Source organism: Pan troglodytes, chromosome 7, assembly GCF_028858775.2.
Source record: "Pan troglodytes isolate AG18354 chromosome 7, NHGRI_mPanTro3-v2.0_pri, whole genome shotgun sequence".
Taxonomy (NCBI): domain Eukaryota; kingdom Metazoa; phylum Chordata; class Mammalia; order Primates; family Hominidae; genus Pan; species Pan troglodytes.
Window position 1 is genome coordinate 50406006 of NC_072405.2, and position 121896 is coordinate 50527901.

Here is a 121896-nt window from a genome sequence, read left to right on the forward strand (position 1 = left end):
CTGTTTCCAACAAACTTAACTGCATCGCAGAACAAAGCACACAATTATTTATAGGAACACAAACATATCCAGCACCCAGCGAAGTAAAATTCATGGTGTCTGACATCCAATAAAAAATAACCAGTCATGCAAAGAAGGAAAATATGACCCATAGTAAGGAGATAAATACATCAATCAAAACTGACATAGAACTGACACAGAAGCCAGGATTAGCAGACAAGGACATTAAAACAGTTATTATAACTGTGTTCCATATGTTCAAAAAGTCAAGGAGAGACATATTTGCCTTTTTGCTTTTTTTCTCTGCTGAATAATTCTGTCCAAAAACTAAGATCACGGAGACTCAAGTCGATCTGCCTGGTTCAAGTTCCAGCTCCGAGACTTACAGGCTCTCATACAGTGTAGCTGGGGCTGGGGCTGGACACAGTGTCTGAGCTCTGGCAGGGTGAGGAAGTGCAGGTATTAGGAGACAGAGCACACACCCAAGCGTGGCCTGATTCAAAAGTAAATATGCATATTCATGGCTGGGCGCGGTGGCTCACGCCTGTAATCCCAGCACTTTGGGAGGACGAGGCGGGTGGATCACTTGAGGTCAGGAGTTTGAGACCAGCCTGACCAACGTAGCGAAACCCCATCTCTATGTGGTTTGTAAAAATACAAAATTTAGCCAGGCGTGGTAGCGAATACGTGTAATCCCAGCTACTTGGGAGGCTGAGGCAGGAGAATCGCTTGAACGCGGGAGGCGGAGGTTGCTGTGAGCCCAGGTCACACCACTGCACTCCAGCCTGAACAATAAGAGCAAAAATCCTTCTCAAAAATAAAAAAATACAAAAGTAAATATACATATTCAGAAAAATGGGAGCAGCTTTCTAGGGATCAGAAAAGGGAGATACAAAATGAGAAGGGAGAAATTAGACTGAATTAGAGATATTGGGCTTTGCATGGTGGCTCACCCTTATAATCCCAGTGCTTTGGGATGCTGAAGTGGGAGAATTCCTTGAGCCTAGGAGTTTGAGACCAGTTTGGGCAACATAGTGAGACCCGATGTCTACAAAAAATGTAAAAAATTAGTTGGATGTGGTGGCGTGTGCCTGTAGTCCCCGCTACTTGGGAGGCTAAGGTGGGAGGATCGCTTGAGCCCAGGAGGTTGAGGCTGCAATGAGCTGAGCTCATACTACTGTACTCCAGCCTGGGCATCAGAGTGAGACCCTGTCTTAAGAAAAAAAATTAGAGGTATTGGTGTGAGCTCATGGTTTTCAGTATATACAGATGGATAACAAAATAAATATAGATGTTGATGTGTGCACACACACACACAGACACACACACACAGAGACACACACATTCCCCGGCTCTGTCCACCAAGCAGATCTAGGGGCAGCCTCACCGTCACCCTGACATGGAGACACTTCTGATTAGAGGTCAAAGAAGAGATGTGTCCAAAGAGGAGAAACCTCAGATCCAGTTATAACTTGGTAGTTTCGGGCAGCTTTTCTTCAAAGAATGTTTTTAATCTTTATAAGTCATAAAAACAAATCAAGTATGTCAATAAACACTACATTTCTACATTCGAAAAATTATTTTTATATATAGTAGCTTATTTATTGCATAGACAAATTATAGAAAAGTAATTACAGGCTTTGGGTTAGTCTTGGGATCCTATTTCAGCTCTAACATTCACTCACTTTGTAACTCTTGGGAACCACGTGATCTCTCCGAGCCTCAGTTTCCTCAAACATAAAACAAATATATTTACCTTCATAAGGTTTTATATTTTTAATTAGATTGTACAGATCCCCACCATGCATGGCATAAAGTAAATGCTCAGCAAATGATAGTTATCAGCACATTTGCACATGGTGTAAATTGGGCAGGTTTTTTTTGTTGTTGTTGCTTTTTTTTTTTTTTTTTTTTTTTGAGATGGAGTCTGGCTCTGTCACCCAGGCTGGAGTGCAGTGGCACAATCTTGGCTCACTGCAACCTCCACCTCCCAGGTTCAAGCAATTCTCCTGCCTCAGCCTCCTGAGTAGCTGGGATTACAGGCACCTGCCACCATGCCCGGCTTTTTTTTTTTTTTTTTTTTTTTTGTATTTTTAGTAGAGATGGGGTTTCACCATGTTGACCATGCTGGTCTCTAACTCCTGACCTCAAGTGATCCACCCTCCTCGGCCTCTAAAGTGCTAGGAATATAGGCATAAGCCACCGCACCCGGCCAAATTGGGCAGTTTTTTCTGATTTTAGTTTAACGGGAGAAAAAAGACAAAGGTTGGCAAAGACGTCAGAGCAGAACATATGAATTCAGTTAACTATTTATTTATTTATATTGAGATGAAGTCTCACTCTGTCGCCCAGGCTGGAGTGCAGTGGCTTGATCTCAGCTCACTGCAACCTCCACCTCCTGGGTTCAAGCCATGCTCCTGCCTCAGCCTCCTGAGTAGCTGGGACTACAGGCACCCACCACCATCCTCCCAAAGTGCTGGGATTACAAGTGTGAGCCACCATGCCCAGCCACAAATTATTTATAAATAGAATATGCATGGAGGGAGGAAGACCTTCCAGAGGCAGGGAGAACAGGAGCAAATCCCCGGCGTGGGCAGTAGCAGGAGATATACAGGCTATACTGGCTGGGGCTGATGGCGGCGGAGGTGCAAGGAGGCACGAAGGAAGTGAGGATCCAGAGGATCTGTGCCAGGTTATGTTGGCTAAACTAATACAGGCTGAACTAAGCCAAAGAACTTTGGCCCGGCCAGGCATGATGGCTAACACCTGTAATCCCAGCACTTTGGGAGGCTGAGGCAGATGGATTGCTTGAGTCCAGGAGTTTGAGACCAGCCTGGACAACATGGCAAAAGCCTGTCTCTACGAAATTTTTTTTTTTTTAAAGCCATGCACCTGTAGTCCCAGCTACTCGGGAGGCTGAGGCAGGAGGATCACTTGAGTCCGGGAGGTCAAGACTGCAGTGAGCCAAGATCACATCACTGTACTCCAGCCCGGGCAACAGAGTGAAGCCCTATCTCAAGAAAACAAAACGAAACAAAACGAAACTTTAGCCATTATTGTGTTGCATGGACTCTCGTATTCATGATTTATAGCCCACTAGACCACACTTTGTCTAGATATCTCTTCATAGAGAGCAGCCTCTGATTTAGGGCAGTTACTCATTAGATTGTGCTGTGTCCAAGTCAGGAGCCCCCAGCTGCCCTTGGTTTCACGAATGAACACGACTTTTTGTTGTTGCTTGATGAGGCGTATTTAAGAGTGGGGAGCTATTGCTAACATGAGTAGAAGTTCTGTACATGTAAACTCCCTGGGGTGTTTCCCCGAGATTCACCGGCTGGGAAGATCCTGATGGGCAGCCTCTCCATAGGGTGACACATGCACATCTCAAGCACTCAAGAGGAATTCAGGCTCAGGGGAAGCAACGCATGTCAAGAAAAGTATATGGTTCCAAAAAGGCTAAAGGAACTGGAAGTATTTAAAGATGGAACGATTTCAGGCAATAAACTCCCTCCCACCCAAACAACTAAGCAAGTAAAGGAATAATGTAAAGAGGGTGCTTGCACACCTCTTGCCCAAAATCTCAGAGATTCAAGATTTTGACATTTCTCCTTTTTTTTTTTTTTTTTTTTGAGACAGAGTCTTGCTCTATTGCTCAGGCTGGAGTGTAGTGGCACGATCTTGGCTCACTTCAGCCTCTGCCTCCCAGGTTAAAGTGATTCTCCTGCTTCAGCTTCCCAAGTAGCTGGGACTACAGGCACATTCCACCACACCCGGCTAATTTTAGTATTTTTAGTAGAGATGGGGTTTTGTCATATTGGCCAGGCTGGTCTCAAACTCCTGGCCTCAAGTGATTCACCTGCCTCAGCCTCCCAAAGTGCTGGGATTTCAGGGGTGGGCCACTGCACCCTGACATTTCCTCTTTGACTCTAATCAGAAGTGTTTCCATGATGGCGCGTGTGCAGTAGGACTTAAAGGACACTGCAGCTCCAGAGACTCCACCCTCAACTCAACAAAGACTTAGAATTAGCTTTACTGGTCATCGTAAAGGGTGGAACTTGGTCCTCCTTCCAGAGGGAGGGGTGGAGCTGGGCACTGTTTCTCCATCAATGTGTCTTGGCAGTTGGGATATTTAGAGATATTTAGAATGTATTATGATTTGGGGTCTGTATACTCCACTTTGAAAAATTCTGCACAGGGGGAGGAAGTACAGATAGGGGTAACTATTGTGGAGAGGAAAAAGAGGATATATAGCTCTAACAAGGAAGAAAGGCCTAAGGAGAAGGTGTTAGAGACTGGAATCAATGAAAGAAAGGCAAGAGAAATCATTGAAAAATTAATAAGGGCTTGGCATGGTGGCTCACACCTGTAATCTCAACATTTTGGGGGCCAAAGAGGGAAGATTGCTTGAGGTCAGGAGTTCAAGACAAGCCTGGCCAACATGGCAAAACCCTATCTTTACTAAAAGTACAAAAATTAGCCAGGCGTGGTGGCGGGTGCCTGTAACCCCAGCTACGCAGGAGGCTGAGGCCAGAGAATGGCTTGAGCCCGAGAGGCGGAGGTTGCAGTGAGCTGAGACACACCACTGCAATTCCAACCTGGGCAACAGAGTGAGACTCTATCTCAAAAAAAAGAAAAAAAAAAAAAAAAAGAAAAGAAAAGGAAAAAGGACAAGAAAAACACAATAAATATTCATTTTTAAAAATTGATGAGTTTTTACATCCATAAGGCTGTGCCTGAAAAAAATAATAATAAAAACAATTGATGAGTTTCTTAACATGAGTTACTCAGAGTTACGGGAGGCACCAGGGATACAGTAAATAACACAAAGCTGCCCTTGAGGAGCTCACATTTCCATGGGAAGTCAGACATCTATGCCATGAACTCTAATGCCATGGGTGGTCCTCCAGCATAGCTTTATGGGAATGTGAGTGGGGAGGAAGAAGCATCCACCTGCCTAGAGAGGTCAGGGAAGGCCTGAGAGCACCAAACACCTGGACTGAGGCCAAGATGGGCCCAGTGAGCCGGGTCCACCTGTCAATACAGAGTGCGGGTCCAGCTGTCAATATAGAGGGCAGGTCCAGCTGTCAATATGAAGGGTGGGTCCAGCTGTCAATACAGACGGTTGATCCAGCTGTCAATACAGAGTGAGGGTCCAGCTATTAATATATAGGGCAGTTCCAGCTGTCAATACAGAGGGTGGATCCACGTGTGAATACAGAGGGTGGGTCCAGCGGTCAATACAGAGGGTGGGTCCAGCTGTCAATACAGAGGGTAGGTCCACCTGTCAATACAGAGGGTGGGTCCAACTGTCAATACAGAGGGCGGATCCACCTGTCAATACAAAGGGCGGGTCCAACTGTCAATAGAGAGGGTGAGTCCACCTGTCAATAGAGAAAGAAGATTCACCCGTCAATACGAAGGGATCCACCTGTCAATAGAGAGGGTGAGTCCACCTGTCAATAGAGAAAGAAGATTCACCCGTCAATACGAAGGGATCCACCTGTCAATACAGAGGGCGGATCCACCTGTCAATACAGAGGGCGGGTCCACCTGTCAATACAGAGAGAAGATCCACCTGTCAATACGGAGGGAGAGTTCACCTGTCAATACAGAGGGCGGGTCCACCTGTCAATACAGAGGGCAGGTCCAGCTGTCAATACAGAGCAAGGATCCACCTGTGAGTACAGAGACAGGATCCACCTGTCAATACAGAGAGAGGATTCACCTGTCAATACAGAGGGCAGGTCCAGCTGTCAGTATAGAGGGAGGATCCATCCATCAGTACAGAGAGAGGATCAACTTGTCAATACAGAGGGTGGATCCAGCTGTCAGTACAGAGGGAAGATCCAACTGTCAATACAGAGGGTGGGTCCAGCTGTCAGTACAGAGGGAGGATCCACCAGTCAGTACAGAGGAGGGATCCACTTGTCCATATAGAGGGCGGGTCCAGCTGTCAGTATAGAGGGAGGATCCACCTATCAGTACAGAGGAAAGATCTACTTATCAATACAGAGGGCGGGTCCAACTGTCAATACAGAGGGCAAGTTCAGCTGTCAGTATACAGGGAGGATCCACCTGTACAGAGGATGGGTCTAGCTGTCAGTACAGAGGGAGTATCCAACTGTCAATACAGAGGGCGGGTGTATTAGTTCATTTTCGCACTGCTGATAAAAGACATACCTGAGACTGGGTAATTTATAAACAAAAAAGAGGCTTAATAGACTTACAGTTCCACATGGCTGAGGAGGCCTCACAATCATGGTGGAAGGCAAAAGGCACGTCTTACATGAGGGCAAACAAGAGAATGAAAGCCAAGCAAAAGGGGTTTCCCCTTATAAAAACATCAGCTCGCATGAGACTTATTCACTACCAAGAGAACAGTATGGGGGAGACTGTCCCCATAATTCAATTATCTCCCACTGGGTCCCTCCCACAACACGAGGGAATTACGGGAGCTACAACTCAAGATGAGATTTGGGTAGGGACATAGCCAAACCATATCAGTGTATTGACCATTTCAGCTGTCAATACAGAGGGTGGGTCCACCTGTCAATACAGAGGGCAGGTCCAGCTGTCAATACAGAGGGTGTGTCCATCTGTCAATACAGAGGGCAGGTCCAGCTGTCAGTACAGAGAACGGGTTCACCTGTCAATAGAGAGGGCAAATTCACCTGTCAATACCGAGGGCCTTGTCTCAAAAAAAAAGTTTTTTTAGTGAAGAGCAAAAGTTTGGATTTTATTGTACTGTAGATACCCAACAGGGTTTTTGTTGAGGGGCAATGGTTTGAGATAAAGTCTCACTCTGTTGTCCAGGCTGGAGTGCAGTGGTGCTATCATAGCTCACTACAGCCTCAGACTCCTAGGCTCAAGAGATCCTCCGGTCTCAGCCTGGTGAGTAGCTGGGACTACAGGCATGCACCACCACACCCAGCTAATTTTTTAATTTTTTGTTGAGACAAGGTCTGACCATGTTTCCCAGGCTGGACTTGAACTCCTGGCCTCAAGTGATGCTCCCACCTCAACCCCCCAAAGTGCTGGAATTACAAACATGGGCCACCACCCAGCCCCAGTGGGGTTTTATTGAAGGATTTCCAGTAATGGAGTAAATCAGTCAATGCTGAGGGGAATGTGAAGGATTAATCAAGTTGGGTAGGAATGCAGGCAGAGAGATCAGTTGAGGTGATGTTTGCAATAGAGCAGAAGAGAAATGACTAATGCTTTGGTGATGGGAATGGAGAGAAAAGAGCAAATAAAAGAAATATATAGGAATTAGTTAGCCTGCCTGGGACATATGATGTGGGATAGGAGGCCAGGGAAAACGGAGGAATGACTCCTGCAGAACATTCTCTCTGGCCTCATGGGGGCCTTTGTGGCCATTCCCCTGCTGCTTTCTGGAGAGTGGATACACTTGATTTTCACTGATAGGGCTCTGATTCCATCGTTTGGCACCAGATGCAACTTTGATCTACAAACTGCGCTCATTTTTTAGCAAGGTTACAGATGAGTTTGCAGCAACTGTCTCTACTCTACTGGCAGATAATTAATTCCTCTATATGGTCAGAAAATTAAGCCATGTAAGAACCTTTCAAATGGTCTCTCTGTCTTCATGATGTCTCTACACTGCCTTCTTGATTTTCCATTGTAATGATTGAGGATCCCATGAAATTTTGGTTTTCTCAGAGAAGCAATAATCTTCATGAAGGATGAATTCCCTCAGATGCAATTCAAGTTATGTTCCTTAGCAACTGAGTGTAGCACAAGAAGACGAGTGGGTCTGCATGTATGTGCAAGGCCAAATACTCTGTTGGCATAGTATAAGATGTGTCTAAGTGAACCACAGCAAGCTCCAGGGGACTCCACAAAACCTACTCAACCTGTGAGACCAGGTTGGAAGAGGTGTGGTTTCTTCTCATCCTGAGAAAACCAGCATTCCAGATGTGGATGCATTTGCAGCTCCATGGAGTGGTGCATGGTGACTGCAGCCAATTGGACCTCCCTGGTTTGCCTTCAGCCTTGTTGGATACCCTCTAAAAGTCCCTTTGGAAGAACCTGAACTTCTCCCCCAAGTGAATTTATTGCGGCAGTTATGTAGCACCTTAATCCATGCCATCTTTCATGAAATCCCACATGTAATTAGTTCCACAGATAATGGGACCAAGTGGCCACAAATAGTTTTAATTCATGGAAAGTATTTTATGAACACATACACCTCATGTTAAGTGGCTAGACTTGGACATAGACAACCTCCATTTGAAAAAAACCTCATTGATTCTATTTCTTTGCCTAGATGGGTATGTGAAACATTAAGTGGCTCTCAATTCCATGTTCCCACATTCAGACAATACCAGGATTTCATTCTATGCATTAACTTCTGGAAGCTTCTGGGAATTCTCTTAATTCCACCTGGTCAAAAGTCCTCTCTTCTCCCACAGGCTTTTCTTCAGATGGATTTGGCAGAGTTCTTCAGCTCCTATCTTCAGGGAATCCAGCTGAGCCCCAGATAATTTCTGGCCTCCTCTCTACCAGAAGCCCTGAGGTCATAGGAGGGGAGATTTGCTGGAATTCCCTCTCACTCACTCAGTTGCATTTCTTTTCTTGGCCAAAGGGTTTCTTCCCATGGCTTCTCTGGAGACCCCTTGCCCTGGTCTTCCACTGTACTTCTTCAGTATGAGTTCCATTTACAGTTGGGTTTCAAATATCTATTGTGTCAAAATGGTGTCAGTACCTCTTCACAATAGCTTTAATTTGCTAATTCTGAGTCCTGTCATCTCCCTAATTCCTGGAGCACAGATCTCTTCTCCTTTTTAGATCCAAGTTCACAAATCTTACAAGTACTTCTTGAGCAAAAACTCTACAGTATGGCTTTGTCTGCTTATTCACCTCACCTGCCAGGGCTACCATCTAACGAATGTCCTAGAACTCTGTTTATGTCATCTTAGAGCTCAGTAGGGGCTTGCCCCTGATACTGGTGCTCCCTGACCTCCTAGGCCTGCTCTAGGTACCTGGGCTGCCACAAAGGCTGGCTAGTAAACTCCTTCAGTCTGGTAAGGCTCTATGAAGTGATGAGTGGGACCCTGGTGTCTTAATCCATTCCTGCTGCTATAAGAAAATGCCACAGACTGGGTAATTTATAAATAATAGAAATTTATTTCTCACAGTTCTGGAGGCTGGGAAGTCCAAGATCAAGACACTGATAGATTCCGTGTCTGGTGAGGGCTGCTCTCTGCTTCTAAGATGGCTCCTTTTTATTGTGTTCTCTCATGGAAGAAGGGATGGCAAAGTCAAACACACTCCCTCAAGCCCTCCCACGAGGGCACTGATCCCATGCATGAGGGTAGAGTCCTCATGGCCTAATCACCTCCTAAAGGCCCCAGCATTGTTTCACTGGGACTTCTGTTTCAACATGAATATTGGAGGGGACACAAGCATTCAGACCATAGGAGCTGGGTTACTGGTCCACATTTAGGGAACAACATCCAAATCCATGTCTACAACCCATCTGTTCAGATGGCTCTAGAGCATCTGAGTCAGCCTCAGCTTTACCTGCAAAGCTTGAAATATATGCATTTCACCACCCCCAGCCTCTGCCCTGGGATACATGTTGATTGAGCATGAGATCCAGTGGGAATCAAGGACAACTTATGCTTCCCAGAGCTCACCAGGTGTTAGAGGATTATGCATACATCTTTCAGTTGCTCCACCCTAAGAGCCTCTTCCAGGAACCTGCTTTTCCTTCTCTTTTACTCATAGGACTAAGATTCTGTCTTCTATCCCCTTCCTCAGTAGCTGCCACCTCCACTCTGGGTCAGGGATGTTTTTCTCTATCTTCTCTCTCCCCTAAAGCCTGCCAACCACTGGACCACAGTGTTCCTTACTCTCACTTGTAGAGCTGCCCCCTGGAATGAGCACATAGGACTTTAGGGCTTAATTTTTATTTGTTGCAGAGGAAACACGGAGAACTTACAGCTGGAAGTTTGTCCATCAGAGGCTCCTGATCTAATGCACCTGAGAAGCTTTGGGGAAGGTGAGGCTTCACCTCAGCACTTTTATTTCCAGGGATGGGACTCACTACCTACCACCCTGCTCCATCTGACTAGTCCCTATAGGAGTGCCTCTTGGAAACCCCTTCCCCAACCCCAAATTGCAAACTGAACAATACATATTGCCTTGCTTCACACAGGAAATGTGCATCTCTGGAATTATCTTCTGGGTGTTTTCTTACATTAAATATTATCAGCACTTTGTGGAGCCCCCTCCCTTACTAAAGGCCTCCCCCAGACTCCTGGGAGAGAAGCCATTCCTATCATTCTTACTATTCCCACCTGTGACTGGTAGAATAATGGTCCCCTACGATGTCCACATCTGTAATCCCAGAAGCCCAAGCCCTGATGTGTATGGGGTCTGAAACAAAAAGGATATGAAGTCTGTGGTTTAAACTGCAGTAGCTTTCAGCCTCAAAGTCACAGGTCATTAATTCATTCATTTATAAAAGACATATTAAATGCCTATGATGACCCAGGGCTGAAATGAGGCCCTGGGTAGTATCTCCAATTGAGAACCATCTAGGATAGGGGTGTCCAATCTTGCTTCCCTGGGCCACAATGGAAGAAGAAGAATTGCTTTGGGCCACACATAAAATACACTAACAATAGCTGATGGGCAAAAAAACTGCAAAAAAACCTCATAGTGTTCTGAAAAAGTTTACAAATTTGTCTTGGGCCACATTCAAAGCCATCCTGGGCCGAATGTGGCCAGTGCCCTGCGGGTTGGACAAGCTTGATCTAAAATGATGCAGGAATCAACTAGAATTTGGAGAAGAGTGTCTGGTCTTGAGGACTAGAGACTGGCAGGATCAGTCATCTGGGCTGAGGTTCAAGGCCGGGTTCCAACCTCAAAAGGCTACTCGGACCTTTTTCAAGGTGGATTGAAGATGAGGCTGCCTACAGAAAAGTTCAGAAAGGTTCAGAGAAGCATGCAACTTTCTCCCCTTCTCTATCCGCTGCCCCTGCCCACTACACCTGCAGGCTTAGAAGCCCAGCCCCCATCCACAAATGGGAAGAACACTCTCAATAGGCTTGCTTTTGAAGGCTTGTGACCTATTCTAAAATCTATTGCTGCACAATAAACCATCCCAAATCCATGGTGTAAAATAGCAGCCATCTGATCACACTCTTAGATCGTGTGCATCAGGAATTCAGCCAAGGCACGAGAGGGACAGTGCTCCACCTGGTCCCGTACCTCGGCAGGATTCAAATGGCTGAGGGCTGGAATTGTTCAGTGACTCTTTCCTTTATATGTCTGGTGCCTGGGCTGGGCTAACCAAAGGCTGGACTCAGCTGCGACCATCAACTAGAGCATCTACCTATGGCCTCTCCATGTCACGTGGGCTTATCACATCATGGGGGCTGGGATTCAAAGTGAAAATCCTGAGAAAGCAACTCTGAAGAGCAGGGGTTTTGGGGAGCTGGAAGCTGCTGGCCCTTACTGAGCTGGTGAGGTGAGTGAGCAGGTCTATGAGCAATGGAGGGTTCATGGAAGGACAGAGAATACACAACCCCTGTCCTCCAAAATATGGCCTTTGGGGTCACTCCAGAGTGTCCCTAGGTGACCATAGCTGGCCCAGGAAATGTTCATAGCTATGGCCACCAAACTGAATGCCCACTAGAGAATGCCATCTCAGAGGAGGACTGAAAACGGCGCTAGTCTTGGCCGGAGCAGGGATTCTTGTGTCAGGCCTCAATCATTCGTGTGCTCAGCTCCATTTGCCACCTCCTATTCCTCTACTCCTTATTCCCCATGCCCTGCCCACCTCTAAGTTAAGTCCTGGGGACTTCACCTGTTTACCTCTGTGCAGGGCTCTGAGTCCCGCAAGCCCTATTTGAGGCTTAGTTCTCTCCCTGGAGGAACCCCATGTATTTCTATAGTCTGGGTGTCTGGCAGAAGCCTGCAGCTCTAACACCCTGCACCTGGCCCTGGAGCATCCTCAGGTAGGAACCATGCTGAGGCGAGGCCCAGGCATCTATGCAAACTTATCCTGGGCCAGGGTCTTCTCCAAGGAATGATACATTCTGCCACCTATGGTCGTCAGTTCCACCTCTTCATCCTCCTGGCTTCCTGTCTGCTTCCAGGACACTTTTGACTTTGGGACCTCACCTTAACCAATTCTCTGGAGTACAAGTCTACTTGTTACCTGCCTACCCTCTCCCCAAACTGCCTCCTGACTGCTTGTTGACTCTTTTTCTGAGAAAGGCAGGCAGACTCTGCACCTCTGACCCAGTTGGATTATGCAATTTGGCCCCCAGGGCGATTGATATGGCCTAGGAGTTTCTAGCCTAAACTAGCTAGCTGGGATCCTCCCTTTGGGGCCTGCAGGCAAGCCCATGTCCGCTGGGGTCTGCCCCTTTCGGACTGACTTGCTACTGGATGAGGATATGACAGTTAAATATAAAAGGACTTTGCTTTGCTAGAAGTCTGGTGTCCAGAGTATTTAATAACTGCCCATCCCTAGTTCATATCTGCACTTCATCACATCTTTTCTTCTCTGTGATTGACCCCAGCTTTGCCTATTCATTTCTGGATATCTTCTGGCTCAGTAGGTCTTACTGACAAGCGAGATGACCTTCCATATGGCTAGGGCCATTTTCCCGCCGACAGTCCCCATAGCCACGCTGAGTAAGCCCACGTCCTGCTGTTTCCTGGCTTCTGGACTCTTCTCTGGCTCCTGGAGGGTTGGAGGCCCATTAACTCCTGGCTCACAGCCCCCAGCACACCTTCACTCCATAGCTACCCGGTGAGGGAAAATCAAGAATTTGATGGAGCAAATGGAAGACTGAACAGGAGACTCATACTCTTCACAGCTCTGAAAGAATGTAGATTTAGCAGGGCAATTGGCAGAATGAACTATCTTAGCAGCATGGGAAGTCCTCTTCTCTTCATTAGGTGGCTATAGCTGCCCAAAATTTTGGTCCTGCCCCAGTAGAACCAGCCACAAACTGGACATCCCACTCTCCACAGTGAGACCAGTAGCACCAGCACGGTGGGGGTGAGGAAAGCTGAGCTTAGGATTTGTTTTTGGTTTTGGGTTTTTTTTTTTAAGAGGTAGGGTCTTGTCCAGGCTGCTGGAGTGTAGTGGCACAATCATAGCTCACTGCAGCTTCAACCTCCTAGGCTCAAGTGATCCTCCTGCCTCAGCCCCTCAAGCAGCTGAGACTACAGGTGCATGCCACCATGCCTGGCTAATTTTAAAAATTTGTTTTGAGACAGGGTCTCCCTATGTTGCCCAGGCTGATCTGGAACTCCTGGCCTCAAGGGATCCTCCTGCCTGGGTCTCCCAAAGTGCTGGGATTAAGGGCGTGAGTCACCGCAACCAGCCTAAGGTTCTCTTGACCAGGCAGAGTTTCTTACATGAACTGGTATGGCAAAAATAAAATCAGTGCAGTGGGTCCAAGAGAATTCCTTGAAGGAGAGCGAAAACTCAAGGTGCAGCGTTCCAACAAGGCCTCATGGTACCCCCTCATGATGCAACTGTGTAGGCTCCAGGGAGGGCAGCCAGGTGGAAGCTAGTAGGGGCTGAGCTTCCACACATCTGCGTCTGCCTGCTAGACCCTACAGTTCTTGGGCTGGGGCTCTTGTTGCCGGGCTGAGGGTGCATTCACTTGGGTCTCCCTTGCTGTGGCTCTCAGAATCCCACACTGTCAATAGCATTGCTTGTGAGATATCTAAACAGACTTGGAGCCCAAAGTCATTTCTCATTTTGGGGGATAGTGTCAAATTTCAAAGCAATTCACAATCCCCTAGAGCCTACCTCTCCCAGTTTGCCCACCCATCAGGCCGACCACCAAGTGTGGAAAGAGGGCCATGTTGTTCTATCACCTACCTCCAGGGGAAAGGGGTGCAGCAGTTTCTCAGAATTCCCAAAAGCCACTACTGATACCTCCACCCTGAAGTCACTTACACTGAACTGTGGGAGCTTTCACTTCTGCTATCCTAGATCATTTTCCTACCCCACTGCTGGTGATAGAGCTCTTCTTCCTTGCAGAGAACTCACACTATATGTTGCAAGCGAGGTTGGCCGTCCACCCCCTCCCACTACAGAGCTGGGCAGATGAACCAAGTCTGGTCAATTCTGTGACACCATCCCCTGGTCATCATGATTGGTTCAGAATGAGCGTGTGACCCAAATCAAGCCAATCAGTGAAAGACCCAGGACTTTTGCTGGTGCTGCCAGGAAAGAGATCCTTCCCTTCTATGGGATCAGCGCTGAAGCCTTTAGCCATCTTTGGCTGAAGCTTTTACTCAGCGTGTTGCCTTTAGCCATCTTTGCCTCCTCAAAACCAGAGCTTGCCTATGAATAAAACAAACACCTCGAGCAAAAGCAGCAGATGAAACAAGAGACAGGGCCTTGAGGAAGTGTTTCCATCCTTAGATCCGTTGTACCTGCAGAAAGATGGCCTGTGTGCTCTTGAGTTACATAAGCCAATGGTTTCTGTTTCCCACAGTCTCCTGGGCTTTGACCATGGCAACTGCGAGGGTCCTCACTGATACATACTCTCCTCTGACTACAGTTTCTGTGCCCAGTTCTTTTTGTCCTCCACTCCCAGCTGCTCTGGCAGCAGATCAAGACTTAGAAGGTGGATCAGGCAGGGACAAGAAACGTAATATTTGAGAAGGGTTTATTTGCAAAGGGACTTATTCCCAAAATATGGGTAGGGTAAAAGCAAACCATGCAAAGACTAGACAGGACTCTGTAGAATGGAATCTGAGAGAATAGGGGGGAAAGCGTGCCTGTAGCCTGAAGGAGAGTCATGTGGATTAAGAGGCTTTGAGAGAACCAACGACTTACTGTCCAAGGGCAGAGCATCACAGGAGAGTAAGGGGAACAAATACTCTGGCCTCATTCTCCTCCTTGCTTCCAGTTTCCTGATGGTGCTCCCTATTGACTGAACCCAACCCAGAGAGGGAGGGAACTGACTAACTTGTACAGCTGAGCCTCCCAGAGCAGAGGTCAGGGCAGGGAAGAGAGGGGGGTGGGTCCAGAGGGCCAAACAGAAGATGCACAGACCAAGGAATGATTTCCCACATCAGAGGGCCCAGGGATGACCTAATGAGCAGTTCACGGCTATAAGCAGTAAGCCACATTTGCCCCAAGAGAGGCCATTTTAGTGGAGAGCTGAGAGTGACCTAGTCTTGGTTCGTGAGGCTGTTCTTGGGATTTGGATTGGTTCATCTAATTTGGTCCACCTTCCATTTCTTTTCTTTTTTTTTTTTTTTTGAAATGGAGTCTCGCTCTGTCACCCAGTCTGGAGTGCAGTGGTGCAATCTTGGTTCACTGCAACCTCTGCCTCCCGGGTTCAAGTGATTCTCCTGCCTCAGCCTCCCAAATAGCTGGGATTACACGCTCCCACCACCACACTTGGCTAATTTTTGTATTTTTAGTAAAGACAGGATTTCATCATGTTGCTCAAACTCCTGATCTCGAGGTGTGTGCCACCATGCCTCAGCCTCCCAAAGTGCTGGGATTACAGGTGTGTGCCACCATGCCCAGCCCATTTATTTTCGTGATCTTTCTCTTGCTCTTCCCACATTCAGCCTGCCAGACCCCCACCCTGCACACCACGCATCCCTCTTCCTGTCCCAAATGTCCCTCTTCCTGGATCAGAGATATTGAACCAATGTACATGGCAGCAGATCCAGTGATGAGTGGCCCTGGACACACAGCTCTCTGAGGCAGTTACAAGATCTAGTGGGCCGGAAGAGGCACAGTCCTCAGGACACCCCAGGGGTCCACAGCTGGCAGGGCCACACCTGTACAACAGCCTCTTACTGGGAGAACCCAAAGAATCCCAGCATATTTAGGCTGCAGAATGGGCTGGGGAAGCTGGCCGCAGAGGACAGCCCACAGCAGGACAACCCTGGTGGGCGATGCAACCTCCAGAGTGCCCCGCTGGGCTGGCCAAGCTGTGTTGGGCTCGCCTCCCAGTTTGCCTTCTTCCTCTGCCTACTCTTGCTTTCTGTTCATAGGTGTTGATCTCTGATAAACATCTCTGTCTCAGTGTCTACTTCTAGATCATCCAAACTGTGACAACAGTAATTAGAGAAGAGTTTCTGTAGGCACCTGGCACCCACACAGTCCTCTCTTCCATGTACTGCAACTTGTCTCCTGCACTGTGGGTGAACTGTGTCTTGCTGTCACCGGGGCTGGCCTCTCCACTTGTGCACGGGTCCCTGTCCCAGCTCCCCTCTCACTCACCTCACTTGCCCTGATCCAGGTCCTTCTCCCGTGTAAATGTTTCCCTTCCTCCTGGGTCATTTCTGTCTGCATATGAAACTTCTGCTCAGTCTGCCTTTCAGAAAACAGACCAATGCCCTCCTCCAGCCATTGTCATAATTCTCTTCTCTTTATAGGAAAACTGTTGCATGAGTTGCTTTAATCTCTCACCTCCCATTCTTCCTTATACTTCATCACTCCATTTAACCTTCTCTCACCTTGATCTCCTAGAACCTCCACGTTGTTAAATGGAATGAAAAATCCCGTCTCCCCCTGACTTAGCCTAGCAGCAACATTGGACACAGTTTATCTTTTCCAGGGACAACGGTTGTCTGGTTTTCCCTTCTGGCTGCTCTTTTCCAGACTCCTTTGCTGCTTCCTCCTCATCTTCCTTGCTTTTTTTTTTTAATTTAAAAAAAAATGTTTATTGAGACAGGGTCTTGTCCTGTCACCCAGGCTGAGTACAGTAGCGCAATCATGACTAACTGCAACCTTGGACTCCTGGGCTCAAGTGATCCTCCTGCCTCAGCCACCTGAGTAGCTGGAACTCCAGGCATGCATCACACAATGCCCAGCTAAGTTTTAAAATTTTTGGTAGAGACAGCATCTTGCTGTGTTGCCCAGGCAGGTCTTAAACTCCTCCCACCTTGCCTCCCAAAGCATTGGGATTATAGATGTGAGCCACCACACCCAGCCTTTTCTCATTTCTAAATGTTGGCATGGCCTCAGATATCTCTTTTCTGTCTATACTCACTCCTTAGAAAGCTTCATCCAAGTGCAGTGGCGTAATCTTGGCTCACTGCAACTTCTGCCTCCTGGGTTCAAGCAATTCTCCTGCCTCAGCCTCCTGAGTAGCTGGGATTACAGGCGCCCGCCACCACACCTGGCTAATTTTGTGTGTGTGTGTGTGTGTGTGTTTTTAGTAGAGACGGGGTTTCACCATGTTGGCCAGGCTGGTTTCATACTCCTGACCTCAAGTGATCCACTCGCCTCAACCTCCCTAAGTGCTGGGATTACAGGCATGAGCCACTATACCCGGCCCAACTCGCCCATTTTAACATGTATAATTCAGTGCTTTTAGTACATTCATGGTTGTATGAACATCACCACAATTACTTTTTAGAACATTTTCATCACCACCAAAAGAAACCCCACACTCCCAGTCTCTCTATCTCTCCCAGCCCCAGGAAACCACTAATCTACTTTCTTTCTCTGTGGGCTTCCCTATTCTGGGCACTTTATATAAATGGAATCATACAATATATGGTCCTTTGTGGCTAGCTTCTTTCATTATGACTTAACATAATGTCATAGGTTTTTACATTTTTTAAATGGCTGGAAAAGAATATTTTATGACACATGAAAATCCTATGAAATTCACATTTCAGGGTCTATGAATAAAGTTGTATTGGAACACACACACACACACACACACACACACACACACACACACACACACGAAAGCTTCATCCAGTCTTGGGCCTTCAAACAGCCTTCACGTGCTCATAGCTCACAACGCTTTCTCTCTAGCCTTGACTGCTTCCCTGGATCCCTGAGCTCAATGCCAGCCAACCCCTCATCCCATCTCCATCCACCTGCTCCTACAGCAATTGGGCACACTGCAATACCATTCAACCACAAGTTAAAGGGAATTGTCCCCAGTAGACAGCAGCCACAGTGGGGTCCCCATGTTACAGGAAAGGAGTGCTGATCCAGACCCCAAGAGAGGGTTCTTAGATCTCGTGCCAAAAAGAATTCAGGGCAAGTCCACAAAAATGAAAGTAAGTTTATTAGGAAAGTAAATGAATAAGAGAATGGCTACTCCATAGACAGAGCAGCGCCGAATGCTGCTAGTTGCCCATTTTTATGGGTTTTTTTTGATGATATGCTAAACAAGGGGTCGATTATTCATGCTTCCCTTTTTTAGACCATATAGGGTAACTGCCTGACATTGCCATGGCATTTGTAAACTGTCATGGTGCTGGTGGGAGTGTAGTAGTGAGGACAACCAGAGGTCACTCTCGTGGCCATCTTGGTTTTGGTGGGTTAGAGCTGGCTCCTTTACTGCAACCTGTTTTATCAGCAAGGTCTTTATGACCTGTATCTTGTGCGGACCTTCTATCTCATCCTATGACTTAGAATGCCTTAACTGTCTGGGAAAGCAGCCCAATAGGTCTCAGCCTCATTTTACCCAGCTCCTATTCAAGATAGAGTTGCTCTGGTTCACACACCTCTGACACCCAGGCCACCTGCTATAAATTCAGGGATTCCTGTTGTAGCAGGACAAGCCACAGGCAAAACCCCTCAGACACCGAGCTAAAGAAGGAAGGGCTTTATTCAGCCGGGAGCTTCAGCAAGACTCACATCTCCAACAACTGAGCTCCCTGAGTGAGCAATTCCTGTCCGTTTTAAGGGTTCACAACTCTAAGGGGGTCTGCATCAGAGGGTCATGATCGATTGAGCAAGCAGTGGGTACATGACTGGGGGCTGCATGCACTGGTAATTAGATCGGAACAGAACAGGACAGGGATTTTCACAGTGCTTTTCTATACGATGTCTGTAATCTATAGGTAACATAACTGATTAGGTTAGGGGTGGATCTTTAACTACCAGGCCCAGGGTGTGGCGCCGGGCTGTCTGCTTGTGGATTTCATTTCTGCCTTTTAGTTTTTACTTCTTTCTTTGGAGGCAGAAATTGGGCATAAGACAATATGAGGGGTGGTCTCCTCCCTTACTGTGACCCCTCCAGTTTCAGTAATTCCCTAACATGATGGGCAGAGCTGACTGAAGGTGCTATACTTCCTATAAAGGATGCACACAGGATGAGGTCTGGGAGGGAGTACAGAGCTTCTGTGCCCTCTCCTGTCACATGACTGATCATCAACCAGGTGTCCAGGGTTTTTACTGATTTTTGTTCTCAGGCTATGTGATTGAACTCTATCTCCAGCCACCCTCCCCTCCCAGGGATGAGGCTGACCCAAAGCTGCAACCCTCTATTCACAAAGCAGTTCTTTCTGTTGACCAGCCCCCATCCTGAAGCCATCTAAGGCCGCGAGTCACCTCATTAGCATAACAAGCGCATTCCTGTCGCTGTCACTCAGGAAATTCCAAGAGTTTTTTTGAAGCTGTGTGCCAGAGACCCAGAACAAAGATGTATTCTTTATTACACCACACTCCTCAACTGCTCCACTTGGAAGCATCTCAAATTTAACCTGTCCCAAGCCAATCTTCTAATATTTCACCTGTCCCTGCTCCTCTGGTCCTCATCATCTTGGCAGAGAGTAACAGTCTCATTCTTGCCAAGTGCTGAGGCCGACTTCAAAGTCATTCTTGGCTCTCCTTTCTCCCATACCTCCCAACCAATATGTCAGCAAATCCTGTCAGCCCCACCTTTAATTATACAGAGAATCCAACCACTTCTGGGTATTTCACATAAATGCAGTCATGCAATACGTGGTCTTTGGTACCTGGCTTCTTTCACTTAGCATAATGCTTTCAAGGTGTATCCTGCTGTAGCATATATCTGACTGCATTCTTTTTTATGCCTGAATTGGAGTCCATTATATGAATACACAACCTTTTGTTCATACATTCATTTGTTAATGGATATTTAGATTATTTCTACTTTTTAGCCATTTTTAATAATGCTGCTATGTACAGGTTTCTGTGTAGACATATGTTTTAAATTCTCTTGGGTATATAGCTATGAGTTAAACTGGATCATTTGGTAACTCTTATGTTTAGCATTTTGAGGCATGACCAAACTATTTTCCGAAGCGCAGCTGCACCGTTTTTCATTTTCACAATGGTATATCAGGAGATAAAGGTTCTTACAGCTACATCCCACCCCCCGCCCCTCCCGCCGCCAAAAAAAAAAAGCACAGAAGGGTCCAACTGGGAAAATATATATATAATTCAAGGAAAAGAAAAAAAAGGTCTTTGGCCGGGTGCGGTGGCTCAAGTCTGTAATTCTGGCACTTTGGGAGGCTGAGGCAGGTGGATCATTTGAGGTCAGGAGTTAAAGGGCAGCCTGGATAACATAGGGTAACCCCATCTCTACTAAAAATACAAAAATTAGCCGGGCGTGGTGGCACACATCTGTTATCCCAGCTACTTGGGAGACTGAGGCAGGAGAATCATTTGAGCCCAGGAGGCAAATGTTGCAGTGAGCCAAGTTCATGCCTCTGCACTCCAGCCTGGTCAACAGAGTGAGACTCCATCGCAAAAAAAAAAAAAAAAAAAAAAAAAAAAGAATATGAACACCATAAAACAAGCTCAAAGATGAGACAGAGGGGGAATTCAGAACTAGGAATTAACTGAGGTCCAAGTCAACATTATTATAGAATAAATAAATTAGAGGCCTGGCACAGTGATTAATGCCTGTAATCCTAGCACCTTGGGAAGCCAAGGCAGATGGATCGTTTAAGCCCAGGAGTTTGAGACCAGCCTGGGCAACATGGTGAAACCCTGTCTTCACAAAAAATACAAAAATTAGCCAGCTGTGGTGGCACACAACTGTATTCCCAGCTGCTCAGGGGGCTGAGGTGGGAGGATCACCTGAACTTGGGAGGTTGAGGCTGCAATGAGCTGTGATTGTGCCACTGCACTCCAGCCTGGGTGACAGATTGAGACCCTGTCTCAAATAAATGAGTAAATAAGAAAGAACAACAATCAGAATAAACAGCATTAATAAAGGAATGAATGACAAAGCAGAAAGGCTGGAAATAATCATAGCAAATGTAGATGAATAAGACAAAGACAGTAAAATAACTGGGCAATCTAAAACATATGGAAGATAGATAACAATAATCCAACATATGTACAAAGAACCCAAGAAGTAGAAAGTAGTTATGTTAAACTATGTCATATAAGATGACACAACTAAAACTGAAGAAAAAACTAAATCCACAGAGTATAGAAAATACAACATAATATAACGTACCAGGAGAACTTGATAAACTCTCCTCTCCAAGACATCTTCTGTGAATTTAAAGGATAAGGAAAGAAGTCTCTAGGCATTTAGACATAAAATGAAACTACCCAAAAGAGGGACACAACAGTGCTTAAAACCCCAGGTCATAGGAGCTGTAGCTAGAAAATTCTAACTAAAAAACAAAACCTGTGACCCAAGAATTAATAGCCAGGCAAGATGTTGTTCATGAGCAAAGTCAATAAGAAGACATTCACAGGCATGAAAAATCTCAGGAAATACAAAACCATGAGTTCTTCTTAGGAAAAAAACAAACTGCTTAACAATGAAATCCAGATGATTTCAAGATGAATCACCACAAATGATCCAGAAATGCAGAAGCCACAGTTAAAAAACAAACAAACCAAAACTGGCTGTGAGCACAAAGTCCATAAAATCCAGCTCAAGAATGACTACCTATTGGGTTATTGTTACATAGGAGCATGTGACTGATACAAACCTGGACAGTATGAGAATAGCAATATAACTAATGATACCACAGAGGGCATAAAACATGGGGGCTGGACTGGGCACAGTGGCTCACTCCTGCAATCCCAGGATCAGCTGAGGTCAGGAGTTCGAGACCATCTTGGCCAATATGGTAAAACCCCATCTCTACTAAAAATACAAAAATTAGCCAGGCATGGTCTACTCAGGAGGCTGAGGCAGGAGAATCACTTGAACCTGGGAGGCGGAGGTTGCAGTGAGCCGAGATTGCGCCATTGGACTCCAGCCTGGGAGACAAGAACGAAACTCCATCTCAAAAAACAAACAAACAAAAAAATGTGGGGGCTGGGAGAGAGTAAGAGCTACGCCCTCATCTTCCAAAGCAGGAGAACACTGGCCGCTACCTGAAATGGAACTATAGAGTTTTTAAAAATAGACACTAGCTTTATTTTTCATAATCTCTAGTGTTTTTTTCTCTTCTTTCTCCCTCCCTCCTTCTCTGTCTCCAACTCTTTAAACCCAGAAGATTTTTAATAATGTATTTTATTGTGCAGAAGCATTTACTTGAAAATTCAACAGTTCCTCTAGATGTATTTCACTTTCTTTTTACTCTATCAAATACAAATAAAATGAAATTGTATACTTTAAAAGAACATCCTATACTTAATCCTATTCTAATAAAATCTTTCTCTTCTTTTAGGGGTGTGTGTGTGTGTGTCAGCATGTGTATGCTATATCTAGAACTAATATTTCCCTAAAGGTAATAATTGATGGGATTTGGAGTGATTTTTTTCATCTTCAAACTTCTTTATATAAACTACATTATTTAAATTATTATGAAGACTTCTTGTTTGTACACATATAAAGAATATGCTTAACAGGGTTAATACTAGATAATGGTATAATTAATGATTGTTATTTTATTTGGGATGCTTTTTTGTAATTTTAAACCCATCCCCATAATATTTTTTTCATTTAAAAAAATCAAATATAAATTACATGACATAAAATTCACCCATTTTGAAGTATACACTTTAGTGGTTTTAGTTATAGTGAACATGCTGTGCAACCATCACCACTATCGACTCTAGAACATTTTCACCACCCCAAAAGAAACCCTGTACCTATAAGTAATTAGCGGCAATTTTCTCCCCTCCCTATCCCCTAGCAACCATAAATCTACTTTCTGGTTTCCCATAAGGTAGATTTCCCATTCTGGACATTTCACATAAGTGGAATCATATAATACGTGGTCTTTGGTGCCTGTCTCCATTCACTTAGCGTAATTTTTTTGTTTGTTTGTTTGTTTTTTGAGACAGAGTCTCACTCTGTCACCCAGGCTGGAGTGCAGTGGCACAATCTCCACTCACTGCAACCTCCACCTCCTGGATTCAAGCGATTCTCCTGTCTCAGCCTCCCGAGTATCTGGGATTATAGGAGCCCACCACCATGCCCGGCTAATTTTTATATTTTTAGTAGAGATGGGGTTTCACCATATTGGCCAGGCTGGTCTCGAACTCCTGACCTCAGGTGAACTGACCTCCCAAAGTGCTGGGATTAGAGGCGTGAGCCACCACACCCAGCCAACTTAGCATCATGTTTTCAAGGTTCATCCTGATGTAGCATGGAGCAGCATTTCATTCCTTTTTATGACTGAATAGTAGCCCACTGCATGAATGTATCACATTTTGTTTCTCCATTCATTGGGTGATGGACATTTGGGTTGTCTCCAGTTTTGTGCTGTTGTGAATAACACTGCTGTAAACATTTGTGCACAAGTTTTTGTGTGAACGTATGTTTTCAATTCTCTTGGGCCTATACCTAAGAGTGGAATTGCTGGTTTACACAGTAATTCTTTCTTTCTTTTTCTTTTCAGTACTCAGCCCTCTATTGGAGATTCTGCCTCCCCTGGGTCGGATGTCCCTCCCTCTGCGTCCTCGTGAGTACACTCCCACAGTGGGTGGTGTGCTGTGTGTGGGTGTGCTCTGGTGCCGGACAGGGTGTAGGGGAGGGGTCTGGCATCCTGTCCTTTGAGAGGGGACCTTGGTGAGCTTGTGTTTATGTGAGAATGCACGTGAAGTGGTGTCAGATCCCACAACTCAAGGCCCCTTCCTCCTAGGGGGCAGCCCAGGAATGGGCAGGCCTTGGCCAAGGCCTGGGCTCTCTTGAGGAGTCTTCCCTTGGTGCCTCCAGTTCCTGCCCTTGGCCCATCTCCCCAGAAGGTGATCTTTCCTTGGAGGGGTCTGAGACTCCCTCCCCTGGTCCTGGGGTCATGGTGGGAACACCGGCCTCAGCTCCGTAGTGTGCTCCTTGCCTGGCATTCACATTTCTTGGCCCGTTTCCTCCACTGGGAGCTGGGATCCTAACCTCTCAAAGGGGGGACCCCCTGAGAGGGTCTTGCAGGGTCGTGGGCATGGAGCTGGTACAGACTGTGTGTGCGGGGAGGGGTGACTGGGACAGGGCCTGGGCGTCAGGACGACTGGGATGGCCTAGTGGTCTCTGTCCTTGGTGCCGTGTTTGAGAATGCGGGTGAACTCCACATAGTTGAAGTTGCCTTTTTTGTCAACAGGCACCTCCGGGTACAACTCGCCCACTTGCTGGTCTGTGAGGTGGTCACCGTGGCGGGCTTCCTGGATAAAACCTGAAGTTGAGGCTTCCTCATCGAAGTGTTGCAGATCACATCCTTAGGGTCCATGCGGTTCAGCTGCTCCCCAAACACAGTGAGCAGCATGGTGAAGTTGATGGGCTCCAGGGCCTCACTCATCTCACCCTCCAGCTGTTCACCATGGGGTTCTTCCCCGGCGAGGCCAGGCCTTCCTTGTCAATGAAGCCATCACAGCTCTGGGCAAACCCATGGAAGACCTCCTTAAACTCCCAGATTGGGGCTGGTCAAACATCACGAAGACATTGGATGTGGCCCACTGTGGCTTCTCGGTGGTCTGGCCGTGGCCTGCCTGCTGGACAGCTTGGCTTCAGGTGAGTGGGGCTTTCCTGGTGCAGAGAAGGCGCTGGGCTAGGTGTGTGGGGCGGGGCCAGCCATCAGGTGTGGGCTCTCATATGGTAATTCTATGTGTAACTTATTAAAGACCCACCAAACTGTTTTCTACAGCCACTGCACCATTTTACATTCCCAGAAGCAACAGATGAAGGCTCCAATTTCATTATTTATTTTTGTAGAGACGGCATCTTGCTCTGTCAGGCAGTGGAGCACTATCACAGCTCATTGCAGCCTCCACTTCCTGGGCTCAAGGGATCCTCCCACCTCTGCCACCTGAGTAGCTGGGACTACAGTCACGTGCCACCACACGCAGCTAATTTTTTAATTTTTAATTTTTTGTGGAGATGGGGGTCTCACTATGTTGCCCAGACTGGCCTGGAACTCCTGACCTCAAGTGAACCTCCCTGCCTCGGGCTCCCCAAAGTGCTGGGACTACAGGTGTGAGCTACTGGGTTACAATTTCTTCACATCCTCACTAACAGTTTCTTCTTTCTTTTTCTCCTTCCTTCTTTTCTCTTCTCTTTTCTTTTGATTACAACCTTCTTAGTGGGTGTAAAGTGACATCTCCTTGTGGTTTTCATTGCCATTTCCCTGTTGACTGATGATTTGGGGCACCTTTTCTTCCACCTATTGGCCACTTGAATATTTTCTTCAGAGAAATGTCTATATAAATCCTTTGCACATTTCAAAATTGGTTATTTATCTTTTTCCTGTTGAATTATAAATGTTCTTTAAATATTCTAGGTACTAGTCCCTTACCTGACACATGATTTGCAAATATTATCCCCCATTTTTGGGTTGTCTCTTTGCCTTCTTGATAGTATCTATTTAACTTGAATAAAGTCCAATATTTCCATTTTTCTTTGCTGCTCATCTTTTGGTGTCATACCTAAGAAACTACCGCCTAATCCAAAGTCACACAGACTTACACCTATGTTTCCTTCTAAGAGTTTTATAGTTTTAGCTTTTACATTAAGATCTTTAATCCATTTTGAGTTAATTTAAAAACATTTTAGGGCTGGGTGCTGTAGCACATGCCTGTAATCCCAGCAGCACTTTGGAAGGCCAAGGTGGAAAGATCACTTGAGCCCAAGAGTTCGAGACCAGCCTGTGCAACATAGTGAGACCCCGTCTTTACAAAATATAAATAATTATCTGGGCACAGTGGCACACACCTGTAATCTCATCTATGGGGAGGCTGAGGTGGGAGGATCACTTGAGCCCAGGAGGTCAAAGCTGCAGTGAGCCATGATTGCAGCCTGGGTGACAAAGTGAGACCCTGTCTCAAAAAAAAAAAAAATTAATTGTGGAAAAAATACACATAACAAAATGTGCCGTCTTAACAATTTTTGAGTGCATAGTTCAGTAGTGTTAAGTATATTCACATTATTGTACAATCAATCTCCAGAGCTTTTTCCTCTTGCAAAACTGAAATTTTATACCTATCAAGCAACTCCCTACTTTCCCCTCCTCCTAGCTCCTGGCAGCTGTCATTCTCCTCTGTTTCTATGAATTTGCCTACTCTAGATACTAAACGTAATCATACAGTTTTGCCTTTTTGTGACTGGCTTATTTCACTTAGCATAATGTCCTTAAGGTTCATCCCAATGACAGCATTTGTCAGAATTTCCTTCCTTTTAAAGGCTGTATAATATTTTATTGCGCCATATATTACCACGAAATAATACCACATTTTGTTCATCCATTTATCCTCAATGGACACATAGGTTTCTTCTACCTTTTGGCTATTGCAAATAATGGAGCTATGGACATAGGTGTACAAATATCTCTTCAGTTCCTGCTTTCTTTTTTTTTTTCTTAAATTCCAGTGGCTTTAGGGGTACATGCGAGTTTGGTTACATGGATGAATTGCATGGGGTGAAGTCTAGGATTTTAGTGTACCCATCACCTGAGTAGTGTGCATTGTACCCAATAGGTAGTTTTTCATCCCTCCCCACTTCCCACACTCCCCCTTTCTGATTCTCTATTGTCAATTATACCATTCTCTACGCCTTTGCATACCCATAGCTTAGCTCCCACTTACCTGCTTTTAATCCCTTGAGGTATATACCAAGAAGTGGAAGTGCTGAATCAAATAGTAATTCTATTTTTAATTTTTTGAGGAACTACCATGCTATTCTCCATAGTGACTACACCATTTTACATTTCCACCAACATTGTACAAAAGTTCCAATTTCTTCACATCCTTATCAACACTTGTAATTTTCTGTCTGATTTCTTTTTAATAGTAGCCATCCTAATGGCTAGGAGATGACATCTCACTGTGGCTTTGCTTTGCATTTCCCTAATGATTAGTGATGCTGAGCACTTTTTATGGGCTTGTTGGCCATTCGTCGTTTTGTTTTGTTTTTATTTTTTCTCTCACTCTGATTGAGACATCATTGGCATTTGTATATCTTCTTTGGAACAATGCATGTTCAGTCCAAGGCTCACTGGGACAGACAGGCAGGGAATCTTCAGTGCTCACACCTCTAATTTTCTCACCTAGAGATGTGCCTGGGCACAGACATTCTACAGCAGAAAGAGCTCCAGGAGAAGGATTCCACCCCGTGCTGTTTTGCAGGTTTATAGGGGAGTTGGAAAGTTGCAGGGAATGTTGAGTCAGTTAGGCAACAGTGGGAACCTCTTTGGGGAGAAGAAGCTGAGCTGAGGAGCCTCCAGAGCTGAGCTCTTAGTATCAGCCAGAGGCTGCTGGTTCTTCTGTTGAGCTAATTCAGACCTGCTCAGCTAGCTTCTTGATAAATTACTGTAGGGGTGCAGAGGGGGAGGAAAAGGAAGCCCCAGGCCCATTCCAGTTTGCCTCTCTTTATATTACAAAGATTGTAATTAAGAAAATAAGATTCTCTGCCCACCCACACCCACTAAGCCCCACACCCCAAGGCCAGACACTTGCAACTCTTTTACCTATTCATTTCAGGATTATACTTCCATATTCTTTTACAATTATTTCTTGACTCACCCCATCCCTACTTCTTTTTTGTTGTTGTTGTTACTTTACTTATGGATTTTCTATTATACAGGAGGAAGCTTCAGCCTTCCTAAGCCTTCTCCTCCCACATTCTTCTAGTCGTTATATTGCAGTTAATGTTATTATTCAGTACTCATTCATTAATTCATCAGTATTTTTTGAGAGCATACTATGTGTCAGGCACTACTGTAGGTGCTGGAGATTCATTAGTAATCCAAATAAAGTCCCAGTGTTGATGGAGTTTATAACGATTAGTTAAATTATGTTCACTGATGAGCCAATTAATATGCTATGACGACATTTTTTTTCTTGAGTTACTTTCTGTTTTTCCTGAAGTTAATGATTGCTTTTTGTTTGTTCATTTGCTCAGGTTTGTATGTACCCAAATCATTCTTCCTTCATTCTTCAATAGAACTTCTCTTTCTTATTCCCCATCTGGTCAAAGGCACCAAGCAGCCTGTCAATTCTTCCCCTCCTCCTCCTTTTCTTTTTTCTCCACTTTAAAAAATTTGCATCCATGTAGGTTTTAGTTATTTCTTTGTTTTACTGTGGTTGGTTTTCATTCTTTGACCTAGACACTCATTGATTTATTTCAATTTAGATACTCAGTGATTTACTTCCCTTCAGTACTAGGAAATTTACTAGTTAAAAAAAAAAAACACCCAAAACAACTTCCTTTTCTCTATTTACAATAACATTCCTATTGATAAGGGCCAGGTGCGGTGGCTCATGCTTGTAATCCCAGCACTTTGGGAAGCTGAAGTGGACAGATCACTTGAGGGCCAGGAGTTCATGACCAGCCTGGTCAACATGGTGAAACCCCGTCTCTACCAAAAAATACAAAAAATTAGCAAGGCATGGTGGTGTGCACCTGTAGTCCCAGCTACTCTGGAGGTTGAGGCAGAAGAATGGCTTGAACCTGGGAGGCAGAAGTTGCAGTGAGCTGAGATCGCACCACTGCACTGCAGCCTGGATGACAGAGCGAGACTCTCTCTCATAAAATAAAATAAATTAAAATAAAAATTAGATTTCCTGAAATGGTCTTCTATTTCTCCTATATTTTATCTTTTGTTTTCTATACTTTTGTCTTTGTTTCTATACTTTCTGGGGGATTTCCTAGACTTACTCTCCCTAATGTTTTATTGAGTTTTTTATGTAGATAGTCATATTTTAAATTTCTAAAAGTTATTTTCTATCATCTGCTCTCTGTTGCTCCTTGTTTTGTATTATCCTGCTCTCATTCCATGGAGATCACTCTGACGATATTGATAATAGTTTTTATACTTCCTCTTCTTTCTTTTTTTTCTTTTTTTTTTTTTCGAGACAGAGTCTCGCTCTCTCACCCAGGCTGGAGTGCAGTGGCTTGATCTCTGCTCACTGCAAGCTCTGCCTCACAGGTTCAAACAATTTTCTTCCCTCAGCCTCCTGAGTAGCTGGGATTACAGGCCTGTGCCACCATGCCTGGCTAGTTTTTATATTTTTAGTAGAGACAGGGTTTCACCATGTTGGCCAGGCTGGTCTCCAACTCCTGACCTCAGGTGATTTGCTCACCTCTGATCACCTCGGCATCCCGAAGTGCTGGGATTACAAGCCTGAGCCACCGTGCCAGACTTGTTTCCTCTTCTTCTAATGAAAGATGTCTAATAACTTTTCCAATATCTTCTATGATAATGGACCATTCAGATTTTCCATTTTCTTTTGGGTCATTTCTGGTAATTTACATGCTACTGGAAGTTACCCGTTTCCTCTAGATCTTCATATTTGCTGCCACATAATTTTGTGAAGTTAACATTTATATCTTTAATCTCTCCTGTATTCACGGTTATATCTTTCTTATTCTTTTGATTTTTACTTTCCCTCTTTTCAATTTTTTATTTTAATTTTTGTGGGTACATAGCAAGTGTATATATTTATGGAGTACACGAGATGTTTTGATGCAGGCATGCAGTGCATAATAATCACATCGTGTAAAATCGGGTATCTGTCCGGGCCCGGTGGCTCATGCCTGTAATGCCAGCACTTCGGGAGGCCGAGGTGGGCGGATCACGATGTCAAGAGATTGAGACCATCCTGGCCAACATGGTGAAACTGCGTCTCTACTAAAAATAGAAAAATTAGCTGGGCCTTGTGGCGCATGCCTATAGTCCCAGCTACTCGGGAGGCTGAGGCAGGAGAATTGCTTGAACCTGGGAGGTGGAGGTTGCAATGAGCTGAGATCATTGCATTGTACTCCAGCCTGGGTGACAGAGCGAGACTGTCTCAAAGAAACACATAAATAAGTAAATAAATAAATAAATAAATAAATAAATAAATAAATAAATGGGATATCCATCCCCTGAAGCATTTATCCTTTATGTTACAAGCAACCCAATTATACTTTTATTAATTTTTATTTTATTTATTTATTTTTGGCCTGATCTGTCGCTCAGGCCAGAGTACAGTGGCGTGATCTGGGCTCACTGCAACCTCTGCCTCCTGGGTTCTAGCAATTCTTCTGCCTCAGCTTCCCGAGTAGCTCAGATTACAGGCGCCAGCCACCACGCCTGGCTAATTTTTGTATTTTAGTAGAGATGGGGTTTCACCATGTTGGTCAGGCTGGTCTCAAACTCCTGCCCTCAAATGATCTTTCTGCCTTGGCCTCTCAAAGTGCTGGGATTATAGGCATAAGCCACCGTGCCCTGCCCCTCTTTTAGTATTTTTTTAAATGTACAATTAAATTATTATTGACCATAGTCACCCTGTTGTGCTACCAAATACTAGGTCTTATTCATTCTTTCTATTTTTTTGTACTTATTAACTCTCCCCATCTCCCTTACTTTCTCTCTTTTTTGCTTGATCAGTTTTCAATTTCACTTTTTATTGTTATTTTCATTTTCTCTTCTTCAATTTCTTTTTTTTTTCTTATTAAGCTAAATACGTAGCTCCTTATGTACTTAATCAAGAGACTTTTTGTGGAGCGGGGGATTAGGTTTAGGGTGTATTAGTATATGAATATGAAATATCAGTATATTAATAGAAAAAATATCAGTAAGCTGAGAAAATTCATTAGGTCTAATTAGCCAAACGTACAATGTTCAGTAGTCACTTCATATTCTTCTCTGCTTGTTTATATGTGTGCAGAGAAGGCTGAGAGGTGGACTGAGTAGAAGCTCAGGGGTAGTTTGGCAGCCGTAGGAAGAGATGGCAATGGATGTTTATTAGGGAAATGAGAAAAAATGAAAGCGGGAACTTCAACATCCTCATGGGTTGAGGCTTTTTGGGAACTTCCGGGAGATGAAAGTGTTCAAAGAGGGCTACTTGGGAGTTAGAAACAATTAAGTAATGGCAATTTAAGTCTGAATGGGAGGAGAACATTCCGCTCACACACACAATTAGTCTTACTATTATTCACTGATAATTTAAGAATAATCCTGGGAATTATTTTAATAGGAAATGTCCAAATGTTTTTCCCAAAGTGTTTTCAAGGCTTAGGAAAAGATCATTAACATTATCATAGCTTATGAATCTCATCTTTTATTTTTATTATTCATAGAATCCTTATGATCTTAATTGAGGTATTTTTTGGGGGAGAGGGTATATACATTTTTACCTAAGTTCTAATATTTTCTCAATTTTGTTTTGTCCTCCAAAAAATTGGAGAAAAGACAGCTTTCAGACTGGAATCTAATTTTTTCCCAGCATTTGATTAGAAAAAACTTCAAACATACAGGAAATTTGTAAGACGTGTGCAGTAAATGGCTGGGTGCCGTGGCTCACACCTGCAATCCCAGCACTTTGGGAGGCCGAGGGGGGAGGATCACTTGAGCCCAAGAGTTAGAGACTAGCCTGGACAACATGGTGAAACCATGTCTCTACTAAAAATACAAAAATTAGCCAGGTGTGGTGGTGCGTGCCTGTAGTCCCAGCTACTTGGGAGGCTGAGACACAAGAATTGCTTGAACCCGGGAGGCAGAGGCTGCAGTGAGTGTCACTGCACTCCAGCCTGGGTGACAGAGCGAGACTTCATTTCAAAATAAATAAAGAAAAATAAAAATGAGCCGGGTGTGGTGGTACACACCTGTAGTCCAGCTACTCAGGATGCTGAGGTGGGAGGATGGCTTGTGCAGCACAGCAGGTGGAGCCTGCAGTGAGCCACTGAACTCCAGCCTGGCCAACAGAGAGACCCTGTCTCCAAAAAATATAAAAAATAAAAAATAGAAGAATAAGAAAGAGAGAAAAGAAAAAATAAACGTACAGTAAATACCTATATACCCACCACCCAGATTCTATAATCAGAACCTAATTTTTACTAGCTAGAATTAGCATTTGTCTAGACCTACAAGTGATATTGAGTAGTGATAGCTCTATCATAATTACATAGACGTACTCTGTTTCTGCTGGTAAGCCCAGTGCTTCATAAGAGTTTTGTACTGTGGCCAATTTCATGAGTGTTTTAAACAAGCCAACACAGGTCAGCTGTTAGCTGGGTGGAGGAGCTTCTAGAGAGTTCTTCCCAGCTTAAAAAAACAAAATTTCAAAGTCATCTGGCATGCTGCCTAAAGACACCCACAGCTTTTGGCTCTTGGAAGCAGGTGATGTCCATAAGCATAACCTTGGATTTCTGGTTGTGCAACAAGGAGCAACTGCCACCTCTCTGGGGCAGAAGGTGACAGAGACAGTGACAAGAGTAGGGGTAGCTGGAATTCATATCCAGCTACTGGAATGGTTTCACATCAGTTTCACTAAAAGTTCCACCCTGCAATTGGTGGCCACGGTCCCGACAGAGAGCCCTGTCCTCTTCTACAAATTCACACAATCTTCTGTATGTTTTCTAGAGCCATTAAAGCTTTTTTAAAAGGAGCACTGTTCTTTGAAATCTAAGGAAAACTGGCAATCATCTCTCTAAGCCAGTTCCAAGTACCGTATATATATCTCAAGCCATAATAATTATTTCATTTTGGCAAAACATCATCTATCCTTGGCTTATTTCTTTTCCTGGAAGGTCTTTGCTTAAGAATAGACTCAGGAGCAAAGGATGTGTGCTCATAGGTAAGCTAGCTCCTTCTCACAGAAAAACCAACCAAAAAACAAAACCAAAGAAGAGTCCTATTGCTTCTCAGCCTTTTGGCTCCGATCAAGCGTCGAAAAGAGGCTTTGTGGTTGAATGAAATCCATACCATATTCATCCTGTTAAAAACAGGTGTTATTTCCCCAAATGCTAAAGCTCTTTAGGTCAGCACTGAATATGCAATTTTGTTTTTGTTTTTGTTTTTGAGACGGAGTGTCACTCTCTTGCCCAGGCTGGAGTGCAGTGGCGCGATCTCAGCTCACTGCAATTTCTGCCTCCTGCGTTCAAGTGATTCTCCCACCTCAGCCTCCCAAGTAGCTGGGATTAGAAGGCACTCACCACCATGCCTGGCTAATTTTTGTAGTCTTAGTAGAGACAGGAGACTCACCATATTGGCCAAGCTGGTCTTAAACTTCTGACCTCAAATGATCCGCCCACCTTGGCCTCCCAAAGTGCTGGGATTACAGGTGTGAGCCAACGCCCCTGGCCTGAATACGCAATTTTGAACAGGAATGGAGTACTTGGGTGAATATGAAAATAACACATTTAGAATGGGGCTGGTATTTTTAAATTCTAAAAGTTTTATTCTCTTTTGCCTTTCTGAGTACATGACCATTACTCTAGAACAAGGATCAGCAAACATTTCTGTAAAGGTCCATTTAGTCAATATTTTTGGTTGTTGCAAGTACTCAACTCTGCCATAGTAGCAGAGAAGCAGCCACAGACAACACAAACAAATGAGCTTGGCTGGACTCCAATCAAACTTTAGTTATGGACTGAGATGAAGACTACATCAGCTACACCTGCTATACTTTGCAACTATTTCCTCAAAGGTAATCTAGTTCTCAACCTTTAGACACCTTTTATTCAATTCATGAAACCATAGGATTACAGACATACTGAGCCTGAATTTTCACCATAATTTTAAAAGTAATAAGTAAGGTAGAGGTTAAAAACTTAAGTTTTAGAGTCAGTCAGAAGTGAATTCAAATCCAGACTCTGTGGCTTTCTTAGTTGTGTTATATCAGGTAAACTGAAGAATGTTTCTATGTTTCTTCATTTGTGAAATAGGGAAATTGTTTTGAAGATTAAAAGAAATAATGCATATCAAACTCTCTTTTTTTTTTTTTTTTTTTTTTTTTTTTGAGACTGAGTCTCAATCTGTTGCCCTCTTGGCTCACTGCAGCCTCAGCCTCCCAGGTTCAAGTGATTCTCCTGCCTCAGCCTCCCAAGTAGCTGCGACTACAGGCCCATGCCACCATGCCCGGCTAATTTTGTATTTTTAGTAGAGATGGGGTTTCGCCATGTTGGCTAAGCTGGTCTTCAACTCTTGACCTCAAGTGATCCACCCTCCTCGGCCTCCCAAAATGCTGGGATTACAGGCATGAGCCACTGCTCCCAGACTGCATATCAAACTCTAAACCCAGTGCTCAATAACGCACACAGTAAATTCTCAATAGATGTTAACTTACTATCATTAGTCAGTGAAGTCATTGCTAAGTAATGATTATTTTTATCTGTGTAGAAAGATCATCCACGGCCAGGCGCGGTGGCTCCCACCTGTAATCCCAGCACTTTGCGGGGTCGAGGTAGGTGGATCACCTGAGGTCAGGGGTTCGAGATCAGCCTGACCAACATGGTGAAACCACATCTCTACTAAAAATACCAAAAAAAAAAAAAAAAAAAAAAAATTAGCTGGGCGTGGTGGCGGGTGCCTGTAGTCCCAGCTACTCCGGAGGCTGAGGCAGCAAAATCACTTGAACCAGGGAGGCGGAGCTTGCAGTGAGCCGAGATCGCACCACTGCACTGCAGCCTGGGTAACAGAGCTTGACTCGTCTCAAAAAAAAAAAAAAAAATTCATCCATGACATTTGGTGTTCAATAGTCCATTTCACTGATTATATACCATTTTGTAACTAGGAAAATTTCCCTAATGTCATGTTTGTTTAATGTGAGATCCCTATGATTAATGTGATATAATAATAGATGGGTTATACAGCAGGCTCCTTGAATGACAGCTGGCTCCGTCCGTCTCGGCACCACAGGAAGGCAGGAAAGAAGTGTATCTTTTCATCTCTAACTTGCCACTGTCACTACCTTTACAAATCTGTGGGCTAATGGCATTTGTGCATATATATTTTAAAAATTAATATTTATTAAAGCACTAAAAATGAGTTCAGATGCTTTATGGAGAGTGGCACATCTCATTAGACAGTGTTCAAGCAAATGCAATTTTATTTCAAAGTTCTTTTTTCTTTACAGGTAAAGACATAGTATAAACGGCAAAATTCAAAAGGTGCAGAAGATTCTAGTACGGTGAAAAGCAAGTTTTCTTTCTCTCCTCCACTCCTAGTCCCACAGTGACCATCCTAAGAAGCAACCACTTCCAGAGATGCAAACACACATACCACATACACACAGCCCTACTCACACTCTTCTGCACTTTATTACTTAGAATACACCGGAAAATTTCCACGTCTTAGCAAATACAGCTGCCCTGTACTCTTTAATGGCAGCTTAGTGTTCCCTCAGAGGGATGCGCCCCATATCATTCACCCAGCCCCCAGGGACGGGCTTTTAGGTTGTTTCCAGCTGCTTGCTCTTACAAGCAACATTGCAACACTGCCCTGTTACTTTTAATCTTCTTTATCCTGTGATTCCGTTCTGCTTTTCCTTCCAGCACGACTGCAAAGTGACTCTGCGGGGTTTTCCCGAGTGCCCTCGCCCCAGACCTCAGCGAGTTATTTGTGGAGTCACCGGGTCCTGCTCCGCATTATTATTCGAAGTCTCCCCGGGACAGCGGGGAGCAGGCGGAGCTGCGTGTCCCGGCCTGCGCGTCTGGGCCCAGGCGGGCGCGCGTCGCGCTCGGATTTCGGGTGGATAGTGCGTGGGAGGCGGCGCTGCCCTCCGTATGCAGCGCGCGTGCAGCCGCGGTGGCACTGCGATCTGCGGCCTGGGGCCCTGGTGTGAAACTCCCGCGGAGACGCTCCCAGCCGCGGGCCGCAGCTCGCCCCTGCACGGAGGGAGGTGTCTAAAGGTGTCTCTTAGGAACAGGCACAACCCGGGCAGCCGGGCCCCAGAACAATGGGTGCTTTCAGCCGCCCCTTTAGATGCCTGGCCCGTCACCATGGCAACCACCCCATTATTGAAAGTCAGTGCCGGTCCCCGCCTTAGACGCTCTCCTCCCGGGCTCCCCTCCCCCGCCGGCCCCGCCGTATGGTGTGTGTGTCACTGGCAGCTGTTGTCAAAAGAAGGCACCTCTTTGTCTCCAGGGGATGAAAGCCATTTGGTTTCCAGCGCCACCCTTTCTCTCCGCCCGGCAACTTTTCTCCGCGCCCCGTCCCCAAGGCGTCCCTGGATGCGCGCGCTCGGCCCCGCGCCCGCCACCCGCGCTGAGTGCTGGTATCCTCCCCATCACTCAGCCCAGAGCCGTTCTGCCTCTGCCTCAAACTCTCAGAGTCCTTATAAGTCTTATTCTCAAGAGTTGTGTCCCAGCGAAGGGAATCCGCCTTGGAAATCGCGGCTTCCTCCTTGCACGCCGCTCGCTGAGTTTCAGCGCAAGCCGGATCTCCCCTCACACCCAACAGCACCACCTTCCGAGACGAGCGGCTCATTACCGCCCGGTCCCCGCGGCCGGCGCAAGAACTCCTCGCCGGGCCCCATTCCAGGCTGGGTCGGGTCTTTAGAATAAGGACCAGTTGTGTGTCTCCCTGTCGCTGGCAGCGCATCACTTTCTGGCTGAAGAAAAGACAAAACGACGAGGGAAACAATAGGACCTGTATGTTTTACACACAGTTCTCATTCGAAATGTATCATGATCATATTTTTAAAGATGCGTGTTACCTTTCATAAATACCTAAATAAAACTTACTTTCTGTTGTCTGCGGAGGAACTTGATAAACATTAAAAAAGCAAGAATATCTTTGGTGGCCATGTGTCTGGGATGTGGGGTTCACCTATCATCTGCCCCAGGGATCCTAAGAGGGGAACAGATGGTGTTTTCAAAACCTATCTGGAAATAAAAAAGGTTACGGTGCTGAGAGGAAGAGCAGAGTCCAAGAGGAGGGGGCTGTGAGAGAGAAACGCAGAGAGAGGATAAAGCTAGGACTTCCAGTTATTCTGTAAAGACAAACTTGAGATGCTGTGTGGGTAGGAAAAATAGAGGCGTCATAAAACTTCACTGATACTGAAAAGTGTAACTACTAGAGGAAGAAATTTAAGGATAATTTGTTCAGAACTCAGTCTATATTTTTAAATAAAGTTTAAAAATAATTACCAAATGATAAACACATTTTTAAAACTTTGTAAATGCTAAAAGTATGACAAGTAAAGAAAAGCAGGTGACTGACAAGATGTAAGTTGTTCTGGTCTTTGCTTTCAATAACTATCAGTTCCATTTGATAAACAGGATGCAGGCGAGTCTGACACACAGGAAACAAGTGTTTGCAAAGCCCAGGGGTGTGTTTCCCTCTGCGTACAAGTGTTATCTGAGTAACTATCTAGAAAATAGTAAGTATGTTACCCTGAAAACGTTTCCTGACAGTCCAACCTCTTTTCCTTTCCGATAAATTCTGGAGAAAATTCTGTCATTCTTCCATGAGATTTGATGAGTATTTCTCCAGTCATTTCAAATGAGGGTTTATTATGCAGTGTCAAAATTTGAAACGCTAGTTATTTAATGCGATGGGTTTGGTAAAAAGTACGTAAGATTGTTATTACCAAGTAAAAGCAATTTTCCATATCTGATGGTAATCTGTCTGATTTTTAACCAATAAATGCGTCATTTTATTTTGTTGAAGTCACACATGGAACTATGTAGAAGTGAGCTCCACGGAACTCAGGGGCCACCATGGGAATGAAGACCGAGGCCAAGCAGACATTGCTCCGGAATTCTATTGCTGCATCCTCTGGAGCACCTCTGCTTGATCTTTTTTGTTGGTTGATTGGTTGGTTGGTTGGTTGGCTGGTTTTGTCTTCAGAGGTAGAGTCTTGCTATGTTGCCCAGAATGGTCTTGAACTCCTGGGGTCAATCGCTCCCCCCGCAGCTTCCTGAGTAGTTGAGAATACAGGTGTGTGCTGTCTCACCCAGCTCTTCATCTGTTTTCTATGAAACCTTCCATTTGTCTAAAATATTTCACGTAATTAAAATAAAAGTTGCCCTGGTGTGGTGGCTCACACCTGTAATCCCAGCACTTTGGGAGGCCGAGGCGGAAGGATCTCTTGAGCCCAGGAGTTCAGGACCAGCCTGGGCAATATAGTGAAACCCTCATCTTTTAAAATAAAAAAAATTAGCCAGGCATGGTGGTGCACACCTGTGGTCCCAGCTACTCTGAAGGCTGAGGTTGGAGGATGGCTTGAGTCAAGGACGCAGAGGTTGCAGTGACCAGAGATCACACCACTGTACTTTAAGCCTGGTCAACAGAGCCAGACCCTCTCTTAAAAAAAAAATGACCACTAGAATTGTAGCGTTGGGAAAGATCTTAAAGATAATTTAGTTCAATCCTCTCATTTTACGACCCATGAGACCCAAGGACCTCCCTAGGTAACCTCCTGAGGTCACACCGCCAGTTTGTGGTGACCCTGTCACCACGCAGATGACCCTGTGATTGCTTATCATCCCCACAATGCTTTCAGACATGACTCTTACCCTGACATCACGTACTGTACCTTGTTTTCACAACGGACATGTTTCTGTCTTGTCTTCTAACAAGATTAAATAAAAAGTCGAGCACTGTGGCTTGTGCCTGTAATCCCAACTCAGGAGGCTGAGGCTGGAGGATTGCTTGAGACCAGCAGCTCAAGGCCAGTGTCAGCAGCAGAGCAAGACCCTGTCTCAAAAAAAAAAATTAAGTAAAGTCTATTTTGTGGAACCTTCCTGTTTTCCAGTCCACCTTACCTAAGCCCTCCAATTCTAGACTTTAATTAAAATATTCAGTCTATTCATTGATTGTAATCACACTTCACTTTGTTAGTTGCCTATTGGATATCCATTCTCCTGTCTTCCTTATTCACAGAATCCATTTTGGAAGTGGGAGTGGGGGCAGTAATGTGCCCAGCTAAGAACAATCCCAGGACCTCCTTTAACATAATATTATCTGAACAAGAGAGTACCAGTGGGATTCAGGAAAAGTTCCTTAAAGGGAGCCGATGCAGTTGGCTCACACCCATTTGCTCTTTATCTTTTTTTGCCTGGAATATAGCTTGATGCCTGGAGCCACAGCAACAATGTTATGCACATGAGGATGAAAGCTCCACCCCCAGGAAGGGTAGGATGACAAGCTAAGAGATGCCTGAGTCCATGATGGAAGCTGCCATTCCAGCTCTGGATTTATGAACTTCTTGACATCTCATGATGTGGAGAGAAAACTAAACCCCTATCTTGTTTAAGCCAGTGTTATTTGGCTTTTCTGTTACATGTAGCTAAGCATAATCCCCATGGGCTCCAATTTAGGACAAGAATAAAGGAGAATTAGGGGGCCTGGCACAGTGGCTCACCCCTGCAACCCTAGCACTTTGGGAGGTCGAGGCAGGCAAATTGCTTGAGTCCAGTTCAAGACCAGCCTGGGCAATGTTGTGAAACCCTGTCTCTACAAAAAAATAGAAAAATTAGCTGGGCATGGTGACCACACACCTGTAGTCCCACCCAGCCCAGAGGCTGAGGTGGGAGGATCACTTAAGCCCGGGAGGTGAAGGCTGCAGTAGTGAGCCAAGATTGCGCCACTGTACTCCAGCCTGGGTGAGAGTGAGACCATGTCTCAAAAAAAAAAAAAAAAAAAGGTAGGATTAGGAATTCAGTTTTTTAAGGGAAACTTACTAGCTACTCATCTAGTAGCCTGTACATACAAATCACAGGGTTGTAGTATAGTAATTCATTCACTTAGTCTTGTAATAAAATAATCTCTTCCCCTTACCCCCTGCCTCTGGCTACTATATGTGTATGTCTCTTGTCCAGATGCTATTATAGATCCATGTATGGTAAGAACTAAACTTTCAAGTGCTACCTTGACATTCTTGAAGATCACAGGGCCTGAATGCTTGTGAATTCCCCTCATCTTAGCAGACATCCCTGGCTAATTCTGTCAGCAGGACAAGCTGCACCCCATGCAGTTCTCAACCTAATGAGCTTCACCTTCCTATTAGCCTGCGAAATAATTCAAACAAACCAATCACATGCTCCAATGGGAACCAAGGGCCATCCTGCCCTCTTGTCTCTACCAAGGCTGCCTCTCTGGGGGTTTGCTCTACTCCAGAATGCAGCCCCCACCGTCCACAATCTCCTCCTCCTGCAGCTGTGAGTTTACATTGTGAAAAAACTGCTATCAACCTCATCCATCCAGGGCCAGGTGTCATGTGTTTGGCTATCTTGTACTTTTTAGGGCAGGGATACCCCTCATTCACCAACAGTGGAAGGTGATCAGAACAGCCCATGTAAGCCACAAACATTTATTTATTTAAAATTTTAGATTCAGGGGTACAGGTGCAGGTTTGTTACATGAGTATATTGCATGATGCTGAGGCTTTAATGATCCCGTCAGCCAAGTAGTGAGCACAGTACCCATAGGTAGCTTTTTGACCCTTGACTTCCTCCCTTTCCCCTGCTTTTGGGATCCCAGTGTTTATTGTTCCCATCTTTGTGTCTGTGTGTACCTAACATTTAGCTCCCACTTACAAGTGAGAACATGCAGTATTTGCTTTTCTGTTTCTGCATTAATTTGCTTAGGATAATGGCCTCCAGCTGCATTCATGTTGCTGCAAAGGACATGATTTCACTCTGTTTTATGGCTACATAGTATTCCACGGTGTATATGTACCACATTTTCTTTATCCAATCCACCATTGATGGGCACCTAGGTTGATTCCATGTCTTTGCTATTGTGAATAGCACAGTGATGAACATACGAGTGCATATGTCTTTCTGGTAGAACAATTTATTTCCTTTGGGTATATGCCCAGTAATGGGATTGCTGGATTGCATGGTAGTGCTATTTTAAGTTCTTTCAGAGATCCCCAAACTGCTTTTCACAGGGCAACAAACATTTACTGAAACCTCCTGGGTGCCAGATATTGTGCTAGGCAATGGCTACAAAGGTGAGCAGGACAGACACAGTGCCTGACCTCAGGGGGCACATACTCTAGTGGGGAAGACTGACAAAGAAGAGAAGACCACAGATAAATAAACACAGTAATTACAAGCTGCGATGGGTATTGTAAAGAATAGAGACAGAATACTTAGGGTGGTAGAGGAAGACAAAGATGGGGGGTAGATTTAGACAAGGTGCTTAATGGAAGACTCCCTGAGAAGGTACCATAAAGGAAGACTTAAAGGAAGAACAGGAGCTTCCAAGCAGAGGAAAGAACATATTCTAGGCCCAGAGCTGAGAGTGGGGGTGAGTGGTAGAGGGGTGTGGGAAGAGATTCAACTGGAGAGATTGAGAGGACAGATAATTGTTAAAGGTAGTCGGGTGTGGTGGCATGACTGTAGTCCCATTTACTCAGGAGGCTGAAGCAGGAGTATTGCTTGAGTCCAGGAGTTCAAGGCTGCAATGAGTTATGATCACACCACTGCACTCCAGCCTGGGCAACACAGTGAGACCCTGACTCTAAGGGGGGAAAAAAAGAAGTAGTAAAGGCATTTTTGATTTAATGCCATGGGAATGCATTGATGGGTTCCAAGCTGCACATAACTGTTTACAGTTTTAAAAGCTCACTTTTGCTGCTGTATAGAAAATGGATTGGAGGAGTGAGAGTAGAAATGGGAGACCAGTATGGCAGCGGTTATCATCTTTCAGGGAAGTGGTGATTGTGGCCTGGACTAAAGTGATGACATTGCATTGGAGAGATTCTGAATTCCTGATGTACATTAAAGATAGAATCCACAGGGTGTGCTTCTGATTACATGAGGGGATGAGGGTAATGGAGGACTTGAGGATGACTCATGGGTTTGAGTAGCTGGATGGATAGTGGTATTGTTTACTAAGCTGGGGAAAACAGTTGAGGTTGGAGATACATCGAGAGCTGTCATCATTAAAAGGGTATTACACTCATGAAGCCATCTAGGGAGAGTGCAGAGAAAGAACCGCGGAGCGTCTACTAACAAGCCACAGAATAATGCCATGCCCCTGAGGTGAGGGTGTGGCCTCATGATTGGATATTCTTGTGGCTAATCATCTGGGGAAGGGACCATTTGGTGCAATAATTATGTCCGTCAGGAGACTGGAACCAGGAGGCCAGCCTGAGGCCACCAGGAGAGGGAGGCTGCTGTCTCCTTGTCAGACAAGATTTGGATTTCAGGAACTCCAGATGGCTTGCCGGGGCTCCTAGGTGAGAGGAGGTACACAGCATCCCTGTCCCCTGGAAGCAGGTGTGCATCCCATAGAGACATCTAAGATGCCCGGATTGGATCACATTTGTGAGCTACATTTTTAGTTGCATGTTACTCTTTCTGCTCACTTCCTTTCTGTTATCTTCAAGTCTTTTTTTTTTTTTTTTTTTTGTGAGACTGAGTCTCCTTCTATCACCCAGGCTGGAGTGCAATGGCACGATCTTGGCTCACTGCAAACTCTGCCTTCCAGGTTCAAGCCATTCTCATGCCTCGGCCTCCCGAGTAGCTGGGATTACAGGTGGCCGCCACCATGCCCAGCTAATTTTTGTATTTTTAGTAGAAATGGGTTGGCCAGGCTGGTCTCGAACTCCTGACCTCAAGTGATCCGCCCACCTCTGTCTCCCAAAATGTTGGGATTACAGGCGTGAGCCACTGTGCTCGGCCTATCTTCAAGTCTTTAGACAAGCTTTGGATAAATGTCCATCCTGGTCTCTGCTCTGCTATAGGAAATTAAACAAACAACAAAAAATAGCGTGTCTTAAATGCCATTGAAGAGTTAAAGGGATACTGACCCTCCCAAAACCAGTATGGTGGTGGGAGCTGCAGCCAGCAGTGAGAGGTCCCTAAGGGGAAAGCGGATCTCTTTTTCTAGAGTAGGGCGTCAGGTTCAGTCTCTCCTCTCCACATGGACAGGCTCCTTTCATGGCCAGGCTTAAAGGAGCTGGTTTTTTTTTTTTTTTTTGAGATGGAGTCTCCCTCTGTGGCCCAGGCTGGAGTGCAGTGGCGCGATCTTGGCTCACTGCAATCTCCGCCTCCTGGGTTCAAGTGATTCTCCTGCCTCAGCCTCCCCGAGTAGCTGGGACTATAGGTGCATGCCACCACACTGGGCTAATTTTTTTTTTTCTATTTTTAGTAGAGACAAGGTTTCACCATGTTGGCCAGGCTGGTCTTGAACTCTTGACTTCAGGTGATCCACCCGCCTTGGCCTCCCAAAGTGCTGGGATTACAGGTGTGAGCCACGGCGCCCGGCCTGGTTTTGATAAGGGGAGCAGTCTATACTTTAAATCCCCCCTCCACTTGACTGTATGTTCCTTGAAGTAACATAGAGTACCGCATCTTTGTACCCGCAGTGTCCAGGAGGTTGTAAGCACTCCATCACTGTTAGTTTAATAGGTGATTGTTCACTAGACATTGTGAGACACACTGTGGTTTCCCAAAGAGCTTAGAATCCAGATTTGGTCAGCAGATGCACATGTTGATGCATGGCAGAGTGTGCCCGCTCTGTAGGTTACATGAAAGAGCTGGGAAATGCTCTTTGATCACAGAGGAGGGAAACATTACTCCCAGTGTGGGGGCATAAAGCTTCAAACAGACTTTGTGGAGGAGGAAACATATGGCTGGGCCTTGCGGGCTGGAGCGAATTTCCAAAATAGGATGAGTAAAAGACAAACATGTGCCAGGTAGAGGGCTCCGTGAGAAAGGAGGCATGAGGAGAAGGCATTCCATTGCTTCAGTGCATGACTGGTAGTGAGGTGTGTTGCAAGGAGAGCATACGTGTGAACAGGGAGGAAGTGGCAAAGACGCAGAAATGATGTTGCAGCTCTGAAAAAAATGTCTTTCTGGGTGGGCAAGGCCTCTCTTGTCTCAGACCAAAAATTAAATATAAATAAATAAATAAATAAATGGTTCCCAGTGAATCCTGATAGCTAGGATTGACTTTTTATGGTAGAAAAATTGCTCAGCAGTGAGAGCTCTTAAACACTAGAATGGTTTGTCAGTGGCAGCTTTAGGAAATCTTTCCCTAGAGATTTTTATGCACAAAATAGACTGACTTATCATTTGTCAATGATTTCCTGTGGCCTCTCTTAAAGTCATGGGAAAGTATTACATGAGCTCTCAGATTCTGTTACTTGATTCAATTCAACAAACACTTGAGTGTCAACTTAGTTCATGCCCCCAGGCATTGCTATATACTGGATTCATGCGCCCTCCCCGCAAGGGGCCTCTCTTCCAGTGATCCCCATCTCAACACATGATGCTTCCATCCATGTCATTGCCTGAATCAGAAACCTACTCTGCCTCACCACTGACATTCCATTAATCCCTAATCCCTATCTTCTCTGGAAGGTGTCCACTTCTCTCTACTCCCTGCCTCATGGCTCCAGGCACTAGCTCTCTCCTAGGGATTACTGCAATTGTCTAAATGACCTCCCAGCCTCCAGGCTCAGCCTGTTACAGTCCATCCTGCACACATAGTGTTTCTGAAATGGAAATCTGAAAGTGTGCCACTCTCTTGCTTCACATTTCTTCAGTGGGTTCCTGGGCTTAGAGGTAGGAAGTGTGGAATCTGAGCCATTCTGCTCAGATCTTCCAACGTCCTTGAATCACAGCTTGCTGTTCGACCTTGGGCAGGTTATTTAAGCAGTCTTTGCAGCTTCCTCATCTACGAAAAGGGGATCACAACAGTAATTCATTTTAGAGTAGTTGGGGGGGGTTAAATGATTTCAGATCCTCCTCTCTTATGTGAACTCTTAAATTTGGAGTGTCCCTGGAATCTGGTTCTCTTATCTCTCCACACTCCTTCCCTCAGTCATCTCAACAGGTCCTACTACTTTAAATATCCATATACTGAAAACACCCAAATTTATATCTCAAGCTCAGCCCACTCTCCGGAACCCTGGACTTATATGTCCAGCTGCCTTCTCAACATCTCCACTTGGATAGTTAATGGAGCTCACAGATATATTGATATACTTTGGATGTTTGTCCCCTCCAAATCTCATGTTGAAATGTGATCCCCAGTTTTGGAGGTGGGTCTAGCAGGTGTCATGGGGTTGGATCCCTCGTGAATGGCTTGGTGCCCTCCCCATGGTAATGAGTGAGTTCTCACTCTGTTGGTTTATGAGAGAGCTGGTTGTTTAAAGGAGCCTGGCACCTCCTCTCTCTCACTCCTGCTTTCACCATGCAACTGCCCGCTCCCCTTTCACCTTCTGCCATGAGTAAAAGCTTCCTGAGGCCTCACCAGAAGCTGAGCAGATGCTGGTGCCACGCTTGCATAGCCTACAGAACCATGAGCCAAATAAACCTCTTTTTTTTTAATATTATAAATTACTGAGTCTCAGGTATTCCTTTATAGCAAGCTTGTCCAGCCCGAGGCCCATAGGCTGCATGCGGCCCAGGATAGCTCTGAATGCAGCCCAACACAAACTCATAAACTCTCTTAAAACATTATCAGATTTCTTTGTGATTGCTTTTTTTTTTTTTTTTTTTTTTTGAGACGGAGTCTCGCCTTATTGCCCAGGCTGGAGTGCAGTGGCACAATCTCGGCTCACTGCAACTTCCACCTCCCAGGTTCAAGCAATTCTTTTGTCTCAGCCTTCCGAGTAGCTGGGATTACAGGTGTCCGCCACCACACCCGGCTAATTTTTGTATTTTTAGTAGAGACAGGGTTTCACCATGTTGGCCAGGCTGGTCTCAAACTCCTGACCTCAGGTTATCCACCTGCCTCAGCCTCCCAAAGTGCTGGAATTACAGGCATGAGCCACCGTGCTTGGCCTACCCATAGTCTTTCTAGTCTCAGCTGATGAAACTATCCTTCTCCATGCTGAAGCTCAGTGGCCCTCCCTTCTCTGTTGTTCTCACTCCCTGCATCCCATCCATCTGGAAATCCAGCTGGCTCCTCCTGGAGACTACACGCACAGTCCACCTCCCCCTCACCACCTCCATGGCTACAGCCTGGTCTGAGCTCCATCACCTCTCGCCTGGGTCACTGCAGCGGTCTCACTAGTCTTCTTGCACAGTCTTCTCAACCCAGATGACTGATAAATCAGATCCTATCACCCCTTTGTCCAAACCCTCCATGGGCTCTCTCTTTCACAACCATAATCTTTAAAAGAGCTTTCCAGCCCCTGTGTGATCAGGCCGCCCACCCTGTAACCTTGTCTCCTCCTTTACCCTGAGCTCATTTCACTCCAGCCACACTGTCACCCTTCCTGCTCCAGAAACTCCCCAGGAGCATTCTGGCCTTACAGGCTTTGCAGTGCCTGTTCCCTTTGCTGGAATGCTCTCCCCCAAGATCTCCCTATAGTTAACTCTTCTGCCTTCTTCAAGTCTTTGCACTAATGTCTCTTCTCAATGAGGCTTGTTCTCACTAAAAACTGTAATTTGCCCTCCAATCCCATAACACTCCTGGTAGTTTTTTTTTTTTGCACATGCCATCTTATAACCTACTATATACTTTACTTATGTATATTGATTATTATCTGTCTTTTCCCCACTAGAATATAAGCTTCACTAGGACAGGGATTTTTTTTTTTTGAGACAGAGTCTCACTCTGTCGCCCAGGTTGGAGTGCAGTGGTGCGATCTTAGCTCACTGCAACCTCTGCCTCCTGGGTTTAAGCGATTCTCCCGTCTCAGCCTCCTGAGTAGCTGGGACCACAGGCACGTGCCATCACGCCTGGCTAATTTTTTAATTTTAGTAGAGACAGGGGTTCATCATGTTGGCCAGGCTGGTCTTGAACTCCTGACGTCAAGCGATCCGCCCACCTCAGCCTCCCAAAGTGTTGGGATTACAGGCGTAAGCCACCGCGCCCAGCTCCAAGAGATTTTTGTCTTTTGTTTACTGGTGTTATGTATCCAAGCACTGGAACAGTGCCTGGCGCATGGTAGGGCTCACTAAATATTTATGGAATGGTACTTACAAATTATAAAACACAGTGTATGGCACACAGTGTTTTATAAATATTAACATTTCCAAGGTTCACAACCACTAGGCTCCTACTTACCTTTCCAGCCTGATCTCCCTGTGCTCTTCCTACCATTCCAGCTCAGCTATACTTAACTTGCTCATCTGCAGAGCCTTCCTTATGTACTTTTTTCTCTGTCCATCTATCCCTGCATTTGAGGGATCCATTCTCATTTTCAGGTTTCAAGGTAGAGGGTCTTCCCTGACTCTAGGTCAGCCATCTCTACAGCACTCCTCCCACCCCCTATGCGTTCCTTATTCATCACACTACATTGCAATCCCTTGCTTCTCATTTGTCTTCCCTGCTGGGCCCTGTAACCACAGGGACAATGCCTGTGACAGCAGTCATTGCAGCATCTCCAGCATCCAGCACAGGTCGATACGTGGGGGTTTTCGGCAAATGTTAATTCAGTGAATGAATGAGAAATTCTCACGGCAGCGACTGCATTTCTGCACCTTCGACACACATTATCACGTGTTATTGTATCTTGTGCTGTTCCTTAGGGCATAACAATTGCTAGCATTTTCTAACTCAATCCTCACAACTCTAGGAGGGAGGTACTATTCACGTTCTTATTTGAGAAGTGAGGAACTTGAAGTTTAGAGGAGTTACAGTTCTTTCTCACGGTCACTCAGGTTGTAAGTGTTGGAGCGGGTTCAAGCCAAGTCCTCTGGCACCAGCGTCCCTAAGCCCACCCAGAGTCATACCATTCTGCCATTTTGTTTCTGGCTTTTCTCCTTAGTTCAAAGTCAGCCAACTACCTGCCCTTAGCAAGCGTGGAGAGAACCCCCCGCACCACCTCAGCAAAGGGCTTGTGTGTGGAGGAGCTGCCACCCACGCTCCATTTCACCAAAGTGAAAACTAATGCTAGGGAGGGCGAACCCCTCATCGGCGAGGTCGCCACTGTCACCAGCGCCCACTGCTGGGTCCAAGGCTGGCGACGCCTCACCGCATCTGGGCCTGACTTCCTGCGTCACTGGGGCGACCCCTGGTCCTGACTTCCACTCCACGCCTTCGTGGATCAGGACGACTGGGACCACTCAAAAGCGTATCCAAGTCCTGAGGTCTCCAAAGCGGTGGAGAGACCCGCCCAGCCCCTCACTCCCCGGCTGGGAACTGAGATTGTGGAGCGTGGGCGCCCTGCCGCGGCCCAGTGGGGCTGGGGGCTTCCAGAGTCGGGGTCCAGGGCTCGGTGTCCGAGGCTCCACCGCCAGCCGCGCCGACCTGACCCACGGCCGGGTACAACAGAGAAGGCGGCGCTTCCCAAAGGCACCGATGGGGTGGAGGGTAGCCGCCGCCCTCAGGATTTATCAACCGCGAGGCGCTGTCAGCAACTCGTGCCCGGAAGCCACCCCGCCCCGGCACACACATACTCCAGCGCCCCCTCCAGGCGCACTCCGCAAACACGCGAGCGCGGCGGCCGCCCCAGCCCTTTGTGACTGGATGAGTGGGGCCGAGCAGCACGCACTGTCTTCGACCTCCAATCAGGACTCGGGGTCTCGGAGCTGCACCAATCGGAGATGACCGTGGCCTCAACAGGGCCAAAGGGGGACTCGAGCCCGACAACAGGGCAAGCCGCCAACAGCGATCAACCAGAGGGGAGGAGCGGCTCCCAGATGCCCAATCAGCGGCCTTCAGGCGCAGATCGTGGGCGGAGCGGTAGCCGACCCGCGGGCCGGCCAATCAGCGGGCGAGCGGCTGCCTCAGCGCGCGCGGTGGGCGGGGCGGGGCCTGTCCGCGCCTAGGAGCAGTGGGCGCTGCGAGCAGCGAGGCCAGGTGAGGAGTAGGGACGACCCCGAGCCTGGAGCCGGGGCAGGAGCGGGGGCGCGCGAGGGTCGGGGCGGGGTCTCAGGATGCAGCCGGGCGGCCTCTCAAGGCTGCGGACGCGGCGGGGAGAGGTGAGGGGCCGGGTTCAGGGTTCGGGGAGGGGGTCCTTCCCGGCGCCGCGGCTGCGGGCGGAGGGGACACTGTTGCCATGGCAGCGCACGTGCGCGGCCCGGCGCCCCTGCGCTCTTCACCCCGGAACGCGCGTGCCCCTTCAGCCAGGCCACTGCCCGCCTGCGCCCCGCGGCCTCCGTCGCCGCCGGCTCTGGGCCGGGGCCTGCGCAGGGACCGCCCGCCTAGGCCGCTGCCTCTCCCTCGCACCCCGGGCTGCCTGGCTGTCTCTCCCTCCTGCTGTCTCGTCCGGGCGGCTCTGGGCACCGCAGGCCTCTGCGTTTTGACCACCCGCGCCGTTTCGCGGAATGGCCACATCCTGGCGACTGGCACCAGAGAGATGCAACCGTCTGAGGGCCTTGGGGTGTCTGTCCCCCAGGGAAATTTTTTTTTTTTTTTTTTTGGAGGTGGTGGAGGGGGGCGGGGTTCTCGCTCTGTTGCCCGGGCTGGTCTCGAACTCGTGAGCTCCAGCGGTCTGCCCGCGGAGGCCTCCCTAAGTACTGGGATCACAGGCGGGAGCCCCAAGGGATCTTTTTAAATGTCTTACTGCATTAGCAAGTGCCTAAGGAGTGCTCAGAGAATAGCTCTGATTGGATGAATAAAGACCCCCAAGGGCAGCTTTCCATTCCTCCCACCAATTCTGGTGGGCAGAAATAGAAAGCAAACCACATATATAATTGTACATGTTCTGGTAACCACTTTAAAATAATAAAACAGGTTAAATTAATTTTAATATATTTGATTTAACCCAGGATATCCAAAATGTTATTACAACATATAATCAATATTAAATTATTGGTAAGATATTTGAAATTTTTTTTTTCATGCAAAGCCTTTCAGATTTGTCGTGTGTCTTACACTTAACAGCACACCTCAGTTCGCACCAGCCACCTTTCAAGTGCTCGCTGGTCCCATAGTGGCTATCGTATTAAGCTGCACATTTCTTGTGTATGTGTGAGCTGTTGCCAAAACATGACATCAAATTCAGTGTTCTTCGAAGCCCTCTTCAAAGAACACTGATTGTGTTGCAGTCAGGCAACGCAAAACATGAGGCACGGCCCTTTTCTTCAAGGAGTTTGCAGTTCGGTTGAGAAAATAGACACCCACAGATAAGTAGCATTTTAAATGGATGCAATTTGGGCGATAGTAAAGATAACTGGGAGTATATGATTGACAGTCAAATGACTGATCATTATCCTTTCGAATTCAAGGGAGGGCTATCTTCAGGCTCATGCAGGAGGGGAAGATTGGGCCTGGTCTTGAAAGATGGGTAAGTCTTGGACTGTTGGGAAAAGATGGGGAGGGCCTTTTCGTTGAATGGAACTGAATATCGCTGCTTTTGTTTTTAGAGTTGAAAATTTACAGAGTCCTGAGGCTTTCAGACTGAAAAAGGCTTTCTTCTGTCACTGACAATCGTCACCATGATCCATAGTCTTTTCTTGATCAACTCCTCTGGAGACATTTTCCTGGAGAAACATTGGAAAAGTGTGGTCAGCCGTTCTGTTTGTGATTACTTTTTTGAGGCGCAAGAGAGAGCTACTGAGGCAGAAAATGTGCCTCCGGTTATCCCTACCCCTCACCACTATCTCTTAAGTGTTTACCGCCACAAGATCTTTTTTGTGGCCGTGATCCAGACGGAGGTCCCCCCTCTGTTTGTCATTGAGTTTCTTCACCGAGTGGTGGACACATTTCAGGTTTGTGAATGTGGGAAAGTTCATATATGTAAACCGTAAAGTGTCTTTGTAGTCCTGTTTCCATTGTGTAAAGCCTCCATTAAGAAACAAAAAAAAAAAATCAAAACTCTGGTATTACTCACTTCCTCTCCCATCTGATAAGATTCTGGTTTCTATTTATTGAATTGGCTGCATACAAAATGACAAATGGAATACTTTTGAACCTCTTGCGTGGGAAAGTCATCCTATTTGCGATGACTATGTATAGTCTTTCTAGCTCTGATTCTACTTTTTGCTCACAAATTAGAGTTTAGATTGTTTTTGCCTGGTGGTCTTGATCCTAACCATTGTTATCTGCATTGCTTTGAGTTGCATCAGAAAGTGATTGTATAAAGTTTTAGAAAAGAAAAAGTAGAAAAAGCTAAGGAATGCTTAATTTAACTCTCCCAGTCAGGGGTAATTCATGAACCTGTACTAGTTCTCAGGTTCGAGGTGGTTCTTTATAGTGAGAGAGTGGTACTGATGAGCTCTGCTTGCAAAGATGAGATTGGGAAATCTCATGTGCCTGTAAGAATTTAAGTGAGCCATTTTATGAGGCAGTTTTCATTTTAAGCTTTTTCTTCAGGAATAGATGTTAAGAACTTAGGGGGTGATGTCCAAGGGAGGTCAGTGATACCAGGACACGACACCACTTGCAGCACAGGAGTTCAGACAGCACCGGCCCTGGATTCACACAGAGGAACTTTCTCCCAAAAGAACCAATCAACTTCTAACTGTTGTGGTTATTTGCATAACTCAAATGAGAAGCGAGGGCCTTTTGGTTTAACTTCTGTGTCATATGAGGTCTGGAATGAGTCATATGAACACTGGAATTGTGGAATTGGAGAAGAGAATGAGGACCCACACACTATGATAAAAGTTAAAAAGCAAGTCAAAGAGTTCCTTCTCTTGTACTCATATCTGCACCACGTCTAGAACAACTTCCCTTCCCAAGAGAATTAAAATACATTTTTTGTTTTTCCCTGCAATACTCTGTAGTACTACTGTTCTGGAATTTCAGTTCTCATGCAACATACCGGCCCCTTTGCACAGTGAAAACGTAAGTATGATAAGTCCCAGTATGTGGAAGAACTAGAAGAACCCAGGAGTTGTGATCCTAAACAACTTTTAACTGGGCCTTGTTATGATTTCCACATGTGATACTTTACTCATTCTGAGATTAACAGTCGCACTGGTGAAACTGACAGCTGCTATATGGCCATACTAATGTAACTTATTACAAGACAGGAAGTGAGAAGAGTTGTTTGATCTAGTTGAAACCACGGGGGAATTTGGGAAAGCAGAGTAAATTTGCTAATTTGGAAGTCTGAGACTTCAGAGCTTGTTATTCTTGAAGCAGTTGTTAAAAGTCAGTGGACATCCTGATTCTCAGGTCTCCGATGTGCATCCTCTCCGGCAGCATGATTTTTCCAGGACCAGAATGTGACAGGAGCGGCCCCGCAATAGAATTGCAGGCTCACAGGCCGGCTGCAGCACTTGGCTGTATTGCGAGGCTCCTTTCCAGCTGCTTAGTTCACATGATGCCTGGTTTATAAAACCTAGTGAAGTGTTTTATTTTTTAAAAATAAATCACTTTTGGGAAGGTAATGTGTGACTTTTTCTTCTTTTAAATTATCATTCAAAATGAGAATTTTCCTCTTAAAGAGGAAATCTTTTTTGTTTTAGGAATACATTCCTGACTCTTAGGTGACCCGGGTATTGGAATCTTGTGGATAATTGACGTTATCTAATGTAATTTAGACTCTAGTAGAGTCTGTTCAGTTTTGGATGTCAAAGAAATGGAAAGATGGTGAAACAACCTGGAAACCATACCTTATCATGAACAGCGGAAGTATCTTTAAAGTGTGGCCCTGAGAAGAAAAAAACTGAGGTGAAAACTCGTAGTTTTCAGATAATTGCAGGGCTGTTATGTACACTTGCTCTGTAAAACAGAGCTAGGAGGCAAATTTCAGTTTAGCAAAAGAAAGAACTTTGGAATGATCAGAGCCATTCATGAATAGAATGGACTTTCTCAAAAGGAGTAAATTTTCCTTCATTCTATGAGTTCAAGAGGGTTGCATGACCCTCTCAGAGGTCCTGGAAAAGACATACTGACATTGCTGGAAGGGAACATTGAATAGCCACAAACATTTCTTGCTGAATAATGATCACGCATTCCATTTTGTAGTGCTTTATAGTTTACAAAGTACATTCATGAGCGTTAGTGTTTAATTAGTCATGCCTAATTCTTACAGCCCTGTACCTCCAGTGGTGTTATCCTGATTATACCATTAAAGAATCAAGATCAAAATTAATTAACATGACTTAATCTACAAATGACAAAATTATAATCCAGGTCTTCTGGTTTGAAATCCAGTGCTTTCCCACAATGCAGATAATTTAGCACCTAACGTTAGCCTTTTAAATAAAAGGACAAAGAGTTCTTGGAATGCTAGCGTCTTAAAGATAGTCCAAAGGAATTTTCAGGTGTGCTAGCTTGTCCCCCTCATTTCATTTTTTTCCCCTCAACTCTTATTCACTGCATGAATGTTAAGAAATAGCACAGCAGTAGGGGTAAAGATTTTCATGTACTGTTCTTTGTTATATCAAGTATTATTTTGTATAATTCTTTCAAATTCTTGTTGATAAGCACATATAATCAAGATTCAATTTTGTGTTCTGTGTATTTTATCAAGTTGAGGAAATTAACCCAAAAGATTTAAGTTCCTCTTGTTTGTAGAAGAAGCTAGTAATGACAGTAGTACCATAAGCCAGTCTAGTGCTTTCTACCAAACAGACTGCCTAAGAGAACTATGGTTATGCTGCATTCCCTCATTGTAGAAGAGTAGCCCAGAAACACATGGACAGGCCAGATCCTTATTCTCTGTAGGCACATTCTTTTATTTATTTATTTATTTTACAGTATCTGAGTGATCAATGTGTATATTCTGTCTCCATCAGGATTATTTTGGAGTCTGTTCAGAGCCAGTGATCAAAGACAATGTAGTTGTGGTTTATGAGGTATTGGAAGAGATGCTTGACAATGGTTTTCCATTGGCTACCGAGTCGAACATTCTTAAAGAACTCATAAAGCCTCCCACCATCCTTCGAACGGTTGTCAACACCATCACAGGTACGGCGGAGGGGGAAACTGATAGATAGTGGCCATCCTACAGCCTGAGTGTCTTAGTCAAGTGTCGCACATTGTTTTGAGTGTTTGTCTTTGGGGATCTCAGGTGTCCCAGTGCTTTAATTTTGCTCTTTGTATTTTTTTTTTTTTTTTTGAGACAGAGTCTCCCTCTGTCACCCAGGCTGGAGTGCAGTGGCATGATCTTGGCTCACTGCAACCTCCGCCTCCTGGGTTGAAGTGATTCTCCTGCCTCAGCCTCCCGAGTAGCTGGGATTACAGGCATGCACCATCACACCCAGCTAATTTTTGTATTTTTAGTAGAGATGGTGTTTCACTATGTTGGCCAGGCTGGTCTTGAACTCCTGGCCTCAGGGGATCCACCTGCCTCGGCCTCCCAAAGTGCTGGGATTACAGGTGTGAGCCACCGCGCCTGGCCCCTCTTGTAGACTGAGTACAACCTGAAATAATATTTTTGCTTTGTGGAAAATACCCTGATTTTAATGACAAAATGAAGTGTTCTTTAAAAATATTTTTTTCTGATTACAGAAGAAACACATGATTATTGTAGAAACTTCAGAAATACAGAAAAGCACAAAGAATGCAAAAATTGCTTTTAATCCCACCACACTTTTAACATGTGATATTTTATGAACATTATCCCATGATGATGTCTTCTACATGGTTCTTTTTTTTTTTTTTGAGATGGCATCTTGCTCTGTTGCCCAGGATGGAGTGCAGTGGTGCGATCTCAACTCACTGCAACCTCCGCCTCCCGGGCTCAAGCGATTCTCCTACCTCAGCCTCCCGAGTAGCTGGGATTACAGGCACACGCCACCATGCCCAGCTAATTTTTGTATTTTTTAGGAGAGATGGGGTTTCATCATGTTGACTATGCTGGTCTCTAATGCCTGACCTCAAGTGATCCACCCACCTTGGCCTCCCAAAGTTCTGGGATTACAGGTGGGAGCCACTATGCCTGGCCTTCATTTTTAATAATTTATAGTTTTCTTCCATGTGGAGTGGACCCAAAGTTACGTACTGAATCCCTATTTATGATGTTACTGATTTTTGTTCTTTTAAATAACAAGGATTACCATTCTTACACTTGAACCTTGGTGCACATCTGGGATGATTTCTTTAAAGTAGTAGAGGTAGCAGTGCTGTGTCAAGGGGTGTATACATTTTAAGTACTGTAATGTGTTGCTCTCCAGAAAAGTTAGGCCAATTTATACTTTCAGTAACAATTTCAAAGCACTGTAGTGAACCCTGTTATTGTCATTAATAATTTTTTAGAAACATTGGCAATTTGATAGTTTATTGATATCTTGTATTTACAGTCATTTTTTGTTATTAAGGAGACTAAAATCTTTTCAAGTATTTATTGACTGTTTTTCCTCTATTGTGAATTACCTTTTCATGTCCTTTGTTCATTTTTTTGTTGTTGAAATGTATCTCTTTTTTCATGTGGATTTAAAATCTCTTTTATGGGAGATCTTTATGTCTTTTGATTACTGCATTACAGATATTTTCTTACAGTCTATCACTTGTGATTTAGCTTTGTTCTGGTGGTGTTTAGCCACATTTTAAATGTTTTGATTTAATCAAATGAATCATTCTTTTCATTAAGGTTTTACATTTTGGGTCTTGTTTAATGCATAAGCAAGCATTTTCATGGAATTTTATAAACTGATTGAAAAATACATTTTAAAAGTATAAATATTGCAAGAATAGCCAGGACAGTTTTGGAAAAGAATTATAAAGGGGTTGTTGGGAGGATTTGCCCTGTCAAATATCACGACACGTTGAGTTTGTATAGTACACAAGACAAATATTCATACAGTAGACATCCTACAAGACCCAAGAGAGTTTTGAAAATAATATTTTTAAAAAGAGGAAAGATAAAATGTGTCCTACCAGATATCAGATATATTACAGGTTTAACATCCCAAATCCAAAATCCAGAATGCTCTACAATCCAAAACTTTTTGGACACTGACATGACACTCAAAGGAAATGCTCATTGGAGGATTTCAGATTTTTGAATTTGGGATGTGCAACTGGTATAATCCAGATATTCCAAAATTTAAAAAAATACAAAATTTGAAACATTTCTGGTCCTGAATATTTCAGGTAAAGATTACTCAATCTGTATGAAGTTTGGGTAGTTTTTAAAATTTGGTATTTGTCCGTAACAGACAGATAGGTCATTGGGATAAAATAGTCCAGAAACAGACCCTTGCTTTTATAGGAATTTGGTGTAGATAGATGTGGTCATTTATCAAATCAGTGGACCAGGGGCTGGTTGTTAACTATATTGTATTAGGGCAGTCAGCTTTAATATGGAAAAAATTAAGTCCCTCCACTTCACACTATACACAAAATAGAGTCTAGCTAGGTTAAGGAGTTAAACACAGACTTTATAATTATTGGACAAAAACAGGAGAATGTCTTTTTGATCTCAGAGAAGGGAAGATCTTTTTTAAAAGTCTAGTTTGTGATTTTATTTTTGGATTTAATTATTTAATCCATTTGAAAATTATCTTGGTGTGCAATAATGTTTATTTCTTCAAGAGTTTTCCTAGCACCATTGTGTAATTTATCCTTTTCCCCTGTTTTAGAATGACATTTCTATCTTGTCCTGTCATTATGGATTCTTGGTCTGTTTTTAGGCTTTCCTGCCTTTTCCCTAGACTACTTTGATTATTATATCTTGATGATACATTTTAATACATAGTTCTTCTTTTTAAGGAAACAAATTTGGTGGTTTCTTCAATATTCTGAGTTCATTTTAAGCCTTAAAAGCTTTGTTAGTGCCTGAATCATTTACTAATATTATGAAGTGAGTTAAGCCTGTATCTCACTTTAATCTAGAAAAGGGTATCTAAGAACCACTTTTGAAAAGTTGAAATGGGCCTGACATATTGGCTCATGCCTGTATCCAATACTTTAGGAGGCTGAGGCGGGAGGATCACTCAAGCACAGGAGTTCGAAACCAGCCCGGGCAACTTGATGAAACCCTGTCTTTACAAAAAATACAAAAATTAGCCAAGCATGGTGGTGCATGCCTGTGGTCCCAGCTACACTGAAGGCTAAGGTGGGAGGATCACTTGAGCCCAGGAGGTCGAGGCTGCAGTGAGTTATGATTGTGCCTGTGAATAGCCACTGAACTCCAGCATGGGCAACATAGGAAAACCCTATCTCTTAAAAAAATTTTTTAGGTGGGCACGGTGGCTCACATCTGTAATCCCAGCACTTTGGGAGGCCGAGTCGGGTGGATCATTAGGTCAGGAGTTCAAGACCAGCCTGGCCAACATAGTGAAACCCCGTCTCTACTAAAAATACAAAAATTAGCCGGATGTGGTGGCACGCGCCTGTAGTCCCAGCTACTCGGGAGGCTGAGGCAGGAGAATTGTTTGAACCCGGAAGGCAGAGGTTGCAGTAAGCCAAGACTGCACCACTGTACTCCAGCCTGGGCAATAGAGCGAGACTCTATCTAAAAAAAATTTTGTTTAAAGACAGAAAATAAAAGGATCCAGGTAATGGAAGAAGGAAATAGAATTTAAATTAATGTATTTTATTATGTCAGTATAAAACCTTTTAAATTAAAAAAAAGTTTATGCCTGTAAAGGAAAAAACAAGTGAAGGAATTGATCTACAATTCTTAAAGACAGGGAGAGATCAACTTTGTGTTCTTTTCCTAAGTTTCAGTGTTGGAACTTAGGAATGAGACAGATCATATTGATATGTACATTTTAATACCTACCATAAATGTACCTAAGAACCTATCTCAGGCTCAAATACTGTTTTTACCCATGAAATTTTTATATCGATATGTAGATCACGAACTCTACTGAAAGCCAATACATTATTTAAGCTGCATCTGAGATACTAAGTTCAGGTTACTTTCAAAACCAAAATATGATATCTGTTTCTCAGGTAACTTTTTCTTAAACCTTTATTCTGTTTGAAAAGGCAGACCAGATGGCAACAAGGGGTTTTAAAAATAGACTAGGTTACCCCATATAGAAGTTGGGAAAAACCTCATCTTCTGTTTGAAAAATTCTTCAATTGAGTGCATGAATAGTGGGAGCATAGAAACTTCTAGGGAGGTGTTCTGTGGTTTCTAGAGTCAAAATGGTGTTAAAATACAGTAATATTAATTGCCTCAGGAAGCACGAATGTGGGTGACCAGCTTCCCACTGGGCAGCTGTCAGTGGTGCCTTGGCGACGGACTGGGGTGAAATACACCAACAATGAGGCCTATTTTGATGTGATTGAAGAGATTGATGCAATTATTGATAAATCAGGTAGGTGCTTTTAATATGTTCTCAGAAATATGAAAATAGAAAGGGACCTCTTTCATATAATGCTTGTAGTTTCAGAATTAACCCCCATTCAAGGTCATCCACTTTAATTTAGTGCCTACTTTGTGCCAGGCACTGTGCTGGGTACTGGGAATGGACGTTAATATCATGATGCAGACCAGGGTTTATTTCATATGTTTACTTGCTTTATTGGTCTTATCCTCTTGAATAAAAAAGAGAAGTAACAGGCCAGATGTAGTGACTCACGCCTGTAATCCCAGCACTTTGGAAAGCTGAGGCGGGAGGATTGCTTGAGCCCAGGAGTTTAAGACCAGCCTGAGCAACATAGTGAGACCCTGAGCAACATAGTGAGACCCCATCTCTACAAAAAGTGAAAAAAATTACCTGAGCATAGTTGTGCATGCCTGTATTCCTAACTTTGTGAGGGGCTGAGGTAGGAGGATTGCTTGAGCCTGGGAAGTTGAGGTTGCAGTAAGTCCTGATCATGACACTGCACTCCAGCCTGGGCAACAGCAAGACCCTGTCTCAAAAAATAAAAAAATAAATAAATAAAAATAACTAATTTCTTATTGATTAAATTACCTTCTCGAAAGTATTTGGCTCCCAGTTCTGATGGCAGAACTAAAGTTGTAATCACAAAATTCAGGGAGCTGCCTTTTCTATGTGTTCTGAATTAGGGAAATATGACTAGAAGTCCTGGAGCTTCAGAATTTGTAGAAGCCAGTCATGATGGTATGAGCCTATAGTCCCAATTATTGGGAGGCTGAGGTGAGAGGATCACTTAAGCCCAGTAGTTGGAGACTGCAGTGAGCTATGATTATGGCTGTGAATAATAGCTGCACTCTAGCCTGGGCAACATAGTGAGATCCTGTCTTTAATTAAAAAGAAAAAAAATTGTAAAAAGTCCTTTTCACATTAGTGAACTTATTAAATTCAACAGATGTTTACTGAAAACTTGCATCATAGCACAGTGCTAGATAGTGGGCACTTGATGATGAATAAGACATAGTCTGTGGCTGCAGAAGTTAAGTCTAGTGAGGGAGAGAGAAAGGTAAAAAGGTAGAGCATATGAGAGGTACCCACCCCTGAGCAAAGTGCAACAGAGAGGTGGGGGTGTTTATGCTTCATCAGTGGATTGAAATGAAGTTATTAAGATGTGTGGATTTGGGAGCAAAGTATGCACAAACATCACAATATTGAGCAAAAAATCAGATGCATAAGAGTATAGACAGTGGGATTACATGTATATGAAGTTTGAAAACAGATGCAATTTAGTCTAAGGTAATAGAAGTCAGAATTTTGGGGATGTGAATTACCTGGGATGGGTAAGAGGGAGTGCTTGGATGCTGAAAATGTTCCGTATCTTGCTGTAGCTAGTATTTGCATAAATGTATATATATTTAAAAACTCATTGAGCTGTACACTTTAAGACTTTTACATTTTACTGTTTACCTCAACGAAAAAGTAAAATATATATGGCCAGATCATGAAGAACCTTGCCTGCCAGTTTAAGGAGGGTAGATGTGAGTGATTGAAGAGTTTTAAGTTGGGAATGACTTGATGAGACTTGTAGTTTAGAGCGATGAGTCTGGCTGCTGTGTGAAGAATGGCCTGAAGTGGGGTGGGCCTGAAGGCGGGGAGCAGCTACGAGGCTGAAATCCAGGCCCAAAACATAGACGTCCATAGTGCAATGAGGACAGAGAGGAATGCACAGACCAGAGAGAGGTGAATCCTCGAAAAGAAAGGAGCTGATCATTAGCTGGATGTGGGCGGGAGAAGTGGACGTTGTCAGGGATGCATCTGTGTTTCTGGCTTAGGCAGCAGGATAGATGGTGCCATCACACAGATTTGGAAATGGGAGCACCGGGTTCAGGGCATGAGAGAATGGACTCATTTCTGACATGTGCCTCAGTGTCATCCAAGTGGAGATGTCCATTAGTCAGGAGTGGGGCTGAACTTGAAAAAAGAATAGGTAATAATGGGCTGTAAATGAACATTGAAGCCTTGGGAAGTAGGTAAAATAACCCAGGAGAGTATGTAAAGTGAAAGAAAATAGAAGTTCAGAACTGAAAAAGCATTTAAGGGATGTGCAAAGAAAGAGAACCTGCCAAAGACACTGAGGAAGAGGAGCTGGGAAAATAGGACACCAGGAGAGGTTAGGAGGGAGGGATGTTTGAGAAGGCAGAAGTGATTGACAGTGACACATGCCACATAGAGGACGTGTAGAATAAGAGACCGGGAGTGACCACTCACTTTAGCAGCAGAGCTCATTGGTGACCTTAGGGAGAACAGTTTCTGATAGGAAATTTTCTGAACCATTGGCTAAAATAATGATGCTCTGTTTAATTCTGATATTAGACTGACAACTCCTTTAGGCTAATAACTACTTCGTTAATCTTTTTATCACCGTTACCTCACCATAGTGTCTCATGCTTGATGTGCAGTTGATAAGTGTTCAGAATGATGGATAGATGGATTGTATAAATGAATTGGATGGCTAGGCAGAAGGAAAGAAAGGGAGAGAGAGGAAGGGGAGGGAGAGAGAGGAAGGTGAGGGAGAGAGGAAGAGAAGGAGGGAGGAGATAAGTTTGTTGAGAAGGACAGAGAAGTATTCAGTAATCTGTGTTCTTTTTGTCTTATTCCTGTCTCAGGCTCCACAATTACTGCTGAGATCCAGGGGGTGATTGATGCCTGTGTCAAGCTGACTGGCATGCCAGACCTTACACTTTCCTTCATGGTAAAATCCTGGGCCAGAGATTAAGTTCTTGGGATGAGAAATTAAATGCTGCTGGAAAGACAGAGTAGTGGGAATGGAATAGAACAAGAAGAAATAATTAGGACAGCCACGAAGCTTGTCTCAGGCTTGAATTTTCTAGAAGTTACTACATGATTTCTGTGTGTGTGTGTGTGTGGTGTGTTTTAATTAAAAACAGCATTTAAATTGCTTTCCTGAAAGCACTGCGGGTGTTTAATGCCCACTTCTTGCTTCTCCTCTCCTGATGACTGTAGAACCCTAGGTTGTTGGATGATGTCAGCTTCCATCCTTGTGTTCGTTTCAAGCGCTGGGAATCTGAGCGCATCCTCTCCTTCATCCCTCCTGATGGAAACTTCCGCCTGCTGTCTTACCATGTCAGTGCACAGAAGTAAGCAGCTCTTATAATTAAGAATGGAATCTGTGTATGTACATGTATGTGGAAACCGTATCTGTGGTGATTAAGAACTCAGGCTCTAGAGTTACCTGGGTTCACATTCCAGCTTCTGTGGTTACTAATTGGGTAACCTCAGGTGAGTTGCTTAACCCCTATGTATCTCTTTTCTCATCTGTAAATTGAAAATAATAAAAGTACCTTGTTCTGAAGATTGAATAAGAGAATCTGAATAGTGCTTAACACAAAGAAGTGCTCATTAAGTTTGCTGTTATTTTTGTTGTTGTTATGTGTCTAAACAAGAACATTATTTTCTCAAATCAGAATCTGGGCATACTGTGTTCAATGTCCCTGGTCTAAAAGAAGCATTAAGTTATGCTATGAAAAAGCATAAAACGCAGTGATTTTTGGTCTTGAACATTCTCTTTAATTTGGAATCTAAAGGCTTTTGGAAGCAGTTTTGTATAGTATAAGGTATGCAGACAGAAGAGAGTCAGGAGGCCTCAGAGCCACCAGTCCCTTCCCGTGTGATGTGGAATGAATCATTTGGGAAAATATCTGAGTGCTTGAGGTCAAAGCCTCTGGAATCAGACTCCCTGGACTTAAACCCCATCTTCAGTACTTAGAACCTTGGGCAAGTTACTTAATCTCAGTTAAGTATAAGGACATCAGTATTCATCTATAAAATCAGTACCTACTGCATAGTTACAGTAGCAGTATCTACTTCATACTTATTGGGAGGATTAAACACGGTAGGAGTTAAATGGATAGAAACCATTTAGCATAGTGACTGGCAAACAGGAAGTACTCAATAAATGTTAGGAACTGTTATTACTTCAGGGTTATTCCGTGACTTCTCTGAATCCTTTTCTTCTGTCAAATCATGACAGCCTACCCTACCTTACGGGGTTTTTGTAAGGACCAGATGACGTCAGATGAAAGCATTCTAAAAAAATTATAGAGACAAGAGGATCACTTGAGCCCAGGAGTTCGAGACCAGCATGGGCAACATGGCCAAACCTTGTCTCTACAAAAAAAAAAAAAAAAAAAGTAAAAATTAGTGGGGTGTGATGTTGTGTGCCTGTGGTCCCAGCTACTCAGGAGGCAGTGGTGGGAGGATCACTTGAGCCTGGTATGTCGAGGCTGCAGTGAGCTATGATCGTGCCACTGCACTCCAACCAGGCTGACCGAGCCAGACCCTATCTCAAAAAAAAAAAAAAAAGAAATTATAAAAGGTCCATGAGCTATGAATATTATACTCCCCAGTGCAAATGATTGGTCACATGTTACAAGTTAAACACATGGAGACATAATGACAATACATTTTTGTACATTATGCCTTTGTCATAGTAGTATACTTTTTGATTTTGTTTATATTATTCAGAGTCATTAGAAAAGTTAATTTAGTTACTAGACAGTAGCTTTTCAAAAAGAAAAAATTAGATTACTGGGTTTTTTTTCTGTTTATTTTTTCAGATAAAAAGTAAGGACATAGTTAAGGGAGAAGAAGCTACCCACAGGGCAGGAAAAGCATCATGTGAAAGGAAGAACTACCATTTTCCCAGTGCACGAATGAAATGACTCTTTGTCTCTCATTTCCAGTCTGGTTGCAATCCCAGTGTATGTCAAACATAACATCAGTTTCCGGGACAGTAGTTCCCTTGGACGCTTTGAAATAACGGTGGGACCCAAGCAGACGATGGGGAAGACCATTGAGGGAGTGACTGTCACCAGCCAGATGCCCAAGGGGGTCCTGAACATGAGCCTTACTCCATCACAGGGGACACACACATTCGACCCAGTCACAAAGGTAGGGATGAGTAGGACATCTTGAATTGCTGATGTTAAGCAGAAACCAGTCTGCAGGTTCTCTGTGTAGACTCTAGACCTTGTTTGGAAGGTGAGATGAGTCAAAGGGACCTTGTTTTCTCCTGCCAGGTAACTTAACAGTAACACGTAGGATTCTCAATGGAAAGATACCCAGAGGCAGCTTATAATGTTGTGGACAGGTGCCCTGAGTTTAGATCTCAGCCACCTCAAATGCAGGATTCTGCTGTAACTATTTTTTGGAAAGACCACTTCTCCATTTTTATTTTCTTTGAAGATGCTGTCTTGGGATGTAGGAAAAATAAATCCACAAAAGCTACCAAGTTTGAAGGGGACCATGAGTCTTCAGGCTGGAGCTTCCAAACCAGATGAAAACCCCACAATTAACCTGCAGTTTAAGATCCAGCAGCTGGCCATTTCTGGTAAGTGACCCAGAGCTCAAGAGGCTCCAAAGGGAACAAAAACGGCTTTCTGCCATATGGCGCAGGCACCAGGAAGCCTTTCTGGGCTTCCTGTTTACAAGGTTTAGTTTCATTACCTGATAAACAATCTTTAGTAACATCTTTTCTGGCATGTTTCTGGGGAAAATTTACAATCCTTCCTTTGAAGTTGGCATAAGTGACCTGAATAAAAGTGCCTAAGACACACTGAGAAAGAAACAGTATTGGTAGAAGGAAGTATTCACTAGCCATTTTTGGATCATCTTAGGGTTGTTCATTTCAGGTTCCCAAGGTTTTCAGTATGAGAATCCATGTGCATTCTCAGCTATAACTGAAGAGTAATTTCCACTCCTTTCTTCTGTTTTCAGAAGACTTTTCATGTTTGCTCTTATTTCTATTTTGGAACCACTGGGCCTTTCCAGGTCAGTTCACTATAGTCTGTGCCGACCTTAGCACGGTAGTCATCAGTTACCACTTTGGGGGCATTTACCATGTTCCAGGCACTGTTTTAAGCTCTTTTCATGTGTTTTCTTTTTTAATCCTTAGAAACTCTGTGATGTGGAAAGGAGATGACTTTAGCTTTATATGAAGTTTCTGTTTTTCTGTACAAACGGGCCTTATACAATTTAAGTGATTGGAATTCATTTGATGTATAAGCTCTTCAATCTTGAAACAATAAACTATAAAGCTCTATACCATATAAAATATTCTTGGCTTAGTCTAGTGAGAATACTTAGGAAGCATTCATTTATTAATTACTTTCATTGTTAATTCCTTTAGTTATAATTTACTTCATTATTCATTTGTTTTGTTATTCATTTTTTCAGTCCAATAATTTGAGAAAAATCGTGCAGTGGTCTAATTTTTTCCTTATCCTCATTTTAGTCTGCACATTACTTTGTACCCTTTCCACTTCAGGGACAGGTCTTCTCATAGGTAGCTTGTCTGTTGGAGCCTTTTTTTGCTGTCAGTATCTGTCCCAAGACTGGAGAATCCATCTGCTCTGCATAAGTGGTTCCCTGTCACAGCAATGTCGGTCCCACTGACCTCAGTGTATTGAACAGAAACAGTTAGGCGACCTGCTCCTTTTGAATAATACTCATGTCTATTTTCCCTCTCTCCCTCCTTTCTAGGACTCAAGGTGAATCGTCTGGATATGTATGGAGAAAAGTACAAACCCTTTAAGGGCATAAAATACATGACCAAAGCTGGGAAGTTCCAAGTTCGAACCTGAAGGGAGCATTTGCTGAGGGAATAGTCTTGCACACTTTTTCATTTCTTACTTGTCTAAAAGTAAAACAAAATATCAGCCTGTCTCCTAGGTCAGTCCCCTCCTGGACCCACCCGCTCCCTTTTTTCCTTAGCCTTCAGTGCCATGGAACTAATCAAGGGAGGAAAAGGTCACCAGGGAGAACTGGACAGAACTGAAACACAGCAACACCAGTTCTCAAGGACAAGGTGTGTGATGGGGGTCGGAAGCTTGGTGCTTATGTAACCATTTTAAACGTGGTTTCTATAGGAAAGACCAACATTTGTTTAGCTTGCTTGGCTTTAATTATCTAAAGCCAATGAAAGACTTCTTTGTTGATTTTTTAAGATAGAAAGATTAAAAAGAAAGAAAGATGGGAAGAAAATGCATGTTAGTCAAGGAAAGGCCACTTAAGGATCTGATCTATGAAGGAGAAGAAAGAGGAAAAAGAAGTAAAGGAGTTAGGAGGAGACACTTCAATGAAAGATTGGCAAGAAAAGCGGTCGGACTCTACCTTAAGGAGGGATGGGAAGGAAAGAGTTGAGTTGGTTTCTTTCTGATTCCTCTACTCATGTAGAAAACACTTGTACTTCTGGAAATGGACTGGAGACTTTTTAAATTTGAGTCCACTATTGACATGGAAACCCCAGTGGAATCAGATTTTCCCTCGAAGACCATGATGGTATCGGACTAGTTTTCAGACACTGCCTGTTGCTGTCCATCAGCACTTGGTCTCTTATCTTCAGTGAGAAGGTGACCCGCCTTCTTCCCATGGTGGCTGCCTAAAGTACTTCTTTTCTAACCCAAAACAGTTCTACTCACTTCCTTTTACAGAATTCACCGGCCATTTTCCTGTTACCTGATCCTTCTACAGGATTTTTAAAAAGTAAGAGAGTTTCAGAGAAGCCGATCCCATAATCCCCAGTGCAGCCAGGGTTTGTGTGTCATCGTACTGGAGTAGAGAGGGCCGACTCTTCCCATGAAGGTGGGCACAGCTGTGAGTGAGTGAGCTCATATCTCCATTTGTCAGTGCTGGACTGGTACCAGATCGTAACCTTCCCGTTGGTCGGAAACTTTTCCATCTGTCGCCCTAGAAAAAGAGAAAGCTTACCATCGAGGGTGTGGTTGATCCTTGAAGCTGCTTGGTAAAGTTATCATTTCCTCAGTCTTTTCTTTTGTACTCTTATCATGTATTCATTAATATCTACCAGTCCCTTTTCATTCTAAGACAAAACATTTCTCCTAAATCTCTGAATAAAATCAGTGCTGTAGGAAGATGGACTGTGTTGATCATGGGTGTAAGCAACCCAGTTTAAGAAACATGGCAACTAAAGGGATACCTCAGGCTTTCTTTCCCAGTGGGTCATTTTTGTCCTAGTTCAGTGTGTCTGTTACTATTTAAATATTTACACAAAAGGGTTTTTGTTTATAGCTTAAGGAATGATACTGTGCTCTGCTTCGTGCATGGAGAAAAAGGAAGACCCGTACTCTCCACACCCTAGAGCTTTTCTCTAAATATTGTGCAAAGTTTTTGCTAGTTTTATCTTCTGACTTTGGGACTAGTTTTTGCTGCAGAGTTGTGTTGCTTTGTGATTTTCCTCTGGGATAGTGTACTGTACACAACCAGTTGTGTTCCACACTCCATGACTCCGCAGTTTGTCCTGGAGTGACATACACATCCACCACGGAAAGGGAAGCATCTCTGCCTGTGGATTCTCAAGTACTTGGAAGCACCTCTCCTGAGGAACCTACAGGATTCTAAGGTTTCCTAGGTCACTGAACAACTAATCTTGGTCCCTGAATATTTCTAGGTTTGTAAGTGCAGCAGTTTTATTTCCTCTAGAACTCATCCTGTTTCAAGGGAAGTACCTAAGAAGATATAGAGTGTTTCTAGGGTAAGGGACCTGCAGGTGTAAGCATAGATGAAATAACTGTCCTGTCACATGTGCAGCAGGCCATGGAGTGTAGCGGGCATCGCCGCCGCCATTCCTGCAGCGTCACCATAAGCAGTGCAGGGTGTCTCCATTGAGCTGTTTGGTTCCATGTGTGTTTAACATGTGCAGAAGTAGCTTCTCTGTTTAAGTTTAATAAAGTTGAGTTTCACCAGTCTTCTATGTCCTAAGTGGTTTGTTACCAGAACTAACAATAGTGCTATGCCACTCAAACCTCAGTAGAAGCAGTGAGTAAGGAACTCATCGACTCAGGAGGATCTTACTGCTTCTGTCCTGTCTAGCCAGCAGACCTAAAGCATGTGTTTTGATCGATTCTTTGGTCACATCTGGAAGATAGCAGATGCTGATATTAATTAATGTCATTTTTAGGGTTGTGAGCGTAAGGTCCAGATCCACCTAGTTATTTTTCACCAGAGTTTTAAAAGACGAAATCGTTGAAGCTGCCGGCATTTAGTCTAGGGCTTTCCCCATTCTCTTGACCTGCTTCTCTTGTCTTGTTAATTTAGGCATGAAACAGGGTGTCGCAGTACTCTGGCGTCTTTATTCCAGGAGAGGCTTCTTACAAGATAAGGCACTGCGAGTCGATTGTTACGCCACACCTGTAACAATTTTCTATAAACATCTCATGGCCATGAAAAAACCTTAAAACTCAATGCGTACTCACTGTGAGTGTTCAGTGCCAGCTAGTGCTCCACCCCTTCTCCCTCTCAGCCGGCGTCAACAGTCTCTTCACCTGTGCTCCCGGGTGCTCCGACCCTGGTGGTGGGACAGGAAGTTGGTTGTATGCATGTACTTTTCTCTGTGGCCGGTAGGTGGGGACTCCATGCCATCAATACTCATTATTTTAATGGTTAGATTTTTTTTTTTTTTTTTTTTTTTTTTTTTTTTTTTTTTTTTTGGGGGGGGGACGTAGTCTTGCACTGTTGCCCGGGCTGGTGTGCAGTGGCGGGATCTTGGCTCACTGCAATCTCTGCCTCCTGGATTCAAGCGATTCTCCTGCCTCAGACTCCCGAGTAGCTAGGATTACAGGCGCCCGCCACCATGCCCAGCTAATTTTTTTTTTTTTTTTTTTGTATTTTTAGTGGAGACAGGGTTTCACTATGTTGGCCAGGCTGGTCTTGAGATCTGCCTGCCTCGGCCTCCCAAAGTGCTGGGATTACAGGCATGAGCCATTGCGTCTGGCCAACTGTTAGAATTTTTTTTTTTTTGAGGCGGAGTCTCGCTCTGTCGCCCAGGCTGGAGTGCAGTGGTGCGATTTCGGTTCACTGCAAGCTCTGCCTCCCGGGTTCACGCCATTCTCCTGCCTCAGCCTCAGAGTAGCTGGGACTACAGGAGCCCACCACCATGCCCCGCTAATTTTTTGTTTTTTTTTTTTTAGTAGAAATGGGGTTTCACTGTGTTAGCCAGGATGGTCTCGATCTCCTGACCTCGTGATCCACCCGCCTTGGCCTCCCAAAGTGCTGGGATTACAGGCGTGAGCTGTCGCGCCCGGCCCTGTTAAAATTTTTAAAAGGAAATTTGACCAGCCTGGCCAACATGGCAAAACCCATCTCTACTGAAAAATATAAAAATTAGCTGGGCCTGGTGGCGGGCACCTGTAATCCCAGCTACTGGGGAGGCTGAAGCAGGAGAATCGCTTGAACCCAGGAGGCGGAGGTTGCAGTGAGCTGAGATCGCACCACTGCACTCCAGCCTGGGCAAAAAGAGTGAGACTCCATCTCAAAATAAAATAAAAGGAAATTTAATTTCAAACTCTGAAACTTCCTCCAAGATCCTAAGTACTGAGGATTGCATGAGTCTTTGGCTTTTGAAGTTAAGTGGAGTGAAAAGTTTATGCACTTTCTGATAAACAGACATGACTGGGGCTCTGGGAGGGTACAGTGTCACCATCCGAGAGTTCCTCTAGGTCTTCACCCAGTAAGAAGAGTTGCACAGGTACCTGGAGATCTTGTTCTCCTGGACTGTTACCATCTGCTTGTTTTATTAACTAGCTGGGAATAATGAGATGATATTTAATTTCCCCTGACACCCATTCCCGGTAATGATGTGTTGCTCTTTGAGCGTGTTTTAGAATTTGCATCACTGGGCTGGGGCCCCGTCTGTCAGTCAGGGGCCTCTTCTGAGCAATTGTCTCTATCTAGTCTGTGGTTCCAAGACTGCGTGGGAGGAATGCTGGGGCCTTTTTACCTCCCATTTCCATCCCCAGGGGCCTCACTGCCTCAGTTCATTTCATTAATCCTGAAGAAGAGCTTGTCCTGCAAAGGGGGAGGGGATGAAACCAGCTGAATTTCTGCCAGAGATTCAGTGGCTGGGGGTTCCTTCGCACTGGTCCTCAGTGTTTTTCTTTTTTTTTTTTTCTTTCTTTCTTTTTTTTTCTTGACAGAGTCTTGCTCTGTTGCCCAGGGTGGAGTACAGTGACACAATTTCAGCTCACTGCAACCTCTGCCTCCCAGGCTCAAGCGATTCTCCTGCCTCAGTGTTCCAAGTAGCTGGAGCCACAGGCGTGCACCACCACACCCAGCTAACTTTTGTATTTTAGTAGAGATGGGGTTTTGCCACGTTGGCCAGGCTGGTCTCAAACTCCTAGCCTCAAGTGATCCACCCACGTCAGCCTCCTAAAGTGCTGGGATTATAGGCATGAGCCACCGTTCCTGGCCTCAAACAATGTTTTTCTTAAATGGCTGAGACACACATCTGTCTAAAAACTGTAGAACATGCAAGTGAGCAGTCTGAAGTCAAGAAATCTGTGACTTAAGTCTCTGTGACCTGCATTTATTTACTGGCCTAGGTACTTCAACACTTCAGGGATGTCCCCCGCTGCCTCCCCCACCCCAGTCAAGCTCTTGGGAGTTAAAGAATCTCTTTCTTTTGTGAGTTTAAACGACTTTTGTTCCAAGAACCTCTAAACTGAGCAGTTCTGACAACTCCACCAGAGAGACGACCACCTTTCTCCTCTCTGAGAGCTGTGTCAGCATATCCCCAACAGCAGCATTGCAGCATCCGATTTATTCTTGGAACTAGGATGTCAGCGAGAACAAAAGCTGCCAGACAGCAGCCAGGAATAGGGGTTGCATCTCGCAAGTAGAAAATAGTCTAAGAGGGCCAGGTGCAGTGGCTCACGCCTGTAATCCCAGCACCTTGGGAGGCCGAGGCAGGCGGATCACGAGGTCAGGAGATGGAGACCATCCTGGCTAACACGGTGAAACCCCATCTCTACTACAAATATGAAAAATTAGCCGGGCGTGGTGGCGGGCACCTATAGGCCCAGCTACTCGGGAGGCTGAGGCAGGAGAATGGCGTGAACCCAGGAGGCAGAGCTTGCAGATAGCGCCACTGCACTTCAGCCTGGGCGAAAGAGCGAGACTCTGTCTCAAAAAAAAAAAAAAAAGTAGTCTAAGAGAAGCAGAATGCAACATTACTTAGATAATGTACTTGTGTGGACTGGTTTAGGGGTTCGATTTCTAATGAGCAGAAAATTAAGACAATGGGAAACAGATGGCCCAAATACCAGCTTCTAGGCCGAACCAACGGTTGGGATGTTGCTGTGTTAGCAAGGTCATGCGAGGTTCTTCCTCCCTATCCCCACAGCGTTCCTCTCCTGCTGTCTGCTTGCTTGCCAGCCACCCCCTGGTTAATTTTCCTAAGGCATGCCCAGTTCCTCACTTCCCTGAGCAGAATCTCCATGGCTCCTCGTTGTCTACAGAAGTCAATTAAGTCCAAACTCAGTTTGGTGTTCAGAGCCCCCATAATCTAAATTCCAGCCTATGTTCCTCTTCCTGAAGTTCACTTCAGACAAGCTCAACTCATTTCTCCCTGTACTCCCCTCTCTTGGCCCTCTACATATTCATACCTCCATGGAGAGTGCCTTTTCCACACCTGTCCACAGTCCACGTCTCACCTAGTTATTTTTTCCTTAAGATTCTATTTTTTCCTTAAGATTCCCCAATCCCTCTTGCAACTGAATTCTACTACAAGTCTGCCCTTTTGTGACCGGCTCCACTGTACCTTGGTACTTCTCTAAATGCCATATTAGCCCATCAGACCAAGCATTCCTGTCCCTCCTTTTCCCGGTCTGGAGCACCTAGCCCATTGCCTTGTATGTTACAGGTGTTGTGTATATGTTAAGCGAGTGAAGCAGAATTCCAAATGATTTTAAAATGTGAACATGAATAAAGAGTGGGATACAGCATCTATAACAAAACCATTCCACTCTGATTTTGGAAAAATTGTGAAAAATATATCTGAATTTATTAAGTACAGTATAAAACAGGGTTGTGGCAACAGAAAGTAAAAACTAACATGGATTGCTATAAATATGCTGAAGCCTAGTTGTTCAAATGATACAATTCTCTCATGCTACTCTAAAGTTTATAAAGAAAAAGGATTTACACTTTACACACTGTACACAAAAGGAATACCTTCTGAGAGCCGGGGAGTGGGGAAAGGGGAAGGAGACTTGATGTCAAGGGTGCTTTTGAGGAACATGACGGGCCGGCCAGCCTGCCTCAACTTTGAGGCCCTGCTGGGCTCTTGTGACTATAAATATACTGTCTATTTCTAATGCAATCCGTCTTTCCTGAAAGATCTTGTTATCTTTTACTATTGAGACATGCTTTCATTTTTGTGGTCCTGTTTCCAAAGCTGCTCACGGTGACAGGTCAGGAGGTTGGGCTTTAGCTGAAAACAGGGTGGCATGGCCACTTTCTGCCCAGGGAGGAGGCATTCCTGGAGAGGCTAGTGTGCATTCATGTCTTCCCATCTGACAGAGTATCCTGAAATCAGACCAAGTCCTGAAAACTTCCAAAATGGGAAGTATCTGGGAAAATGCACTCTTCCCTCTCCTGTAGGGTCTCGTCCCGCTTCTGCGGTGTGGTGGGTCTGGAGAAGTCTGTAGAGAAGCACTCTGCCTTTGCAGTGTCTTCTGAAGAAGAAGAGGCGGGATCTCATTTGCTTTTGAGGAGTCGGGTGTTCCTGGTCACGGTCGCATGTTGTCACGAATCCAGTCTAGGTAGTTGGTAACCTTGGTGTACACACCCGGGACATCCTTCTGTCCACAGCCCAGGCCCCAGCTGATGATGCCCACCAAAGTCATGCGGCCATCGTTCAGACACACGAGGGGGCCTCCCGAATCGCCCTGCAAAGGAGATAGCAGGTTTGGCGTTTGCAAAAAAAGCAGACTATCTGGAGAAAATCAGTATGTGTAGCATGAACATCGTAATCTTCAAAATACAGCAGGCCCTTCAATAATATTCCATTCAATGTCATTTCATTATAACATTGATGAGGAAAACAAAAATCAATTCCTGTCTGGGGACACTGTCTGCCTGGGTTTTGTCCAGGTACCCCGGTTTCCTTCCACATCCCAAAGCTTGCACATTAAGCCAACTGAGGATGTGTCTACATGGGCCCAGTCTGAGTGAGTGTGGGTGTTACTGGCTCTGCAATAGGATGGTGGCGTCTGTCCAGGGCTGGTCCCGCCTGGCGCCCTGAGCTGCCAGGTGGCTCTGGCCACCCCCACCCAAGACCCTGAACCGGAATAAGCAGGTTGGAAAATGAATGAATACAAAGTGTTATAAAGTAAAAGTCTGTCTAGTCTGTGATAAATACACGAATGCATGATGATAAACTGTGAGGTGTGGAGGCAGTCAGGGAGCCTGCCCTATTTGTGATTGTTTTTGAACTTCATGGTAGTAAGAGGTGTTCCTTACCATTTTTGCTTTGCAAACATTTATTCCCTGAATTAACCCACCACTATTATGGCCGCCATCACTCACTTATTCTCCAAAAATTGGGTAAATAAATACCATGTTTGTTTTTATTAACCTTTCTTAAATGTTGTATAGCTCACATTTATTTCAATATTGAATGTTAGAAGTGTTTTGGGTCTTTATTTAGAAGTTTGCTGATGTTTTTATGACTAGAAATATTGCCACAAGAACTTCACTCTTCTTTTTTTGTTTTTTTGTTTTTTTGTTTTGAGACAGAGTCTCACTCTGTCACCCACCCAGGCTGGAGTGCAGTGGCGCAATCTCAGCTCACTGCAGCCTCCACCTCTGGGGTTCAAGCAATTCTCGTGCTTATGGGCACGCACCACCACACCTGGCTAATTTTTGTGTTTTTAGTAGAGGCAGGGTTTCACCATGGTGGCCAGGCTGGTCTCGAACTCCTGACCTCCGGTGATCCGCCTGCCTCAGCCTCTCAAAGTGCTGGGATTACAGGCATGAGCCCCGCACCTGACCAACTCTTGTTTATATCAATTAGCTGATGGTAAAATTGGTTTTGGAATTAGCTGATGGTAAAATTGGTTTTGTTATACGTCATTTCACTTACAGTTGCAGTTTCTAAGAACCTATTTTTTCCAGGCATGCTGTTAAGTGGAGACTTACTGAAGAGTGGGTAGATTGTATCTCAGTTATCTTGGTCCCATGGAGGATTAGGCTGTATCTATTCTGGTAAAGTAAATTACTCAAACGTTTCAGGCCTCAAAAACCCTGGCTTGGCTCCACCACTTACTAGCTGATGGCCTTAGACTAACCATGCTTCGGTTTTCTTATCTGTACCATAGAGATAATATTCATACTACCCATAGAGTGGTTATGGCATTCAGTAGAAGAATGCATGAAAAGCACTGGAAGACATCTAGTAAAACTCTTGGTAATTGTTAGCTGTTCTTATATTGAATTAAAATGATTTGGTTTTGCTTTTAACTAAGCTTGCAGATAGATAATGGTTTCACTTTGGTACAACCTTTTTGTTTTTGGACTGTAAGCTGGTACAGCTGAGGTTGCTGAAGAAACCATTCAAAAAGAAACTAAATCCTGTCAGGGAATCAGAGGGGAAACCGCCGATATGACTGCCTTGCGAAAACAAAGCCCACACATCCTTCAGCACCAGAGCCTGGCCTCACTTCTCTTTGTATCTCTTCTACCCCCAGCCCCTAAAGGAGAGCCTGGCACGCTGCAGGCACTGAAATGTCTGAGGAAGATCAATTCCTTGGCTCTGTGCAGGTCTTAATACCAGCAGGCTGGCCTGTCCTCCCATACCCCAGTATCTGGCTAATCATGAAATCTAAGTACTAATTCTGATAAGGATGCCCACACAAAGGACCTCAAATAGTGTGCTTTCCCAGGGTATTAGGGCTGAATGTGAGTTTTGAAAACTTCTTTCTCACATCATCTAGATCCTGCTTCCCAGTAAGTTGCCTTTCTTCCTTCTCCTTCTACAAAGCAGACTCCAATTCTCTAGTGCCAACAGAGGCAAACATTTCTTTCTTTTTTTTTTTTTTTTTTTTGAGATCGAGTTTCGCTCTTGTTGCCCAGGCTGAAGCGCAATGGCGCGATCTCGGCTCGCTGCAACCTCTGCCTCCCGGGTTCAAGCGATTCTCCTGCCTCAGCCTCCTGAGTAGCTGGGATTACAGGCATGTGCCACCATGCCAGGCTAATTTTGTATTTTTAGTAGAGATGGGGTTTCTCCATGTTGGTCAGGCTGGTCTCAAACTCCTGACCTCAGGTGAGCCTCCCACCTCAGCCTCCCAAAGTGCTGGGATTACAGGCGTGAACCACCACACCAGGCCGAGGCAAACGTTTCTTAATTGTGTGGCTCTCTCCATCACTTCAATAGTCAATCAATTGCCTGGGCTGAAAGGAAATCCTGTACAGGTGGAGTTGTCTGTGCAGATCCTGGGGAAATTTCCTGCAGTTTAGAATTCTTAGGTTTAGGTGACTTTGATCTTCCTCCAGTTGCTTTATTCTGTGAGGCCCTCATCTAGAATCCCCAGGGGTATCACTAAGAGGAAATCACTCCACTCTGGTGATAACTTTTTTCTTTGGTGAAGAACCTGTTGTCCCAGGGGCATTCTCCCCTGGGTTGTGCCCAGCATGGGCACGCCACTCCTGGTTACCTGGCAGGCGTCGTGCAAGTTTGCCTGGGGCCCGCCGCTCCGAGTGTCTCCAGCACACAGCATGTTGTCGGTGACTGTTCTGTTAAGTAAATGTTGTGATGTGCAGCGGCTGGATGGGTACAGTCTGACATGAGCCTCCTTCAGCCGCTCCGAATAGAAAGGAGACACTGAAAGGGGAGAACCATCATATGGTTTTAGGGAAAGTTATTTATAAATAACTTTTTTTATTTTTTGAAAGAGAAAGCCAAATTTTCCAATAATAGCTAACATTGATCAAGATTCAACATGTATTAGGTCGAATCCTATGACACTGCTGGTATTTTATCGTTTTGACCCACAAAAACAGCAGGATTCCGGGACTGAACCCACAGCCTCTCCGTAGTGGCACTGCTGATGCTTCGGACCAGGGAGGTCCCTGTTGTGGGGGATGGGGACAGTCCCGAGCCCTGCAGTGTGCAGCATCCCTGGCTGCACTCACTGAAGGCCGGCGTTAACCCTCGCCCTAAACTGTAACAACCAAAAACGTCTCCAGACCTCGCCAAACGTTTCCTGGGGGACAAAATCACCCCAGCTGACAACCATTCGTTCAATATTATCTCATTTAACCCTCCTAATCTAATTAGGGAGATAGTTCTATCTCCACTTTACCAACGAGGAAACTGAGGCTGGGAGCAGTTCAAAATAAAAATCCATGTCCACGGTCACACAGCTCAGCAAGTGGGATTTGAAATCGGGTCTTTGTAACTCCAGCTTCCCAGAACCCACACGCTTAGCGACTGTACTCCACTTCCTACTCAGAACCTTCCCAACACCTGCAGCACTTCTAGGCCCTCATACTGTTGTGTCCTTTCCTCGCCTGCAGTGTCCCTGTGAGGCAGAGACAGCAGAGACGGGCCCCCACGACACAGGGAGACGGGACTGGCGTCAGTGCCTGACCCGGGGCTGGAACCTCGCTCTCCTGACCCCATTTTCCTCTGGTGGACCGCAGCCTCCCCTGCTGTCCCGCAGACAGGATGGGGCCGAGACTTCCTTCCACTTACAGGCCTCATGCTTGCCGTAGCCGGAGAGCTCACACTCCGTCCAGTCCGGCAGCTGCAGGTCCGCCGGGGGAAGGCACACAGTGCGGACCACGCTGCTCTCCTGGGCACAGCGGGACGAATCCGATTTCAGCTGCAGCAGCGCTGGGAGGGAGAAAGGAGGAGTGAGCTGGCGTGAGGGCCTCGTCCCCGGGAGGGGAGGAACACGCAGGAGGGGCAGGGGCTGGAGGAAGAGGCCCGTGTGTGTAAACATAGGTGAGTGCATGTGGGTGTGTTGTGTGATCTGTATGAACTGGAGCCGGGAATGACGAGCTCTTACCAATGTCATTGTCGTAAGTGTCATCATCGAATTCCTTATGGACAATGTATTTTTCTACTTCAAATTTCTGCTCCTCCTCGCCAGGGACCACCCGGTATGTTCTGCCCAAGATCACCGTCAGGTGGTGGGGCGGAAACCTGGTGGAGAAACAGCCTTAGAATGCTATTTTTGCTGTGGGATTTCCCCTAAAGGGCTTGGTTTCTAGGCGTTAGAGGGTGGAAAAACCAACTGGGTTTCCGAGCCCCTACCTCTCCTGGAAGCAGTGGGCGGCAGAGAGAATCCAGCAGGAGCTGATGAGTATGCCCCCGCACAGGAACCGCTCTCCGGGCGACCTCCTGTGCTTGGCAAAGATGGCAGCCTGCCAGGGGTGGGAGGCGATGTCGGCGAAGAGCCCTCCTTTGATGCGAAACTGAGGCTGGCTGTACTGTCTCAGGCCGCAGGTGGCTGGGGAGGAAAGGACGAGGAGGCAGTCAGTCCCACAGGCCTCCTGCACGTGTGTAGGTAGAGTGAGGAGGCCATCAGCATGGCTGTAAAACCACAACTTTCACTTGGTGGGATCAGCATGCCGAATGTTGTCCATACATTCTCTTTAGTTCCCACAGCGATAAGTTTCAGGAGGCGGAGACGTTTTTGCCCAAGGTTGCAATGGCACCTGGATTAGTTCCCAAGTATGTTTGACTCCAAAACTGGGGATCTGCCATCCTTCATTCCTTCTAATGTTTTCCTACAGCCATTTCCTGGCCTAAGAAATGAAGAATTGCAGCTTCCTTCTGTGGAATGTCTGCTCATTTCTTTTCCATCTGTCCAACCTTACCCATGCTTCAAGGCCCAGGTGCAATCCTGCCTCCTCGCAAAGCTTTCCTGACGTCCCCACCTGCTCAGCTCTGAGGAGCTTAGGGACACGGACCACTGAGGACTCACACTAATGCCCTTGGGTGTGAGTTAGCTGGTGGTCTGTGTCTCATCGTCCCAGTTGGACTTGTGTTCCTTGGGGAACATTCTGGCTGATCTGTGTTCACAAGAGGTGATTAATAACCTACTCTCTGGCCATTTCCAAACTAAAGTTTCATTTTTTAGCAATATGCACCAACTTGAATCTCCTATCTCTCACCCACATCATGAGCCAGCTCCCCCGTGTGAAATAGGTCAACAGGAAACGTGGAAGATCTCACAGTGGAAGTACATGCCATTGGGGTCAGAGGGCATGAGGGCAGGCCCTAGCTTTACCTCCCGGCGCCCAGCGAGCTTGGGCAGGCCACCTGGCGTCTGGGAGACTGCTTCCTACTCAGTAAACTGGAGGTAGGAAGACCACCTCCACCACGCTGTTGGACGAATGTGGTGAAGGCACTTTATTATCTAAGGAGCCATGCATGCAAGGCCTCCTCCTCATTCCCCATTACTCTCAGCAACACCAATAAAGGCGTCTAGAGAGAGCCGGGTAGAGCCTACTGACTTCTCAGAGAGGTTGCTGTGTTCTTTTCTTTCTTCTTGCCCCTCCCCACCACCCCCATGCATGGGTCATGGACACCCGCCCACCCACCGTGGCTTCAGTCATGGAAGCCCCCTCCCCACCCAGCCTGGAAGTCTGGTAGGCACACAGTCTGCACCAGACAGCCATGAAGGCCTAGAAAGTGGCGAGGAGATGGTGAAGAAGGGAGACCAGGTGCAGGGAGGCAGCCGGGGCCCAGCCCTTACAGCAGGAGGGCACATCACAGTACTCCCACGTCAGCCTGCGGTTCTTCAGCACATGGCACCAGGGCTTGGCGTCCCCATCAGGATTCCTAAATGATAAGAGAGTTTAAGGTTTCCTTTTTATCTTCTTATTTTTTAATTTTTGTAGAGATGGGGTCTTGCCATGTTGCCCAGGCTGGTCTTGAACTCCTGGGCTCAAGCAATCCTCCTGCCTCAGCCTCCCAAAGTGCTGGGATTACAGGCATGCACCACCACACCAGGCCAGGAGTTTCAGATTTTCAATCCCATTTTCAGCCACATCACAGGCCATGTAAGAGTAGAAGGAGACTCAGTAAACCAATGAAAACCACTGAGCTGGGAGGGAGGACGCCGAGTTCATCTTGACTTTGTGGCACACCCCCACCCTAGGAGAACTTCTCTTTAACTTTGTTATCCAGTCAGTAATGTAGTGTTCTAATCTCATAGGGTTGTCAGACAGAACTGTGAGCTGTCCTGTTACGGAACTCTTACAAATCATTGCAATAAAGATGTCATGAGAACAGCTGAGGACTAAATGGTTACAGGCCAGGACCCTTAACTTGGGATTTAGGTTGGAAAACTGGTAGACCTTGCTTTTCACAATATGTGTTATTCTAGCAAGTGAAGAGGTTGGACTAGATAATATCCATGGGTGCTTCCCACGCACTGGGTCTGTCATGCAACTTGAGACATCGGATCTTCCCCCGTCTCACACCCTAATCCCACGTTCTGCCGAGACCTGAACCCCCAACCCCTGTGCTACCTACCGGCAGTAATTATGTTTGCCCAGGCCCAGTGCCTGGGCACTGGGGTTCTGTGCTGTGTAAACCTTGCCTATCAGGATCATGGAATTCCACGGGAGGCAGGAGGCACCCGACTCGGTGAGGCTGTGCGTGCCACGGTAGGCTGACCCATTCCCAAAGTAGCAGTCACTGTTTCCTAGGAGAAAAGAATTCTCAAACTGAAACAAAAACAAATTCTGAAGCACGCAAGTCAGGGCTGGGGCTTGAAGTGGAGCTGCCGGTCGAGGAAGCTGGAGGCTGCTAGCCCGGCACTGAGAAGAGTGTAACACCTCACACTTCCCCTTTTGTTGCCCAGGCTGGAGTGCAATGCGCGATCTTGGCTCACTGCAATCTCCACCTCCTGGGTTCAAGCGATTCTCCTACCTCAGCCTCCCGAGTAGGTGGGGTTACAGGCATGCGCCACCATGCTACGCTAATTTTGTATTTTTAGTTGAGACAGGGTTTCACCATGTTGGCCAGGCTGGTCTTGAACTCCTGACATCAGGTGATCTGCCCGCCTCAGCCTCCCAAAGTGCTGGGAGTACATGTGTGAGCCACCACGCCCGGCCTGAGCCTTTTTCCCCCTCTTTGAGTCCTTTTACTTAGAGATGGCAAGGGGGTTTCATCTCCACCGGAAGTGGCTCCCTAGATTGCTATGTTGAGAGAGAGTCTGGGGACATCTTCAGGTTCAGCAGGAAGGATGCTACATTCCATGAGTGGGGGCTGTTTCTGAAGCTGCTTTGAAAGCCAGTAGGGGTTTCCTTGTGTTACTTAACAGGCTGCAGTGAACCAACGTGCTTCAGTGGGGCTGGGGTGGGGGTTATTTCTTGGACTGTGTCTGCCAGTGTCCTGAGGATCTGATGATGGGCTTGGGAAGGAGGAGGGTTATGAGCCGTAGAGTGCTGCCCGTTTTCATCTATTTCCCCCATTTTTCCATTTTTTTCTCCCCACCTGAAACTGACAAAGCATACCTCTATACATAAATACCATAAATGGAAGGGATTTTCAAGATTATCTAGATCTGCGAGTCCTCATTTAGACCAGACCATGGGGGATGGGGAGGATATTGTAGAGTGACTGTAAAGTCTTCAGAGTCACAGGCATCACCCGTGGACCTGGGTGCTGAATGCATATAGCTGGTGTGTGTTTATATATATCATATATAAATTTAATATATGTGTATTACATATATATATACACACACCCACACACACATTTATGTATTTATTTTGAGGCAGGATCTCACTGTCACCCAGGCTGGAGTGCAGTGGCACAATCATTGCTCACTGTGGCCTCAACCTCCTGGGCTCAAGCGATCCTCCCACCTGAGCCTCCCAAGCAGCTGGGACCATAGGCACAAGCCACCACACCTGACTAATTTTTGTATTTTTTGTAGAGATGGAGTCTCACTTTGTTGCCCAGGCTGGTCTCAAACTCCTGGGCTCAAGCAGTTCTCCCGCCTCAGCCTCCCAGAGTGCTGGGATTATAGACACGAGCCACTGCACCTGGCCCTATATATATTTAGAACTTAAAAAAAATCTTTCATAGTGCTGTGATAAATGTGATAAGTAACGTAATGATTTGTGTAAGCACCACTGAATTCATAGTACCTTTCTGTAACTTAGCATTTCATTTTTTTCTTTTTTTTGAAACAGTTTTTTGTTCTATCACCCAGGCTGGAGTGCAGTGGCATGATCTCGGCTCACTGCAACCTCCATCTCCCAGGTTCAAGCAATTCTCCTGCCTCAGCCTCCTGAGTAGCTGGGATTACAGGTGCCTGCCACCGTATCTGGCTAATTTTTGTATTTTTAGTAGAGACAGGGTTTCACCATGTTGGCCAGGCTGGTCTCAAACTCCTGACCTCAGGTGAGCCGCCCGCCTCAGCCTCCCAGAGTGCTGGGTTTATAGGCATAAGCCACTGCGCCTGGTCTTGTAACTTAATATATTTTTTTTCAATCTTGGAAGTTCTTTTTTTTTTTTTTTTTTTTTTTTGCATTAAAAAGTTTGAGAGGGAGCGAAAGAGAGAGAAAGCCCCATTCACCCATTAATCAAAAAAGGGAGAATCTCCATTCATTCTCAAAAGGACTGAAAACCACTGATTCAGCCCCATCCTCTCCTCCGTAGAGGAGGAAATTGAGGGTCAGAGTGTGAGGAGATCAGCTCCAGGTCAGACAAATAGCCAGTCAGAGGCCAAGCCCAGGCACAGACCTAAGTCCTGTCTTTCTTCCCTCTGCAACCAAAATGACTCACTCCTGGCCTCCCCCTTTCTCCCCTCAGGTGCAGGAGGGCTGTCGGCCTGTCCTCCTGGACTTTCCTCCCCCAGGGACATTCAGGGAAAGGCGGGGTGGCTGCCACTTACCCTCGGAGCAGGCGGGGGTGCTGCAGAACTCTGAGGTGTACTTCCCCGCCTTAAAGACGTAGCACCAGGGCTTTGAGTCTCGATCTGGGTTTCTGAAAAATCAGCCAAGGGAAGGGCCAGGGTAGGTCAAAGGTGAAGCCTCTCCTTTAGGACCCAGGGACTTTGGTATCCTTTTCTGGAGGAATGGGGGGTGCTTTTTTTTTTGACAGAGTCTCGCTGTTTATCCCAGGCTGGAGTGCAGCGGCGCATCTCCTCTCACTGCAACCTCCGTTTCCTGGATTTGGGCAATTCTTCAGCCTCAGCTTCCCGAGTAGCTGGGATTACAGGTGCCTGCCACCATGCCTGGCTAATTTTTGTATTTTTAGTAGAGACAGGGTTTCACCATGTTGGCCAGGCTGGTCTTGAACTCCTGACCTCAGGTGATCCACCTGCCTTGGCTTCCCAAAGTGCTGGGATTACAGGCGTGAGCCACCATGCCCAGCCGGGAGTGCGTTTTTGGTTGTACACTGGTAGTTCTATCATGTTAGACAGGAGTATGATTTTGTTCCTGTGTTTACTTGGAGGTGAAGGATGGTTTAAGGAGATGCACATGGGTGCCAAATTGACAAGGTGTGGACTGGAATAGTCTTATATATCAACTTGGCCAGGCTGTGGCACCCAGTCAGTTAACCAAACATTCATCTAGGAGTTGTGAAAGTGTTTTATAGATGTGGTTAATATCTACAGCCAGTTGACTTTAGAAAAGGAAATTGTCCTAGATAATGTAGTTGGGCCTCGTCCAATCACTTAAAGGCCTTAAGAGCAAATATGAGGTTTCCTGAATAAGAAATTCTGCCTTAAGAGAGCAGCCTCAGCTTCTGCCTGCACTTCCAGCCTGGCTTACCAAGATGTTTCAGACTTGCCAGCCCCCACGATCCTGTCAGCCAGTTCCTTAACATAAATGTCTATCTATCTAGTGTGAAAGGAAAATAAATCTCAGGACCCCAACGTCATGAGCCAAGGGAAATGTCAAGCCGGGAACTACGTCAGGCAAACCTGCCTCTCATTTATTCCTCAATAAGATAGCTGCAAAGTTGTTTTTTTTTTTTAAATTCTCTACAAGGACATTCCTTGCAGGCCTAAAGATCTTTACCCTAAAACAGTTCTGTTGACTTTCACCTTGGCATTGTAAATGGATAGCTTATCTTCCCAGGTGCAGGACAGAAAATCATCCCTCTGCTCATCTGAGACAAATGCGTATCTGATTGCTTCCTCTGCCCTATTTTTTATGTAAAAATGCAGATGAACTGAGCCAGACTCAATTGTGTGTTCAGTGAAAAGCTGATCAAGGACTCAGAATACAGCCTTTTGTCTCTTATCTACCTATGGCCTGGAAGCCCTTGCTTCGAGTTATCCCAACTTTCCCGACCAAACCGGTGTACATCTCACACATGTTGATTGATGTCTCATGACTCCCTAAAATGTCTAAAGGCAAGCTGTGCCCTGACAACCTTGGGCACATGTCCTCAGGACCTCCTGAGGCTGTGTCACGGGGGTGTCCTTAACCTTGGCAAAATCAACTTTCTAAATCGATTGAGACCTGTCTCAGATACTTTGGGTTCACACACATTCTCTCTCTCTCTCTATTTCTCTCTCCTCTTTCTCTATCTCTATCTCTCTATCATCTATCAATCTGTCTATCATCTATCTATCATCTATCATCTTACATCTACTATCTATCTATCACCTATGTATCTATCATCTATCTAATCTATCATCTATCAATCTTCTATCATCTATCAATCTATCACCTATCATCTATCATCTATCTAATCTGTCATCTATCAATCTTCTATCATCTATCAATCTATCTATCACCTATCATCTATCATCTATTTATCATTATCTATCATCTATGTATCATCTATTTAATCTATCATCTATCAATCATCTATCATCTATCAATCTGTCTATCATCTATGTGTCTATCATCTATGTATCTATCATCTATTTATCTTTCTAATCATCTGTCTATCATCTATCACCTATCATCTATCTATCATCTATCCATCTATCATCTGTCTATCTACCATCTATCATCTATGTATCTATCATCTATTTAATTTATCTATCAATCATCTATCAATCTATCATCTATCACCTATCATCTGTCTATCTGTCATCCATCTACCATCTATTTATCATCTATCTATCATGTATGTATCATCTATTTATCTAATCTATCACCTATCAATCATCTATCATCTATCAATCTATCATCTATCACCTATCATCTATTATCTGTCTATCATCTATCCATCTATCCATCCTGTATTGGTTATGTTTCTTGGGAGAACCCTGACGGATCTGACAGAATCTTTCCCCAGCCGTAGCAGCTTCTCACAGGGGGAATCCCTCCTTGGGGATGTGCCCTCACCTGCAGTAGTTGTGGTTCCCCAGGCCCAGCCTGATGGCGTCCGGCCTCCGCCCGCTGTAGGGCTTCTGGGCCAACACGCTGCTGTTCCAGTTGGTGCACTCGGCGCCACTCTCCGCTGTGCTCCACGTGCCCCTGTAGCTGATGCCCTGGTCCTCGTAGCACGTGGCCCTGGTATCTGACGGAGAGCAGGGCATGGATGCCTCACATGGGAGTCCCCTTTCATTCAGCCCTCAGGAGGCTCCCCTCTCTGCCCCGTCCTCCCCCAGGCCTGATGCAGGCTGGCTCAGAAGCCACAGGCTGGGTGGCAAGGGTGCCAGCCTGGATTCAGGGTCACACCTAGGCTCTGCTTGCTGTGTGGCATTGTGCTTCCTGACCCATGGCAGAAGCGCCTTCCCTATCCGTGGCCCCCACCCCTGGCCCTGCCATCGCACCCTGCCTTTCCTTCCGGGGGCGGGGGAGACTGGAGAGGTGGGATTTCAGCTCGTTTCATGTGCTCTCACCTACTCACCTATTTCACAGCACTTCCCAGCAAATCCTTCGGGGCACTGGCACACGAAATCTGAGAAGTACAGGGCCTGCTGGCAGGTGCCCCCGTTGAAACACCTTGGCTCGCTGCAACCTGTCAAGTATAAACAAGGAAGCCCCTAATGACAGCCTCCCTCTGTGTGCTCAGGCCATGGTTCCAGGAGCCCTGTCTACCACAATCCACACACACTCAAGTCCTGCAGCGTGGAACACGCGTATACCAGTTCTGCATCCTACAAATACTGTTTTCATCCTGCCTTTGGTTGAAAAAAATCCATACATAAGTGGACCCTGCAGGTCAGACAAGTGTTGTTCAAGGGTCCCCTGTACTTTCAAAGCAGCTCCAAGGATGATGTGAGTTAAAATATTAAGAATGTGCTCTATGTGCTAGGCGCTGTTGTACAGTCTACAAAAATTAGCTAATTTAATCCTCACAGCAAACCATGAAGTGTGTACTGTTATTCCCACCTCTTTACAGATGAGGAAACTGAGGCAAGCGGGCATTTGCCCAAGGTCACTTGGTCTCGCTCCCTTTTCTGCTCGTACCTTCACCTCCGCCTAAGGCCGAACAGGCCTGAAGGCTCCTTTTGAAGATTTGAACTTTCCGGGGACCATGAAAGACAGGGTTCATGACTGGACCCCTGAACTCGAAGTCTCAGTTTGAAGTCGATTTGTACTGGGCTTTTCTGTGTTTTTGTTTTTGTTTGTGTTGTTTTGTTTTGTTTTAGAGATGAGGGCTTGCCCTGTCGCCGAGGTTGAAATGCAGTGGCGCAATCGTAGATTACTGCAGCCTCCAACTCCTGGGCTCAAGTGATCCTTCTGCCTCAGCCTCCCAAGTAGTTGGGACTACATACCAGGTCTGGCTAATTTTTTTATTTTTTGTAGAGACAGGGGACTTGCTATGTTTGCCCAGATTGGTCTTGAACTCCCGGGCTCCAGCGACCCTCCCACCTTGGCCTCCTAAAGTGCTGGGATCACAGGCATGCACCACCTCCCAGCCTCAGTACATACTTTTGACAGGCACTGAGTGGCACTGTGCCCTGCCACTGTTGCACCAGCAATATTCCACCCGGTTGCTTCTGAGCACAGGGCGCAGCCATGACTGATGTTGCTGGTATATCATCTGCGTTTTTTCATCTCTGCAGATCACTATGAGAAAAGACAGGCCAGCCTCATCAGAGTATGACTCAAAATGAAATGCCTCACTACCCTTGCACCTACTGAGAAAACTCCCTCACTTGCTTTCTATAGACTCCATTGCATACTCCCTTATTGAAGAGACACAACTGGAAGACAACAAGATAATGAATACTGGCCAAACATGGTGACTGATGCTGGTAATCCCAGCACTTTGGGTGGCCGAGGTGGGCGAATCACTTGAGCTCAGGAGTTCGAGACCAGCCTGGCCAACATGGTGAAACCCTATCTCTACTAAAAATACAAAAATGAGCCAGGCATGGTGGCAGGTGCCTGTAATCCCAGCTACTCAGGAGGCTGAGGCAGGAGTATTGCTTGAACCCAGGAAGTGGGGGTTGCAGTGAGCCGAGATTGTACCACTGCACTCCAGCCTGGGCGACAGAGCAAGACTCCATCTCAAAATAAAATAAAATAAATTTGCATTTCTTTTCTGAGTGCCATTGAGTATCTTCTCATATGATTTATTTATTTATTATTTATTTATTATTATTATTTTTGAAACAAAGTCTCACTCTGTCGCCCAGGCTGGAGTGAAGTGGCACAATCTCGGCTCACTGCAACCTCCACCTCCTGGGTTCAAGTGATTCTCCTGTCTCAGCCTCCCGAGTAGCTGGGATTACAGGTGCCCGATACCATGCCCGGCTAATTTTTGTATTTTTGGTAGAGACGGGGTTTCACCATATTGGACAGGCTGGTCTCGAACTCCTGATCTCAAGTGATCCACCCGCCTCGGTCTCCCAAAGTGCTGGGATTACAGGCATGAGCCACCGTGCCCAGCCTAATTTTTTCTTTTCTTTTCTTTTTCTTTTTTTTTTCGAGGGTCTCTGTCACCCAGGCTGGAGTCCAATGGTGCTGTCTTGGCTCACTGCAACCTCTGCCTCCCAGGCTCAAGCAGTCCTCCTGCGTCAACCTCCCAAGTAGCTGGGACTACAGGTGCACACCACCACACCCAGCTAATTTTTAAATTTTTTTGTAGAGGCGGGGTGGGGTGGGGGAGGCAGAGGTGTCTCACTATGTTGCCCATGCTGGTCTTGAACTCCTGGGCTAAAGCCATCCTCCTGGATCCGCCTCCTAAAGTGCTGGAGTTACAGATGTGAGCCATTGCACCTGGACTTTTTCTCATTGTAATTCACCAAAAAATATATATATGCATAACTGTCTACCAGAGTTTTTTATCCACATAAGTATTCCCACACAGAAATGATGCATTTTTGGCCCCAAAGAAAATTGACATTTTAGACTTTGCAGAAAATGTGCTACTTCTCCAAGTATTTTTGGCATAATGAAAATAGTTGAAGTACTCCCATTAATATTTTCATGCCATCTTTCTGTTTTCAAGCCAGAATGCCAACTTAAAAAACAACAACTTTACTTTCAATTAATTAAAGAAGTAGCACGTGCCCACTGTAAGTCAGACCCTTGCTGCTTCTGAGGTCACTGAGGCCAGGATAACCTGGTAGGAAGCAGGATGCCATCCAACAACGAAGGCATTAAGATTCCAGGTGTGACTCACTCTGGGGAGTGAGTCACCCTTTTTAACACCTTTACAAAGGGTATTGCAGAGTCTTCCAGACTCGAAGGAACTGGGTCGTGAAGGAGGGAAATCGAGGGCCTAAGTTGGTAGTTTTGGACCTGAAGCTGGGCCTCGCATTCCTCAGCCTTCTAGAGTCAACTCTAGATGTGGACTTAGAGACCCCACCATGTCTAGGGGTTGCCTGGGTGGGACATCCCAGTTGGGACATCCCGGTTGGATCAACAGAGGGAAATGGATACACAGGGATGTTGTTACCAAAGCTGCCGGTGCACTGTGGTGGGATCACAGCCTAGGATGAGACCCAGAGCATGGGCCTGGCCTCGGCCGTGACTGCCCTGGCCCTGCTGCTGGCGGCTGTGTGACCCTGGGCAAGCCACTTGCTCTCTCCTGGGCTCTGCCTTCTGATCTGTATAACCAGGACCTTGGGCCAGTGGCCGCCCCCCCCAGCCCCCGCTAGGTTGTGATCCCTGACAGCCTGGCTCCTTGGGGGGGAACACCTGTTTCTGCTCCCCTCAGAATCAGAACCCGCCCAGTGGCCGCAGCTGATGGGAGAATGGTGCCGACACAGGCATCTCTGTAGAATCATGCTGCAATGGCACTGTCACACCGTAGGCAGGTGGTGGGTGGAAGAAGGCAGGTGGTGGGTGGGTGATGCACCCTGCACCCCGCCCTGCCTCCCTCCCTGATGACCCCATGCACCCCTCAGCTTCACCCGACCTTGGTAAGATCTGGCTCCTCTTCTGAATCGGGCATGGATTTCCTGCGAAGAAACCAGAGGTGGAGGAAGGATCAGCACATGCCAGGTGTACTAAGAGTAAAGGCGGCCAACCCAGAAGCCCATGTGAACCTGCCGGCCAGATACCCCTGCTCAGAGAACCCCCTCGGGTAACTGGCCCAAGTGAAAGTCCATCTCCTGCCTTCTAGTCCAATTCTTCCTCTCCTTCCTGACTGGCTCTGTCCAGAAGAGCTTTCTGCTTGGTGGAAATGTTTTCTGTCTGTGCTGTCCACGACAGAAGCCACACAGGGCCACCGAGTGCTTTGAATGTGGCCAGTGGGACTGAGAAACAATTTTTAACTTTAATTATTTTAAATTTAAACAGTTGCACATGGTAAGTGGCCACCATATTGGGCAATGGAGTTGCAGCTGGCTGTCTACTCCACGCAGTCACCTGGCTCTCCCCGCTGTAGGGTCCTGTGGGAGAGGTGTGGTTAGTTTGGACTTCCGTGAGGCCCTTTATTGCTAGGCATTTTCAGAGAGTGTGTGTAGCGCTTCCATCTCAGCTAGAGAGTAGGCACCATGAGGGCAGCTTGCCTCTGCTGTGGCTCATGGCACTTGCATTGCCTTTTTCTTTTTTTTTTTTTTTTTGAGACAGGATCTCAGTTTGTCACCCAGGCTGGAGTGCATTGGCGTAATCATATCTCACTGAAGTCCCAACCTCCTGAACTTAAGCGATCCTCCCGCCTCAGCCTCCTGAGTAGCTGGGACCACAGGTGCATACTAGTACACCCGGCTAATTTTTAAATTTTTTGTAGAGACAGCATCTCACTATATTGCCCAGACTGGTCTCCAACTCCTGGGCTCAAGCGATCCTCCCACCTCGGCCTCCCAAAGTGCTGAGATTACAGGTGTGAGTCACTGTGCCCTGTCCTGCATTGTCTTTTATAAATACAGTCCACTTTGTGTATCTGCAGGTTCCATGTCTGTGGATTCAACCAAAACAGAAAAATAAAAAATAATAATATAAGCTGGGCTTGTGGCTCACACCTGTAACCCCAGAGTTTTGGGAGGTCAAGGCTTAAGCCTAGGAGTTTGGTGCTGCAGTGAGCTATGATTGTGCCATTGCACTCCAGCCTGGGTGACAGAGTGAGACCCTGTTTCCAAAAAATATATAAATAAATAATACAACAATAAAAATAACACAAATTTAAAAATACCTTATAACAACCATTTACATAGCATTAACATTGTACTAGGTATTATAAGTAATTTAGAGATGATTTAAAGTATACAGGAGGGTGTGCATAGGATATGCAAACTCTACACCATTCTATATGAGGAACTTGAGTATCCCTGGATTTTGGTATCCTTGGGGGTCCTGGAACAAATACCCCATAGATATGAGGGACAACTGTACTTTATGGATTAATGTGAATACATTCTTTAAAAACAGCTGCAAAAAAAGGCAGTCACAGGCAGGGAATGGAATGTTAATTCCGCTTACTCAGGTCAAAATAAGTGCCTAGGGCCCAGCTACACACTGGGCCCCCAAATACAGAGTTTGCTGTACAGAAGGGAATGTGTGCTATGTGCTCCACAGCAATGCCAGCCCCTCGTCCCTGTGCCTCTCTGCTCCCTGACAGCATTCCCACCTCCGTGGCCCAGATGGACACAGACCCCTGGAGCCTCTGGAAGCATCGCAGCCTTGAGGAGCGGGACACAGGGATCCTGGACACCAACCTGGCTGGGCGAAACGAAGACTGCTCCACACAGCAGCAGCACACAGCAGAGCCCTCTCTTCATTGCATCCATGATTGCTTCACAGCGTCCCTTAAATTCTGGAAGGAGAGAAAAAACAGCTTGATCACGGGGTGCGAGAGGTCCATGATGGCAACAGAGGAGGATAAGCCGCAATGTTGTCCTGTCTGGCTTCCTCCAGTGCCAGCCCCGCGGGAGAAACGCCAGACATGCATCTAGAAGAGGATTCTAGAAACTACGTATTTTTTATTGTTGCAAAATATACATAACACAAAATTTACCACCTTAACGATGTTCAGTGCACAGTTCAGTGGCATTAAGCACGTCATATTGCTGTGCGGCCGGCCGTCACCACCGCCCATCTCCAGAACTTCTCCATCACCCCTAACTGAAACTCTGTAGCCATTAAAGAATAACTCCCCATTCCCCTTTTCCCCAGCAGCCACGCTGCTACTTTCTGTCTGTATGAACCTGACTGCTCTACATACATCCTAGAAGTGAAATCAGACAGTGTTTCTTCTTTTGCGACTGGTTTGTTTCACTTTGCAAATGTCTTCAAGGTGCATCCATGCTGTAGCATATCCTTTTTTTTTTTTTTTTCTTTTAAGATGGAGTCTCGCTCTGTCGCCCAGGCTGGAGTGCAGTGGTGTGATCTCGGCTCACTACAAGCTCCGCCTCCCGGGTTCATGCCATTCTCCTGTCTCAGCCTCCTGAGTAGCTGGGACTACAGGCGCCTGCCACCATGCCCGGCTAATTTTTGTATTTTTAGTAGAGACGGGGTTTCACTGTGTTAGCCAGGATGGTCTCGATCTCCTGACCTCGTGATCCGCTCGCCTTGACCTCCCAAAGTAGTGGGATTACAGGCGTGAGCCACCGCGCCCCGCTGCCTTTTTTTTCTTTTTCCTTTCTTCTTTCTTTCTTTTTTTTTTTTTTGAGACAAGGTCTCGCTCTGTCATCCAGACTGGAGTGCAGTGGCATGAACATGGTTCACTGCAGCCTTGACCCACCAGGCTCAAGAGATCCTCCTGCCTCAGCTTCCCAGAGCTGGGACTTCAGGCATGTGCCACTGTGCCTGGCTAAGAGACAGAGAGAGAGAGAGAGAGAGAGTGTGTGTGTGTGTGTGTGTGTAGAGACAAGGTTTCTCTATGTTGTCCAGGCTAGTCTCGAACTCCTGGGCACAAATGATCCTCCTTCCTCAGCCTCCCAAAGTGCTGGGATCAGGCGTGAGCCACCGCGCCCAGCATTTTTCCTTCCTTTTTAAAGCTGAATAATACTCCACTGTGGGATAGAACACATTTTGTTTATCCATTCGTCTGTCAATGCTGGGAGATAATTTTGCCCAGAGATTTCTGTGGGCTGAAGGGCTAGACCATTTCTGAGACATCTTGGCAGCCCAGAGACCACAGCGCTCTGGCTTGGTTTCCTGGAAGGGAATTCCTGCCCTGGGCTTGACTGGATGGAGCCGCAGTCATGTCCTCTTGGACTTCTGCAGCGGAAGCCATTGGGATTTTATTGCCAGCACATCATAGAGCCAGCCTGCCTTAGACTGCTCAGGTTCCTCCACGCAGGATGGAGCCTACTCCCCTGCCTGAGGTTCTCCCCACAAAGCAGAGGCCCCCCAACCCAACCTCCACGCCCACCCCCACCCCCACCGCTCTGCCAGAACATCCGTCTCCTTTTTCATAGACTGCAGCAGATCCGGCAATGTGCATATTTGCGGGAAGGAGGGGAGGCAAATGATGTTTGGTCGGAAGACTCAGATCTTCCTGGACCCCAGAGCCCCAGTTTCCATCTGCCTCTCCTCTGTGATCCTGCCCTCGGCAGCTAAAAGTAGGTTAGTCGGCCGGGTGTTATTTTGTGGTCTGGCGGCCTGTTCCCTCCTTCATCCACAAAAATTAAAGCATGGCATTTCTTTCCCTGACTCATTTCCCTTCGGTCACAACAACTTCAGGTCCCACCCTCCCCCTCCCCCTCCCCCGAGCGTGCTAGGGGCCTGGAGGCACAGGGGCTTCCAGGCCTTGCCTCCCTGCCTGGGTCCGGCTCTGGATCTTTGATTGTTACTTTGAAACGAACTCCCCCGTGGGAGGTGCTGATCACCCTCCTTGCCTCGCTGCATTTCATGCCTGACAGATTCTCCTCGGGCTCCTGTGTCAGGCAGAGGAGCTTAGGGAGAGGGCGAGGGAAGCCTGCAGGAGGCTCCGGGTACAGCAATTCCAATGAGAAAACACAGGTCAGAGGGAGGCTCGCCAGCGTGGCATCCTCTTAGCCTCCCTGCACCTGTCCCATCAGGAGGAAACAGAAGTGCCATCTCCAGCCTTTGAGCCCGCAGTGCCCAAGGTCTCCCTGGAGTGCGCTCTTTGGGTGTCCCTTTCTCCCCGGGAGGAAGCAGCTGTGCTACTCCCTGGCTCCAGGCAGTTTCAGAAGAAAGGGAGTCAGGAGCCGAGGCCACCCAGAACAGGAGTGCGGGGTGGAATCTTCTCATCACAGAGACTTACTCCAGATCTTCTCTTTCTCAGCTTTCCTCAAATTTCCTGTTTCTCAAAACTGCCCAAAATTCCTCTTAAATTCCCCTTTTAAATTTTATCCCATTACTTAATCTTGTAAAAATAGCTCGTGTGAAACTCCCTCCCCATTTCTCCTTGATGTTCATGTATCTCTAGGTTGCCCCACTCCTTACTCTTAAGCAAGACCCAAGGATGGTGAGAGCTCCCACCTCACAGGAATTGTGAATGAAACAGCAAACGAGTGAGTACAAGGAACTTGACCTTCTTCATCATGCTGTCCACACCACCCAGCCCTCTCGATAGGCTCCTGCACCCCAGCCTGGGATACAGTTTGGGTGTTTTTTCCAGATGCCCACCAAGTTACTTCTTTATTTCAAGAACTCAAAGTCCTTCCAAACGGAATGCAATCCCAGATGCCGGGAAACTGCAATGTGAAGAGTGCAGTATGGACACGTTGGCATTGCCTGGGAACATCCCCCTTTCTGGATAACTAGGGGTGGGGGGACCAGATGGAGGAGGAGCACGACCTAGGGCTGGTCCACACATACCACCCGCTGCATCATGTTCAACCCTTTTGCAACTGAACGGTCTGAATAAGAGATAAGAGAGCAGGAGTATATTTTTGTCTTTGCTCCTGAGAGAGTTGGAGACTTGTCTCTTCTCTTCCTTGGCTTCCCTGGGCCTTCCTGCGCCTTGAGCTGATTCAATGCAAGTGAATCTCACCCCAGCAGGGCGATAGCTCTGTCCGCATCACACAGAGGCGATTCGAGCAGCTGAAAAGGCCAAGTGGGGTAAGAGATGACAAAGAAATGAGTCATCCGGCCAGCAGAAAAACAGTGCAGTCTGAAAACAAGAAAGAGAGAAGAGAGGGAGGAAAAATGAGTCCTTGTTTCGCCTTCGCTGAAGAGGTGGGCGTCGAGGTCTGGGGCCAGTGACGGGATGCAGAGCAGAGTGAAAGCCAGAACAATGGACTCAGACTCGGGACCGCAGGGCGTGGCTGGGATGGACTTTGGGCCTCACCAAAGGGAGGTCCATGAGTGCTCTGGCGAGACCCGGGTGAGAGATGACATTGGCGGAAGGGATGGAAGAGGCTCATTTTTATAAATAGAAAGACTTCTAATTTTGTTCTGTGTTATCTCCCTTTTGCTATATTTAGTAGCTTCTCAGGATCATCAAAGAACTGAAAAAAAAAAAACAGGCAAATGAGAAGAAGGAAGGAAGGGGGTAGGAAGGGAGACACAGAAAGGAAAAAAAAGAAAGGATGAAAGAAAGGAAGGCCCCAAGGTTGGCTGACTTTTGCTGGGCTGGAATCCAGAATCACTGTATGAGAGGAGAGGTGGAATGCTGGTCCCCAAGACCCCAAGGTCTAGCCCTCTCAGGCCACCTTAGCACACAAAGTTGATTTTTGCAGATTTGCAAAAGGTACCCTCTCTGTTGGATGAAGTTCAACAGTCTCAGGGCATGGCAGGTTGACAAAGAATCTGTGCAAATTAGAAAAAACAGAGTCCGTGGGTTGGCTGATAGAGTGCAGCCCGGATCTGAAGGATGTGTGTGTAGGCACCTGTGTGTAGGACACAGCCAGCATATCTGTGCTCGGCCAGCCCTGTCTGCTTCCAACCTGCATGTGCATCCTGCAGAGCAGCTCTGACCTTCCTGCCTGGAAGCCGTGTTTGGTCTGTTGGCGGTAGCAACCAGAGTGACTCTGTTCCCGGGCCCTGCCAAACAACCTGTGAATGATGACTGTTCTAGGGGAAAACGGGAACAATAGTCTGGTAACCAGGAAGTGGGGTACCGTGCTGTAAGCTCACTTTCCTGGGAGATGTACTGTTTCCCAGAGCCAAGGATGCATGCCGTTTTGGCTGAGAAATTGATGATCATGCCAACCAGAAAGGTGGTGTTCATTTCTATGGTGGCCACATGGGGAAATGATGGTCGATGGGCACCAGTGAGTAACTGATTCTGGATTGGGCACAGCCCCTGGAAAGGAGGAGGCCAGCTGGAGGAGGGACAGGGGAAAGTCAGTGGGGTGCTGTCTCAGTGCCTGTGTATTACATCCCCCTCTATCTGCCTCTACCGGCCCCATCTTCCCTCCATAAAAACCAGCTCCTAGGAAAGGAACTAATCAGCTTGTTCGCATAAGGTAAAAATGACTGAAAAATAATTAATGTGCTGTCCTTCCAAAAAGCATCTATATTTTGAGACATAAAATCTCCTGCCAGCAATGCAAAACCAAGTGGGCTGGATGCTCCAAGGTTGCCTCCGGTGCTGACATCCTGCGGTTTCTGTTCTGTTGTGAGAACATACGACATGGGGAGTGTCACATGCAGTATAAACTGGGAAACTCTTACAAATGGCACTATAGTTCTATTGTTTCAATTACATAGGAAAGCGAGGCCACATGAGGTGTTTCACGCCTGTAACCCCAGCACTTTGGGAGGCCAGGGTGGGAGGATCACTTGAACCCAGGAGTTCGAGATCAGCCTGGGCAACACAGTGAGACTCTGTCTCTGTTTATTTTAATATAAAAACATTTAAAAAATAGATTATATGGCCAGGCACAGTGGCTCACACCTGTAATCCCAGCACTTTGGGAGGCCAAGGCTGGCAGATCTCTTGAGGTCAGGAGTTCAAAACAAGCCTGGCCAACATAGTGAAACCCCATCTCTACTAAAAATACAAAAAAATTAGCTGGGCATGGTGGTGGGCGCCTATAATCCCAGCTGCTCAGGAGGCTGAGGCAGGAGAATCGCTTGAACCCAGGAAGCGGAAGTTGCAGTGAGCCAAGATTGCGCTACTGCAGCCTGGGCGACAGAGCAGGACTTCGTCTCAAAAAAGATTATACAGAAAAGTGACTTGCAATAAAGGAACTGTACACATGTAGTCAATCAATGAAATTGCAAACAGTGCAGTCGCTCCAGATGTTAGTGAACTGGAGAATTATAGTCTGTACTCTTGCCAGCAAGAAGAAGGCAGAAATGTGAGCAAGCTAGAGGAGGAGGGAAATTGCAAGGGAAAGACAAACGTAAATTGATACTATTATCAAATGTTGCACCATGTGCAAAGTTTGCTACATTTATCTTTGGTCAAGGAGATTCTTAGGCTATTGTTGCTTAGCAAAAGGTCTCTCTGAAAACCTGAGCAAGAGAAAGTCAGTCTTCAAGAGTACCAATACCCTAAAATTACTCATGGATTTAAAACAACACACTCTCCACTGCCACCCCTGCCACAACCACCATAGCCCAGATGAATGCCAACAATTAAGAAAAGAAACGGCCAGGATTCCTTGGACCAGCAAAGGCACGTTTCTAGAGCAGGACGAGAGCTGAAGTGAGATGCTGGGAGAGGAACTAGCCTTGGAAAGGGTGGCGTGCTCCCACGAAAGCAACCCTTTGTTCGGGACAGGAGCTTTGAGCCTGGTAGCTCTCATCCCACTTCTCCAGGCCCTGCATAGTACAGAGGCCATGATCTCAGAATAAAAACCACTTTCAAAAACTACCATCACATAAGTAATTCTTAACTTTTCGAAAAGGTGATTTTCTATAGGCTAAATGGTTATTTTCCCTCTCTTAACAGAACTGTTTATAACTAGGGGAGAAGAGAGGAAGAGTCTGTTTCTTATCTAATTTCACCAATTCCAGTGAAGTGAAGAGTATAGCATCCTCTCAGAGCTGGGTGTGGTGGTTTGCACCTGTAGTCCTAGCTACTCAGGAGGCTGAGGCAGGAGCATCACTTGAGGCGAGGAGTTCAAGACCAGCCTAGGCAACATAGCAAGACCCCATGTCTTCAAAAGAATAGAATATTTTCCTGGCAGACCCTGCCCCCCACCCATCAGAGCAGAATTTTCTCCAAAACATCTTCCAAATGTAGGCATATGGCCTGTGTCTAAGCTATATGGAATTAAACTCAGAAAAAGCTACAGCAGGCATGTCCAGCTGTCATCTCCTCAATGCTCCACCCTCTGCCTGGTAATCCTGGTTATTTGGGAGTGGGGAATTTTGGTTGTGGGTCTAGGAAAACAGAAGTCTATCCCGCCTCCTCCCACAATCAAAACAGAAGAAACACTGTCCTAATACACTTAGATCCTTCTGAAGCAAACACAAGGACCACCTGGTGAAAACTAAATCAGTCAGTGCAATAAAATGTTAACCGCAAAGTCTGCATCTAAACAAGCCCTGAAATCTAAAGTGAATCTAAATGAGTGTCATCTTCCGTGATGAAGGTCGTTCGTTCCTCATGTTCCTTCCACTCCCTAAAGCAAACATCACCACAAGGTAATTAAATACGCAATGATTTGACAATTCTCCAGCCCAACTCCACATTTCAACACACTTGAATTAGGAAATACTGATCAGAAACTTTCATTGTATCATTATATGACTTTACCCACATTTTACTGGCCTTAGGTGAAAGTGACATTATTGTTGCCTGAGAAATGTACACATGGATGAATGCCACTCACTCAACAGATATTTGAGTAGCTTCTACCTTTCCAGGCACAGAGTTTACTAAACCCTTTCACATCCATTAAGTCATTTGAGGCAATATTATTACCTCGTTTTTACAGATGGGAGAACTGAACTTCAAAAAAGTGTAAGGGGCTGAGAGCAGTGGCTCACGTCTGTAATCCCAACACTTTGGGAGGCTGAGGAGGGTGGATCATTTGAGCCCAGGAGTTCAAGATCAGCCTCGGCAACATAGGGAGACCCTCGTCTGTACAAAAAATACAAAAATTTGCAAGGTGTGGTGGCTCACATCTGTAATCCCAACACTTTGGGAGGCCAAGGAGGGTGGGTGGCTTGATCCTTGGAGTTTGAGACCTCCCTGGGTAACATGGCAAAACCCCATCTCAACAAAAAAATACAAAAAATTATTTGGGCATGGTGGTACATGCCTGTAGTCCCAGCTACTTGGGAGGCTGAGGTGGGAGGATGGCCTGAGCCTGGCAGTTTGAGGCTGCAGTGAGCTGTGATCATACCACTGCACTCCAGCTTGAGACAGAGCAAGATCCTGTCTCAAAAAAAAAAAACAAAAACAAAGTATAAGCGTCGTGCTGTACAGTGACACATCTTGTGAGAGTTGGCATCAGGAGTCAAGCCCAGGAGACACAGTTCTCTTACCCCAAATCTAACACTCTTTCCACTACTCCTCACTGTCTACGTGACACCCAATTGTGACTTTTTTTTTTTTTGAGATGGAGTTTCATTCTGTTGCCCAGGCTGGATTGCAACGGTGCAATCTCAGCTCACTGCAACCTCCGCCTCCTGGGTTTAAGCGATTCTCCTTCTTCAGCCTCCCGAGTAGCTCAGATTACAAGTGTGTGCCACCATGCCTGGCTAATTTTTGTATTTTTAGTAGAGACAGGGTTTCGGCATGCTGGCCAGGCTGGTCTCGAACTCCCAGCCTCAGGTGATCTGTCCACCTTGGCCTCCCAAAGTGCTAGGATTACAGGCGTGAGCCAACACGCCTGGCCATAACGTTCTTAATGTGTTCCACATGGTATATGACAGCAGAATGCCACAAAGAAGGGGCGTGGTCACTGGATTCTCAACCTGGAAATCTAACTGCATTTACAGCACACATTCTGTGTGGGCAACTCACTCTCTCTGAGCCTGTTTCCTGGTTTTTGTCATGGGCTAATCATTTCCGTCTTGCTGAATTGTAAGGTAATTGGAAAAGAAGCAGGAAAGTCCTTCCCCCACACCTGGTTGCACGGCAGGAGTGACCTGCACCTACTGTCATGAACATCCTTCCTCAACAAAAGCACTGAGGCTTCCCGCTTCTCCCTGGAACAACTTGAAGCTGCTGACGCAGAAGAGATGCCACGCTTCATGGGGTCCTCATGGATCCCCGTTAATACTGAATACTGCTTCCTAGATCATCCGACCACCTGTGTTAGCCTATAACCAATTCTCTGCAATTGATGTAGAATTTTGTGCCTTCATCTGTGTTCGTAGAACAGTATCAACAGGAGCCATTATTTCCTGAATACAGGATGATGTCTTTAATCTGGTTTTTAATCTGCTTTTTTATTTGCCTTTCCCACACCATGCATGCAGAGGCCACTGTGGACTCCCAGCAGAAGCCAGAACTAGCAGCTGAGATGAGACAGCTGAGACATCAGGCCATCTCTATTGATAAGGCCCATCTGACCAAGCCACACTATGAAAGTCAGAGGCATCATGTGAGAGAAATAAGGAAATTGGAGCTTCCCAGAAAAAAACCCTTCGCTTTCTCTCAGTAGCCCAGGTGTTAGACACTGGCTCTTGCTACAACAAGATAAAATACAACAGGTTTCTCTTTTTGGTGAACATGACAGAAAGAGAATAACCAGCAGAAATCAAGTTGACCAGTAGTCTCTCTTTCTTATTTATTTGTTTTGAGACAGGGTCTCGCCCAGTCACCCAGACTGGAGTGCAGTGGCGTGATCACAGCTCACTGCAGTTTCAACCTCCCTGGCTCAAGTGATCCTCTCACCTCAGCTTCTCAAGTAGCTGGGACTACAGGTGCGTGCCACCATGTCTGGCTAATTTTTTTTTTTTTCATTTTTTTGTAGAGACAGAGTCTTCGCTATGTTCAAGACCCGGGCTGGTTTCAAGCTCCTTGGCTCAAGCAACCCGCCCACCTCGGGCTCCCAAAGTGCTGGGATTACAGGCAGGAGCTGTGTGCCCTGCCTCTGTTAGCTCATCCATACTGGGTTATCGGGTTTAGCATCCCCTCCCAGTCCCTGTCCCCTGCCTTCTGGAGACTCAGCTGAAATAAAAACTGCCCACATCAAGAGTCCCATCTATGGCGCTGGAGAAGCTGCAGGGATGTCCTCCTCCCAGCGCCTACCAGACCCCCACCCTGCCCCCCCAGCCCTCAAGCACCCACATGAGCTGCTTCTCTGTTAAGCATTCACAGACAATGATCTACCCGTGCTATATATTCACCATCAACGTGTATGGAGCACCGGCCGTGCCCTGGTGCAGGCTCTGGTGATGCAAAGACACAGCTCTTATCCTGAAAGAGCTCATAGTTAGGAAGAGGCCTGATGAATAACTAGACGCTCAGGGTACAGCAGAGCAGTGCCATACCACGCAGCAGGGTGGGGACGGGGGTGGGCTTGGAGTGGAATGCGGAGGAGGTTGTCCATCCCAGGCTTGTTGAGGTGGGGGTGGTCAGGCAGGCTTTCTGGAATGCATAACACAGAAGCTGTTCCGGGAACACACGAAGGAGTTGGGCAGACAGTGAAGGGGTCTGCTCCAGACAGAGCACATCCCCACAGCTTGGATCTGGGCCACAGCAAGCACAGAGCCCCCTACCCATCAGCACAGCTCCCGACAGCAGGCAAAGGTGACAGTTGCCCCCGGGCTCTGCTGCCAGGGTGTCCTGGGAGGACATGTGCTTTGGAATCTCTGAGTGTTCTAAGGATCTAGGGGCCTTTGTAGGAGTCCAGCATGGATTCTCTAATGCCTAGCTGTATGTTAATGGAATAGTTGTGACTACATAAAAAAAACAAAAGGCTCTCAATACACAGGTCTCCTGGTATCTGGGTTCAGCCTAACCCGGAAGTGATCACTTCAGAGGCTCCAGGTGGAATCAGATCTTCTGATCAATCCTCAAAAAAACTTCCCTAAGCCACCAGTGCGTGTGTCAGGAGCATCGCGTGGTCACCCATGCACATCGACTGGGCCTGTTAGCCAAGTCGCTGCTGGGTCTTGGCCATTGGTGTGTGCAATTCACAGCCGGGCAGCTGCTGCAGACACCCAGTCATATACTTGTATAGGAAGAACAGCTGGCTAGCATTTCCTGGCAGCCATGATCAGCACCACAACTCAGGCAAAGTTGAGTTCAAAAATGTTTCTAAAACACTTGCTGTGTGCCCAGCACCTGTTTCATCTTCACTCTGTCACAGGTGTTATTTTTGAGTGGATCAAGAATTGGGTTTATCTGTCCCTCTATCCCATTCTACAGAAGTTTCCCAAGTGGCATACATAGAAAATATTTTTTGAATATATAATATGCAAAATATCACTAAGAGGGACTGGGCACAGTGGCTCTTGCCTGTAATCCCAGCATTTTGTGAGGCCATGGCAAGAGGGTGGCTTGAGGCCAGGAATTTGAGACCAGCCTGGGCAACAAAGCAAAACCCTGCTTCTACAAAAAAATTTTATAATTAGCTGGATATGGCAGCATGCCCCTGTAGTCCTAGCTACTTGGGAGGCTGAGATGGAGGATCACTTGAGCCCAGGAGTTTGAAGGTTCAGTGACCTACGATCACACTGCTGCACTCCAGCCTGGGTGATGGAGTCAGACCTTGTCTCTAAATATATATATATATATACCCACACACATACACACACACACACACACACACACACACACACACATATACAAACACATATTGCTAAGAGAATGTGCTGTCTTTATACGTAAGTAGAAAACTGAGCCACTATCGGAAGACCATGTGGCTTGACTTAGGGTTGGAGCAGGGTGGATGAGCTTTAAATTTCTTTCTAGCTCTAATTTTCTTTGAGTCTAAATCATCCTCACTCTTTTACCTGGTTTGATGTGAGACCCACCATGTGGTTTTGTGAGCTGCTTGACTAGGACGAGGTTTATAGCCTGACACTATAGACAGAAATTTTCTCCCGTATATACAAAAGAAATGGCCCCAAGAAGGAATGAGCAGAATGCACTGGTCCCTTATTGTCCGTCCCAACAATCTCATCAAAGCAGAAGCGAAAATCACTCAGAGAAAGTAAAAAATTTATTCTGAGATTGCAGGTGCATAATGCCAAATAATCAAAGAAAAACCTGTCTGGGCATGGTGGCTCACGCCTGTAATCCCAATACTTTGCGAGGCCAAGGCGGGCAGATCACTTGAGGTCAGGTGTTCAAGACCAGCCTGGCCAACATGGTGAAAACTTAGCTGGGCGTGGTGGCGGGCGCCTGTAATCCCAGCTATTTGGGAGGCTGAGGCAGGAAAATCGCTTGAACCTGGGAGGTGGAGGTTGCAGTGAGCCAAGATTGTGCCACTGCACCCCAGCCTGGTGAAAAAGCGAGACTCCATCTCAAAAAAAAAAAAGAAAAGAAAAGAAAAGAAAAATTGGCCGGGCATGGTGGCTCATGCCTGTAATCCCAGCAGTTTGGAGGAGGAGGGCAGATCACGAGGTCAGGAGTTCGAGACCAGCCTGATCAACATGGTGAAACCCTGTCTCTACTAAAAATATAAAAATTAGCCGGGCGTGGTGGCTTCAAGTGACACTACCAAGGTATGAAAGGAAAATAAATCTCAAGACCCCCAAATCACTAAGCCAAAGGGAAAAGCCAAGCTGGGAACTACATGAGGCAAACCTGCCTCCCATTTTATTCCTACATAAGACAGCTACAAAGATAAAAGGCTACATACCTCTCTCACAATTTACCCACAAGGAAACTCCCTGTGGACTTCAAGATCTTTACCCTAAAACAGTTCTGCTGAACTTCACCTTGGCAATGCAAATGGGTACAGGACAAAGGACAGAACTCAAAGTCATCCCTCTGCTCACCTGAGACAAACGCATATCTGATTGCTTCCTCTGCCCTATTGTTTTTGTAAAAATGAAGATTCAGGCCAGGCATGTTGGCTCATGCCTGTAATCCCAGCACTTCGGGGGGCCGAGGTGGGTGGATCACCTGAGGTCACGAGTTCAAGACCAGTCTGGCCAACATGGTGAAACCCTGTCTCTACTAAAAATACAAAAATTAGCCAGGTGTGGTGGCAGGCGCCTGTAATCCCAGTTACTCAGAAGGCTGAGGCAGGAGAATCACTTGAACCTGGGAGGTGGAGGTTGCAGTAGCCGGGATCATGCCATTGCACTCTAGCCTGGGCAAAAAGAGTGAAACTCCGTCTCAAAAAAAAAAAAAAGTAGATTCACTGAGCCAACTAAGGCATAAGTGACTCTTCCTCTGCCCCCCTCTCATATGTAAATTGGGTATTCAGTGAAAGGCTGACAAAGACTCAGAAGAATGAAGCCTTCTCTTATCTACCTATGACCTGGAAGCGCCTACTTCGAGTTGTCCTGCCTTTCCAGACCGAACCCGTGCACATCTTACATACATTGATTAACGTCTCATGTCTCCCTGAAATGTATGAAACCAAGCTGCACCTTGGCCACCTTGGACATATGTCCTCAGGATCTCCAGAGGCCGTGTCACATGTGTGTTCTTAACATTGGCAAAATAAACTTTCTAAATTGACAGACCTGTCTCAGATACTTTTGGGTTCACAAAGGAGTGCCTGGCTGTTTTTTGGAATCCTTTGAAATCTACTGGCCGCTGGCTCTGCTCAGCAACGTCAGGCCCTGGGGGAAATCAAAGCCTCAGTGAACTCAAAAACCAACAAAGGGGAACTGCTATTCCCAGCTATTCCCTGGCTGCCTGGACTGTCCCAGGCCTGTGATGAAGCAGGGGGAGCCGCAGACACTGGGAGAATCCGATGCGAGTCATTTTGAAATAAACCGAGCTGGTCTTGGGGAGTCGGGCAGAGAAGGAGCACTTTGGAGACAAGGGCAGCTTTCATTTGCTCCTGAGATTTTGATCTGGGGCTTTATCATTTGATCCAGAGCTTGGAGGCTGGCGTCTTTGAGAACATTTTAGGTGGAATAAATGGGTGGGCAGGATGGAGCTATTCATATCTCAATACTCACAGTGTCCCTGCCAGTGCTGGAGTCCGACTCTGCCTGCACAGGAAGCACGCACCCAGCAGCTCATGCTGACCGTCATGGATTGAGTCTAGATCCCAGAATGAGTGTTCTTGCCACAGCAAGTACTGCTAGGAAGTCACCTTTGAGGGGACTCCACCTGACAATGGTATTTGCAAGACCGCTTCCCGGGACTGCAATGCACACGCATACACACACACACGACATTTTTTCTGTCATCAAGCAGCTACAGGAGACCACCATATTATTCCCAATTGGCCACCAAACGCATCCTTGTTACCACACTTCTTTGAGCTTGAGTTGTCATTAGTTACCTGGGACCTCGGCGTGTTTTCGTCTTCCCTCCTTCCCTTCCTCTCTCCCTCCCTGTGAGGTTAAGAAAATAAAGATAATAACAGTGAAAATCTGGAGAACCCCACATGCTTCCTGCAGAGTGCTTTAGGAATAAAAGACATTAATGTCAGTTTTTTCCCCTGTAATTAAAATGTCCTTTAAGGAGGACTGCACACTTGACTGATGCACCCTGGGCAAAAAGCCAGAGGGCCAAACTGACCTGTGGAGACTCGTAGGGGTGGCACCTAGGGAGGAGATCAGAGGCATTTCTCTATCCCACGGGGTAATGTGGGGTGTGAAAGCCACCTGCTTCTCTCTCCCAGCACCTAGCAAATAGTGCTCTGGAAGTAAGTCCCCCTCTGCCCCATCCACAGCCTCAGTTCCTTCCTGGGGGTTCATCGGGGGAGGGAGGAAACTAGGGGACCCAGAGGGCCCTCCCAGCTGTCACAGGCACGTGTCCCAAGGCAGCCGATTTTCCTTTTATTGCTTGCTCATCTTGAGGTACTCCCATAGGCTATTTGGGGCTTTTCTGTATCGTTCTTTTCACTTTCCCCTTTACTCTGTCAGCAGAGGCTTCTCCAATGAATGCAACCTCCCTAGTCTCCCTTTCCCCGACTGCCTCTCCCCTCCAAAACACTCCAGCCTATCCCAATCACATGCAAATGCAAACAGACATCTCCCCTCTGGAGTGGATTCTAGCGGATCCTCTAGTTGCCTGAATTACAAAGTTGGTCCCTTGGTTAAAGCATTCCTTCACTGGCTCAGCTTGCTGGAAAGACTTTAAAGAGAAAGAAGAGGAGACAGACCCCAAGGCACAGAAACCCGACCTACCACGGCTTGCTCCTTCCCTTTCCTCGCAGAGGTTTTCTCTCCAGCCCTGGACTCCTGTAGGATCTCAGCTCTGAGCTCCCCACAGCTCCGGCCTCCTTTAAGTTTCCAGGCAGGGGGTGGGGTCGGTGGCCCCGGCTGGGCGGGTTTCTGTGTGGCGGGAGGATGCTCAGTGGACAGGGCCATGAGGGAGCTGAGGCGGGCCTGTTTTTATAAAGCAGGGGGAGGAAGTTCACGGTGGAAGCAGCACAGCCCATCCTGGCTTCGGGCCAGGCTGATTATTCACAGCCGTGATGTCATTGAATCGCAGGAATTTGGAAGTGGGATGGGACCTTAAGAATCATCTTCCTTTAGAGTCCTAGTGTCCCAGGCTTAAAAGGGACTTTCAGGACCCTGTGATGACAAGAAGTGTTTCTAATTCTAAAGGCACCAGGTTGGGGCTGGGAGTGGGGTGTCTTCTGGAATCTGTGGCTGTAGCTCTGGCCTCTCAGGACATGAGAGGTTAAAAGGACTGGAGGATGCACAAGGATTGGAACACTTTGTGTGGTGGCGGGAGCTCAGGGGAGTAGCCACTGAGAAGGCAGGACCAGCCTTGGGCTCACCTGCGGTAGGAGGTGCCCCGATGGGGGTTTGCTCCAGTAGGCATCTTTGGCCCTGCTCTGTAATTTTAGGGAGAATCTTTCTCTTCTTTGTAAAGTGCAGGGCTGCAGTAGGTGGCCTCCGGGGACTTTCTGGCTCCAGCATCCCCTTGAATGGGCCCAGGGAATATACACAGGGCCTTGGGGCCAACATGCCTGAAATTCGATCAAAGCCATCAGCCCTTAAGCCCACCGAAGCCTTTCAGTATTTGCTTGTAAAATGCCCCTGGAAATAGACAAGCCATTTCCCTTGCTGACACCTTTTCAGATGACTGAGAAATAAAAGCCCTGTCGTGTAGGGGAAAGTCTTAGGTTTAAATCCGGCTGTGCCAGTAACTGGGATATGACCTCAATCAAGATTTTCAACTATGCTGAGCTCTGGCTTTTGCATCTGCAGGTCACGTGAGGATCAGAGAGAAGCCACGCATGTCAGGGCCCTGGCACATCACAGGGCTCAGCAGGAGCATCTGTCATCATTGGTTCATGTCTGGCTGAGACCAGACCTTGTAAAAATGAGAGAGAGGTGAAAGAAAGAACGCAGGGAGGGAAGAGAAGTTTGGCAGAGGAAATTGTGGGATGACCGACTATTCAGGAGAGGCCAGATTTCATACATTCTGATCCTAAATATACTCATATTTGTCAAACCATGAGTGCTGAGTTTGAAGTTGAAAGGCACCTAACTGCTTTTCACATTGCTTTCAAACTGTTTTTCCACATTTTTATGAAGCTGCAGCCCTGCTGATGGTCATTGTAGAAAAGGGGCACTGGGGTGGGTTGCCTGCTGAGCACGGGAGGTAGACCTCCCATGAGCAGCAGCAGCTGTGGGCCTGTCTGGTGGGCATGGGGCTGCTTTCCTGCAATGTGGTCTAAGATGGTGAGGATGGAGGCTTTTTTTGGGGGTGGGGCATTGCCGTTCAGCAGGGAGTGCTGGTCATGAGGACTCTCATTTGAACTCTTGAGAGGATGGTTTTCCACTGAATGGTTGCACTTAAATCCTGGATCCTGAACCTCTATGGAAAACAATATGGAGATTTCCCAAACTAAAAATAGAACATCCATTTGACCCGGCAATCCCACTACTGAGTATCTATTCAAAGAAAAAGAAATCATTACATCAAAAAGACACCTGCACTCACACGTTTATCACACACAATTCACAACAGCACAATTCACAATAGCAAAGGCACAGAATTAACCTAAGTGTCCATCAATGGAGGACTGGATAAAGAAAATGCACATATACACCGAGGAATACGACAAAGCCGTAAAAAACAATGAAGTCTGTCTTTTGGAGCAACATGGATGAAACTGGAGACCATTATCCTAACTGAAATAACTCAGAAACAGAAAGTGAACAACCACATGCACTCACTTATAAATAGGGGCTAAACAATGGGAGACTGAGAGGAGAGGGTTTGCAGATCATTAGCAGGGGCCCTGAGCTTTGCTGAAATATACCCGAATGATTAAGACCCAGCAATATCCTGCAGCCCTAGAAACTGGGGCCTCTGTGTTCCTTCTGAATTGAGATTGGTTTCCCTCGGACAGATTCTGGGGAAGCCTGAGAATGCAGAATTAGGCATGGGCAGGCTGATAAAGTGACAATGGGAGCCTTGATTTTAGTCAAGGGATCACTTCGAGGAAAAGAAAAGAACAGAAAAAAAGGAAAAAAATCTTGGTGACCTCACATCCTGTGAACATTTCATCAAAGCCCTTCATTTTCAAAAAAGAGAAATAAATCCAGGCCTAGATAACACGGAGACAAAGCGGGCACAGGGAAACTGGACGGGGAATTGCTACAGGGCTTTTCCCAGCCAGCCTGGCTGTTTCTGCAGTGGGCGCCTCCTCCACAGAATGCATGAGTCATGGAGGTGGCGGGGGCAGAGAACAGGGACTGCTCCAACCCTTCTCACTGGGGCAGGTGGCAGGATGGGTATTCGAACGAGAGCCATGCTGGGACTCTGCTCAGCTGGGTAAGAAATGATGTGATGTCTCTGGAAACTCAGAGAAAGGAAGAGTGGGCAAGAAACTTGTTTTTTTTTTTTTGATTTTTTTTTTTTTTTTTTTTGAGAGAGAGTCTTGCTCTGTCGCCCAGGCTGGAGTGCAGTGGTGTGATCTCGGCTCACTGCAACCTCCACCGGGTTCAAGCAATTCTCCTGCCTCAGCCTCCTGAGTAGCTGAGATTACAGGTGCCTGCCACCACGCCCAGCTAATTTTTTTGTATTTTTAGTAGAGACGGGGTTTCACCATGTTGGTCAGGCTGGTCTCGAACCCCCGACCTCGTGATCCACCTGCCTCAGCCTCCCAAAGTGCTGGGATTATAGGTGTGAGCCACCGCGCCCAGCCAAGAAACTTATGACAAGGATGTTTTGGACCAGAAGACGGACATTTTGTGTCTAAACTAAGATTTAATTTTGGTAGCCATCTGGCTTTGCAGGGGATGGGGTAAATGTCATGATGGATCTAAAATCGGTGTTATTGTCGCACGCCTTGTCTAGGTCTCCATCTAGACTGGGAATCCCCGGCCCTGGGGCCATGGGCTGGTATCTGTCCATGGCCTGTTAGGAATCAGGCTGCGCAGCAGGAGGTGAGTGGCTGGAGAGCCAGTGAAGCTTCATCTGTGTTTACAGCCGCTCCCCATCACTCGCATTACTGCCTGAGCTGCACCTCCGGTTGGATCAGCAGTGGCACTAGATTCTCATAGGAGTGCAAACCCTATTGTGAACTGTACATGCGAGGGATTGAGGTTGTGCACTCCTTATAAGAATCTAATGCCTGATGATCTGTCGCTGTCTCCCATAACCCCCAGATGGGACCATCTAGTTATAAGAAAACAAGCTCAGGGTTCCCACTGATTCTACATTATGCTGAGTCATACCATTATTTCATTATATAATGCAATGTAATAGTAATATAAATAAAGTGCACAATAAATGTAATCCTCTTGAATCATCCCGAAACTATCTCCCCTCCCTCTGTCCGTGGAAAAACTATCTTCTACAAAACTGGTCCCTGGTGCAAAAAAGACTGAGGACCACTGATCCAGACTAGACGCCCATGGTGGTAACAGCACCAGTTGTGTGAATTCCACACAAACAATGAGAAACATCAAAACAGGACAAGCTGAAGGCATGGGAAGGACTCTTACAAATCTTATTCTTGTTAAGAGCTGTTCACCAAACTGTAGGAGGAGGTCTTTATTCTTGCAACTCTTTGGTAAGTTTGAAATTATTTCAAAATATTAAGTTAAAAATTGGATTATTTTCTTGGAGCAGTAATTTTTTGAATATTTAGCCTGCTGACATGCATTTTTTAAATCCCCATACAAGATAATGATAGGTATTCAACATTGTTTTGACTATCTAAAAACTGAAAATAACTTAGATGTCAAAACATAGGGGCCTAGTAGACTAGGACATGTTAGAATACTGCAATATTGTGTAGCCATTGCGATGACTGATAACATAATTATACCGACATACCAAAATAAATCATAAAATTGCCTTGCCCAAAAGAAGAAGAAAATAAATTTGTACATGAGCTGTGATATAAATAATGTAGATCAGGCATGGTGTCTCACGCCCATAATCCCAGCCCTTTGGGAGACCGAGGCAGGCAAATCACTTGAGATCAGGAGTTCGAGACCAGCCTGGCCAACATGGTGAAACCCCATCTCTACTAAAAACACAAAAATTAGTCAGGCATGGTGGCGGGCACCTGTAATCCCCGCTACTCGGGAAGCTGAGGCAAGAGAATCACTTGAACCTGGGAGGTGGAGGTTGCAGTGAGCCAAGATCATGCAACAAGAGTGAGACTCCATCTCAAAAAATAATAATAATATAAACACTACATAGATGTATGGATAGAGATTAGAAGATAAAACTAGGTGTTGGAGTACTGTCATTATCGGTGAATTGTTTTTCAGTTCCTTTAGTGATGCTTCTAAATGACTTTCATAAAAGTAGATGTACTGGCTCCACACTGGGTGTGCCCAGCCCAACACTCTCTCTCTGGCACTGGAAGGACCTGGTTGTTCATGGAAGCGTGTCAGAAGAATAGGAATTTTCCTTAATAACTTATGATGGAGTATCCATGAGTTTATTCAAGTTATTTTTGAACACATCTAATTTTCAATCAATTCCTTTGTGGAGTGAGTTGAGTTTCTTAGGTTGGTTTGCTGATTCTCCGACACAGAACTTTCTTTCTCTGCTCCTAAATCTACCTCTTTTGAGCCTCCTAACACATCCCCAGCTATCAATCTTCAAATACACCCCCGTGGTGAATGTGCAGGCTACTGGAATGAGCCTGGGGTTGGAAGTCAGAAAGCTTCCTTTCTCTCCTCTGAGGTCAGTTGCATGACTCTGGTCCAGTCCATTTGCCTTTGATAAGCTATAGGTTCCTTGCGTTTCAGATAAGAGAAGTAAAGATGGAAAGAACTTTGCAAGGGAAAGCCTCGTACTGTTTTCTCAAAGATGAAGAAAGGAACTTTAAAGAGCCCCTGACTCAAATTTTTTCCAACTGCCTCCTAAGCAACGTTAGTGTCACACACATGAACAAGAACCAAGGCTACCAAGTTAAAAATTGAAGTACTCTCTTAGAGCAGTACTTTTTTTGAATATTTAGTTGATATGGTTTGGCTCTGTGTCCCCACCCAAATCTTACCTTTAATTTTAATCCCCATAATCCCTACAGGTCAAGGGCAGAAACAGGTGGAGGTAATTGGATCATGAAGGCGGTTTTCCCCAAGCGGTTTTGGTGATAACGAGTCTCATGAGATCTGATGGTTTTATTATCGTCTAGCATTTCCCCTCCTTGTGCTCATTCTGTCTTCTGCCGCCATGTGAAGAGGTGCCTTCCTCCATGATTGTAAGTTTCCTGAGGCTCTGCCAGCCGTGGGGAACTGTGAGTCCATTAAATCTCTTTTCTTTATAAATTACCCAGTCTTGGGTATTTCTTTACGGCACCATGAGAACGGACTAATACATTAGCCCAGTGAAATACATTTTTTAAATTCCCATACAAGGTAATGATAGGTCTACAACTTTGTTTTGACTATCTAAAAACTGAAAAACAATAGTAGTTTTAAAAAAAAACAATATCACTGGACTAAGTACAAGATAATAACAGGGGAAACTGCGGAGGGAAGAGAAGGGATAATAATATGGGAACTCTGTGCTTCCTGCTCAATTTTTTTGTAAACCTGAAACTGCTCTAAGGAATGTCTATTAATTTAAAAAATATTGACAGGAGGCAGTGGCTAACATCTATAATCCCACACTTTGGGAAGCCAAGACAGGGGGATCGCTTGAACCCAGGAGTTTGAGACCAGTCTGGGCAACAGAGCAAGACCCTGACTCTGAGAAAATATTTTTAAAAAGCCATTCAGGGCTTGAACCCGGGAGGTGGAGGTTGCTGTGAGCTGAGATCGCGCCACTGCACTCCAGCCTGGGCAACAAGAGTGAAAGTCCGTCTCAAAAAAAAGAAAAAACCATTCAGGAGGCTGGGGCAGGCAGATCACGTCAGCCCAGGAGTCCAGGGCTGCAGTGAGCTATCATCATGCCACTGCAGTACAGCCTGGGCAACAGAGCAAGACCCCCAACTCTAAAAATAAAAAGAAGAAAGTACTTGCAAATGAAAAATATGATCATTTCTGATATTATAAAATTATATCTAGAATATATTTATGTATGCATATTTTACATAAGAATTTAATTTTATTTGCAGAAATATTTGGTCTGTGAGAACATTCACTGCCATCTGCTTATTTACATATCCAACATATCATAGCTAATGAATATCTGTAGGAATTCTATCACAGTCTTATAATTTTAAGGGTGTCTCTGGTCAATCTGTTTAGGAAAATTGCGCTACTCTTTATTTAACTTAATTAATTAATTTTTTGAGACAGGGTCTCACTCTATTGCTCAGGCCGAAGTGCAGTGGCATGATCTTGGCTCACTGCAACCTCCACCTCCCCAGTTCAAGTGAGTCTCTCACCTCAGCCTCCTGAGTAGCTGGGACTACAGGCACACACCACCACGCCTGGCTAATTTTTATATATTTTTTTCATAGAGACGGGGTTTCACCATGTTGGCCAGGCTGGTCTCGAACTCCTGAACTCAAGGTATCCGCCTGCCTTGGCCTCCTAAAGTGCTGAGATTACAGGCGTGAGCCACTGTGCCCAGCCTACTCCTTATTTTAAATGTGCAAACTCTGCAAAGTGGCTGTGCTGAGGCACTTCCAAATGCCACCCGGGTGGTGCTCAAGCTCTGGTTTCTGCTCTATGAGCCCTTCTTCTTCTGGACCTGGTGCCACCAACCCCTGCAGCCTCCTATGGAGGATGGTGCGTGTTTCCTTTCAGCTTTTCTGGTCATTTCTTTTCTTGTTTTAAAATAACAACACCAGGCCAGGTGAGGTGGCTCACTCCTGTAATCCTAACACTTTGGGAGGCCAAGGTGGGAGGATTCCTTGAGCCCAGAAGTTTGAGACCAGCCTGGGCAACATGGCGAGACCCTATCTCTACAAATAATTAAAAAATTAGTCAGGTGTGGTGGCACATGCATGTAGTCCCAGCTACTTAGGAGGCTGAGGTGGAAGGATCCCTTGAATCTGAAAATTTGAGGTTGCAGTGAACTGTGATCCCATCACTGCACTCCAGCCTGGGAGACAGAGTGAAAGCCTGTCTCTAAAAATAAAAAATAAATAAACACATAAATAACACTGACAACAACCAAAACCAAGTGAATACAGATAATTCCTTCTGACCCCAGGGTGACCCCAGAGTCCCAGGCCATGGCTGTGTCTGGGGCGGGCTCCTTTGGGAGAGCGGCCAAAGCCCTATTCACCTCGGCAATGAGATCACTCAGACCTGGGGGGAGGCGCGTTCTGGGAGAGCGTGGTGACTTCCACAGCAGAGGCTCTTGCATCAGTTCTGGTCACCCACGGGAGACTGCATGTGCTCAGGGTGACAGGAACACCACTGTTTACATGGGACCCACCTCCCGCCATGGCATCACAGGACTCGCCGCTCCGGCCTCCTTCCTGAGTCAAGCATTTTTGTCCAGTGAATACAGCTTTGGTGCAGCTTTCCATAGCTCCTCTCTCCTCCCCGCCAGGGAAGTGATGCATATTTTATAGAGATGTTCTTTCACTTCACTCTAACTGTACATTTTTTCCTCTGTGAGGAGTTTGCGCCAATCGAAATGAACTTGAGATCATTTTCCCCCCAGGCTTTCTTTATCTAAGGGGCACAGGGCTTCCTGTCTGATTTTAGTCACCGATTGGATTGATGGGCTTAATCACATCCCAAATGTTCGTTGTCCTATCTCCCTGTGTGTGCAGGACTGGCTCAGTCTGCAGCTTTTATTAGAAATCAACGGAAGCCACCAGAACACAGAGCCCTGAATGAACACTGTGGACCCGGATCATCCGACCTGAACTCCAATGTAGAAGAAAGCCCCTCTGTACGCACCTGCTGACCTGCCCGTCACCACCCTCACAGCTGTGCCGGGACAATGGCACAAACCCACCCATTCTAAAGTTACCATCTGATATGTGTGGGCTCATACAGAAAACATGCTGTAATGTGAAGACATATATCAGATAGAAGAACACATTGATGCCAACTTTTTTTTTTTTTGAGACAGAGTCTTGCTCTGTCACCCTGCCTGGAGTGCAGTGATGCGATCTCAGCTCAATGCAACCTCTGCCTCCTGGGTTCAAGTGATTCTCCTGCCTCACCCTCCCGAGTAGCTGGGATTACAGGTGCCCACCACCATGCCCAGCTAATTTTTGTATTTTTAGTAGAGACGGGGTTTCACCATGTTGGCCAGGCTGGTCTCGAACTCCTGACCTCAGGTGATCCACCTGCCTCGGCCTCCCAAAGTGCTGGGATACAGGCTTCAGCCACTGTGCCCCATGCCAACTTTTTAAAAATGCACACTCCTTCAAAGGGTTAACAGCACAGGAGAGGTTGTTGCTGAAGGTTTGCAAGGCAATTGCTCTGAAATCATATTGGAAACCAAAGCAGTAGGTGTGCTTCCCCAGTAGAGCGTGTTGACAGGGCCTTGGGGTTTAGAATAAGAAGGGAAGAGTTTCCAGCATGTCAATGGGCATGGTGGTAATGGTTCACAATGGGTCATTGAGTCTAGGCTGACAGGGCAAAGGGCTGAAAGACAGGGAGGATTGGTGCTGAGGAGCCATGGAGACTCCAGGAGCAGGAGGCAGGGAGCTGGGAGGGCCATCACACATGGTCGTCCCCCTTAACCACAAGGATGTGTTCCAAGATCCCAATGGATGCCTGAATCTGTGGGTAGTACCGAGCACTATATATACGATGCTCTTCCCTACACATCCATACCTATGATCAAGGTTAATGTGGCCAGGCATGGTGGCTCATGCCTGTAATCCCAGCACTTTGGGAAGCCGAGGCAGGTGGATCACTTGAGGTCAGCCTTGGAGACCAGCCTGGGCAACATGATGAAACCCTGTCTCTACTAAAAATACAAAAAACTTAGCCGGGTGTGGTGGTGTGTGCCTGTAGTCCCAGCTACTCGGAAGGCTGAGGCATGAGAATAGCTTGAATCCAGGAGGCGAAGACTGAAGTGAGCCGAGATCGTGCCACTGCACTCCAGCCTAGGTGACAGAGTGAGACCGTGTCTCAAAAACAAAACAAAACAAAACAAAACAAGGTTAATGTATAAATTAGGCACAGCAAGAGACTAACAACAATAACCAATAGTAAAATAGAACGATCATAACAAGGTACTGTAATAAAAGTTATGTGACTGTGGTCTCTCTATATATACCTCTCTCTCAACTTATTATAGAAGTGAGCTGGGCAAGGTGGCTCACACCTGTAATCCCAGCACTTTGGGAGGTCAAGGTGAGGGATTGCTTGAAGCCAGGAGTTCAAGATCAGCCTGGGCAACATAGTGAGACCCACCTCATCTTTACAAAAAAATACAGAAAATTAGCCAGGCATGGTGGTTTGCTCCTGTGGTCCAGCTACTTGGGAGGCTGAGATAAGAGGATCTCTGCAGCCCAGGAGGTCGAGGCTGCAGTGAGTGCTATACCACAGGTAGTTACCCTGTGGCAAGTGAAACCACAGATAAGCCGGGGGCCACTCTAACATGGAGCAGAGAAGGAAGCAGCAGTGGGGAAATGAAAGTTATTCTGAGTCACCAAGGAAAGTGACAATGATTCCTGATTCTGCATGGCATGGCCCTCCAAGTCATCATACCACCACCACAATACCTCAAGGATGGTAAAGATTTGAAGAGAAGAGGGAGAGAGGAAGGAGAATCGAACAGGGAGAAGCAAGAGACTTCCCCAAGAGCCTGCCGAGACAGTATCATACCCAATGCACAGAACAGGAAACCGAGGCCCAGGGAGGTCAGGTGACTTGCCTGTGGCCACAGGTTTGCTCATCGGTACATAAGGGAAACCAACAAGGCCAATCACGATGGAATCTGGGCTCCAGCCAGGGCGCCATGCACAGAGACGCTCCATGCCTTTGGGCCACCTGTCAGCCTCCTAGGAGGCAGCTCAAGTGAGGACGGAGTTTGTTGATGTTTTGTCTGCCGCGCTACCCGCAGGGCCCACACCAGAGGAGAAACACCGACAACAGCGTGCTGGCCAGGAGGGATTGCGGTGGCAGTTGCATGTCCTGTGGCTTCCTGGAGCTCACGCCGCCCCTGCAGATGCTGCGGCTGGGTCCCCAAGGCAGAGGGGGCAAGTGGGGCTCCTGTCTCCGCAGAACATTCCTGAGACTTTGCATGGCGTTTCCTCCTGCTTGCTCACCCATGATGGGAACAGAGACCCCTTCCTGAGTCCCACAACTGCCCCACATCTGCTCCGAGGCCTTCCGTGCCCATGTCCCAGTCAGGAGCCCCTGGCCGGGCACCGGAACGATTGGTCTCAGTGGCCGCAGCCTCCTGGCGAGAGGGCGGGCGCCGATCCGGGAAGCTGCAGCTGCAGTGGCACTTTGCCCTCACAGCAGCCTCCACCCTGTGGGGCTGGGACAGGTGGCCCATTTTCCATCCCCAGAGATGCCAAAGGCATCCCCTGGCCAGAGTCTTTAAGTTGTCCCTGCAGATGTTGGCAGCCTCCTGGCCTGCGCTCAGCCACTAGGATGTCAGAGCAGCAAGAGGTTGTGTTCCTTGGGGCCCGAAGGGCAGAGCTGTCCTGGCTGTGCCACAGGGCCAGGAGGGGAAGCTACCTTCCAGCTGAATGAGGCTGGAGGAGGCCAGTGGGGAAACAAGCCCACATCTGGAACACAACTACCCAAAGGCCCTGGCATTCTGCATTAGCATCAACACGATCCAGAGGTCAAACCACACCCGAGACCATCTGCCGTGAGCCACTGAGCAAGCCACTTCGCTTCTTGGACTGGGTTTCCTCATCTGTAAAATAGGAATGTGAGCCGGGCACAGTGGCTTCTGCCTGTGACCCCAGCACTTTGAGAGGCTGAAGCAGAGGGGTCACTTGAACCTAGGAGTTCGAGACCAGCCTGAGCAACACAGTGAGATCTCATCTCTACAAAACATTTTTAAAAATTAGCCTGGCTTGTTGGCGTGTGGCTGTGCTAACAGTGACTTGAGAGGCTGAGGTGAGGTGGGAGGATTGCTTGCTTGAGTCCAGGAGGTCGAGGCTGCAGTGAGCCATGTTCATGTGACTGCACTCCAGCCTGGGTGACAGAGCAAGACCCTGTCTCTTAAATAAATAAATAAAGCAAAAGTAAATAAAATGGGAATGCACCTGACACTATCTACCCCAAAGGGCTTTTAGAGGATAAAAGGAGAATTTGTGCAACATTGCTATAATCAAGCATACATTAAATTTTTATTCCCTAATAAGTAACTTTGTAAAGTGCACAGACCAGAAAGGAGGATCGGGAGCAGAGAAGGTGGGAAGGAATGCAGCTACCTCTGCAGCTCCGCTTGGGAGCCCAGCTGCATGGGATGTTCTTCAGGTCGCCCTGGGGTCCTCCAGCTGTGCTAGTGGAAGCACTGGGGGTATAGGGGTTCAATAGCGCAGGGAGCAAAGCACCCAATGGCTGAATGGCACCATTTCCCTGAAGCACTCCTGCCTCTCCTAAACAAGAAGTGGTGCCTGACTGCTGAATTCCTATAAATGATTCAAGGTAAAGCAATAAACAAAAATACATCTGAAGTGCTCCTATCCAGCGGCCAGGAGTTGGACAAAAGTCAAACTCAAGTGTTTATTAATGTATTAAGTCACCTACCCTCCCAAGCTGAAAGGAGAACGTGTTTCAGTGGATGGTCCAAACTTCCTCAATTGTGACAGAAGACATCAAAGGACCGTAGCTCCCCTGTTGGTATGCATTGGCATGCCCACTGCAGAGAACATTTTGGGAACCCAGGAACCTGCATTCTTATTTCCTGGTGGTTTCAAGTCCCTGGGAGAGGCTGTGTTCCCGAGAGTGACTGCCATTTGCAAACACATGTCTCTGTGATTCTGTGTGGCTCTCTTGTGCCCCCTACAAGATGATCCAGCATGCAGGGGAGGCTTCTGGGGTCTTGCCTCTTGCTGGAACCAACAGTGACCACTGGCACTCCCGTTGTCAAGGTTTCAAATATTTCATCACCACAGGTTCCCTTGACCTGACTATACTTTAAAAAACAGGCCAGGTGTGGTGACTCCCAGCTACAATCCCAGTGCTTTGGGAGGCCAAGGTGGGAGGATTGCTTGAAGCCAGGAGTTTGAGACCAGCTTGAGCAACATAGCAAGATCCTATCTCTATAAAAAAAAAATTTAAAAATTAGCCAGGCATGGTGGCACACACCTGTAGTCTCAGCTACTTGGGAGGCTGAGGTAGGAGGATTGTTTGAGCCCAGAAGATTGAGGCTGCATTGAGCTATGATTGCTCCACCGCACTCCAGCCTGGGCGACAGAGCAAGACCATGTCTCTTGAAGAAAAAGGGTAGGGAGAGGCGCAGTGGCTCACTCCTGTAATCCCAGCACTTTGAGAGAGTGAGGCAGGAGGATTGCTTGAACTCAGGAGTTTGAAGCCAGACTGGGCAACATAGGGAGATCCCATCTCTAAAAAAAAAAAAAAAAGTCCCAACCAATTTAATGTCATCATCACTTCCTGAGAAACTGATTTGATCATTTGTCAAGATCTGACATTTACAAAATCTGACTGTATAACACTTCCTCGAACAGAACTTCTGCCAGGTTTCCCTGCTGTTCTCCTGTCCCCAGAGTCTTCTCTCTGGTTCTGCGGCATCCTGGGGGCCATCCTCAGGAGCACTGTGCCAGGAGGGAACCTCTCCTGATGGAGCTTTTCCTGATGCAGAGAGGCTGCTTTACATCACAGTTTCACTCTGGTCTACTTACTAGGACCCAGGAAGCCTTGACTCCATCAAACAGACCCTATACCTCTAATTCAAGCCACAGGAGGGGCCCTCACTCCCCTAGGAATGAGAAAGACAAAGAAGAAAACACATGTGATTTCTTCTTTTTGATTACGTGCTCAGCCTTCTCCTCCTCAGTGCGGGTTCTGCTAGGCCAGGCAGCATGCTGCAGAAGCTAGTGACATTTGTTCTTGGCCCTCAGAACAAATGTCTCAGAAGTCTAGGGAGAGGAGACAAGGAAGTACTAGAGCTGGCAGCTGGAAATACTTTTCTGGGAAGGGCTGGGTGGTGAATAGTGCAGGCTTTACAGGCAGCATGGTCTCTGTTGTAACTATACAATTGTGCCCTTGCAACGTGAAAACAGCCAGGGACCCTATGCAATGAGTGTGGCTATGTTCTAATAAAATGTTATTTCTAGGCCAGACGCAGTGGCTCACGCCTGTAATCCCAGCTCTTTGGGAGGCTGAGGTGGGTGGATCACTTGAGGTCAGAAGTTGGAGACCAGCCTGGCCAACATGGTGAAACCCCATCTCTACTAAAAATGCAAAAATTTGCCGGCAGTGTTGGCACGTGCCTGTAATCCCAGCTACGCAGGAGGCTGAAGCAGGAGAATCACTTAAACCCAGGAGGCAGAGGTTACAGTTAGCTGAGATCGCACCACTGCACTCCAGCCTGGGCGACAGAGTGAGACTCCGTCTCAAAAAAAAAAAAAAAAGTTATTTACAAAATCGGATGGTGATTTGGATTTGGTCCGTAGGCTATTGTTTGCCACCTTACACTAGAGAGGAGACACAAGACAGAAGCAGCACCTGGTATGGGACAGCTCAAAGGAGGCACTGGTCGCTTTCTCTGAGCAGGGGGTTGGAATGGGACAGGCTTCGTGGGACAGGCATTGCTGTGCAGAGCTGAATAAGGGAAGTAGGCATTTGCCAAGCGAGCTGGGGCGAAGGGCACTGCTGGAAAGAGAGGCATAGGTGGGAGCCCAAGCCCTGAAGCATGGCATCACTGGGGCCTTGGCAGTCTCAGCCCATCAGTGTGGCTGGAGACGAGGGAGGTGAGAGCCAGAGATGAAGCTAGACAGGGAGGCGGGGCCAGCTCCGAGAGGCACTGTGAGCCATGCTAAGGGCTTTGGTCCTTATCCTCAGGGCGGGGAGAATAGGAACTAAAGGAGCCTCTGGGTTTCATCGCTGTTCCAGATAGTTTACATAAATGATTAATGATCTCATTCATTCTCACGAAATTCGATGAGGTGGGTGTTACACATCCCATTTTGCGACAGCAACACTAGCTCAATGTTCACTGCTTCCCCTAAGTGGCAGAGTCCCATCCAACCCGGATCCTCCAGGAGCTGGACCCCTGCTCTCTCCACAGTGCAGCCTCTAATGGAGCGTGAGACCCAGGATGCTTTTCCTCCCTCGCCCTATCGCCAGGAACCACCCCCCTCCTCACCCCACCAGCAGGAAGGGTTCAGAGAATGCCACGATTTCCCAGAGTTGGACCCTGGAACCTGGGGTGGTACAGGGTGGGGACCTCAAGGCGTTGGCCACTCACCCCGGGAAGCTGCCTGGGGATGCAAAAGCCTGGCTCCCTTGGGGAGAAGGGAGTGGAGTGTTTGTCTGCTCCGCTCTCTTCATCCTGGCTGAGACCCACCTGGAGCCCACCCAAGGGGTCGTGGCTCCGCTGCTCTGTGACTGAGGTCACCAGGCGAGAGGAATTCCAGAGATTCCTGCTGAGGCATCAGCCCCAGCTCATCTCCTCTCTGCACCCAGTTTACTTGGTTGCTTAGTTGCAGAATATTTTGGTTCTTTTCGTTCCACCCTCTGAAAGTTGGAGCAGTTTGCAAGAATAGGTCTCTTTTCCTCTGTCATATGTGTCAGGCATTTGGGGAATCCTCACCAAATATCTGCTGAGTTAAACAATTAATACTGAAGTGCATCATTTGTACAAATGCCTTTTATTTACTCCTTTACATTTACTCCACACCAAGCAAGACCTGCCACCATTTTACAGAGATTTGTCCTCAAAGAAGTCTGGCTAAGCCAAGTGCGGTGGCTCACACCTGTAATCCAGGCACTTTGGGAGGCCGAAGTAGGTGGATCACCTGAGGTGAGGAGTGTGAGACCAGCCTGGCCAATATGGCGAAACCCTGTCTTTACTAAAAATACAAAATTAGCCAGGCATAGTGGCAGGTGCCTGTAATCCCAGCTATCAGGAGGCTGAGGCAGGAGAATCACTTGAGCCCAGAAGGTGGATGTTGCAGTAAGCCGAGATTGCACCACTGCACTCCAGCGTGGGTAACAGACTGAGACTCTATATATATATTTAAAAAAAAAAAAAAAAAAGCAAAGAAATCTGGTTCCTTGCAACTCAAAGTGTGGACTCGGGACCAGCAGCAACTGGGGGCTTGTGAGAAATGCAGACTCCCAGGCTCCACCCCAGACCTGCTGAACTAGAAGCTTTATTACAAAAAGATCCTCCAGTGATTCATATGCACGTTAAGATCTGAGAAACACTGGGGACATGACTTTGCGCTTGTACCCAGAAACAATCATTAACCCCAATTCCATTCCTTTGATAACTTCTAAAGTGATATTCTTTATATATTCAGAATCAAGTTACATTCTGAGGTCAGGAAACATCATGAGCCCCTACAAATTTCCTCTTCCAAATTCTTCCCCTTGAGTGTACCTGCCCCATCCCTGCTTTTGGCAACAATGATGATTTTAAGTAGGAAAGAAGGAAGTGAGAGTAGAAAAATGTTGAAATGACACATTTGAGGGTGACAGCCAAACACCTCGTCTCTGAAATTGCCACTCTACATAGGGTGTGTACATCCTGTGCCCTGTTAATTCATTCCTTTGCCAAGTCTTTAACCGTTTAAACAGAAGATAAGGTGGTTTTTCCAAGGTCACACACATAGTAGCAGGGATGGGGAGGGGAGAGGGAAGCGTAAGCCCAGAGGATGCCCTGGTTGTGCCAGTGTCCCCAGAAAGACAGGAGAAACCCATGTGCCAGGCCAGCGCCCTCCCTTGCCATGGCAGGCAGGGTTTCTACATTTCTGGCTGCAGCAGCTGCTTCTTCATGGCCACTGCCTGGGGTGGAAGGCAGAATGTCGGCTCCCATGTCAGACACCTGTTTTGAATCTTAGTTCCACAATTTACCAGTAGCGTGGCCTTCAGCGAGACACATGCTCTCTGAGCCTGTTCAGACAGGGACAATATTCACTTTGCAGACTAGCTCTGAGGACTGAAGGAAGCATGTTGGCTGGGCCTGCAGTGTCCAACTCATATTAGATGTTATATCTCAGAGAGGGGCCCCTAGTCATCCCCCAACCACGTGTTCTACGCATTGCCACCTCGTTCCACAACCTTCACTGACACTCTGCTACCTGTGGGAGAATGTGCAGACTCTAGAACTCAAGGCCTCCCCGATCTGGTCCCCATCTCACCCTTGCAGCCTACTTCTACCCTACTTCTTTAAATGAAGGTGTGCTAACAAATCTGATTTTCTTATTTCTAACTTATACAATATTATTTCTTCTAGAAATTATAGACAAATCCAATGGCACAGGAATCCCTAACCCCTGGGCCACGGACTGGTACTGGTCCATGGCCTGTTAGGAACCGGGCCACACAGCAGGAGGTGAGTGGCAGGCCAGCTAGCATTACGACCTGAGCTCTGCCTCCTGTCGGATCAGCAGCAGCATTAGATTCCCACAGGAGTGTGAGCCCTATTGTGAACTGCGCATGCGAGGGATCTAGGTTGTGTGTGTGCTCCTTATCAGAATCTAATGCCTGATGATCTGTCACTGTCTCCCATCACCCCCAGATGGGACTGTCTAGTTGCAGGAAAACAAGCGCAGGGCTCCCACTGATTCTGCATTATGCTGAGTCGTACCATTATTTCATCATATATTACAATGTAATAATAATATAAATAAAGTGCACAATAAATGTAATCCTCTTATATCTTCCTGAAACCATGCCCCACAACCCTGGTCCATAGAAAAATTGTCTTCTACATAACCAGTCCCGGGTGCCAAAAAGGTTGGGGAATGCTTCAATGGGCTGTTAAGAGTGCTGGTTGAGGCTGGGCGCAGTAGCTCACGCCTGTAATTTTTTGGGAGGCTGAGGTGGGCGGATCACTTGAAGTCAGGAGTTCAAGACCAGCCTGGTCAAGATAGTGAAACCCCATCTCTACTAAAAAATACAAAAATTAGCCAGGCATGGTGGCATATGCCTGTAGACCCAGCTACTTGGGAGGCTGAGGCAGGAGAACTGCTTGAACGTGGGAGGCAGAGGTTACAGTGAGCGGAGATTGCATCACTGCACTTCAACCTGGGCAACAGAGCAAAACTCTGTCTCAAAAAAAAAAAAAAAAAAAGTGCTGGTTGATTATAGGACTTAAGCCACTTAATTGATTACTTCTCTTATGCCTGCTAGGGAATTTTGGTGTTTTTCTTCGTCGACAAATAATATTCCTTATTTCCAAATAGCTGTACCTCCTTTTTCTATTAAAATAATCCTAAGGTTATTATTGGTAAAAGTGTATTTAAAGTTTAACCCAAGTTCCATTTAAACAACTATGTCTAAGTGAAGTTGGCCTCTCCCACTATTAATAAATCTTCTCACTATTTTGCAACATAGATGGCTTCATTCTGTTAACTTTTAATGAGTTGTTCATTCAGTTATGGGATTTTAAACTGATAAGAGTTGGGCGTATAGTTCCGGTTAATTTTTTATGCTAACGATGTAACTTTTTGTCTTTGCTAACTTTTATTATTACTTTGTTATTTTCTTTTTTTTTCTTTTCTTTTTTTTTTTTTTTGAGACGGAGTCTCGCTCTGTCACCCAGGCCAGAGTACAGTGGCGCGATCTCGGCTTACTGCAACCTCCACCTCCCGGGTTCAAGCGATTCTCCTGCCTCAGCCTTCCAAGTAGCTGGTATTACAGGCTCATGCCACCATGCCCAGCTAATTTTTGTATTTTTAGTAGAGACGGGGTTTCACCATATTGGTCAGGCTGGTCCCAAACTCCTGACCTCAGGTGATCCACCCACCTCGGCCTCCTAAAGTGTTGAGATTACAGGTGTGAGTCACCGCACCCGGCCTACTTTGTTATTTTCCTACAGCACTTTTTCTTTTTTTTCTTTTTAAAAATTTACATCACACAGGTAGTGTGCCGACATCTTGATAAGGTTTGAGGGAGGCACATCCATCCATGAGTGTGAAAACTCAACTATCTGCTTATGAGTTACGAAAGGATCACATAGCACTTCTTCCAGATTCCCAGTGTTTTTCATGTCAATGACTGAATATGAATATTTTGGGAAATGTTAAACACAATTTAATTAGACGTGGGAAAGGACTAGGGTGAATTCAGAGTAATCAGATGTCCCCAAAACTACCCCTAGTAAATTAGTTTCTTGGACTGAGCTATAATTCGATCATCCAAACCTTTTAGCATTCTTACCATGTTCTGACTCATCTCCTTTAGAAGTTCCAATAAAATGCATCATATTATGAATTACAGATTTTTCATTGAGGAGAGAGAGGGGTGGTGTGTGAGCATTCTATGGACTGTTTTATTAATTGTCAAATTCTCCTTTGGACTATTTAACCATGGAGACCTTCATAAACATTGTAGTCTAAGCAAGTGAATGTAACCTGTTGATTTTAAATTCAAAGTCTGCGCTTCTCCTAACAGTTTTTTTTTTCTTTTGTGAGATGGAGTCTCACTGTGTCAATTATACTGGAGTGCAGTGGTGCAATCTCTG

At 46.2% G+C, this 121896-nt stretch overlaps 2 protein-coding genes and 1 non-coding gene across 13 annotated transcripts; 1 reads left to right on the plus strand and 2 right to left on the minus strand.

Annotated features, from left to right (window-relative positions):
* Window positions 1–47909: 47909 nt before the first annotated feature.
* AP3M2 (adaptor related protein complex 3 subunit mu 2) lies at window positions 47910–66658 on the plus strand. 8 transcript variants are annotated; one of them, XM_063816302.1, is made up of 10 exons: window positions 48223–48561; window positions 49932–49990; window positions 50070–50414; window positions 53394–53565; window positions 57732–57869; window positions 60539–60624; window positions 60897–61030; window positions 62636–62843; window positions 63138–63282; window positions 64434–66658. In XM_063816302.1, exons 3-10 carry the CDS (start codon window positions 50142–50144, stop codon window positions 64532–64534), a joined length of 1257 nt encoding a protein of 418 aa, XP_063672372.1. In that variant the 5' UTR covers window positions 48223–48561; window positions 49932–49990; window positions 50070–50141; the 3' UTR covers window positions 64535–66658. The 8 variants fall into 8 exon arrangements, with proteins under 8 accessions (XP_001141415.1, XP_063672372.1, XP_016814895.1 ...); XM_063816304.1 differs by having other exon boundaries at window positions 48514–48561; window positions 50070–51492; XM_063816303.1 differs by having other exon boundaries at window positions 48519–48683.
* A 4058-nt stretch (window positions 66659–70716) lies between these two features.
* On the minus strand, window positions 70717–103290 carry PLAT (plasminogen activator, tissue type). Of its 4 annotated transcripts, none has more exons than XM_528120.8 (15): window positions 103110–103289; window positions 102260–102311; window positions 88739–88836; window positions 86998–87040; window positions 84561–84698; window positions 83533–83643; window positions 83025–83199; window positions 80609–80700; window positions 78235–78406; window positions 77453–77538; window positions 76006–76201; window positions 75758–75894; window positions 75442–75582; window positions 74402–74568; window positions 70717–71635 (listed from the first exon to the last, which is right to left on the minus strand). In XM_528120.8, the coding sequence occupies exons 3-15, from the start codon at window positions 88808–88810 to the stop codon at window positions 71477–71479; spliced, it is 1689 nt and encodes a 562-aa protein (XP_528120.3). In that variant the 5' UTR covers window positions 88811–88836; window positions 102260–102311; window positions 103110–103289; the 3' UTR covers window positions 70717–71476. The 4 variants fall into 4 exon arrangements, with proteins under 4 accessions (XP_528120.3, XP_063672371.1, XP_063672370.1 ...); XM_063816301.1 differs by having other exon boundaries at window positions 101487–102311; window positions 103110–103181; XM_063816300.1 differs by lacking the exon at window positions 84561–84698 and having other exon boundaries at window positions 103110–103290.
* Window positions 103291–121283: 17993 nt separating this feature from the next.
* Window positions 121284–121385, minus strand: LOC112204319 (small nucleolar RNA U13). Its single transcript, XR_002937886.2, has one exon. It is a non-coding gene; the product is annotated as a small nucleolar RNA U13 (small nucleolar RNA).
* Between the last annotated feature and the right edge of the window lie 511 nt (window positions 121386–121896).

Bases quoted from the DNA above. Each gene is read 5' to 3' on its own strand.
- AP3M2 (XM_001141415.7), top strand. From the start codon at position 50,142: ATGATCCATAGTCTTTTCTTGATCAACTCCTCTGGAGACATTTTCCTG. The intron at 60,625-60,896 runs GTAAAATCCTGG...TGATGACTGTAG, and splicing joins ACCTTACACTTTCCTTCATG to AACCCTAGGTTGTTGGATGA. The intron at 63,283-64,433 runs GTAAGTGACCCA...CCTCCTTTCTAG, and splicing joins CCAGCAGCTGGCCATTTCTG to GACTCAAGGTGAATCGTCTG.
- PLAT (XM_528120.8), bottom strand. From the start codon at position 88,810: ATGGATGCAATGAAGAGAGGGCTCTGCTGTGTGCTGCTGCTGTGTGGA. The intron at 83,644-84,560 runs GTATGTACTGAG...TATACTTGACAG, and splicing joins CCACTCAGTGCCTGTCAAAA to GTTGCAGCGAGCCAAGGTGT. The intron at 76,202-77,452 runs GTAAGGGCTGGG...TTTCCTCCCCAG, and splicing joins CTGTGATGTGCCCTCCTGCT to CCACCTGCGGCCTGAGACAG.